The 111,068-nt window shown below is 38.9% G+C and overlaps 1 long non-coding RNA gene across 1 annotated transcript; it reads left to right on the forward strand.

Moving 5' to 3' along the window:
* The first annotated feature begins 3,084 nt into the window (after positions 1–3,084).
* LOC124101681 (uncharacterized) lies at positions 3,085–60,162 on the forward strand. Its single transcript, XR_009228055.1, has 6 exons — positions 3,085–3,473; positions 3,925–4,126; positions 30,649–30,776; positions 33,159–33,317; positions 37,154–37,291; positions 59,716–60,162. It is a non-coding gene; the product is annotated as an uncharacterized LOC124101681 (long non-coding RNA).
* The last annotated feature ends 50,906 nt before the right edge of the window (positions 60,163–111,068 follow it).

Genomic DNA, 111,068 nt, shown 5'->3' on the forward strand with positions numbered 1-111,068 from the left:
CAGTTTTTTTTTTGTTTATTTTTGGTAATGAATTGTAGAAGTTCTTACACATCCTGGTATTAACCACTTATCAGATCTATGATTTGCCAACATTTTCTCCCTTTCTGTGGACTGCTTTTTCACTCTGTTGTGTCCTTTCATACACAGAAGTTATACATTTTGATATAGTCTATTTATCTATTTTCTGATGTTGTTTGTGTTTTTTGACATTCAAATCCAACATAATGAAACTATTTTATTGTTTTAGGACTTACATTTAGATCTTGGATCCATTTTGAATTACTTTTTGTATATATATGAGGTAAGGGGATCCAACTTCATTCTTTTGTATGTGAATATTCACTTTTTCCAGTATCATTTGTTGACATACCATCCTTTCCCCCATTTTAGCACCTTTGTCAAAAATCAATTTATCATAGTTGTGCAGATTTACCTCTAAACTCTCAATTATATACTGTTAATCTACGTGTATATCTCAATGCCAGTTCCACAATATTTTGATTATCATTGCTTTGTGGTAAGTTTTTAAATCAGGAAGTGTGAGTCTTCCAGTCCCCCCCACCCCAAGATTGTTTTAGCTAGTTTGGGTCCTCCACATTTCCAGGTGAGTTTGACATATTCTTGTTCTCTCCCACAGTGACATTCTTGCTGGTTCAGCTTGGTCAAAAGAGCTCTTTGCTAAGGTCACAAGATTTCAGCTCTTTTTATTCATACTTACATGATTTCACATTCTGAAACATGGCACCTAACTATGCTACCCCTACCCCTGCCCAGCACATCAGAATCCTTGGTGTTCTTTCTAACTAGCATTTATTATTTGGAATGCCCTCAACATTTCAGAGCCATTCTAACATTGAACCTTAAAAGCAAAAGGTTCAATGTTCAATGTTTCCTCCAATGAAACTCGATTGGCTCTATGCAAATTTATCTATTGCTTCCCCAGGGACCAACTTGAAGTTGGTCTAATGCAAAAGGCAGCTTACAAAAATATATAGAGATAGAATCCTCATCACAATGCCTGGCTTTTGCAGGCATCTAGCTACTTTAAAGTTCCAATCCTGCTTTAAACACTTCTTGGAGGCTTAGCTAAAAATGCCTGTTTCAGTTCCACCTGGAAATCTGTCATAGGTACTTGCTGCTGCTGAAAATTTCTTGCTACAACTGAGGCTCTTGGTTTTTCCATGAGACTGGTCTTCTAAGTTTGACTTAGACTTCCACCTCTGGCACATGGTATTCTGTATTCAGTTGGTCTCAGGTATAAGTCATGCTTGCTCCCTCACTTCACTGACCACTCCTCAGGGCCCTTGCCCCATGGATATGTCAATCCTATGGCACCAGTTTTTGCAAAAATAAAAGTCTTCATTAAAGGTCAACCAACAAGGAGACAGGAGTTATGCTAAATCTGTTTACTATCCAGTTGATGGGTCTCATAATGTCTTGGGTATTAATTGGATGCAGGTGTGTCTTTTCCTTTTTATTTATTTATTTACGTGTGTGTGTGTGTGTGTGTGTGTGTGTAAGTGATGTTGGGAATGGAACTTAGAGCCTCATGTGTGCTAGTAGGCAAGAGCTACTACCAATGAGTTGCATCCCAGCCTGCTTTTACTATTTTAGTCATATAATTTCATAGTCAACACCCCTCACTTATTTTGCTTTTTACTTTTTGCAGTACTGAGAATCAAACCCAGAGCCTTACCCACACCAGGCAAGCACTTTAAAAATGAGGTACACCACAGCCCTCTCCTTGCTCTTGAATATAGTTTATGTAGCTCTTGGTCCTGAATCTAAGATTCTTTTAGTTTAAGACTTTTAGTTTCATCCATGTCATTCTTAGGTCAAACATTAAGGTCCTCCCCCAGAATACCATGTTCTGTAAAACATCTTACAGATCTTAGAAATGAGGAAGTTGGCTAGGCATATGGTGTGCATCTGTGGTCTCAAGTATTTGGGAGGCTGAGGCATGAGAATCACTTGAGACTAGGAGTTTGAGACCTGCCTGGGCAACATAGTGAGATCCTGTCTCAAAACAAAACAAAGCAAAACAAAAGAATATTTAGAAATGAGGAAGTTAAAAATTGCCTAGCAGTAGGGGAAAGAACTAAGCACCATTCTGATTTGGGCTTTTTAAAGGGAGTGCAGTGACTCATTGGAGCTAGAGAAGTGTAAAAATACAAAGGGTTGGTTAGTATAAAGAAGTCCAGGTTAGGGCTGGGGATATAGTTCACTTGGTAGAGTGTTTGCCTCATAAGCATAAGGCCCGGGGTTCAATCCCCAGCAACACACACACACACACACACACACACACACACAAAATCCAGGTTAACTGTGGTAATTATCAAAGTTAGGATTCTTGACTTCCTGTGGAGTCTTGGAGACTAAGGTTTCATTCTTTTGATAACATTCTTGGGAAAGGCTCCCAGTCCTTGAGAAATGCTTCAGAGTTTCAAGAGGTACATATTTACTACTATAATCCCTTTTAGCAAGTGCCCAGCAGGAGGTTGTGGCATACTGAGTTTTATCAGGCATCACTGAAGGCTGCTCTATGGTACCCAAAAGGCAGCTGTTGACCAAGTATAGAGACCACCAAAAGTGTTATTTTGCATAAAAAAATTCTTCAGAGTGACTGTCTTCAATTCTAAAAGTACACAAAACCTGCATCCATCTTAAGATCTGCTTCATCTTGATAGACAACAGTGAGTCCTGTCATCCCAGAGCAAGGTGCAGCTTTTCTTCTGTGTCCTTCAATAAAGAGGAACCTTAATAGCAGCTCATCCATACATGATTTGGTGAGCAGGCCAAAGGATATTTAGTCAGTGTTTGTTTTGAGCCCAGTTGTGTGCTAGAGGAAGGAGGGAGCTAGAGAATGGAGGAGAGTGGGCAGTAGGTATGGGTCCATCAGAGAACAGAACAGCTGCTTCTCCAGATCTTTTTCTAAGGACTGAGATTTCACAGAATCCTAGTGTTTAGTTGTAGACAACTACTATATCTGGATCTTGATTGCCCCCTAAGGCCCATGTATCCCCAGAGTGGCACTATTGGGAGGTGATGGATCCTTGAGGAGATGGGATCTTGTGAAATTTCCTTAGGTCCTTTATGATATCCTCTTGAAGGGGATTGTGGGACCCCAGTACCTTCCTCTTTCTCTCTTTTGCCTCCTGGCCATGGGATGAGTGGGTTTTCTCTACCACATACTCCCACCACGATGCACTGACTTTTCTCAAAGCTACCAGGCCAAATGATGTGAAACAGTGAGCCAAACAAACCTTTTTACTTATAAATTATCTCAGGTTATTTTGTAGTGATGGAAGGCTGACTAACCCAGAGGCTTTAAGGATTATCTCATCTATATTATCTCCACATGACTCTTCTCACACATATATACTTCCCTTTCAGAGGCCACAGACTTTTTGTTGAACCGAAACTGTGATCTTTGTTCTGTTGCCTAGACCACACTGACCAGGCCTACTTCAAGGGTAAGACTGAGTGCCATAAAAAGGAAATTAGACTCAGTCAAGGTAGTAACCAATATCTAAAGAGTGCTTATCAATGCCAAGCAGTGTGCTAGCATTTTAAATAGTCCATTGCTTTTTTTAGCAGAGGAAGGGTACTGGGGATTGAACTGGGTTTACTCAATCACTGAGCCACATCTTCAGCCCTAATTTGTGTTTTATTTAGAAATAGGGTCTCACTGAGTTGCTTAGTGCCTTGTTTTTTTTTGCTGAGGCTGGCTTTGAACTTGCAATCCTCCTGTCTCAGCCTCCAGAGCTGCTGGGATTACAGGCGTGTGCCACTGCATTGAGCTAGTCCATTGCTTTTAATTCGACAAAATCTTATCAATAACTTCAGTATTATTATTATCACTTTATAGCTGAAGCTGTTTTCACAGGTCCCCTGAAAAGTTATGAAGCTTATCTTCATCTCCAGGTCTATGTGATGGTGGCTAAGCATCCCAGCTTTCACTACCTCCGCAACCTGCCCTAAAAGCCATTATACTTCTCTTGAGTGAGGTGTCCAAAGTGAAGAGGAAAAGACCTGAGGATTCCCTTGCCTCCATCACAGTTTTGCCTAGGGCTTGATCTACAGTTGTAGCTGCTTCTGGATTTTCTGATTTACCAAATATTGAAAGGTAAGGTTAAAGATCAATTAATCTTTAATCTAGCTGGGAATGAGCAACTTCATAAACTTAGTGTTTCACAGCTCTTGGAAGCAGAGTCATCTTCACCCTGAAGTTCTACTGGGTCTGGGTGATAGGGGTATTTGTGATGAGATCTGTACTAATGCAATAAGGATTTTAAAAGTCCTGAGGGACACATCCAGATTGCTATTGCTCCATGAAAGTCTAAACTCTTGGCCTCATTTCCTGGAGATGTGTTACCTGCCCTTTCCTGAGAGGTGTTTTTTAATCCTTGTCTCTCTTATTTGTCTTATTTTCTTCCCTGCTATGTTTTTCTGCTATAACTCATCTTAATGTAAACTAAAATCTATTTTAATTTACATAATGAGTTAAGCTGTATATTTATTGTCATCAATATAAAAACAGGTAAGTAGGAAATTTTATATCTTTCTTGTAAACATAAGATTTCTTAAAGAAACCAGGTAGCAAGTAACTGATTTTTATTTTTCTTCCTGTGGTTTAATAACTCTTGATTTTAAAAAATGAAAGTTCTTTAGTCCTCTTTTAAGATGTAATTAGTCCTGAGTTGTTTTCTTCCTTTACTTCATACCTGAGAGAATTCAGAAGACCTAGGCAGAGACTATTAGAATCAGCTAATTAGTCATGATATTTGGAATAATTCTTAAATAGAATATCTGAAAACAAAACTTCTAGATGGCAGGAAAATATTAAATATTCAAACTTGAGGAGTCTAAAACTCCACTTGATAGTTAAGACAAAAAAATAGCCATTAGACAAATATTTAGGAACATGCCCTATCCAATTTTATTACTATCACTAATAGTTCTCCTATGATTTAGCTTCTGAATAGAATTAGCTAATATGAGTTTTTCCCCATTCAGAATTCAGTACTGAGTTCTTTTATTTTTGGAATAAAAAGCCAAGAACATTCAGACATATGTAAATTTTACATCTGAATATTTTGAAGTGTATCTTGTTTAAATTTTTATTTATTTTTATTATCTTGTTTTGCAATGTTGGGGATTGAAACAGTCCTCATGCATTGTATCATTTAAAAATTTTTCATTTTCATTTAAAATTTTATTGTGTTAAAAACACCTAACATGAGATCTACTCCTTAACAGATTTTTGAGTGTACAACTATAGACATAACACTGTAGAGCAGATTTCTGAACTTATTCATCTTGCATACATTTTAAATTTTATATCTGTTAATTAACAACTTCCCATTTCCTCTCCCTGTAAGCCCTGGCACCCGCTATTCTATTCTTTGCTTCTAGGAGTTTGACTATTTTAGATACCTCATGTAATTGAAATCATGCAGTTTGACTTTCTGTGGTGGGCTTATTACATTTAGCATAATGTTCTTGAAGTTCATCTATATTGTCACATATGGCAGGATTTCCTTCCTTTTAAGACTGAGTGATATGCCATTGTATGTATACACCATATTTTAAAAATCCATTCAGTCACCAATGGACATTTAGTTTGTTTCTACATCTTGGTTATCATGAACAGAGGCTGTAGTGAACATGGGAATGCTAATAAGTCTTTGAGATTCTGATTTCAATTCTTTTGGATAAACACCCAGAAGTCAGATTGTTGGATCATATGGTAGTTCTACTTTTAATTTTTTGAGGAACCTCCATTCTATTTTGTATAGCAGCTGTACCATATTTCAGTCCCATCGACAGTGTGCAAGGATTCCAGTTTATCCACATTCTTGCAAAGACTTGTCTTTTTAAAAAACTATACTAGTTATCTTAACTGGTATTCACCCATTTGTTAATTGAGTTATTTAATTGGGTTACTCAATAACTCCATTAATAAATAGAAACAATAAATGGGGCTGGGGTTGTGGCTCAGCGTAGAGCACTTGCCTGGTACGTGTGAGGCACTAGGTTCATCCTCAGCACCACATAAAAATAAATAAATAAAATAAATATTCAAACTTGAGGTCCATCCACAACTAAAAAATATTATTAAAAAGCAATGAATGGGTTCTTAGCTCATCTATTGATTGGGTTGTGGTTTTAATATTGAATTTCAGGAGTTCTATTTTGAAAATTGACTCCTTATCAGATCTATGAAAATATTTTTTCTCATTCTGTGGGTTGGCTTTTCACTGTATTGTCTATTTCTCTCTGCTTTTTAATTTGATGTAGTCCCACTTGTCTAGTTACACATTTTCCCCCTGTGTTTTGGGTATTATATACAAGATTATTGACATCATTGCCAATATCAATATCAGGAAGGTTTCCCCTATGTTTTCTTCTAGGAGTTTTAAAATGAAGCATGTAATCCATTTTGAGATGACTAATGTTTATGGTGTAAGATAAGAGTCTAATTTCACCATTTTGTATTGTTGTTTATTCAGTTTTCTTAACACCATTTGATGAAAAGATTATCCTTTTCCCATTATGTATTTATGTATTCCTGGCACCTTAGTTGAAGATCAGTTGACCATATACATATGAATTTATTTCTGGGTTCTTTGTTCTGTTCTGTTGGTCTCTTTTTATGGCAATATTTAATTACTGTATCCTTGTAACATATTTTGATACTAGGAATTGTGATAGCTCTAGTTTATTTTTCTCCAAGATTATCTTGGATATTTGAGGTCTTTTGTGTGTGAATTTTAGAATTTTTCTTTCTATTTCTGTAAAAAATGTCTTTGGAGGAGAAGATCCAAGATGGCTATCTAGAGGGAAGATGCATTCCTTGTCGCTCTGTGACTCGGTGTCCAAACAGAAGAAATACTGTTTCTCTGCAAGGCAGTGTTGCTGTCCATTGATCTCTTGCTGTTTACCCACCATTTGTCTGCTGTGATCACCCATTGTGTACCAGTATATAGCCTGCCTTTTGAACACAGATCCCTTGCTGACTGCTGCCTGTCATCTGCCATTTGCCTGCCTCTTGCCTGTCCATCGCCTGCCACCTGATGTCCACCGGTGGATCACCTGATGTTAGTCTGCAGACCACCCACAGACTGCCAGCAGATTGCCCCCTGCCTACTGTCCCCTACTTTCTGGAAGACCATTGTCACAGTACCCACAGGTTTGGTTACAAGCAGTCACCACCATCTTGGAACATCCACCAAGACCTGTTGGTTTGTTGCTGCACCGCCGCCATCTTGGGGCACGGCCACCTCAGTCTGGGAACACCAGCCAGAGCTTAGAAATATATTTTTGGGGTACCTGCAGCTCTGATTGCACCTGAGGTCTTTCTTCTAGGTGTGCTAGTGGCTACTATCTGGATGTCTCTTTGTAGGGTCGCTCCTTTGTGTAAGTGCATCCCTGGTGATCTCTCTGTAAGCTGAAACAGCATTGAGATCTTGGGACTGCAGTAAGGCAGAGCATGGAGAATCTGAAGCCCAGGTCTATCAGATTGAAGCTGGGCTTGTGTGGGCAAGTCTGGGTCTAGCAAGCCCATGGAACACCAGAGATTAGAGGCAATTCCCCAAAGGGAGCACAGGTTGGAGAAACTGGAAAAAACTGGGCTCTCTCCAGCTCAGTGAGTCCTAAAGTACATGAGGATGAAAGGGGTTGGCTACAAGTGGGAAGCCTGGAAAAGGGTATGAAAACATCTTGATATTGGCTCACCCACCCAACCAGTACAGCACCAACCAGACTGGAGCTTCCGTCAAACTTTAGACAACCCCACCTATCAGCAGAGAAGAGCAGCTGAGAACATTTTTTAAAGCCAATGGAAGTTATTGTTCAATTTTCCATTGAAGTATTCCTTTTTTTTTTCTCTTTTTCCCTCTCTCTCTACCATCTTTGAATCCAAATATTTTTCTTGCTTCAATTATTGAGAAAATGGTACATCTGAATAGTATATTACAGTTTTGTTGTATATCCTTATATTTTTACTTTTTTTCTTTTTTAAATCTGTATATATTTTTTCTGTCGCCTATCTCTCTCATTGGATTCTCTTTCTCAATTATCTCATACTAACAGCCAACCTCTATTAATTACTCCCTCGGTATTACTAAACATTTTTACTTCTATCTTCTCTCCTCCCTCATAAACACCACATCTTACACTACTTCTGTTCCCTCATTGTCCATCATGAGAAATGGTAGAACCTTTTAGCATACTTACTATATTATTGTAGACAATAACTGAATACATCATTTCTGGTTATTGTAACAAAACTGTAGATGCCTTAATGGGATCTATTTGGTTTAAAGGTATATATTGTTTGCATTTGGTGCTGTTAATATTGGTCTCTCCATTAAAGATAAGGTACTGGAAGCCTTCAGGGACACTGTAAGACTATAGGGCAGAAACTGTATTTCCTCAGATCCATACTGCTAGATGGGAAGACACACAAACAACACACACACACACACACACACAAAAAAAAAAAAAAAAAAAAACAGGAACAAAGCTCCTCAAACAAACCAAGATGTCTCAACAATAGAATTCATACACAACACAGTAGAAGAAATGACAGAAAAGGAGTTTAGAAGATACATAATTAGGCTGATCTTTGAAATAAGAATGGTATCAGAGAGAAAATACAGGGAGCAAAAGATAACTTCAATAAAGAGGCAGAGATTGTAAAAAGGAATCAAGCAGAAATCTTTGAAGTGAAGGAAACAAAAACCAAATTAAAAATTCAGTGGAAAGTATCACCAACAGACTAGACCACTTAGAAGACAGAACCTCAGGCAATGAAGACAAGATATATACTCTTGAAAATAAAGTCAACCATACAGAGAAGATGGTAAGAAACTATGAACAGAACTTCCAAGAAATATGGGGTAACATGAAAAGACCAAATCTAAGATTTATCAGAACAGATGAAGGCATGGAGATACAAACCAAAGGAATGCACAGTCTTTTCAAAGACATAATACCAGAAAATTTCCCAAATCTAAAGAATGAAATGGAAAATTAACTACAAGAGATTTAGAGGACCCCAAATGTATAAACTTACAGCAGACTCACACCAAGGAACAGTATACTGAGAATAACATACAGAATAAGGATAGAATTTTAAAGGCTGTGAGAAAAAAAATAAATTACATATAGGGGGAAACCAATTCAGATTTCAGCTGATTTCATAATTCAGACCCTCAATGCCCGGAAGTCCTGGAATATTATATATCAAGCTCTAAAAGAATATGGATGCCAACTGAGAATTTTATATCCAGCTAAATTAAGCTTCAGATTTGAAGATGAAATAGAAACCTTCCATGATAAACAAAAGTTAAAAGAATTCACCACTAGAAAGCCTGCACTACAAAACATTCTCGGCAAAATATTCCACAAGGAGGAAATTAAAAAAAAAAAAAATGAAAACCAACAAAGGGAGGAGCTATACTAAAGAAAAGGTCAATCTAAAGAGAAACTAAGTCAAGTCAAAAAAAGCAAAAATAAGCCAAAATGACCAGGAATACAAATCATATATCAATAATAACCCTGAATGTTAATGGCCTTAATTCATCCATCAAAAGATATAGATTGGCAGATTGGATTTTTAAAAAAAAGACCCAAAAATATGGTGTCTTCAAGAGACTAACTTCTTAGGAAAAGACACCCATATACTTGAAGGACACAGGAAAAACGTCATTCACATGGACTGTGTAAATAAGCCAGGGTTTCCATCCTCATATCAGACAAAGTGTACATCAAACCAAAGTTAGTCAGAAGGGATAAAGAAGGACATTTCATACTGCTTAAGGGAATCATACATCAACAGGACATACCAGTTATAAATATTTATGCCCCAAACAATGGAGCATCTATGTACATCAAACAAACCTGTCTCAATTTCAGGAATCTAATAGACCACAACACAATAATACTGGGTTACTGTAGCACACCCCTTTCACTACTGGATAGGTCTTCCAAACAAAAACTAAACAAAGAGACTATAGAACTAAATAATATAATCAATGATTTAGACTTGATGGACATATATAGAGTATTTCATCCATCATCAAGTGAATAAACCTTCTTCTCAGCAGCAGATGGATCCTTCTCTAAAACGGACCATATGTTATGTTACAAAGCAACTCTCAGCAAATACAAAAAAAAAAAAAATAGAGACACTACCCTGCATTCTATCAGATCATAACGGAATGAAATTAAAAATCAATGATAAAAATAGAAGCTACTCCAGCACCTGGAGACTAAATTATGCTATTGAATGAACAATGAATAACAGAAGACATCAGGGAAGAGATTAAAAAATTCTTAGAGGTAAATGAGAACACCAATGGGACACTATGAAGGCAGTGCCAAGAGGAAAGTTCATTTCATTGAGTTCATTCATTGAAAGAATAAAAAGTCAACAAATAAATGACTAATATTACATCTCAAAGCCCTAGAAAAAGAAGAAAAAGTCAACACCAAAAGTAGTAGAAGACAGGAAAGAATTAAAATCAGAGTTGAAATCAATGAAATGGAAACAAAAGAAACAATTGAAAAAATTGACAAAACTTAAAGTTGGTTCTTTGAAAAAACAAGTAAAATTGATAAATGCTTAGCCCTACCAACAAAAAGTAGTAGAGAGAAAACTCAAATTACTAAAATTCATGATGAAAAAGGAAATATCAAGACAGACACTATTGAAATATAGAAGATAATTAGAAAATATTTTGAAAATTTATACTCAAAAAAAAAAAAAAAAGAAAATCTCAAAGACTCAACAACTTTCTAGAGACATATGACCTACCCAAACTAAATCAGAAGGACATACACAATTTAAACAGATCAGTTTCAAGCAATGAAACAGAAGATGCCATCAAAAGCCTACCAAATAAGAAAAGCCCAGGACCAGATGGATTTTCAGTCCAGTTCTACAAGACTTTCAAGGAAAACTAATACCAAAACTCCTCAAATTATTCCATGAAATACAAAAGGAGGGAATCCTTCCAAACTCATTTTATGAGGCTAGTATCACTATGATCCCAAAACCAGACAAAGATATCTCAAGGAAAGGAAACTTCAGACCAATATCCCTGATGAACAGAGTTGCAAAAATTCTCAATAAAATTTTGGCAGATCATATTAAAAAACTTATTAAAAAGATAGTGCACCATGATTAAGTGGAGTTTATCCCAGGGATGCAAAGTGGGTTCAACATATGGAAATCAATAAATGTAATACATCACATCAACAGACTTAGTGACAAGAATCATGATTATTTCAATAGATGCAAAGAAAGCATTTGACAAAATATAGCACCTCTTCATGTTCAAAACACTAGAAAAACTGGGGATAGTAGGAATATACTTCAACATTGTAAAAGCTATCTATGCTAAGCCCAAGGCCAACATCATTCTAACTAGAGAAAAATTTAAAGCATTCCGTCTGAAAGCTGAACAAGATAGGGATTCCCCCTTTCACCACTTCTATTCAACATAGTCCTTGAAACTCTAGCCAGAACAATAAGACTGATGAAAGAAATTAAAGGGAAATAAATAGGAAAAGAAGAACTCAAACTATCTCTATTTGCCAGTGACATGATTCTATATTTAGAGAATCCAAAAAATTCCTCCAGAAAACTTCTAGAACTAATAAATGAATTCAGCAAAGTAGGAGAATATAAATCAATACCCATAAATAAAATTCATTTCTATGCATAAGGGATAAATCCATTGAAAGAGAAATTAAGAAAACTACCCCATTCACAATAGCCTCAAAAAATACTTGGGAATCAATTTAACAAAAGAAGTGAAAGACCTCTACAATGAAAACTACAGAAGATTAAAGAAAGAAATTGAAGAAGACCTTAGAAAATGGAAAGATCTCCCATGCTCTTGGATAGGTAGAATTAATGGTCACACTAATGGCAAAATGGCCATGCTACCAAAACTGTTATACAGATTTCATGCAATTCCAATTAAAATCCCAACAACATTCTTCATAGAAATAGAAAAAGTAATTATAAAATACATTTAGAAAAATAAGAGACCCAGAATAGCCAAAGCAATCTTTAGCAAGAAAAGTGAAGCAGGGGGCGTCACAATATCCTAAACTATACTACAGAATAATGGTAACAAAAACAGCATGCTATTGGCACCAAAATAGACATATAGACCAATGGCACAAAATAGAAGACACAGAGAGACAAACCCACAAAATATAGTCATCTTACATTAGACAAAGGTGCCAAGAATACACATTGGAGAAAAAAGATAGCCTATTCAACAAATGGTTGGATATTGGTTCTTTGATTTGGGTTTGTTATTTTGTCCTATTTGTGTTTTTAATTTGGATTTGTTGTTTTGGTCTGTTTTTTTTTTTTTTTTTTTTAGCTAGCATCCTTAGGTGGTGTTCCTGCTTAGGATATATAGCCAGAGTAGTGAGACTAGTGTAATGTTTCAAGGGCCCAGCTCCTGCAAGAAGGCAGTCTTGAGGGTCCAGTATGAGGTCCTGAGAGATATTGGCCATGGTGGGTTTGGCCAGATAAAACTAGCCCATCATTGGCCCATGGGGGCAGAGATGGCAGTGAAAGTCTTGCCAAAGACAGTGCAGAACCTCCCAATCCTCTCTGAAACAGATATGATGAGGAGCCTGGAGCATCCCAATGTGATTCAGTTATTTCAGGTTGTTGACACCCACAGAAATATCTATATGGTGATGGAGCATGCGGGTGGGGGACAGTTACTGGACCATGTCCCACAGCATGACATGCAGGAGAAAGAGGCCCGCAGACTTTTCCAGCAGATAGTATGTGCCATGGGCTACTGCCATGACAAGGGCATCATGCACCAAGACCTGAAGCCAGAGAACATCATGCTGGATGCCAGAGGCCACATCAAACTTATTCACTTTGGCTTCAGCACCACAGTCATGCCTGGGCAGAAACTGCACAAGTTCTGGGGCACTCTCCCTCACTTTGCCCCTGAAATTATCCTGAGGCAAGCATATGAAGGGCACTCAGTGGACATCTGGAGCCTGGTTTCATTCTGTATTTTATGTTGACAGGGAGGTGCCCATTTATGGGACCTACCACTAAGGAGGTGCTGAGGCAGATCGTGCTTGGAACCTACCACATCCCTCCCTGTGTTTCTGTAGTAGCACAAATACTCACCTGCCAAATACTGACCCTGGACCCCAGGAAGCGGCCCACAGCCAAGCAGATCCTTCAGCACCCATGGCTGACACAGAGTGAGCAGTATTTACCTCATGATTATGGTAAGGCCCTCCCCAAAACCCAGACCCCAAAAAACTGACAGTAATGTTTGATATGGATTATGATCTACACAATACCTGTGTGTCTGGCCAAGAGAAAGTTCAATGAAGCCATGGCTATCTACCTTATACTAGAGCACCAGAAAAGCCAGGGGGCAGGCTGCATGTTCCAGGGGAAGCCTGTGCCTCCGAAGGTTAAGCCTCGCCCATGCCCCTTGGATCTTTCCAATTCCCCTGTCCTCCCAAAGAGGTGTCCCAGAGAGCTTGCCCTTCCTTCCCCTTGCCCTGTGAGCCTCTTCTGCCTGAGTAGGCCCAGCAGTCAGGGCAGAAGTGCATCTGAAGGGCTAGACAGCCTGCCATCCATTTCCACGACCCTCCTGCAAGGACCCACATACTGATTTAGCCTCCTAGTTGGACTTTGGGCAACCCCATACCATTGGAAAGTTCTGGAAGCAGGTGACTGGGAGGATTGCTACCTGTCTCTGTCAACTGTGCCTTTGCATGCCATATGTCAAAAGTAAAGTGGTTCCAATGTAAGAGGGCAGAAACCTGCCAGGTTCATAATGTGGCTCCAATGAAGGGGAAAGGTGACCAGACTAAACCAGAGCACATCCAGAAAACCTGTGCTCTGTGGATTCTGACACCTGTGTGGGCATCAGTCATGTGGACTCTGAACAGCTGCAGGAGCAACATGTGCCAACTACCTCAGGTTCCTCTGCCCAGGTTTTAGCCAAGAGCACTTCTGCATCCACTTGGACATCAGGAGTCTCCTCTGCCCCCACCTGCTGAAGATATCAGAGACTGTTCTCCTTGAGACACTTCCTGCTGCCCTGCCCCTCTGTCCTTTCTCCCATTCTTCTGAGTTGTTTCTTAATAAATTTATTTCAACAAAAAAAGGTGCCATTGGAATTTTGGTAAGGATTGCATTGCAATTACTTGGGGTATTATGGGCATTTTGATACTATTAATTTTTCCCATCTATGAATACAAAATGCCTTTCCATTTGTTTGTGTCTTCTTTATTCTTTGATCAGTTCTTCAGTGTTCAATATGTAAGTCTTTCACTTCCTTAATTAAGTTTTAATCAAGTATTTCATTATTTCAATGCTATTGTAAAAGGGATGTTGAGAGCCACAGCCAAAGGGGCCCCAGCAAACTTCCAGCTGCCAGCAAACTTCCAGCTGCTGGCTGATGATTGGCTCACAGCGGCCCCAGCAACATCTAGCTGATTGGCTCCTCTGCGGTGATGCTCATTGGGCTGTTTCCCTGCCCTTTCAGACCACGGAGCTGCTCATTGGGGGACTTTTTTGGCTCCGCCCACGTGACCCAGCCAATCGGCCTCAAGAGCAGGAGGATTGTGGGAGGTGGAGAGAAGCTTGTGTGAGAGAGAGAGGCTTGTGGAAAGCCGGTGGTGGCAGTTGAGGCTCTGAGGGTTTTTCCTGAGAGGCTGTTTTGTTTGGGTGTGTGGTTCTAAAAATAAAGTTAGTTTCTTTTGACAAGTGGCTCCTGATTGTGCCCAGCCAGACTGCGGCAGGGATATTTTTCTGATTTCCTTTTCAGGTAGTTATTAGTGTTTAGAAACAATTTATTTTTTGTATATTGATTTTGTAGCTTATAAATGTATGAAATTTATTAGATTTAACATCTTTGTGGAGTCTTCAGGGTTTTCTGTATGTAACAACATATCATCTGCAAATGGACAGTTTTGCTTATTTCTAATTTGGATTTTTTTTTAATCTTTTGCTTCCCTAAATGCCCTCACTAGGCATTACAGCACTATGTTGAATATAAATTGTATCAGTGGGATCCTTGCCTTATTCTTGAGTGAAAAAACTTTCCATTTTCATTATTAGGTACAATATTTGCTATGAGCTTTTCACACGTGGACTTTATTAGGTTGAGGTAATTTTCCTCTATTCCTAGTTGCTGAGAATTTTTATCAAAAAAGGGTATTGAATTTTATCAAATACTTTTTTCTGCATCTATTGAGATGATCATTTTAAAAAAATATGTTATTCTGTTAATGTGTTTCAATTGTTTTTTTTTTAATGTGAAACCATCCTTGCATCCCTGAGGTAAATCCCTCTTGGTAATGGTGTGTGATCCTTTTTTAGTATACTGTTGGATTCAGTTTGTTCACCAGGGATATTGACCTGTGTTTTTTCTTTCCTTGTGGAATCTTTGTCTTGCTTTGCTATCAGAGTGATGGTGATATTGCCTCATAAAATTAATTTGGAAGTGTTCCCTACTGTTTATATCATTTTGTTGTTAACTTTTCTAATTTGGCATAAGTGAGAATAATAACAATGCAAAAATTGCATTGATGCTTTAAATTAACATGTAAAACCTGCAAAATGGTGCCTGGGTGCTGTTGCCATGGGGACAAGCTAGCAGAGAGGAATGAATGTAACTTGAAATATTAGAAAGACAGTGGGCAAATGCTCTTCAGTAAAATCATGATTAACATCTTAAATCTGTGCATTAGGTTGCTATCTTTTTACAAAACAAAAAGCAGCAACGACATCAAAAACCATCAAATTCTTAAAAATTTTCAGCTCAGATGGCCTTTGACTTGTGTGTGCCCTTTGCTTATGATAATTACACAGATTCCTCTGTAAAGCAATGAGCCTGGGACAAATGACTTCTGATATGACTGCAAATTAAACCCCTATTCCCACCCCAGCCTCCCAGCCTCTAAAATATGCGATTTTCCTGACATTTATTCAAATACAAATGCTCCTTGCCTTTTATGTGAATACATTCTGATAAACTCATTGTAAACAGAAAATATTTAAGTTGAAAATGCCTTGAATACATCTGACCTATTGAACATCCTAACTGAGCAACACATTCACATACAGCCTTGGTTGTTTCCCCTTGGGTTCTTGGAGTGACTGTGATCTGCAAGCTACTGTTACTGCCCAGCATAAAATAGTATCTTACTGCATATTGCTAGCCTGGGAAAAGATCAAAATTAAAGTCAAAATATTGTAAGTCAAACCATTACAAATCCAGGACTGTCTGTATTGTGTGTTAAACTAGAAGAGTAAAAAGAGGTTTTGCATGCTGGGCTGCCGCTGACACAGGCAGCACATTCATTTATCAGAAACTACTTGTATGCAGGGTGCAGTGGTATAAGCCTGCAATCCCAGCTATTACAGATGCTAAGGTGGGAAGATTGCAAATTTGAGGGCAGAACATGGTGAGACCCCTGTCTCAAAATTAAAATAACATTTTAAGAAAGGGGTGGGGAAGTAGCTCAGTAATAGAATGTCCTTGGGTTCAACTGCTAGTAATGAGGCGGGGGTGCAGGGGGGTGGGGGGGGGGAAGGTGAGCTAAAGGCCCCAAATGGCTTTCTGACATTGCAGTGCACCATTTTAAAACTCCGTGTAGCAGAAATTTCCATTTGTATTGGTGTCTCCCTCTACTGACAAAGATAGGGAAAGATGTTAACTTAAATCTGAACAACAAGCCTCCTCTTTGGCCTTTTGGTCTTCCGCGGACCTTTATTTATTTATTTTTTTTTAGAGAGAGAGAGAGAGAATTTTTTTTAATATTTATGTTTTAGATTTCGGCGGACCCAACATCTTTATTTGTATGTGGTGCTGAGGATAGAACCCAGGCTGCACGCATGCCAGGCGAGTGCCCTACCGCTTGAGCCACATCCCCAGTCCTGGACCTTTACTTTTTAACATTGTTAGATTGATAAAACAACGGAGCCTTGGGATCAGTGAAATATCCATGTGTTTTTATCTTTCTAGTGCTCTCTTGCTTAGATAAAGACATCCTTAAAAAAATGGTTAGATGATGACTATCTCGCTTTGTTTAATGCCTCAAATTTTTCAAGGACAGTTCAGGCAATGGTTAAGAACAGATAAAATAGGCAAGTGTAAATGAATAGATATTTATAAATATATAAAACATCTGAATCATCTGTAAGTGTAAATACTAAAACATCAATTGCAAGTAACCTTGGTTTCTTGAAGACAATATATTTGAGTCTGTTAAATGCATTTTCATAAATAGTTGGTATATTTTTTAAAAGTTTAAAATTGTTTTCTTCCTGCATCTTTACAAAAAATAAGGTTAATAAGAGTTAAAATTCTAATCAACATTTGCAATTCTATAGGCACAGAACACAAAAAGAATTTAAGCTATGTTTCAATAAGAAAACTGGAAAAACAAAGTATTTTATCTTCTAAAAAATGGATAATTTGGGGACAGGGTTGTGGCTCAGTGGTAGAGCGCTTGCCTAGCATACGTGAGGCACTGGGTTCAATCCCCCGCACCATATAAAAATAAATAAAGTAAAGGTATTGTGTCCATCTACAACTAAAAAAAATTGTTTTTAAAAGAATGGGTAATTTGTGCAAATTCAGAATTCTTTTAAGGAGTTTTTCAAAAATACATAGTTAAGAAAAACAACAACAAAGAAAAGAAAAACAAAAAAAAAATGAGGTGGAAATAAACCAGCAAATAAATTTTGAGTATGGAGCTGTATTTTGAATGAGAAATTTGTTTTAATATGATAAGAAAAAGATTTGTTTGGTAAATAAAGTTTTTTTTGTCGGAAAGTAAAATTTCTTCTAAAATGGAAAGAAAAATAGGGCAAAACCCAAAGGGTCTACCAAGTCGTAGAAGGTTTATGAAGAGGAAATGTTATAAAGGAAAATTTATATGTGATCAAGTTGGTTATAGTTTAAAAATTTATAAGATTTTTCTAAGATCAAAATTGTGTGTAACTGATATAAAACTAGGACTCTAATTCTTCACATTTAAATGCTATTTAGCTCTTAGTAAAATTTGTAAAGCAATTGGTTTAAAAAACAAAGATTTTGTGTTTTATCAAGATAATTTTGTGTTTTCTGCTTTGTTAAATTTTTGATTAATTAGGAAACCGAGTCTTAAAAGTGTTAAGGATCATTTAAGTATCTATTTGTTTTAAAGTCTTTTTAAAAAATATTTTTAGTTGTAGATGAACACAATGCTTTTATTTTATTTATGTATTTTTATGTGGTGCTGAGAATCGAACCCAGTGCCTCACATACTAGGCAAGCACTCAACCACTGCCACAACCCCAGTCCCTTGTTTTAAAGTCTTTTAAATGATCGCTTTATAACTGATTAGATGAACTACCATTATTGTTTACAATGTGATATATTAATACTTTTTTGACATGTAATTTATATAGCTATAAATATTCTAAAAATTTTATAAAATTCTGATGGTCCTGGTATATTGTTGTCTTAACATTCTGTAAAAATGGTAAAATTGCTTTGCCTCTTATATATTAATAATGCCTTATATATTGTTTGTAATCATTTTAAGTAGCATGGGCCATGTCCCTGTAGCCAATAGGGGGCAATCTTGTTTTATTCATCCCCCCATTTCAAAACAAAATTTAAATCAAAGATTTTAATATAAGATCTGTATAAGGCTATTGCAAAAAGGTTTTCTCAAAAGATAAAATTTTTGTTATGACTACATCATCAAACATAATCTGAATTTGCTGCTAGAATTAATCCAAAGCTTTATTCAACTGTATGGTATATCAACACCTAAAACTAAATCATAGTGCAAAATGTGATAAAAAAAAATGTTCTTAATTGGTAAATAAGCATTAACTTTAATATACTATATTCAAAATTTACCTTAATGTTTTATGTATGTAAGTAAGAAATTTTAAAGGTATTATAGTAAAATATAATTCTTGACATGTATGATAAGAGTCCTAGAGAACTAAATACCAAGAACAAAGATAAAAATTAATTTCAAGCCTTTGGGATTGTCCCTAACATACTATACTACCTTTATAATGTGTTAGCAGAAAATGATCATATATAATGTAAAATGATATGCTTTCTGCCCAAATGGTAACTCACCTTGTTTTTCATGGAAAGGATTCTAACAAGCACTCTTAGATACAGCTTTCTAATAAAATTAAACTTATTCCACAAGTTTTTCTTTGATTATCTTAGATAAAATTGGTAGTACTAGAGAAAGATTGCTTCTTGATTCAAAATAAATTGGAATTAATTTTTGCTCTGTTAGTTTTGTTTTGTATTTTCCTCACAAAACTTTGTAACTGGTGACTGTTAACATTCTGCAAAAGTACAAATTATAACAAAATAATTTGACTAAATGTTTTGAGAGGTTAGTCACTGCTTGCAGAACAAATAGGATTAAACATAACAATGGACTCCAGGCAAGGTTAGCCTAAGGATCATTCCCTCTAAACCTTTGTGTTTGCTCAGATGTGTCTAGTAGGGTTTTGACACTGACTTCTTTTTTTTTCTTTGTAAATATTTTGTTTTAGTTGTAGTTGGACACAATACCTTTATTTTATTTTTATGTGGTTCAGAGGATCGAACCTGGCACCCTGCACATGCTAGACAAGTGCTCTACTGCTGAGTCACAACCCCGACCCATTAACATTGACTTCTAATCTTCTATTATTTCCAGTGGGATGAGTCCTTCCTGATAATGAGGGACAATCAAAACCAAACCACGGATGGATGATGTCTTCAGAAGAGGAAAAAAAAAATCATTGAAATACAAGGGGAAAAAAATCATAGGAATTTCCTATGTGAGCCCTACTAAAAAATAAATAAAGCCAAGAGATTGTGAAGGAAGGGTTCTGATGCATGACTGTCTAACATTAAAAGTAAAAGATAATGGAAATTGAAGAAGACCTTAGAAAATGGAAAGGCCTCCCTTGTTCCTGGATAGGCAGAATTAATGTATTCAAAATGGCCATACTACCAAAACTGTTATACAGATTTCATGTAATCTCTATTAAAATCCCAATGACATTCTTCATAGAACTAGAAAAAGCAATCATGAAATTATTTGGAAAAATAAGAGACCCAGAATAGCCAAAGCAATCCTTAGAAAGAAAAGTGAAGCAGAAGGCATCACAATACCAGACCCTAAACTATACTACAGAGCAATAGCAACAAAAATAGCATGGGATTAGCACCAACACAGACATGTAGATCAGTGGTACAGAATGGAAGACACAGAGGCAAACCCATATAAATAGAGTTATCTCTTACTAGACAAAGGCACCAAAAACATTCACTGGAGAAAAGATAGCCTATTCAACAAATGATGCTGGGAAAACTGGAAATCCAAATGTAACAAAATGAAATTAAACCCCTGACTCTCACATTGCACAAAACTCAACCTCAAAGTGGTTCAAAGACTTAGGCACTAGAATAGACACACTACAACTAATAAAAGGAAAAGTAGGCCCACATCTTCAACATGTTGGCTTAGAATCTGACTTCCTTAACAAGACTCCTAAATCACAAAAAGTAAAATCAAGAATAAATGAGATGGATTCAAACAAAAAGCTTCTTCTCAGCAAAGAAAACAATCAAGAACATGAAGAGAGAGCTTACAGAATGGAAGAAAATCTTTACCACAGGCACCTCAGATACAGCATTAATCTCCAGGATATATAAAGAACTCAAAAAACGATGCTGGGAGCCATTAGCCAAGTAAGTATGACAATTTCCTTGCCAGCGTACCCCATGTTGCAGTGACATTGAATGTACTTAACCTTGCTCAAGGACCAAGGCAGATTAGGGTGTTCCCGGTTTTAAGATAATCTTGTTTAGGGCGTTCCCAGTTTAGGTTCCAGGTTTAAGGTTTAAGATTATTCCTGCTGGGAATAGGGCGTATCCTGCTGCCTGAGTTCCCCTTGAGTTCTCACGGGATTCAGACAGTATATTTTGGGAGAAGAAGCCCAGTGGAGGTGGACTTGGGCAGAGAACGTGGATTTGGGAAGAGAACGTGGATTTCCCCAGAACGTGATTGTAGACGGCTGGTGTGAGTTCGGGAATAAAGAGTTGCTGTTTGAATCTACAAGCTGTGTGGTGGCTCGTGATTGTGTGCCCAGCCAGACTGCGGCATTTGTGCCCAGCCAGACTGCGGCATTTGGTGGCCCGTACGGGGGAACCCGCGACCTTGGCGTTATCAGCACCAGATAGTATAGAAAAAGCAATCATGAAATTATTTGGAAAAATAAGAGACCCAGAATAGCCAAAGCAATCCTTAGAAAGAAAAGTGAAGCAGAAGGCATCACAATACCAGACCCTAAACTATACTACAGAGCAATAGCAACAAAAATAGCATGGGATTAGCACCAACACAGACATGTAGATCAGTGGTACAGAATGGAAGACAGATAGTATAGAAGTAGAAAGAAGACAGATAGTATAGAAGTATAGAAAGTTAAAAAGAATAAAGATAAAGAAGATGTAGAAAGATAAAAAATGTAGGAAGACAAGAATTTTAAACCCACAAAATAGGAAAAAAAAAAAAAAACTAGGAGGAAAATAAGCAACTAAGGGTAAAAATACAAACCTTAGGGAAAAAAAAACTAGAAGATAGAAATAAGATAGAAAATGGTTGAAAATGTCAAGTAAGGTATTTCAGATAGAAAATGCAAAAAGCTAAGACAACTATTAGATACAGACATACTTATTAAAGCAAAAAGAGGGAATTGGAAGGGGGTATATATCCCCCAAAGATAAACTTAAAATAATGCTTTTTACTCTAAACTTTTTAAATTTGGATTCATCAGGACTTAGTGCTGCGGAAAGACATATGTATCCAAAAAATGTACATAAGCCTAAAGTATCATAAAAAACATGAAAGTCTTTCATCTTATTAAAGTGGAGTAATTTGTCTAAATCAAAAATTTTATAAGAGTTGTTTCAGAATGTAAATTTATAAAAAGGGTTAACAGTTAAAAAAGAGATATAAAAAGATTCAAGATGTGGAAATATATTTTAATATAAAAGGTTAAAGGAAAAAGAAATGTTTCTAGATGAGATAATCTCTGTGTGGTAAAGTAAAAAGTTCTAAAATGCCATTTAAAAAAATTTTGAGGAAACTAGACTTACTTTAAAAGCTTGAGAAAGGAAGAAAGAAGAAAAAGATATTTGTACATGGCAGATTGAGACAAAGCTTCTCAATGGAGTTAAAAAAAAAAAGGCCTTTGGTTGAAGGGCAGCCATGTAAACTAACATTAAAGCGATTTAAACAGAATCTAAGCCTCGTTTAAAGAGTGAAGCTGTAGGTGGTGAAAAAGTACATTTAAAAGTACAGTATAGATGATAATTAAAAGGCTTTAAAAGGTTAAATTGAAGGTGGTCGAGATACCTTCATGGCGGAAAAAAGATTGCTTTATTGCATCATTCGAAGCCTAGTTAATCTTAAAGGTATTACTTAAAAAAAATGGGAAGATAATAGGATAAAAGATACTTAGATGAAGATCAAAAAGTGAAAAACTTTAAAGACAGAAGTATAGAAAGTTAAAAAGAATAAAGATAAAGAAGATGTAGAAAGATAAAAAATGTAGGAAGACAAGAATTTTAAACCCACAAAATAGGAAAAAAAAAAAAAACTAGGAGGAAAATAAGCAACTAAGGGTAAAAATACAAACCTTAGGGAAAAAAAACTAGAAGATAGAAATAAGATAGAAAATGGTTGAAAATGTCAAGTAAGGTATTTCAGATAGAAAATGCAAAAAGCTAAGACAACTATTAGATACAGACATACTTATTAAAACAAAAAGAGGGAATTGGAAGGGGGTATATATCCCCCAAAGATAAACTTAAAATAATGCTTTTTACTCTAAACTTTTTAAATTTGGATTCATCAGGACTTAGTGCTGCGGAAAGACATATGTATCCAAAAAATGTACATAAGCCTAAAGTACTTTGGAAAGATATTCTAACAGGACAATGGAAAGGTCCTGACCCAGTGATTGTCTGGAGTCGGGGGTCTGTTTGTGTTTTTCCACAGGGAGAACAGCAGCCCATTTGGATTCCAGAGAGATTAAAACAGTTTCTACAGATCGAAAAGAAGATGATTTGACTCAAATCCATAACAGCTGATATCCAGAACTCCAGCTTGGCCATTCTTACATCTGTGACAGTGATTAACCAGGATGCTTTTTTCAATAGCTATTTTATTCCTATCCATCCCAGTGCCGGTGAAGAACTCAACAAGTAATGCTCAATCAAAGAGTCAACTTACTTTGGGAGGAAACGGATTTTGGGAGGAAATGGACATATTGATAGATTCCTCTGCTTTGAACTGCTTGCAGAACTTGCCTGGACTATGTAACTATCGTTTGGTGCAGCCAATTGTGGTAATGCTGGCATATCTTTGCTGATGGTGTCACCAGTGATGCAATTTTTCCCAAGGAGCCGTCAATTGGCTTGGTGTCGTGGCATTTCTGTATCCTCCTCCCTTCTGCTAGTGATGGTCTAAAATTTGGGGGCCAATGGCTTATGCTGGACCGGTAGTCAGTGACGGGTATGATCCAATTGCAGTGGTATCAACCTAAGACAGGAGGCTGACGCCTAAAGGTCAGTTTTCCGATGACGGGTAAGAACCATATGTTGAATTGGACAACCTACCAGGCACGGTCCATAAGCCACATTAACCTCACTCCCCCACTGGCACCAAGGCCAAATTTGGGGGCCAACAGAGGTGAGGCAAAGAACCTCACCCCCCCACTGGTGCATAGACCTATCCACAAGTATGGCTGTATGCTGGACCGGTAGTCAGTGACGGGTATGATTCAATTGCAGTGGTATCAACCTAAGACAGGAGGCTGACGCCTAAAGGTCAGTTTTCCGATGACGGGTAAGAACCATATGTTGAATTGGACAACCTACCAGGCACGGTCCTTAAGCCACATTGCTTGTTGTTTAATTAATCAGAAGGGGGGAGATGCTGGGAGCCATTAGCCAAGTAAGTATGACAATTTCCTTGCCAGCGTACCCCATGTTGCAGTGACATTGAATGTACTTAACCTTGCTCAAGGACCAAGGCAGATTAGGGTGTTCCCGGTTTTAAGATAATCTTGTTTAGGGCGTTCCCAGTTTAGGTTCCAGGTTTAAGGTTTAAGATTATTCCTGCTGGGAATAGGGCGTATCCTGCTGCCTGAGTTCCCCTTGAGTTCTCACGGGATTCAGACAGTATATTTTGGGAGAAGAAGCCCAGTGGAGGTGGACTTGGGCAGAGAACGTGGATTTGGGAAGAGAACGTGGATTTCCCCAGAACGTGATTGTAGACGGCTGGTGTGAGTTCGGGAATAAAGAGTTGCTGTTTGAATCTACAAGCTGTGTGGTGGCTCGTGATTGTGTGCCCAGCCAGACTGCGGCATTTGTGCCCAGCCAGACTGCGGCAACTTAATAGCAAAAAAACAAATAACCCAATCAATAAATGGGCTAAGGAACTGAATAGACACTTCACAGAAGAAATAGAATCAATCAACATATGGAAAAAGTTCATCATCTCTAGTAATAAGAGAAATGCAAATCAAAACTACTTTAAGATCTCATGTCACTCCACTCAAAATGGCAATTATCAAGAATACAAGCAACAATAAATGTTGGCGAGGATGTGGGGAAAAAAGTACAGTCACACATGGCTGGTGGGAATGCAAATTGGTGCAAGCACTATGGAAAGCAGTATGGAATGGAACCACCATTTGATGCAGCTATTCCTTTCCTTGGTTTATGCCCCAAAGACTTAAAATCAACATACTACAATGAATGTGTAATTGATGTGATTCTGCAATCTGTATATGGGCTAAAAATGGGAGTTCATAACCCACTTGAAGCAAAGTGTGAAAGATGATATATCAAGAACTATGTAATGTTTTGAACAACCAACAATAAAAAAAAGTAAAAAAAAAAAAAAAAGAAAACTGATATTTAATATTAACTACTGGTGAATAAAGACTTTGTTTCACTTAAAAAAAAACAAAAAAAAAACATACTACAGTGACACAGTCACATCAAATATTTATAGCAGCTCAACTCATGATAGCTAAACTATGGAACCAACCTAGGTGCTAGCTATCACCAGGTCTGATGCTGAGCATGGGCTCAGAATGCAGGCAGTCTGGAACTGGTCTTAGAGACAACCCACCCACACTATCCACATTTCTTTTTTTGGATACTGGGGATTGAGCCCAGAGGTGCTTAACCAAGGAGTCACATACCCTGCTCCCCTTTATTTATTTATTTTTTATTTTTAAGACAGGGTCTTGCCAAGTTGCTGAGGTTCTTGCTAAGTTGCTGAGACTGGCTTTGAACTTGTGATCCTCCTGCCTTAGCCTCTAGAGTTTCTGGGATTACAGACATGCACCACCATTCATGGTGCTACCATCCACATTTCTGCCCAGCCTCACCTCTGGGCTTCAATGAACTACTTCATGGCCCAGAACCAGGTTCTTTAGGTGGGATACCATGACTTTTGCAAGCCCACGGCAGCAGCTTGATTAGGACCATCATTCCAAAGTCCTGGGTCAGATGAGAAGGCAGGAGGGTGGGCCTAGGAGTGTTCTTGGTGGGGTGGGATTTAGCTTTTGCATTTTTGCTGAGCTTCTTCCTCTCACTCTTATCCAGGCCTCTCCCTGTTCTCTTACTGGGTCCCAACAGCCATTCCTGGAAGTTATCCTAGATGTCATCTCCTACCCCTACACTCCCTTGGGACAGCCCTTCTCTCTTTATCAAATATCCCCATCAATCCAGAGTGTGGGCATGGGAGCAAGGCCCAAGGACCCTACCCTGAAGTCTTCTCAACCTTACTTTAGTCCCATTTGGCCTCCCACTCAGAGCAGACTGAGGACCCTTAGCTACCTCTGTCCTGAGTCTCTTCATGGACACTGTGACCCCCAAACTGCCCCCCCAGGCTAGCATGTGGCAGATCCCCAAAGCTAGAGGACCCAGAAACCTTCTACAAGGGTTCTCCCAGGCCCTGGATTGATTAGGGGGCTGTCACTCATCTTTCCTATGATGGCAGATTGTCAGGGGTTAACCCTGCCCAGGTCCAGAGGAGGCATGGCTATTGGGTTTTTTTTCAAGTAGTGATGCAAAGGGAAGGAAGGGCTGGAGGACCCCCCTCCTCTCCTGTACACCAGCAAGCTGTGCCCCTCCATAGCCTCAGGAATTTTCACTTACCATCTCCTTCAGCTACCTCTGGGCTTTCTTGGGGTTCATCTCCAAGGTGGCAAACATGGAAACCTGCCAGGGTTGAGGATAGAGTCAGAGAAGACTTCTTCCCCACACTCTGCAACCCTAGAGGACTCTGACCATGGGCCCACAGGCTGATGCAAAATCTCATACTACCCCTGCATACTGATTATAGATCAGGCCCCTCCTCTAGTGCTCAGTTGTAGGGACCTTGGGGTGGTCTGTCTCCCTGAGTCTCTTTCCTCATCTGCAAAGTGTACACAAAGTACATCTTCCATATGGACATAGAAAGGACTGTCACTTTCCTGCCATTGATGCTATACTGACTCACCCCTCTGCAGTACATCCCTAGTGAGAGCTCCTTTGCTCCTTGGATTTCTGCTCCCAGGGAGGGCTGGGTATACAGTGGGTGAGATGCCCCTACTCTCAGTCAAATGATAAGGGTAAAAAACCAGAACTTTTCAAGCATAAGTTGAAGATTTTAAAATGCATTTAGACCTAACTAAAAGAGGTTGGAAGAAAATAGATAAGTACAGACACTAGAAGGTGTGGAGCCAGATCCCACTGCCCTGGAGGAGGAAGTTGCTCCCATAAAGTCTGCACAAATTACTCAAGACCTGAAGAACTTCAAAGCAGAAGAAATGCAGAGTTCTGAGGAGCAGAACATTCTTTGGGCAATATCATTTAACATTTATTTAATTGGCTAAAATTAAAATGTATAACAAAACCTAGTGCAGGAGAGGATATAGATCCCAGGATCTTGTGTACATTACCAATGGAAGGGAAAGTTATTTCAAATAATTTATAAAGCTAATTGGCATAATCTCCTAAAATTCAACCTTCATGTAACTTTTGCTGCAACAATTCCACCTATGTACCCATAAGAATCCTTTGCACACTCATAAACAAAATTAACAGCACTGTACTGCATTGCATGATCCCAATGTCAACCATTGGGATTAATTTTAAATTTTAAATAATGAGCTCTTTAAAATTAAACATTTAAATCCCAAAATAGAAATTTCAATATAATAATAATAATCCCAATGTCAACCAACAGTGTGGTCCATGAATGAACTGTGTTTCAGTAATGTAATGCAAAAGTCTATAGCAATCATGGTCATGTGTAATGATACAGATAAGCTTTAAGAAAATAGTATTAAGTGAAAAAATCCCTAATACATTAGAAATCATATAATACTCTTTTAATAGAGTTAAAAGACTAAATGGAAAAGTAATATTTAAATGATACTTACAGATGCAAATAAAATCTTATAAAAGGAAAAGAATGAATGAATGTGGAATTTAGGATGATGGTTACCTTGGGTGTGGGAAACTGAGATCTGGGTAGGAGAGGAATGGGTGAGAACTACATAGGAAAATAAATATTATTTTGAATAATGTATCTTTTCTTTTGGGTTTACAGGTGATTAAAAATATTTCAACTGAAGGACACCAAGAGTGCAAAAGCAAAATAAGAAAACATAAATTTATTTTTTTCAGAAAATAGAACATGTTAAATATTTAAATAATTTGTGTGAAAAAAGAATATTCAGATGTCAAGAATGAGCTCTTTGGGCTGGGGATGTGGCTCAAGCGGTGGCGCGCTCGCCTGGCATGCGTGGGGCCCCAGGTTCGATCCTCGGCACCACATACCAAGAAAGATGTTGTGTCCGCTGAAAACTAAAAAATAAATATTAAAATTCTCTCTCTCTCTTTAAAAAAAAAGAATGAGCTCTTTAAAATTAAACATTTAAATCCCAAAATAGAAATTTCAATATAATGATGGAAAAGCAGAAAGTCAATGACATTTCTGACAAAGTCAGAAACTTGAATGAAATATAATTCTAGATAAGCATTCCCAAAATTTCTCTGGCATATTCTATATACATCTCATTCAGTTTCTACAGTCAACTGTTTCTTCCCCACCTGCTTTCCTATAGATGTTATAAAAGTGAAAATCTAAAATCCCTGGTCTCCCAGGTTGATAGGTTAAAGATGAAGGAAATTTGTGTCCTGATGATACCACAGGAAGACTGAACCAGCTCTAGGACTGCCTATCTCTGAACCTCTTATATGAAACAATACTAAAAGGAGGTGCTACAAAAGCAAAGGAAGGGGGTGCTACAAAAGCAAAGCAGAAATCAAAAATGAGTTCTATGTCAAGTTATACCTATCAATCAAACACGGGAGTAGGATAAAGGCATTTTTAAATACAAAACAACACAAAAATTGAATTTCCATGCATTCATTCTTGGGAAGCAACAGAAGGATGTGCTCTACTAAAATGAGGTGTGTAACCCAGAAAGTAAATGATGAGAGACCCTAGCAAACAAGAGCTTGACACAGGAAAGCAGCATAGAAGTCCAGAGGATCATCAACCAAAAGCCAGTTCCAGGAAAACTATACAACAGACCTAGAAAACAAGAAGACCAACAAGTACATGAGGGAAAAAGTACAGAAGGCTTCAGAAGGCAGGAGAGAGCCATGCAAATAGAGAGAAACAGGACAAAAATGGGGCGATACACTAAAGTAACCATGGGTCTCGTGGTTGATAAATGTGGAGGATAAAGGAAAAGGGACAGTTATAGTATCTCTAGAGTCAAAAGGCACAAAACTTGGTGGTACTGCTGACCCAACCAGAGGAGGGGATTTGGTCATGTTGAGTTTGAGAAGATGACAAGTGAAATGTGTGAGGATATTTTCTCCAGGACGCTAGAATGTAACTGTCAGATCTGGGTTGGTTAGTAGCACATCTAAGGAAGTTGATCTACCTATAGATTACATATATCTTTAGATCACTGAATTTCTGAACATGGCCAGGTTTTCTAAGAGGAACAGGGAAGAGTGGATCAAAGACTGAAGTAATACCCATAATTAGGGAGTATATGGGAAGAAGAGGACAAAATATTAATATTTCAAATAGAGATCTAGAGTTCATTAGCCAAGCCACATATACATACACATATACGTATGATGCCTATAGCATACATACATATATGAATGAGATGTCTATAGCATATATACATATATGTGTATATATATATTTTTAATTAGAGTGGTAAAAACTTAACCAAAGCCAAGAGGAAGTGGTAGAACAGTGATAAAGACAGATAGCCTCTAGCAAACTGACAAACCAAGAAAACTCTTATCATTTTGACATTTCCTCTAAGTAAATAAAATTAAAGCAATATCAACAGTTGTGTCATTACCTTAATAATAGCACCTTTTTCTCCATCAACAGGGTTTGATTTGAGTTCTTCAATTTCTTTCTTCAAGTCTAAATAATTTTTAAACATTCCAATTCAGAAATGAAAAAAAATAATTACTAAATTGATAAGTACATTCTTTTAAAAACCCTTCAAAATTTACAAGTTAGAATATATTTAAAAAGTAGGCACTTTGAGAAATATTAACTTGACCCACATATAATGAGTAGAGTATTATATATTTTTTCGCCTTTATTATAGGAAACTTCAAATAGAAAATAGTATGACTGATATCTATGTACCCATCACCCTGCTTTAGCAATTATCACAAAGCCAATTTTGTTTCATCCCCAATAGCACTCATTTCCTCCTTCTGCATTTTTCTTACCTGTCCCTCAAATTTTCTATTTTAATTTCAAACATGGTCTCCCTATGTTGCCAAGGCTGGTCTCAAACTCATGGACTTAAATGATCCTCCTGCTTCAGCCTCCAGAGTAGCTGGAACTATAGCACGCACAACTGTGCCTTGCTATCTTGACAATTTTTAAACAAATACTGGACATCATATTATTTCAGTTGTATATACTTCTTATTGTGTAACCTTATAGGAACAACTAACCTCATATTAAGCATAAATGTTAACCTGGATATTTTATCAATACATGTCTAGCTCTGGCACCTTGAACACCATTTAAAATAAATTATTCTCTTAATTACAAGCAGATCCAACTTCTAAAAGATAATTTGACCTTTTCTGATTGAAAATGAGTCTTGGCTTTTAGGCTGGGCAGTTTACATTTTTAAGTCATTCAAAATTCAAGAGCTTAGCCACTTATACTAGTAAAGGATACTAGCCTCTATTTCCTTTTGGAAACAGGAAGAAAAGGAAATGGAATGAGAATAAACCAAATTCCACAAATATATACACTTGAGATTTCCAGGAATGGCAATCTTTTATTATTACTTCACTTGAGGACTCTTAGTATGTCTTTGGTTTTACAATTTTGTGTCTCTAACATTTCAAATGACTTCCCTAGAAAATACACTTAACTCAGAAGCAATTACAATCTATGTGAAGGAAACAAGCGTTTAACTTTACAAAAAAATTTAAAAAATAGTCCTTCCTCACTTTATTTTCTGCAATTTAGACATGTGAAGTTAAACAACAACAACAACAAACCCACAACGAAACAGAGGTAAATGGCTGGAATTTTAAGTAGTGCGATTTCACTACAGTGACTAAGATGCATCTGGAATTACTGGAAAATAAAACCAGGTAAATGTACTATTTAAAAACCATCATTTCAAACTAAGATGAATATTTTCAATCAATACCTGTATATCTTGATTTAGCTTTCTGTAATTGCATCATTTGCTTCTTGGTAACTTTTAGGATACCTTCCATGGGCAATGTTTCCAGCTGAAAAACATTACAAACTGGTTGTACCTCATATTTAAAGTATGCAAAAAAAAAAAAGGATACATACTGTCTGCTTAAAAATAAAAATATTCTACTGAGTAAATAGATAAATCTTTAAGTCAATCAAACATCATACTTTGTTCCATATTTTAAAGTTAGCAAATGCAACTTGAACTCAATACTTTTAGTTATTAGGCAAAAATTCATAAATATGTGTGTATACACACACACACACACCCCACTATAAATTATTATTATTATTATTTTTAATAACATGGTTCACTCTTTTTTTTTCTTTTTTTTTAAGAGAGAGAGAGAGAGAGAGAGAGAATTTTTTTAGTATTTATTTTTTAGTTTTCAGCGGACACAACATATTTGTTTGTACGTGGTGCTGAGGCTCGAACCCGGGCGGCACGCATGCCAGGCGAGCGCGCTACCGCTTGAGCCACATCCCCAGCCCCCCCACTATAAATTAAAGCGGAAAGGTTATTTCTTTTAAGTAGGCCTCCTCTCCCCATGTCAATGTTTTCCAATTCATACCTTTCCACTCTTCCAGGAGCCTGCTAGTCCAATATTCTCTTCGCCTTCGATTTCCCAGTCCTAGTGATAAGTAACAGACAGAGGTGAGCAATAGGAACATGAGGTTAAGGCTATAATTCTATAGACTGTGTCCATTGTGCTGACCCTCACAGCTGTCTTTAAAAAGCAATTTACCTGCAGCTTTGACTGGCTTAAGTCTATAGGATATATTACATTCCTCAGCAAACAACCTGTTGTCTGCAGGAGAAATGCAGCCATCAACTGCCAATAAGAACACTAAGGACCCTGAAGGAGGGGGTCTTCTGTGACCCTTACAAAAACTGATTTCCAAAACTCCGGGGCATAAGGATAATCCCCACCAATCATAAAATCTATAAGAGCAGTTTCTATTAGAATCCACCAGCATGGGCTAAAGTGACTTAGAGTGGCCTTAGATATTTACTTGAAAGTCTGATGCCATACTGTGGTCAGTCAAAAGCCAAGAGGAGGACCTATATGGGACTCTGGAAACTTCCTTGGGATTCTCCAATAAAACTGGAGGACAAGAAGGGCAAGAGGTCCTTCTCCTCTCTGAAATGACCCCTCTTTCCCTTGAATGTCCACCTTTCCCTTTTTCTATTCCTTCTAATAAACTCATGTCTGCTATTCAGAGCAACATCTGAAATCTTTGTGGAGCGACCACAAGAACCAATGAGAGGGGCCCTCAGACTGCCTGGGTTCTGTGACAGGTCCTTCCTCTGAACATCAGGGGTGGCTGATGAACAGGTTTCTATAAAACAAAATCAAACCCAGGTGTTAGAAGAACTCTTTTCCTAACCCTATACGTAAGGCTAGAAACCCTTTCAGGTCAGAAACCTTTTTGTGAGGAAAAAGCCCTTCTGGTGAAAAAGAGGGGTGGGTTGTAGTTGTGGCAAATCGCATGGGGGCTCTAATTGAGAGGGACTCAGTTTGGGGAAGAGGTGGTGCGTGGCTCCTGAACCCTCCCACCGGTCCCCACCCACGTCCCCAATTGCTGAGCCGGACGCCCGCGGAGACTTTGGGCCGGGCCCCAGCCTGGCTGTACAGCCACAAACCTGGCCTCCCGGCCTCCCCGCATCCCAGCACCCGGGTCCGCGGACACATCCTTTCCGACCACCTGCGGCGGAGTCTACGGTAACCTCGGTGGCGGTTCACAGGCTGAGCTATTTGGGGAGCCCCGTAAGGCCACAGCTCCGCAGCCCCAGCATTCTGACCTCTGCTTCTGGGGTTGCCTTGCGCCCCGCCTGGCTAGTGCCCGCTCAGCCAATGAACGGAGGGTGGAACCGGGTTTGCTCTTCGCGGGCACCGAGACCCTGGCTCTGGGTGGCAAACTCGGAGTGTGTGGGTCTTGTGGCTGCCGTATATTGGCAATGGGAACATGGGGAGACTACCCCCTCGATGCATTGGTTTCCCATCTGCAAAAGCTTGTCAGGGTGATGAGAATCGATGCCGGAGGACAGGTAAACCTGGACAGGTGCTCCTGTCCCCTTGCCCTGAGGGGACGGCCTCCAAGGGCCTGCCAGGCAGATGGCTGCTGGCCAGGGTTTTTAGGCATATGATTGTTCCAAGCGTGGTGCTCCATGCCTTCTAACTTCCACAGGAGAGAAACTTTGATACTTTTCTGAGTCTGACTTATTTCTCTCAATATTATGATCTCTAGTTCCATCCATTTTCTTGCAGATGACATAGTTTCGTTTGTCCTTATGGCTGAGTAAAACTTCATTGTGAGTATGTATGTATACGCCGCATTTTCTTCACCCTCTCATCTGTTCGTGGACACCTCGGCTGATTTCAAATCTCGGCTTTTGTGAACAGAGCTGCAGTAAACGTGGAGTGCAGGTATATATTTGACATACTGGTTTTATTTTCTTTAGATATGTACCCAGCAGTGGGATTGCTGGATCATATGATAGTTCTATTTTAATTTTTGAGGGACCCCCCCATTACTGTTTTCCATAAGGACTACACTCATTTACATTCTCATCAACAATGTGTAAAGGATTCCCCCCCCCCATATGCTTATCAACATTTGTTATCTTTAGTCATTTTTAATAGCTATTTTAAAAAATTTTTATTTGTTCTAATTAGTTATATATGACAGTAGAATGCATTTTGACACATCGACATACGTGGAGTATAACTTATTATTCTTCTGGTTTTACCTGATGTAGAGTTACACAGGTCATGTAATCATATATGCAGATAGAGTAATAATGTCCGATTCATTCTACTATCATTCCTTCCCCCAAGCCCCTTTTAATAACCATTCTTTTTAAAAAAATATTTATTCATTTATTTTTTAGTTGTACCCAATACCTTTATTTTGTTTATTTATTTTTATGTGGTGTTGAGGCTCAGACCCAGGGCCTTGCACTTGCTAGGCAAGTGCTCTACCACTGAGCCACAACCCCAGCCCTTAATAACCATTTTTAATGACGTGAGGGGATAGCTCATTGTGGTTTTGATTTGCATATCCCTGATGATTAGTGTTGTCAGACCTTTTTAAAATACCTGTTGGCCATACTTAAATCCTCTTTTAAGAAATGTCTATTCATGTCATTCGCCTGATTTTAAATTGAGCTATTTGTTTTCTTGATCTTAAGTTGTTTTTCTTTTGAATTTAATCTCCTATCATATATATTGTTGGTAAATATTTTCTTCCATTGTATAGATCATGTCTTCATTCTGCTGTTTTCTTTTCTTTTCCTTTGCTGTACAGAAACTTGTTGGTTTGATATTCTGTTTGTTTTTGCTTTTAACCCCTGTACTTTGGAGTTGTTTTTTTTTTTTTAATCATTGGCTATAATAATGTATTGAGATGTTTCTTCTATATTTTCTACATTTCAGATCTTATTTAGGTCTTCAATCTATTTTGAGTTGATTTTGTTTGTTGATGGTGAGCCTAGAGGTCTAGTTTCATTCATCTGCATATAGCTGGTTTTCTCACATCATTTATTGAACACTACTTTGACACCTTTGTCAAAAATTGGTGGGTTATAGATGTGTGGTTTCAAACGGTAGGGTAGGCTGGAAGTGGTGGCACATGCCTTTAATCCCAGTGACTCAGGAAGCTGAGGCAGGTTCAAGGCCAGGATCCCAAGTTTGAGGGCAGCCTCAGCAATTTAGTGAGAACCTTAGCAACTTAGCGAGACACTGATGAAAAAAAAAATACTGGGGATGCAGCATAGTGGTAAAGTGTACCTGAGTTCAATTCTCAGTGAGGTAGAGGGGAGAGAAAAGGTAGTAAAAAGGGAAGTTAGATAAAGAGTACTAAAATACAGTTAAATAGGAGGAATAGATTCTATAATATTCTATACCATGGAAGGGTAGTATAGTCAACAATTGTTATGTATTTTATAGATATCTAGAAGAGAGGAGTTTGAAGTCTCCTAACACAGAGAAATGTTAAATACTTGAGGAGATGGACATGCTAATTACCCTAATTTGGTCATTATACATGTTATACTGTATCAAATTATCACACTATACCCCATAAGTACGCACAATTATTACATGCCAATTAAAACTTTAAAAAATATAGGTTCCCTGGGTCTTTGGAACTGAATATCTGAAGTTTCTTGTATCATTTAAAACTTATATTATATAAATTTGTTATGCAGTTTCAGCCAAAAACCATGTGACAGGTAAGGAAAGGACATAAATTTTTCTCTCCTACTCCAGAAGAGTTAGAAAACTTCTTAACAAAAGAGATTAAGACAATTCATTCTTTTTGTTTTAGCTTTAGAATCTGTGAGAGGTGTTACTTTGACCCTTAGGACTCTAAAGCACAAAATAATAGTTGATTCTATAGAATAAAGAAGCTAAAATGGATTGTAGTTTATGTATAAACTTCAAATGGAGTACATGAATAAGATTTAAAACCAAAATATTATTTGGGCTACCAAAAGTAAATGTTTACCCAGATTTTCAGGGATTCTAGTGTTTTAATCAATGATGTATTTATAAAATCAGTTGCTAACACTTTAACACATTGCAAAGCAATGATAAGTCAAGCAAATTTTCACTCGTCAGTTCCTAATAATGAAAAGAGATTATACCACCTATCATAATTTGATGACAACTTGTATTTTTTACAGCCCATCATAATAATATTCTGCGAATATTTATTAAAGGTAAAAAATGAAAAACTTCCTGGAAATATAAATAATAAAAACAGTAAAATACTATAAAGTGATATACCAAACATTTTCACATATTTATTTCCTTTTTTACTGTGTATATTTTCATAGTCCATGTGCTGATTTATGATGCAGCCACAACAATGTTTATAGCAGCTCAATTCACAATCGCTAAACTGTGGAACCAACCATGGTGCCCTGCAACAGATGAATGGATAAAGAAAATATTTCATATATATATATATAATATTATACACACACACACACATGGAATATTACTCAGCCTTAAAGAGGAATGAAATGATGGCATTTGCCAATAAATGGATGGAACTGGAGAATATCATGCTAAGTGAAATACACCAATCCCAAAGAATGAAAGGCTGAACATTTTCTCTTATATGTGAATGCTAATTCACAACAAAGGGTGGGGCTATAAAAGAATAGAGTTACTTTGGATTAGATAAAGAGGAGTGAAAGGAAGGAAGGGGATATTGGGGTAAGGAAAGTAGAATAAATCGGACATTATTGCCCTATATGCATATATGATTACACAACCATTGTAATTCTACATCATGTACAACCAGAAAAATGAGAAGTCATACTCCATTTGTGTATGATGTGTAAAAATGCATTCTACTGTCATCTATAACTAATTTGAACAAATAAAAAAATAAATCATTGCAGTAAATATTTTGGTGAAAAACAGTTTTGAAGTTGACGATTATGAAGTCCACTAATTTCCTATTTTACACGAACGCTTAAAAATTCCATCATTAAAACGTGTAATTAAATACAAAATTGCTGCTCAATAAAAATGCACAAAATTCTTTGATTTCAATGTCTTAAATTAGGGATCAGGAAAATTTTTCTGTAAAGGGAGAGATGTCAAATATTTTAGGCTTTGTAGGCTGGTAGGAAAAATTAAGGATGTTTTATAATAGTCCTTACATAATGGGATAGGAAACACATTTTTATTAAATTAAAAATAAGAATAATAATGATTGACTACTATTTTTTGTAATAGAGGCCTACTAATGATTATAATCGAATTCCTATTTTGTAAAGAAGTGTAAAACTATCTTAATTAGTGTTTATAGTTAAGTGTTCTTTATCATCTATGATCTATTGAAATTATCCATCTGTTAATGATGACCAGCAATGAAATTTTATGCATTTCATGTTTTTTAAAAAATATTTTTTAATTATAGACGGATGCAATATCTTTATTTTGTTTATTCATTTTTATGTGGTGCTGAGGATCAAACCCAATGCCTCACATGTGCGAGGCAAGCGCTCTGCTCCTGAACCACAACTCCAGCCCTGCATTTCATATTTTAAAATGTCTTTTTATTCAAGATATATACTGCCATATAATAATATCAACCCATGAATACTGCCATTTTCATTGTTATAATACAGATAACATTTTGAATTTGCCATCTTAACCACTTTTAGGTGGACAGTTCAGTAATCTTAAGTATATTTCTATTGTTGTGTAAAAGAGCTCTAGAACTTTTTCATCTTGTAACACTGAAGGTTTTCATGGAGTGGTCTGCCCCTTCTCACCCCTTCTGCGAGGGAATCTAGATGGCCTCATCTGTGAGGAAGGAACAAGCCCTCACCAAACCCAAACCGGTGGGTGCTTTGATCTTGGACTTCCCAGCCTTCAGAAATGTAAGAAATAAATGTCTTCTTTCATAATTTATCTAGTCTATGACTTTATTATAGCAGCACAAATGGACACATGAATTTGAAAGTCTCATTCTGTATTGATAGTATAACTAAAATTACAAGCTACCAATCAAAGTTGTCCAGCTTTAAATATAGTGCATGGTTATAGCACCTCACAAAGTCAAGTATTCCTTCTTAGAATCCTAGTAACAGAGATTGATGTGAGTAAACAGATGATGAATTAAAATGATTCATTTGAAGATGAGTTATTTTGTATTCATTAAGACCTTTGTTTTCTCCATCTTTGTGTCTTAATACCTCTGTCTTTTCTTTGTGTGTGTGTGGGGGGGTGGGAACCAGGGATTGAACTTAGGGGTACTTGGCCACTGAGCCACCTCCCTAGTCCTATTTTGTATTTTATTTAGAGACAGGGTCTTAACTGAGTTGCTTAGTACTCACTTTTTGCTGAAGCTGGCTTTGAACTCACAATCCTCCTGTCTCAGCCTCCCAAGCTACTGGGATTACAGACATGTGCCACATGCCTTGCTCTTTTCTACTTTTGATATTGGTCAATTTCATATGCATGATTCTCTGAGATACTCTGGTTTGGGGACTGAATTACAATAGGTAAAATTCTTTGTCCCTATAAAGACTATTCCTGGTGAGATATTTTTTACTATGGGAAATTCTTTAAAATTTGATTTTCCTTTTTTTTTTTTTTTTTTTTTTTGTGAAATGAGGGAATGAGAGAGCAGAGAACCAAGAATGGATTGAATATCAGCACACTTGATAGTAAGGCAGAAGCTTCCATCTTTCTAATAGGGAACACTGGGTATCTCTGCCACTGGAATTGCAAGTTGCGTCAATATAATAGTACATAAACTTGGATTCATAATGAATGTACACTAGCTACACAGATGTCAGGAGCAGCATACTACATTTTGGGCTGTAAGAGCAACACTAATTTAATATTGTCTCTCTAAATGAACAATATCCAGGTGGCAATGAATCCCATGTTAAGGGTGAATATTTGAAAGGTATGAAACAAATGGTAGAGTAATCATCTTTTCTTTCTGTGCACATTTTGTACCAAACTTGACCTAACCTGTGTCTGATAATGATCTTCGTGTACTTCTTGCCGTAAAAGGACATCTAGCTGGGCACAGTGGCGCACGCCTATAATCTCAGCAGCTCGGGAGGCTGAGGCAGGAGGATCGACAGTTCAAAGCCAGCCTCAGCAAAAGTGAGGCATTAAGCGACAGTGAGACCCTGTCTCTAAATAAAATACAAAATATGGCTGAGGAGTGGTTCCGTGGTAGAATACCCCTGAGTTTAATCCCTAGTACCGCCCACCCACCAAAGAAAAGGTCATCTGTAGAAAGGTATTTTAATTTCTCAGAATACATTTAGTCCTCTGTATTCAGGTTCTACATCCACAGAGTCAAACAACTGCAGAATAATAATAATAATAATAATAATAATAATAAAAAATAATTATTTGTACTGAACATGTACAGCTTTTCCTATTGTTATTCCATAAGTTACATCTACTTACCTACCATTTACATTGTATTGCATATTATAAATGAACTAGAGATGATGTAAAGTGTACAGGAGGATGTGTATAGGTTATTTGCAAATACTACCCCATTTTATATAAGGGATTTGAGCATCCTTGGAGTTTGGTATTCATGGGGGTCCTGGAACCAATTCCTTGAGGATAGCAAGGGACAGCTGTAGCAGAAAACCTAAAACCCCTATGCAGTTCTGGCCAATGGTAGTGTCTACTGTGGTGTGCATTGTCTTTCAATAAATCTTATTGAAGTATGTTATAGGATATCACTGAAAAATAAACTTTTTCTTTACACATTTTAGGTCAATATTTTGTCTAACTCTTTTCATTCCTTTCATATATCATCAGTATATAAATATTCCTGCTCTATCTTGTTTTTTTTTTTTTTAATGTGCAGTGTTGGGGATGGAACCCAAGGCCTTATGCATACCAGGCAAGCACTCAACCACTGAGCTCTACTCCCAGCCCATGCCTCTTTTTTTTTTTTAAATGAGGGCTTATCTCTCTCAAACTTCCTGTCACCATAGAGACAAATCAAAGATCATATCTGACAAGTTGTCAGGTCTCTAATTTTACTATTCAAGCTAATTTCTAGGCTATAAGAAAGTGGTTTCCAATTCAGAGAAAATTTCCTACTATTGAAATATGGATAAGGAGCCTAGAAAATAATTCCATGCCACCTGTGGGCTCCCATGGGCTACTCTGATCTCTGCCCAGCCTTTTTTTAGTTATTCACTGTCGTGGGCAGTAAATGGTGGAGTCGCCATCTTCTGTTTCCATTCCATTTAGGTTCCAGCCTTACCACCAGACTCAGCCTGTATCTCAAAATCAGTAACCAAAGCTCCCAGTGGTCCCCATCGATGACTTGGTATTCTGGTTCTTGGCTTGACTTGTTTCTTTTAATTCTGACTTCCTGTGATTCCATGTGAAGGCACATGGGTAAGCTTTCACTACCATCTGTTCCTATTCCTTGGAATGGTTCATGCCTGATTTTGATTTGTGTCCTGTTTCACAGGTTGACAATTCTCTTTTGGTATCCAAAGAAGGAAGAAAATCATATATATCCTTTGCACCAAAATCCACCATTTTCAAAGTACACTTACAGAACTCAGACTTATGCAGTTGAATGATTAAGAGTGAAGTGTTTTAAAACTAGTATCTGTAACTAGGCATTATAGGGATTTTCATTTATGCAAATCATTAATCCTGTAATCATATCTAATGCAGCTGTCACCATTAGTGTGCCCCAGATGAGAATTTCACTAAGATTTTTTAATCATTTGATTGAAAATTTATATGCTACCAAGAAACAGAACATGATATTTTAATGGACAATGAGAAATGGGCATGAGTTAGTACAGTTATCCTTTTGCATCATTCTAGGAACTAAATGAACACTGTTTGATCCTTGAAGAATTAGAAAAATAAAAAAAATAAAAAGTTCACAACAAACACCAGGTTTGCCTTATATGGTTAACTTTATAAAAACTGCTATCTTGTCCTAGCCAGGAAGTAATTATTTCTGTCTCTTGGAGCCTCCATTTTCACCCAGATATCCAAAAATGAACTGTATTGAAAGCTGAACATGGTGCTATGCCAGGCACCGATACAGAGATATGCTTAAAGCATGGTCCTTATTGAGAGAAGGAAAAACATCCAAGGGAAAGGAAGTAGCATGGTCACAGAGTTTTGCTTCTGTGTCTGGACTGTGCTCACTACGTTTGGGAGTTGGGTTATTACTGGTGCTCTTTGCAAACATAATTTTAGGACAGTGGTGGGGGAATGTGGGGGCAGTGAATAAAGGGTTTTGAAAAATCTGGATATAAATATTAAGAGACATGGGATAATGTTGTGAAGTACACAGGACCAAGTGATCTTTCTAGAGTAGGAGAGTTTGTTTATAAGTTGAAGGCATAAGTGGTCAAGGAGAGTAACTGTATTAGTCAGCTTTATGTCACTATAAAAAATACCTGAGATGATCACTTTATGAAGAGGAAAGGTTTGTTTTAGCTCACAGTTTTGGAGGTTTCAGTCCAAGGCCAGTTGCTTTTGGGCCTGTGGTAAGACAGCATACTATGGCAGTGGGGAACAGGGCAGATAAAAGCCATTATTTTCATAACTGGAAGCAAAAAAGAGGAAAGGGCTGGGGTCCCACTGTCCCCCTTCAAAGGCACACTTGCAATGACTGGAAGACTTTTCACTACTCCCCACCTCTTAAAGTCTCCACTACCTCCCAAGAGTGCCAAGATGGAGACAAAGCTTTTAGTTAACACCTGGGATAAAAACTAGCCAGGCATGATGGCACACGCCCTTAATTCCAGCAGATTGGGCAGCTTGGGATGCTGAGGCAAGAGGATCCCATGTTCAAAACCAGCTTTAGCAATTTAGTAAGACCCTAAGCAACTTAGAGAGACCCTGTCTCAATAAAAAAGAAAAAAAACCCAAACCCCACAAAACACCTGGGGACATGGCTCAGTAGTTAAGTGCCCTTGGATTTAATCTCCAGTATCCTCCCCCTCCAAAAAAAGAAAAAAAAAGAAAAGAAAAAGATATAAACTAGAGTGGTGACAACCAGGAAGCAAAAATAATAATACTAATAATTGATGGGACAGCATTTTGAGGGTTTGAGGGTTTGAAAGGATGGACAGGAGCATAAGTTTAGGAAATCGCTTTTATTGTAGAAAGATACCTCATCCTTTGAATCAGCATAAGTGTGCTAAAGATAGATGTGGTGTGATGTGCAGGAGAGCTACTAAGTACAGTGAGCTCTCTGCATCTGGGAGTTCTGCTTCTGAGGATTCAACTGACTACAGATGGAAAATATTCAGGAACAAAAACTGCCTGTGCTGAACTGGTACAGACTTGATTTTCTTGTCATTAATCCTAAACAACACAGTATAACAACTGTCTACAGAGCATTTGCATTGCATTAGGTTTTGAAGTAATCTAAGATGATTCAAAGTATATGGAAGATTGTATAGGTTTTATGAATATATATGCCATTTTATATAGGAGTCTTGAGCATCCAAAAATTTTTGGTGTCTAAGAAGGGTCCTGGAACTAATCCTGTAGGGATACTGATTAACTGTATCTTTTATGAAATGTCTTCTTCTTTTTCTTTGTTGTCTTAATTTTTAGTTTTTATTTTGTCTATTGTTCCTTTTAATTTTCAGATAACAAGGTCCCCCCCTTCTTCTCTCTATAAGTCTAATAATTTCAGAATGTCTATGACATTTCTATTTTCTCTGTTTTCCTAAGAGAAGCTTTTGCAGAGGGGAGGATGGAGTTGCACAATGTCTGCCATGTCCTCACTTTCACTTTGGAGGGAAGAAATTATGCACTGGCAGCTAAGGGGATTCAGCGGAGGCTTGAATACTGGGGAAGGTTTGTAATAATGATGTGTAGGATGGTAAAGGATATGGGCCACAGCCAGGGAAAAGGACTGAGGAGCAGCCACAGAGGGTTGGAATCTAACTTGTAGTTTCACTAATCAGTACAGCTGTGCAAGTTATGTTAGATACTTTGGTATAGAAATCTATGTTGTTGGCATATGAGGAGGCCTAATGAGTAACATCCTCCAAGCAAAAAATAAGGCAGGAGTGTCAAAGTAAAACTTTCATTACAGACAAAACCAGTATTGGAGAATATGGCTTATATTGTCATCAAGTGAACTTTCATATACTGATCCCCACAATTAGACACCTCCACCAGCCATAAGCATTGCTGAAACCCTTCTGCTGCCCCCCCCCTAGAAGTAGCCCCTATGAGAGGGAGGGAATGAGGAGCAGAGGCCATATCCATCCTGGAGGAAGATTCCCCCAGGCCATGAGCGTCTCTCTCAACAGGACTATGAGATTAGAGTGGAATGACCAGTGGGCAGTCACTGGACTGTTGTTCACAATAGTCAAAGAAATACCTGCTTTCCTGCTTTCAGAAGTGCTTGGCATTAAGTGTTCAGTTCTGTTAAAACACATGGAAAATTAAATTGCACTCTTTCACACACGTACACACGCACACCATGAAGGATGCTGCTGAAATCAGTAACAGATATGCTCCAGGCACTTGTAGTTTGACCAAGGCTTAGCTAATCAGAGATATCCCTACAGGTTCCAGAATGATTCATCACCCAATTTTGCCATTTTACACTCTCTAGCAATGAACTGAGATGGCTTATTGTCCTCAGAAGTGTTCAGGCACAGATGAACAACCTATGATTTTGGATGTTCTAGAAAGGATTCCTATGAGTGTTAGAGCCTAAGAAGCCCTATCCAACAAGGAATTTCAGAATTCAAACACTGTGAGTTAAATGAGCTGTGGTTTTCCTGAGTTGATGCATAAACCCCATGTCATAGTCTTTCATTATGATATATGCTAATGCTTTCACCAACAGTCCACGGAGCAAGATGATAGAATGTCTGTACATGAATTTACTGGTTAATCTGGCATGTAAAAATCTAGTTACCATGAGCAGTGAGATGGAGAAAAATGATTATGATGAAAAGACCGTAGGGAAAGGATTTTTTTCTACTTGAATAAATGAGTGTCAAAACTAAATAATTTCCACTGGGAAAAGCATATCAAATTCAAAAAGAAAGAAGCTGCACAATGGTAAATAGAGACCAAACACAGAACAAGGATTTTTCAATATTTAAAATATGAGCTGTGGTCTCACTATGTTGCCCAGGCTGGTCTTGAATTCATGGGCTTAAGTGATTCTCCTGTCTCAGTCTCCTGAGTAGAGGCATGTGCCATTGTACCTGGCTTTTTTTAAAAAAAATTTTTTTAATAAACAACAATCTGAAATACATTTAACATCTTGATTCAGTGAGAGGGAAGAGAGGAGAGGACAAGATAAGGTAGAGAGGAGGGTAGATATGCATGTGTATAAATTCAGTCAACCCATTAATTTTTACAATTGGTTAATTAATATGTATTAATGATGACAAAAAGGAAAAAACATAATTCAGTATACATACACACACTCCACTACTGAAGTGAAAGTTCAGAAAACAATATTTACACTTATTATGGGCCACATACTCTGACATTTTTTATTCTTTTCTAGTTTCTAATACATTCACATGTCACTTAACAATAGGAAAAATACATCATTAGGTGATTCTTGTCATTGTGCAAATATCATAGTGTGCATTTATACAAACTAAGAATGTATGTCACTAAGTGATATAATCTTACGGTGCTACTATTTGTATGTGGTCCACTGTTTACTGAAACTTCATTATGTGTAAATGGTGGCAATTAGTTCTTTCACTAAAAGCATAACAAATATACAGAAAAGTACATTGTTTTAGTCAGCTTTGCATTGCTGTGACCAAAATACCCAACAAGAAAAACGTAAAGGGAAAAAGTTTATTTTGGCTCATGGTTTCAGAGTTCAGTCCATGGTCAGCCAACTCCATAGCTCTGGGGAGGAGCTGAGGCAGAACACCATCGTGAAATGTTGGGGTAAATGAAAGCTTCTCAGTTCAAGACAGCCTGGAAGCAGACAACTCTGCTCACCAGGGACAAAAACATAAACCCCAAAGGTGCTTCATAGTGACCTACTTCCTCCAGCCACACACTACCTGCCCTATAATTTCTACCAGTTAATCCACTGAAGTTATCAACCTACTGATTAGGTCAGAACTCTCATAATCTAATCATTTCATCTCTGAACAATCTTGCATTGTCTCACACATTAGCTTTTGGGGGACACCACATATCCAAACCACATGTTTATAAGTGTAGGTCTTAATAAATTTCCACACAGTAAATGCATCTATATAACCTATATTTTATTCTATTCTATATTTTATTACTATTATTTTATTATGGTAAAACATTTAACATAAATTTTCCCATTTTAACCATTTTCAAATGTATAGTTCTGTGGCATTAAGTATATTCATGGGCTGGGGATGTGGCTCAAGCGGTAGTGCACTCGCCTGGCATGCGTGCGGCCCGGGTTCGATCTTCAGCACCACATACAAACAAAAGATGTTGTGTCCACCGAAAACTAAAAAATAATAAATATTTAAAAAATTCTCTCTCTCTCTCTCTTTAAAAAAAAGTATATTCATATTTTTGTGCAACTATCACAACCTTCCATATCGAGGACATTTTTCATTTTCCTGAACTCATCAGGGATTCTACATTTCTCTTCCTGCACCCCTGACAACCATCATTCTATTTTCTGTTTCTATGACAGAAAGACATATCCTAGGAATCTCATGAGTGGAATCATACATCATATTTTCTTTTGTTTTTTTTTTAATTTTTTTATTGTTGGCTGTTCAAAACATTACATAGTTCTTGATATATCATATTTCACAATTTGATTCAAGTGGGTTATGAGCTCCCATTTTTACCCCATATACAGATTGCAGAATCACATCAGTTACACATCCATTGATTTACATATTGCCATACTAGTGTCTGTTGTATTCTGCTGCCTTTCCTATCCTCTACTATCCCCCCTCCCCTCCCCTCCCCTCCCCTCTTCTCTCTCTGCTCCCTCTACTGACATTCGTTTGTCCCCCTTATATTATTTTTCCCCTTCCCCTCACTTCCTCTTGTATGTACTTTTGTATAACTCTGAGGGTCTCCTTCCATTTCCATGCATTTTCCCTTCTCTCTCCCTTTCCCTCCCACCTCTCATCCCTGTTTAATGTTAATCTTCTTCTCATGCTCTTCGACCCTACTCTGTTCCTAGTTACTCTCCTTATATCAAAGAAGACATTTGGCATTTGTTTTTTAGGGATTGGCTAGCTTCACTTAGCATAATCTGCTCTAATGCCATCCATTTCCCTGTAAATTCTATGATTTTGTCATTTTTTAATGCAGAGTAATACTCCATTGTGTATAAATGCCACATTTTTTTTTATCCATTCATCCATTGAAGGGCATCTAGGTTGGTTCCACAGTCTAGCTATTGTGAATTGTGCTGCTATGAACATCGATGTAGCAGTGTCCCTGTAGCATGCTCTTTTTAGGTCTTTAGGGAATAGACCGAGAAGGGGAATAGCTGGGTCAAATGGTGGCTCCATTCCCAGCTTTCCAAGAAATCTCCATACTGCTTTCCAAATTGGCTGCACCAATTTGCAGTCCCACCAGCAATGTACAAGTGTACCCTTTTCCACACATCCTCGCCAGCACTTGTTGTTGTTTGACTTCATAATGGCTGCCAATCTAACTGGAGTGAGATGGTATCTTAGGGTGGTTTTGATTTGCATTTCTCTGACTGCTAGAGATGGTGAGCATTTTTTCATGTACTTGTTGATTGATTGTATGTCCTCCTCTGAGAAGTGTCTGTTCAGGTCCTTGGCCCATTTGTTGATTGGGTTGTTTGTTCTCTTATTGTCTAATTTTTTGAGTTCTTTGTATACTCTGGATATTAGGGCTCTATCTGAAGTGTGAGGAGTAAAGATTTGTTCCCAGGATGTAGGCTCTCTATTTACCTCTCTTATTGTATCTTTTGCTGAGAAAAAACTTTTTAGTTTGAGTAAGTCCCATTTGTTGATTCTGGTTATTAACTTTTGTGCTATGGGTGTCCTATTGAGGAATTTGGAGCCCGACCCCACAGTATGTAGATCGTAGCCAACTTTTTCTTCTATCAGACGGCGTGTCTCTGATTTGATATCAAGCTCCTTGATCCATTTTGAATTAACTTTTGTGCATGGCGAGAGAAAGGGATTGAGTTTCATTCTGTTGCATATGGATTTCCAGTTTTCCCAGCACCATTTGTTGAAGATGCTATCCTTCCTCCATTGCATGCTTTTAGCCCCTTTATCAAATATAAGGTAGTTGTAGTTTTGTGGATTGGTTTCTGTGTCCTCTATTCTGTACCATTGGTCCACCCGCCTGTTTTGGTACCAGTACCATGCTGTTTTTGTTACTATTGCTCTGTAGTATAGTTTGAAGTCTGGTATCGCTATACCGCCTGATTCACACTTCCTGCTTAGCATTGTTTTTGCTATTCTGGGTCTTTTGTTTTTCCATATGAATTTCATGATTGCTTTCTCTATTTCTACAAGAAATGCCGTTGGGATTTTGATTGGCATTGCATTAAACCTATAGAGAACTTTTGGTAATATCGCCATTTTGATGATGTTAGTTCTGCCTATCCATGAACAGGGTATATTTTTCCATCTTCTAAGATCTTCTTCTATTTCTCTCTTTAGGGTTCTGTAGTTTTCATTGTATAAGTCTTTCACCTCTTTTGTTAGGTTGATTCCCAAGTATTTTATTTTTTTTGAAGATATTGTGAATGGAGTGGTTGTTCTCATTTCCATTTCAGAGGATTTGTCGCTGATATACAGGAATGCCTTTGATTTATGCGTGTTGATTTTATATCCTGCCACTTTGCTGAATTCATTTATTAGCTCTAATAGTTTCTTTGTGGACCCTTTTGGGTCTGCTAGGTATAGAATCATGTCATCTGCAAATAGTGATAATTTAAGTACTTCTTTTCCTATTTTGATGCCTTTAATCTCTTTCGTCTGTCTAATTGCTCTGGCCAGTGTTTCGAGAACTATGTTGAACAGAAGTGGTGAGAGAGGGCATCCCTGTCTTGTTCCAGATTTTAGAGGGAATGCCTTCAATTTTTCTCCATTCAGAATGATGCTAGCCTGAGGCTTAGCATAGATTGCTTTTACAATATTGAGGTATGTTCCTGTTATCCCTAGTTTTTCTAGAGTTTTGAACATAAAGGGATGCTGTACTTTGTCGAATGCTTTTTCTGCATCTATCGAGATGATCATATGATTCTTATTTTTAAGTCTATTGATGTGGTGAATAACATTTATTGATTTCCGTATATTGAACCAGCCTTGCATCCCAGGGATGAATCCTACTTGATCATGGTGCACAATTTTTTTGATAAGTTTTTGTATCCGAGTGGCCAGAATTTTATTGAGGATTTTTGCATCTAGGTTCATTAGAGATATTGGTCTGTAGTTTTCTTTCTTTGAAGTGTCTTTGTCTGGTTTAGGTATCAGGGTGATGTTGGCCTCATAGAATGAATTTGGAAGTTCTCCCTCTTTTTCTATTTCCCGAAGTAGCTTGAAAAGTATTGGTATTAGTTCCTCTTTAAAGGTTTTGTAAAACTCTGCTGTATACCCATCCGGTCCTGGGCTTTTCTTAGTTGGTAGTCTTTTGATGGTTTCTTCTATTTCCTCAATTGATATTGGTCTGTTTAGGTTGTCTATATCCTCCTGACTCAATCTGGGCAGATCATATGACTTAAGAAATTTATCTATGCCTTCACTATCTTCTAATTTATTGGAGTATAAGGATTCAAAATAATTTTTGATTATCTTCTGTATTTCTGAAGTGTCTGTTGTGATATTGCCTCTTTCATCCCGTATGTTAGTAATTTGAGTTCTCTCTCTTCTTCTCTTCGCTAGCATGGCTAAGGGTCTGTCGATTTTGTTTATTTTTTCAAAGAACCAACTTTTAGTTTTGTCAATTTTTTCAATTGTTTCTTTTGTTTCGATTTCATTAATTTCAGCTCTGATTTTAATTATTTCTTGCCTTTTACTTCTTTTGCTGTTGTTTTGCTCTTCTTTTTCTAGGATTTTGAGATGAAGTATGAGATCATTTATTTGTTGGTTTTTTCTTTTTTTAAGGAATGAACTCCAAGCAATGAATTTTCCTCTTAGAACTGCTTTCAATGTGTCCCATAGATTCCGATATGTTGTGTCTGTGTTTTCATTAATCTCTAAGAATTTTTTAATTTCCTCCTTGATGTCTTCTATAACCCATTGATCATTCAGTAACCTATTGTTCATTCTCCAAGTGATGTATTCTTTTCCCTTCCTTCTTTTATCGTTGATTTTCAGTTCCATTCCATTATGATCAGATAGGATGCATGGTATTATCTCTACTCCTTTATATTGTCTAAGAGTTTCCCTGTGACATAATGTATGATCTATTTTTGAGAAGGATCCATGTGCTGCTGAGAAAAAAGTGTAACTGCTTGATGTTGGGTGGTATATTCTATATATGTCAATTAAGTCTAGGTTATTAATTGTGTTATTGAGTTCTATAGTTTCCTTATTCAACTTTTGTTTGGAAGATCTGTCCAGTGGTGATAGAGGTGTGTTGAAGTCTCCCATGATTATTGTATGGTGGTCTATTAGACTCTTGAACTTGAGAAGAGTTTGTTTGATGAACATAGCTGCACCATTGTTTGGGGCATATATATTTATGATTGTTATGTCTTGTTGGTGTATGGTTCCCTTGAGCAGTATGTAGTGTCCCTCTTTATCCCTTTTGATTAACTTTGGCTTGAAATCTATTTTATTTGATATGAGTATGGATACTCCTGCTTGTTTCCGAAGTCCATATGAGTGATATGATTTTTCCCAACCTTTCACCTTCAGCCTATGTATGTCTTTTCCAATCAAATGCGTCTCCTGTAGGCAGCATATTGTTGGGTCTTGTTTTGTGATCCATTCTACTAGCCTGTGTCTCTTGATTGGTGAGTTTAAGCCATTAACATTTAGGGTTATTATTGAGATATGGGTTGTTCTTCCAGCCATATTTGTTTATTTATGTTACTAAACATGGTTTGTTTTCCTCTTTGATTATTTTCCCCCCTTTACTGTCCTACCTCCCACTGTTGGTTTTCATTGTTATTTTCCATTTCCTCTTCCTGTAATGTTTTGCCAAGGATGTTTTGAAGAGATGGTTTTCTAGCTGCAAATTCTTTTAACTTTTGTTTATCGTGGAAGGTTTTAATTTCATCTTCCATCCTGAAGCTTAATTTCGCTGGAAACACAATTCTTGGTTGGAACCCATTTTCTTTCAGTGTTTGAAATATGTTATTCCAGGATCTTCTAGCTTTCAGAGTCTGTGTTGAAAGATCAGCTGTTATCCTGATTGGCTTACCCCTAAATGTGATCTGCTTCCTTTCTCTTGTAGCTTTTAAAATTCTCTCCTTATTCTGTATGTTGGGCATCTTCATTATAATGTGTCTAGGTGTGGGTCTCTTATGATTTTGCACATTCGGCGTCCTGTAGGCTTCTAGGATTTGGGGTTCTGTCTCATTCTTCAAGTCTGGGAAGTTTTCTTGTATTATTTAATTGAATAGATTGCTCATTCCTTTGGTTTGAAACTCTGTCCCTTCCTGTATCCCAATGACTCTTAAATTTGGTCTCTTGATGTTATCCCATATTTCTTGGATGTTCTGCTCATGGTTTCTTAACAGTCTTGCTGAGCTGTCTATGTTCTTTTCAAGTTGAAATACTTTATCTTCATTGTCTGATGTTCTGTCTTCTAAGTGTTCTACTCTGCTGGTAGTATTCTCAATTGAGTTTTTAAGTTGGCTTATTGCTTCCTGCATTTCTAGGATTTCTGTTTGTTTGTTTTTTATAACCTCTATTTCCCTGTATAGTTGATCTTTGGCTTCTTGGATTTGTTTATGTAATTCATTGTTGAAGTGATCTTTCATTGTCTGATTTTGCTGTCTGATGTCTTCCTTGAGACTCCAGATCATCTGAAGCATGTATATCCTGAATTCTTTATCTGACATTCCATCTGCTGCAGCTATTACCTCTTCTAACGTTGAGTTGACCTGCAATGCTTGTGGTCCTTTCTTTCCTTGTCTCTTCATACTGTTCGAGTTCCTTTCTACTTGGTGAAACTGTTGTGCTATTGAATTTTCCCCCTATATATTTATATTGGTCTTGTATAGTTGCAAAGTCTCCCTCGCAGGCGCAGGCGGCGGCTCTGTCCCTCTGCGGGCCGCTAGGCTTGTTCTGTCGGTGGTCACAGTTCTGTCTACTTTGCAGGCGCAGGCAGCGGCACTGCCCCTCTGCAGGTGCCTGGGGCTGTACTGCCAGTGGGTCTCAGGTCCGCCTACCTTGCAGGCGCGGGGGGGGGGGTGGCTCTACCCTTCCTCAGGCCACTGGGCCTGTTCTGTCTCTCGGTTGCAGGTCTGGCCTGTTCTGATGGTGGTCACAGTTCCGTCTACCTTGCAGGCGCAGGGGGAGGGGGCGGCTCTGCCTCTCAGCAGGCCGCTGCTCCTCTTCTGCCGGTGGGTCGCAGGCCCGCCTACCTTGTAGGAGTGATTGGAAGCTCTGCCACTCCGCGGGCCACTGGGCCTTTTCTGTCAGTGGTCACAGTTCCGCCTACCTGACCGGCGCGGGGGGTCGGGGGCGGCTCTGCCCCTCAGCAGGCCGCTGGGCCTGCTCTGTGCGTGGTCACAGTTCCCTCTACCTTGCCGGTGCAGGGGGAGGGGGCGGCTCTGCCTCTCAGCAGGCTGCTGCTCCTCTTCTGCCGGTGGGTCGCAGGCCCGCCTACCTTGCAGGAGTGATTGGAAGCTCTGTCCCACCGCGGGCCACTGGGCCTTTTCTGTCGGTGGTCACCTGGCAGGCGCGGGGGGTGGGGGGTGGCTCTGCCCCTCAGCAGGCCGCTGGGCCTGCTCTGTGAGTGGTCACAGTTCCCTCTACTTTGCCGGCGCAGGGGGAGGGGGCAGCTCAGCCTCTCAGCAGACTGCTGCTCCTCTTCTGCCGGTGGGTCGCAGGCCCGCCTACCTTGCAGGAGTGATTGGAAGCTCTGTCCCACCGCGGGCCACTGGGCCTTTTCTGTCGGTGGTCACCTGGCAGGCGCGGGGGGTGGGGGGCGGCTCTGCCCCTCAGCAGGCCGCTGGGCCTGCTCTGTGCGTGGTCACAGTTCCCTCTACCTTGCCGGTGCAGGGGGAGGGGGCAGCTCTGCCTCTCAGCAGGCCGCTGCTCCTCTTCTGCCGGTGGGTCGCAGGCCCGCCTACCTTGCAGGAGTGATTGGAAGCTCTGTCCCGCCGCGGGCCACTGGGCCTTTTCTGTCCGTGGTCACAGTTCCACCTACCTGGCAGGCGCGGGGGGTGGGGGGCGGCTCTGCCCCTCAGCAGGCCGCTGGGCCTGCTCTGTGCGTGGTCACAGTTCCCTCTACCTTGCCGGTGCAGGGGGAGGGGGCGGCTCTGCCTCTCAGCAGGCCGCTGCTCCTCTTCTGCCGGTGGGTCGCAGGCCCGCCTACCTTGCAGGAGTGATTGGAAGCTCTGTCCCACCGCGGGCCACTGGGCCTTTTCTGTCGGTGGTCACCTGGCAGGCGCGGGGGGTGGGGGGTGGCTCTCCCCCTCAGCAGGCCGCTGGGCCTGCTCTGTGCGTGGTCACAGTTCCCTCTACCTTGCCGGTGCAGGGGGAGGGGGCGGCTCTCATCATATTTTCTTTTGTGACTGGCTTAATTTACTTAGCACAATGTCTTCAAGGTTTTCTATGTTGTAGCATGTATTGAGATTTGCTTCCTTTTACAGCCAAAGAATATTCCATTATATGTATATACAGTGATATAGTTTGTTTATTCATGCATTACTGTACAGTGAGAGTGCTCCTACCTTTTGACTATTGTGAATAAGGCTACTGTGGTGAGCCGATTCTGCCGTTTCTGCAGATTATGGTCGCCATTACAAGATGACGCTGGCTCCGCTGTGGTCTGTGACAAACAACTCCTTATCTGGGAGAGTTGGCACATGATTTTTCACCACCCTGTACATCACCCTGTGAGAAAGCTCCACGCGGCAGCTTTGCATTGGGGCTTGGGATGCTTTATTAAGGCTGGAGGGGCATCCGAGAGAGAGAAGAAGAAATATCCAGGGCCTGAATAAACTGTTGAAAGAAGATTCTCGAGTTGCGTCTTCCTTGCGGGCAAGGGATCGCGACAGGCTACTATGAACATGGGTTCAATATAAAAACTATTTGTTAAAAATGCTAATTGTGATACATTAAGTTTATTTTCTTGACCTTCAAAAACACTGGTTTGCTAATTCATGAATTATAATAGAATATGGTCTTTTCTCTGAGCCAGATTAAAGTAACCAGAGCATTCTCAGACTCTTAATTTCCCTGATTTCTTGAACAGAGTAGCACATTCTATATGTCAGAAATGATGATATAAAAAGTGTAGGTTTTCTCTTTAATATTGAGGCAGCGCCTCAACAGGAAAGTGAGATGCCCCATGAAGAGGAGTCCCCCTATCCTGGCCAGACCTCTGACACACAATAAACATATTCTCTCTTTATGAAAGTAAGAGTGTGGTGGGTCAGCCAGTTTACCTGCATGCTCAGGGCTGAGGTGTAGGTAAATATTTACAACCTCGACTGCTAAATACAAAACTAGTGGAGTTGATCGGGCTTGTTCCGAAAACTTGTGAGTCCATTGGCTCTCTAAAAGCTGATGATTGGCTTGCTGTGGCCAACATGTTGTACATCCTTTGAAATAAGCCTTGTTAGGAGAAACAAATTCCCTGAGATGTCAGTTATCCATTTATAATAAATTATCTCAAAACATGGTAAATTAAAACGACAGCAGCCTGTGTGCTGGTAATTGGGCTGGAATAAATTTGGGCTTTTGGAAATCTCTCCTAGAGGCACTCACACAGGTGTAGTTATTTACTGTCTCCACTGGGGCTGGATGTTCCAAGATGGCCTCTCTCTCCAGCTCTTTTATCCTGCTGAGGCTAGCCCAGGCTGCTTCACATGGAGGACTCAGGGTTTGAAGAGAGAGGAGCTACAAAGCCTTTTGAGACTCAGCCATGGAAGTCCAACAACATGCACATCCTAGTGACGTTGGGAGGAAGAGATAAGCCTGGGAGAATAGGAAGATGGGCCTCTGAGTAACAGAGGAAGTAGAGCTCAAACAGCACTTGTAGATATTTGCTAAGAAACTTCCAAAGAGGCTATTTTAAAATCAGGACCTACATGACTGGGATCCATGCCTCTCCAAAGAAAGGAAAATGCTTGATTGATATTTTGATTGAACTAAAGTCTGCATGAATACCTCGTGGACACTCAATGCCTGACCCAGGAGTGGCTAGGGGGTTGACTTCCTTAAACCTATAGATCTATGTAAACCCCGAGACAATAGCCACTCTTTAGTATCCCCCTCTTGGGACCCCCTCCCTCTTTGGAGCTCTGCTTTCTTTCTTTTACTCTAATAATTTCTGTTATTTGCTGTCACCTTTGTGTCTGTGAATTTTGCTCTTCAAATTCATGAGACAAAGAACCCAACCCCACTCTCCGTGCTACACTATCAACCAAGGTAGTAGGTCATAAGCCAGCCCAGATTCCAGGATGGGAAAGTAAACTTGACTTCTTGATAAGAAAGTGGCAAAATCACATTATAAAGGGATGTGCACACAAATATGAGAGGAATTATCCATAGTTATCTTTGCCAGTGGACTACCATACCCTATCACAATCTACTAACCTTCCTTGGCATGCTGTTCTTGTTTCTAAAAAGAGTTTTGACCAAACATACCCACTTCTGATAATGCACATATAGATCTACCCGCATACCAACAAAATGATAGAAGTACAAGATTATTCATTGTAACACCCTTCCAAGTATTCATTAATAGAGGATTGGCTAAAGAAACCATGCTACATCCACTGGACAGCTATGAAAGAAATTATGATAGCCCCTATGTATTTTCAGAGAAAATTCTCTAGGTTACATTGTTTTACTGATATAATTCAAAGCACTCAGTGGTGTATACAGTGTTCCCCAAATTTTAGTGTGGCTTTAAATTTTTGTATTGTCAGAAAATTTAATTGTATACATTTCTAATTCTCTTATTTAGTCTGTGAAAAATTTGGAATAATAAAATTTAATTTTAGTGTTTTGTTTCATCAGTGTTTGCTATCTTCAACCTTTAGTGCTGAAATGAAATTTAAAATAAAATCTATTATTAAAACTCATGTGACAAAATAAATATAAAAGAATTTAATAAAATTTCAAGTGATTTTGTTTATAAGTCTGTAGCATTCATAATTCTGAAATTGTTTATGCCTAAAACTGCACTAAGACTTTTGGGGCACCCTATCCAGGGTATACTATCTTTTAAGAGAAAGGTGTAGTTAAGGGCTATTAGTTTCCTCTTGTTTTTAAAACAATTACCACAAACTTAGTGCTTTAAAAGAGCACTAACTTATTCTCTGCTAGCTCTGGAATTCAAAAGTTTAAAGTTGGTGTTAGCAGGCTGCATTCCTGGGCAATCTGGGGAAGAATTTCTTACCTTCTGTGGCTGTTAGAGACAACCAGCTTTCTTTATCTCATAGACTCTCCCTCCATCTTCAAAGCCAGCATCTTCTAGTTTCTCTGTCTCTTCTCTGACTCTGACTTTTTTATAAAGACCCCTGTGATGATGCGGGGTTCACCTGAATAATCTAGACTAATCTCTGCATCTCAAAAACCTTAATTTAATTATATCTGCAAAGTCCCATTTGCCATGTGAAGAAATAAATTCACAGGTTCTGGGAATTAGGGCATGGACATCTTTGGGGGGGAACATTATTCTGACTATAATATAAGTATATTTTTAAATTTATGTTTGCATATTTATATGCTGGAAGGATATATGATGTAATAAAATTGGTTATGGGTGCAGAGAAGATTTGGGACAGGGTGATTTGTCAAAATTCTTAATGAAAATCATTTTATGTGGACTTGATACCTAAATAAACGAATGTATTATCTTTCATGAAATAAAATTATTAATAATTATTTCAAAGGTAGGGCCTATTTAGTTTCAAGTATCTCTGGTAACTTTACAAATGCAGAACTTTATGAAGATGATGTAATTTTTTTAAAGGCTGAATCAATTCTCTAGTATCAGAATCATGAGTTTACTTATCTATGATGAACTATAAATTATAGTCATTACTCAGTATCTGTGGGGGATTTGATCTAGGGTCCCTTGTGGATACATAAATCTGCAGATGCTCAAGTCCTTATATAAAATGGCTTAGTAGTGGCATATAACCTTCACACATCCTCCTCTATACTTTAAATTATTCCTAGATTACTTATAATACTTAAGACAATGGAAATGCTATGTAGATAGTTGTTACACTGTATTGTTTAGGGAATAATGTCATGAAAAGAAGTCAGTGAATGTTCAATACAGATGAAAATTTTTAAAATATTTTTGATAGATGGTTGGCATGTGGACATGGAACCCATGAATACAGAGGGCCAGCTGTATATATACAGTAAATTCTGGAATCTGTCTTCAGTTCATCTAAGGAAACGATGAGAACCAGTGACTAAAGGCAAAGTTTTTATTCACTCGGGGTCTTGGTGTGTTGCAGGCTGCTCACTTCTTTCTGTCTGGGAATAGATGTTTTTTGTGTCTGAATTTTTTTTACATTGCAGCCAGTTCTCGCTCTCTGCTTATGCCCTCATAATGCTAAGGTGATTTGCATTTCAGTCCTCTTGCACTGTAAATTGAACTGCATTCGCCCAAGTTTCAGAAACTGTGTCCCCCACTCCCACTGGGGTGGCAAAGGGAAGATGAAACCTCATGTCCTTACAGCACTGAAGGCTGCTGCATGGTGCCTGTGTGTGAGCCACCCCTGACTCACAGACCAAGAAGAAAAGCCTTCCACCAAAGACAGTTTGCCAAGGTAATGTTGCCTATGTGGATGAGTCCTGGCAGTTAGGAGGGAACCTGAAGAGAAGACCCTTTGGGAAATGAAAACAGAGTGCCAACTTAATGGTACAGCACCACTGTGCTGGCAACGTGAGATGGGAAAGGACTTTGTATCTTCATGACTGTTCCCTTAAGAGATTCGTGTTTGGCAGGTGGCCTTCGAGCCCTCAAATGTGTATAGCAGATACCTCAGGGAAGTCCTCCTTCCCCTCTTCATGTTTAACCTTATCCTTTTCTGCAGCAGAAACCTGCTTTGTGTGCACCTTTGGTTACATGAAAGGGAAACTGCACTTTGAGGCAGCAAACCACTGCTGACTGGGAGGCACAGTCCAACAGGAAATGGACCTGCCATTTCCCTAGCATCTAACAAGCGTCCGTAAATGTATTAGATGGGCTCAGATCTGTGTGAGCAGAACCCAGTGGAAGACACATCCGCAGGAGGCTAGGCAGGGTGGTCCTGTTTTTTTTTTCACTGAGGACTATGTTGAGTCTATAGTAAGTGCCGAGGAAGTGTCCTCCTGAGGACTCTTCCTTTTTTATAGTGTTGTAGATTTCCTTCTTCCTTAAGTAAATATCCTTTGGCTCAAAACTGAGGACAAAAATCAAGGGAGGCAACACTTCAAAGCCAATAGAAGGAGGACAAAAATAAAAATTCAGTGATGAAAGAATCTTACTGATGTCCTAAGAACTTTTTCCCCCCACATTTTTAAAATTGGTGCATCATAGCCGTACATAAGGATAAGATTTTTTGTTACATGTTCTCAGGACTTTTGAAGGCACATTGTCAGAAGCAAATGAAAAAATTGCTCTGAGAATGAAGCTATCTGGGAATTCATCATGTGAGCAAGAGAGTGCTCATGTAGGAACTATCAGTTTAATTCTTGGACCTCTAATTGTTCCTGGGTACAGAAGAAAAAAAGATGAAATGTTGTCAAAATAAAACAGGCTTGTAATGGATACATGACTGTAAATAGCCACGATGACTCAGTGATTTTTCCATGCTTGGAGATCTATTCCATGAAACCACTAAACACCAAGAGAAAGACAGGAGTGATTTAGAAAACCTGGGACACTGAACTACGTGGATTCATAAATTTAAAAAAATTATTGCTTAGACTGTGCCCCATAAGTATATGTGTGTATTAAAAGTAAAAATTAAATAAAACATTAGTCTTTCTTGTTCCTAAAAGGATATATATATATATATATATATATATATATATATATATATATATATATATATATACTAGCAAGGAGTTCTAAAATTGAAGTAGAAAAGGAAGAAAAACGAAAAACAAGGATAAGAATGTGCTACGGAGCCTGGGATTAATACAGGAATGTGCACACATAGGCCATGAACTTGACTCTTGCTTTTCTTTTTCTGTTAGAAAAGAAACATGCAGTTACTCAGAGATAGAGGGAAGGACTTTGACCTATGCCTTTAAACAAAGGAAATGAAGGCAGCAGAGGAAAGACCAATAAAGCAGACAGCAGCAAAGCAGGAGGAAGTAGGAGGAAGCAAAAGACCACAGAGCAGTTTCCTGTTCCTACAGAAAGTTTCAGAGAGAGGTTGCCAGCAGGTGTCTTTAGGCTAATCCTAATTCTCCTGCTGTGGAAGGGAGATGAATTTATTGGAGCTGAGAGAGTAGAGGAAAAGACACCAAAATGGTCTCATCTGACTTCAATAGTACCTTGTATTTTTATTTTACTACTTGTTTTATAAAATATTTTACATATTCTTATTACTTGATTTTTTATGTGAATTAGCCAACATTACAAATTATTCTCAAACTTGGGTTTTTGTTTTTGGTGGGGAGACTGAGAATCCTTGTTTAGGTACTTATTATTTTAGTAAGTTTTATGAATTATTGAAAGATGAGCTATATAGTGTATAGCGAGGGGGTCTCAACCCATAGGTTGCAAAACACTGATCTAAATAGACTTGTTACATAAATATGTGTAGTGCTAAATAAATAAGTGTAGTTGTATAAATATGCGTAGTGCACATAGATTTAGTTCTACTATAACCTTCAAACTAGAACAAATGGGCTACTCCATTTTTAGTTGCCATATTGAAAAAGGCCTGTATTAATCCTAGGCTCTATTGCATACTCTTACCCTTGTTTTTTTGGAGTCAGAAGAACTTGAATTTAAAATTCAGTTCTTCAACTTAATAAATGAGTTTACCTTTACTAAAGCAAAAAAAAATGGAGATGATATAACCCATATGTCTCTTGTCTAAGGTGTGCTTAAGTGGTGGCTAATATTACTGAAAATAGCTTCTAATATTCTCATTAGAGTTGGCCCTTTGTATGCACAGATACTACATCTGTGGATCAGACCAACCACAGATCAAAAATATTTGGAAAAATGTGTCTTTATTGAACAAGTAAAATTTTCTCTTGCTACTAGTCCCTAAATAATACAGTATAATAACTATTTACATAGAATTTACATTATATTATTAATTTAGAGATGATATAAAAGTATACAGGAGTATGTGTATAGGTTACATGCATACACTACATACTTTATATAAGGAACTTCAGTATCCAAGGATTTTGGTATCCTCTTGGAACCAAGCCCCTGTGGATACTGATAGATGACAAAGGACTATACTTCTTTTAAGGATCCAAATTGGGAATTATTAGCCTATATATTTACTCCTATAGATAAAAGCTGCCTCTAAGTGGCAAAGGGGAAATTATTTATTCAAAACAATGTGGTCTAATCCAGTGCTTCTCAGTTTCAGTTTTTGATCATGACCCAGAATATAAAATAATTTACATTCTAACTTGTACACACATACCATTTATAACTGAAAAAATAAATTCCAAAACAACGCTGGAATAGTTTCACTTATTTTCCATTCCATTTAATGAAAAGTGTCTGGTGGAGATTCATTAAATCGATTTCTGTGGCTACTAGTAGATATCAACTTACAGTTTGCAAAACATTAGTCTAAATAGCCTATAATTCTGTAGTTGTATAAATGTGTATAGTTCATATAGATTTAATTCTACTACTATGTTCAAACCATGATGCATGGACTATTTCATTTTTAAAAATCATAGTAAATGAACCCCCAATTTCACATTCTCTAGAGGTTGTTAAAAACTTGCTCCTGGTTATCACTATAATATTTCCCCCCAACTTTGTACAGTCCTGCAATGATCACAGGGTCTCATGTGATATAGACTTTGAGGCAGAGGCTTCTGTTGTTGGATCTGAGCTCTGGTGGTTCTCCCATGGCAAGCTGACCCAGACAGGCTTGAATGTCACTCCCCTGAGGTTTTGCACCAGAAGAGCTTCTGCAGTGTTGTAGGTCCCTTCCAGAATAGGAAAATCTTCTAAGCTATAGTAACTTATGTTCTCTCTTTTTTTCCAGGCAAGTATGAGAGTCTGTCCCATATCTGGGATGTGACTTACTGCTTCTTATCTCTGCCTTGCCCTCCTGGAAGCCCAAGATCTCTGGCATCAAATTCCCCTGGGCCTGGAATACCCACAGTTGAGGAGTAGAAGTTTCATGGGTCCATTGTTCAGCCTGGAGGTGCCATGGAAAGCAGAGTCAGCACTCCATGCTATGCTCCATATCCAGAGTAGAGAAAGGAATAACTGAATGTAGTCATATCAGGTCTCACTGCAGAAGGCATGCATTTTCCTGTATCCATTTGTTGGAGTTAACTATGCTTAGTTCTAGTTTCGTGTGCTTTTTGGAGAAAAAGCAGTGCTGCTAAGGCATTTGTTTAAGGAGTAGATAGACTTAAGTATATTTTCCCCCATCTCTGTGATTCTGTTTTTAAGGGAGATGAGAATTAAAAAACTGTATCAAGTCCTTTCCTCTATACCCTTTTTTCTCTCCACCACTGCCCCTTGCTGACACAAAGGCCCATTTTGGAGGTGTGCACCACAGTACCATCTGGCTTAAAATCCACAAAGGCCTTTGGAATGTATGGACCAATTTACAAAAAAATGTACCTAGGTGAGAGTTGGAAGCTTACTAATTGGTCACCAGTTTGACCTGGGTTGAAACTGCAAATACCCCAAAATCTAGGTAAGACTTGGTGATAACTCAGGAGTATTTAGCTTTCCGTGCCTTATGCACTTTGTACAGATATGTTTATAAAGTGAGCATTTTCTGGCCTAATTTTTCTCTTTTTCTTATATGAATTCTGTGATTTTAATAATTTATGCCTGTATCTAAATTATTATACCTGGAAAGTTCTTTTAAGTTGTGTTTATTTATGTTCTTTTAATAATAATTTGTATATATCTCTACTGATATAATAAGATTGTGTTAAGATTAGGGGATAAGTCCCACCTTAATTTCATAAACAAAATGCTTAAAGTCCTAACACTAATTTTAAAGAACTTGTAAGCAAAACAGAGAAAAAGATATATTGTGTATAGAGTAGCAAAGACCAAAATGACAGCCAACTACCTTCTCATCAGAAAAAATGTAGTCCAGAAAGAGTTGGAGCAACATCTAGCTGGATTTGGTAAATGAAGTCTGAGAGTCTCTGTACTTTTTTTTGGTGGTGGTGGGGTTGAACCAGGGATTGAACTCAGGGGCACTCAACCACTGAGCCACATCCTCAGACCTATTTTGTATTTTATTTAGAGACAGGGTCTCACTGAATTGCTTAGCACCTCACTGTTGCTGAGGCTGGCTTTGAACCCTTGGTCCTCCTGTCCTGGCCTCCCAAACCGCTGGGATTACAGGTGTGCGCCACCACACCCAGCTGGTCTCTGTGTTTTAATAGACAAATGTAATCCATTTACATTTATGATGTTCACAGATATATTGAGGGTTTTTCCCTAACATGTAACCCTGTTTTTTTCATTTATCATGTTTTTTTTTCCCAATTCCTTCCTGACTTCCATTCATTTCATCAGGGTTTTCATTATTTTTTTTCCTTACCCCTGCCATTAACTTAACAAATTATCTATTTGTTATTCTCAAATTTTAACACAGATATTTATTTAGATTTTAAAATCAATTAATATTTCTGTCCTTCACTTTAGCAATAAAAAGATCTTCAAAATAAATCTTTGCGTTTCTGTATTATTGTTTTCTGGTACTTTAATTCCATCTTCTTTTTACCCTAATCCCCATCTCATTACTCAGTATTATTATTTTTATAGTAAATATTTAGATTTATCAATGTAATTACCATGTGCTTCTTGCATTACACAAAAATTTATTCTTCTTATGAAACATTTTTTGTTTGTTTTTGAGATGGCATCTCACAGTGTTCCCCTAGAATACCTGGGCTCAGGCTATCCTCCTGCCTCAGTCTTTAAAATAATTAGGAATATAGCCATGTGCTACCACTCCTGGCTTCCTATAGTACATTTTTGACCAGTTATTTCAGGGAATTCTTTGAATGCTAAATTTGCCTGTCTGAAACATCTTCCTTTTGTTCTTATTTTAAAAGAATAGTGTAATTTGGTGTAGAATTCTAGGAAGACAATTTTTTTTTCTCAGAACTTTGAAATAACATCTCATTGTCATTTGATTTCTATTGGTGTTGAGACAATTTTCTTCACCCTTCTAGAGTAACTGTCATTCTTTGACAAATAACCTGGTGTCTTTTAAGATTGTTTTTGCTTTGGATAATTTGCTATCTCATTACAATATGCTTAGGTGTAATTTGGTTTTTATTTTTCCTGTTCGGGTCCTGATATGTTTCTTTAATCTGAAGATAACTTCTTTTTTATAGTCAGGAAATTGTCAGCCTTTATCTTTTCAAATACTGCCTCCTTTTATTTTTTTTCTTTTATAATAGTTACTATGCATATTTTAGGATTTCTCATTCTCTTCTTCATGTGTATTAGCTGTTCTGTGCTATTTTCATTTCTGTGCTATATACATTTTTAGATTTATATTTTAATTCAGTAAATTTCTTTTCAGCTGGGCCTAATACTAAAATGCTATTTTCCCAATGTGGGTTTTTTTTTTTTTTTTTTGGTACCGGGGATTGAATTCAGGGGCCCTCGACTACTGAACCACATCCCCTGATCTATTTTGTATCTTATTTAGAGACAGGTTAGTGCCTCACTTTTGCTGAGGCTGGCTTTGAACTCTTGAGTCTCCTGCCTCAGCCTCTAGAGTTGCTGAGATTACAGGCAAGCGCTGCCACCGTGCTTGGCCCAATGTGTTCTTAATTTCAGGATTTATATACAGTTCTCTTTCAAAAACATACTCTGTTCTCACATTATCCTATACTTTTTTCTTTTAGTTGTATGAGGGATTGAACCTAAGTGCTGTATCACTGAACTATAACCCCATCTCCCTTGCCTTTTTTTTTTCTTAAACAGAATCTTTCTTGCTAAATTGCTAAGGCTGGCCTTGAACTTGTGATTCTACTGCCGAAGCCTCCCAAATTACTGGGATTGCAGGTGTCTGTCACCACACCCAGATAACCTTATACTCTATTTATGGTTTCTTTACCCTCTTTGATTCTTTAAACATTTTAAGCAATGTTATTTTATAATCTATAGTTGATTCTATTATTTCAGTTCTGGGGAGTGCAGATTCTCCTCTTGTTCTTTGTGAAACTCCCTTTCTTTTTGAGATCTATGAATTTTTTTGTGTGTAAATTTATCTTCAGGGAAGGTACCATATATATTCTGGAGTGTCTTAGTTTCCTAGGGCTGTCATAACAAAATATTATGGACTAGGTGGCTTAAACAAGTGACATTTGTTTTTTTTCCAATTCAGAAAGCTGACAGTCTACCATCAAGGTGTCAGCAAGGTTGGTTTCTTCTAAGGCCTCACTCCTTGGCTTGCAGACTGCAGCCATCTCATTGTGTCCTCATGTGGCCTTTCCTGTGTGCACACACATCCCTTGTGTCACTTCTTCCTCTTATAAGGACACCAGTCATTATGACCTCATTCAACCTTAATTACCTCCATAACAGCCCTATCTTCAAATACGGTCATATTGGGAGATAGGGCTTCAACATATGAATTTGGGTAGGGAGGCAGTGGACACAATTTAATTCACAACAAGACAAAGAAATGTCTATAAAATAATTTTGCATGGACCTGTGCTGTATTTCTAGTGGTTTTGCCAGTTAGAAGAACATTTATATTAATTTCTGAGCTTGGAGTTTTTTGAAATTATATCCAAATTGTAAATTCAGACCTCACCTCTCCAATTTGATTTATTGCAATGGCTTCTTTGTGCAGGGACTGGAGTAGACAGAAATCTTCTTGTTTCTTCCCTGAGCAAATAGGGAGAGTTTTTCAGTTCAGAGATTCATGACAAAGCTAGAACTTGAAACTGCTAATAGTATGCAAGAGCTTCCTTTCCCATGACCCTGTCACTCAGTTTCTAGTCTCAGTGTGTGTGTTAAAACTCCAAGTCCCAGTTAATAGGGCCTTCATTTGGGTAGGGTGCTCCTGAAACATGCTACTTCAGCTCTTAATTGTCACTCTGGCATTGCTTTCCTTTTTATTTTAGGCCCCTTTCCCAAACTTGTAAGCTGGACTATGCATTTAAATTTATTTTTAGAAGGTTGCATTTTATCCTGATTTTGTGTTTAGAAAAAGATAGTGGGAAGAAGGCAATCTTTTCTGTGTGTACTCAGTCCATTATATTGACCAAAAATCCTAATACTTGTCCCCTGAAATGGACAGAAGCAGTCCTTCAGTGTCAAACCTCATTTCCTCCATTGTGTTTGTATATCCCTAATCTGAAAAATAAAAGTCCCCAATCCAAAACTTAAAAAAGAAATTGTTTTGCAATGTTGGAGATCAAACCCAGGGCCTAATGCATGTTAGGCAAGTGTTCTATCACTGAGCTACACCCGCAGCCCCAAATCCAAAACTTTTTGAGTGTCCACTTGATACCACCAGTGGAAAATTCCACACCTAACCTCATGTGATGGGTCACAGCGAAAATGCAAATGCATTAAAATGTTGTAAAAATTACCTTCAGACTATGTATATAAGTTATATATGAACCATAAATGAATTTCATGTATACACATGGGTCCTATCCCTAAGATGTATTATTATGTGTATGTAAATAATGCAAAATCTGAAACACTTCTTGTCCAAAGCATTTTGGATAAGGGAAGCTCAACCTTCATTTTCTTGTTTCCTAATTGAGAGACCCTTTAAATCTTAGTTAGCTTGATGGATGAACAGCCATGTCATTTATGGGTGTAATTTTACAATCTATCCCCTTCTCTTGGAGAAGATTTATCAGGTTTTTTTTTTTCCTTCACTTATCTTCCTTGGAGAAATGGGTCATTTTTTTTTTCACATCAATTATCTTAAACTGATAAACTCAATGAAAATAATTGTCAGTAGGGGAAAGAATTTTATTCCCTCACTGGTCATGTTTCTGGGAGAGGGGAGAAAGAAAGGATGAAAAAGACACCTAAACCTGGGTGTTCTGTCTGGGATGTTTTTGTAGGTCAAAAGAGTCCTGAAATGTTTAGGGGAAGCATAGCTGCAACGGGGACAGCAACCATCACTGCTAGCATAGCTCTTCTGACTCACATTTCTTTCCTTTTCTGGGCAGATGCTCAGGGAGGTCTCTAGGGAGTTCTATACTTGACAGCACCTGTGAGTTGATCCTGATGGAAAAGTAGCTCCCAGTGGAATTCATGCCAATAGTCACTTCACAATAGAAGAAGAGATAACAATAATTATGGAAATGGAAAAGATACCCAGAGCTAATGGATTTCTCAGCTATATTTTCAGCAACACAGATAGAATAATGTTTTAAGAAATTTAGTTCTGTGCAATTTAAAGATTTCCTGCGGATATCAACATTTGGTAATCTTGTGTAGTAGTTTTAATCAATTTCTTCTGAGGAAATTTTTAAAAAATGATACTTTCCCTTTGCAAATTACTTAAATGGGAAAGGTTTATTTAGAAACTAAAAAAAAAAAAAGATTCTACTGGTTAATTAGTTAGCATAACAAACAACGTTTTCTTTTAGGTGAAAGGCTCTTAGACTACAACCTTGAAATTAGGTAGAAGGGACAACAATTCTGCAGTAAACTTAAACATGAACAAAAACTGTGCTTTATGATTCTCTGTGAACTTAAGTTCTATTCTTAGGTCAGCTCTTTCCACAAAAGAATTGAAGATAATGACTGTTCCCCATTTACCAAACCTCTAAATCGACCGTGGCTGTCCTACCATCTCGCTGCAGAACAACAATAAGGTTAATGACTACTTTTGATGGCTAGGATCGATGGCAAAAGTCCTAGCTCTATCTCAGGTCTCCTGTGTCACCTTTACTTACCTCCCCAGATGTTTATTTGCTTGTCTTTAAACAGTTTGACAAAAATCACCCTGATTTAATCATTAATGTTGGTGTGCATATATTAAAATGTTACAATGTACCCTATAAATGTATATAATTTACTGTCAATTAAAAATATTTATTAATTTAAAATAAGCAAGAAAATAGTCCAACAAAAATATGACAAATAAAATCCAACCCAAAAAACTAGCTTGAAGAAGATCCATCCCTGAAGAAGATATAACAAAGCCAAGTCCACTGGAGTTTGGAAGTACCCAGCATCAACAGATGCCTGGCAGCCATCACAGTGGATTAGCTGTGAGGTTTAGGAAAGTGGGCACTAATCTGGGATTCTAGAGCCTTGGGCTATGATTAAAAGATAATACACATCTTAAGCTATTCTAGTTAAAATGCCTTTAAACAGTACAGATATAGAAGCATCTGTAAAATGAGGTCATCCAGCCATCTGTTACCTTTCCTGGCCACCTGAACACAACCTTCTTGTTAGCTTCCTTGAAGCTGTACAGTCCTACAACACAGAAACAATGCTAAGGGAAAAAAGAAAGCAAAGAAACAATATTTTTCAGAGCTATCTAGGTGCATCTCTGTATATACAATGAATATTTTTGACAACTTCCATTTGAGGTAAGTTTATGTTATGTTTCATATTTTTAAAGAGGGATGCCAGACATGTTATTGGTCTAGAGATGCTTTATCTGACTTTGGCCAAAGGTCACTTACTCATCTATCCATCTATCTACTCAGCCATACTTCTTGAGCACCTCTTGTATGTCACACACCGTTCTGGGTGTTAAGGAGGCAGATAAAGATATAAAAGATAGTCAAATAAAAATCTGTGAAGAAAAACAAAGCGAGATAAAGGGGATAGTAAGTGACAAGAGATTTATCCCAGATGCAAAGGGATAATATAGATAAGGATTTGCATTATAGCTGTTAGGGACAGACTGTGGTGTTTTTATGGTACTCTACTTTTTGTATCTTTATTCCAACAATCATTCTATAAATAACAATTTTCCCCTATGATAAAATCAAAACACTATTTTCAAGGATGACATATAGAGGAATATATGCATTATGTCAATTACTAATTAAGCAATTGTGTTTCAAGATGTCACAGGTTAAGTGTTCTGGAAATGGATGTGGAGTTGGAGTTTGCAGGGGTAGAACATTTATTAGAGATCAGCATCTGTGGAAAGGAGGTGAAGAAAGCCGAGTGTTTCTAGAGAAGAGGTCTTACTAGAATTCAACCAGTAATGCTAACCTTGCTCTGAACTCTAGAGTGTAAATGGCCTGCCAGAATGGCCCCATGTTGGTCTGCTGAACCTTTATCTTCTACCTGGATCACACCAGGAAGAGCACACTCTTGAGCAAGGAAGTCCTTTGCAGCTGAGGCAAGACACCGTTGGTAACTGGCACAAACCTTTCCTTGGTACTATTGTAGGGATGTCATATACTTAGAAGCAAACTGGAGGAAATACTTACAACATCATAATAGACAAAAAGTTAAGATACTCAAGAGCCAAAGAGAATCAATGAACAAATAAATTAACACCATAATTTAACACACACACACACACACACACACACACACACACTTACATTATTGTAAGAATGTACTTGATCAAGAAATTCACAAAAACAAGCAGTAAGTATATGAAAAATTGTTCAGCCTCACTTGCAATTATCTACAGTAATAAAGTGAGGCAATCAAGAAGGAAAATGAAAAATAATAGAACTAAACAAAAATAGTAGAACTCAACAAGAGTGAGGATTGGGGAAATGAATACTCTTATACAACTACTGTTAGGGGTGTAAACTGGTATAACATTCCAGGAAAGCAATTTTGCAATATACAAGAAGTCTTAATATATATATGCCTGATAAACCAGATATATCAGTTATCTATTGTATAATAAATTACCCAAAACTTAGTCACTTAGAATAATAAGTATGCATTATTTTATGATGCCTTTGGAATTTGATAATAATTTAGCTGGGTTGTTCCAGCTCAAGGTCTTTCATGAGGTTGCAGTCGAGATGCCAACCAGGGTTTCCAGTTATCTGCAGACTTGACATAGACTGAGATGTTTGCTTCCAAAATGGCACACTTTCATGGCTATTGTCAAGAGGGCTTGGTTCCTCAGTGGTTGTGAGCAGGAGGCTAAGTTTAGCTGCATAGACCCCTCAGTAGGGCTGCTTGTGTGTATTGAGACATGGCAGCTGACTTTCCTTACAGTAAATGATCCAAGAGAAAGATATAAACCATATTGTCTCCTAGGATCTACCCTCGGAAGTCTTGCTATGTCATTTATGCCACATAGCTTTCATTAGAAATGGGTAACTAAGTCCAGCCCACAATCAAGGGGTAAAGAATTAAGCTCTACAGAAGAGAGGACTATGGAAGGATTTGCAGGCAATTATAAAAATTGCCTTAGCTTGCCACAAATTATTGATCCCTCCCACCTACCATACAAAATACACTCAGCCCCTGCCAAGACCTCCCAAAAGTCTCATCCCTGTGCAGCACCTAGTCAAAGCCAGAATATTGATAGTTAATTTAGTTCAAATGTAGATGAGGTTCCTCAGATATGGTCAAGGAAATTCAGCTTCTGGAGTATAGTTGCTCTTGTCTGAAAGTGTGAAATGCAGAGCCGAGGTCTACTTCTGGTGTGTATTCTGTCAAAGCATAACTTTCAAAAAGTGAAAAACATGACTCTCCTGTTTTAGATTGGGTTTAGTTTAGATTTGATTGTCTCATATTTTATCATTAGTAATAAGTTGAAAAAAACTGGTTCAAAAGGCATTTTGAGGAACTAGGCATTTATAGGAATTTTGAAAAAAAATGATGCTCAAATAAGATTGCTCAGTTAGGTACAAAACTGCATCTTACCATGCAGAGAAATAGGGTCATAACCTTTGTGATACTTATTTCTACTAATAGAAATATGTAAGGAAAGGAAATATGTAAGGAAACACATAACTTCATAGTGTCTAGGCTATATTCAAATAGTAAATATCAAAGACAAGCACAAGGATCTTCTCCGAGAGAATTAAATAATCCTCAGTGGGCTCTTCAAATAGTGCCCCAACATGTTGTTGAAAGAACATACATACTCTCTATTGGTTTCCTTAGAATCAAATAATTTTAAGGAAATTATGTTGATGTACATGGACTCGATGTCTAAGGATTCTTGTCTTGGCTCTGCTTGTAAACACAATTTGGAAAGTGGCACCAAGAAAAGGGCACCTTTTTCTAATTTGCTGGTCAAGCCCTTACCATATTTTCTCTGGAATTCTCCAATTTAACCATCCAATCTCACCAAGCTATTTGATTTCTTTTTGCTTCTATCATTTCTTTCTATTTTTTTTAAATGGATATGAGCTAAATGACTGGCACTTTTGTGCTGCTGGGTTTTCAAGTTTTCTATCTATAGTTCTCCTTTCACCTCTCAGAAAGAGTGAATTTTTTGAGTTAACATCACATTCACTCCTGAGGGAGGTGCTCTCACCGTTTGGCAGAGAAAGAAAGGTGAAGATTCGATCCCTTTGTAAATATTTGTTGACTCAGCCTGATGTTGAGCACATTGTAGGTGCTGGAGTCTGAAAGGTGAATAAGTAGTTCTCAAGTCCAATAATAGGAAGACTAATTATGACAATAGGCACAGGATCTCACATCCTTGCCACCAATGTGTGGTCCCTGGACCAGCAGCAGTGATGTCACCTGGGAGTTTGGTAGAAATGTAGAATTTCCAGCCCTTTCCCGGACCTACTACAAAAGAATCTGCTTTAACAAGATCCCAGGTGATTTAGACACACATTAAAATTTGAGATGAGCTGCTTTAGGGTCCTGCTTGGAACCTACTTATAAATTTTCTTATCATCTTTTATTTAAAAAACAAAGATAAATCTACTTATCTTTTAATAATAATAGAACTCCCACCACTGGACTTTAATTTTAGCACTTGTATTTGAACATTGTAAAACTAGAATGTTTTACCAGACTATGAAAACAAGAAACTTCCCACTGCTTTCTCTGCAGTAATAATTATTCTTTAAGCTCAGTTCCCTACTCTGTGTGTGTGTGTGTGTGTGTGTGTGTGTGTTATTGGGGCTTGAACCTAGGGATACTCTGCCACTGATCTACATCCCCATCCTTTCATCATTTTAAAATTTTGAGTCAGGGTTTGGCTAAATTGCAGAGGCTGATCTGGAGCTTGTAATTCTGCCTCAGACTCCTAAGTAGAGGTGTATGCTAGTGCCCTTGATTCCTACAAAGTCTTATAACATAAAAAATAAATTTAATAGACTTTATTTCTTAGAGCAATTGTAGGTCCACAGCACAATTAAAAGGAATGTACAGAGATTTCCCACATACCACTACCCACACATCGTAGCCTCCCTTATTATCAACATCCCCTATTAGAGAAGTACATTTGTTGCCATCAGCGAACCTATATCAACATATCTACATCATCCAAAGTGGATACTTTACATTGGGCTTCACTCTTTCATTGTATGTTTTATGGATATATGGTATGTACAATGACATGTATCTACTGTAATAATATCATATAGGACAGTCATGTTGTCCTAAAACTCCTCTGGCCTATTCATCCCTTTCTCCCCACAGTCCCTGACAACTACTGATGTTTTGACTGTCTCTACAATTTTGCTTTTTCTAGAATGTCATATAACATTTGTAGCTTTTCAGATGGTCTCTTCATTCACTTAGAAATTTGCATTTAAGTTTCTTCCATGTCTCTATCACTTGATAGCTCATTTTTTTTGTAGTGCTAGATAATATTCCTTTGTCTGGAAGTGCTAAGTTTATATGTCCATTCACCTACCAAAGGACATGTTGGTTGCTTCCAAATTCTGGAAGTTATGAATAAGCATCTATAAATGTCCATGTGCAGGTTCTTACAGGACATAGTTTCCAACTCCTTTGTATAAATGCCAAGGAATGTGATGGCTGGATCATGTAATAAAATGTTTTTCATTTTGAAAGAAACTGACTAATGGTCTGCCAAAGTGGCCATACCATTTTGCATTCCCACAAGCAACCAAATGTTGTTGCTCCACATCCTCATCAGCATTTGGTAATTTCAGTATTCTGGATTTGGGTCATTCAATATGTAATAGTGGGTTAATTCTTTTTAATTAATTATAAAGCTCTCTGCTCACATATTTGGAAGGGGTGCCAATTTTGAATCTTTGAGTAATGAAGAACTGAAAGAATTAAACTACTTCCCTACTAACTAACTTCTAAGCACTACCATCAGGTCTACCCTGGCTAAGATTACTAAAATTTTCCTTTTTCTCTGTTATTCTGCTTTTTTTTTGTTATTTTTGGTAAATGATTGTTAAGAAAAAATATTAAATCAATTAATAAGAAAATATGATTTTTTAAATTTTGACACCAATAAACAGGCATGTACTGATTTACTTTAAAGAACTAAAATGATTCTAAAGCAGTTAGATAGTAGTTGTTGTGTTTAGTAAAGATTAGCTAAAACTTATTTTTGATCTAAGTTGATTCTTAATATGCAATTTTATAAAAATACCTTAAATTTGGCAGAATCCTTCAGGGGTACAGGAAGTATCTGAAATGCCAAAATAAAATAAAATAAAAATTCAAGGTGTAGTTTTAGTATGATTGTTAAGTTCTAAACAACATGGATCTTCATAAAGAAGAGTGGAATGAGAGGAGATACAGGAGAAGACTTCTTAAAGGAGACAACACGGACTAGGGTTTTCAAGGATGAACGGGATCCTTGGTTTTCTTTCTAGTCCAACATAGATAGTAAAGAATAAAGTCCAGGATAGTGGACTTTTGATCTCCTTACTGATCTCCACGTTGAACATGAAAATGCTCCTTGTAAACTTTAAAAACATCTCTGGCATGCTTCTAAAAAGCCTATAACTGTTATTTTCCAGATATTTTTCCTAAATAGGGCAGATTTGCAAAGATGGAAAGAAGAGGAAGTAACTAAAAATAGCTCTCGCCAATTAGTGATAGCCAAACACATATGGGAAGACAGAAATAGTTTTAGATGGCTCAAAGTAATGTTGCAATGCAAAGTGCACTCCCTGAGCACAGGAAATAATTAGAAACAGCCCTAAAATTTTATTTAAGACTTTATGGGAACAACTGCTGAATATGACATTCAGAGCATCCAGAGGACCCTAAGGAAGTGGTTATGGTCTTATAACTTAGAAATTGTTATAATTGTAACTTAGAAACCCTTAGAAATTGAGGAATTTGCCCTGAGAACTTTGGTGTCTGTTTATTTCCCCTAAAGTATCAGTGCTAGATTCCTTCTTGGAAAGCCAGACTTTCTGGATCTCTTAATAGCCATTCTGGAGAGGACAATGAGATCAGAATTGTACATTTTGTGAAACCCAAAGCCGAATGGTTTGACCACTCCCTCTCAGCTGGCAGAATTTTGTTTTTCTCTCCAGCAAGTGGGGAAGAGCCACCTGTGGGCAGTGGGCCTGATGAGAGGGCACAAGAGATGGCCAAGATCAGTCTGCAAGTTTCATCAGTCTGGGCTCTGGCCCAAATGACCAGCTGGTCACCCTCCCTTGAACATTTGGGCTGCTCCTCAACCAACTGGACAGGTGCTTGGTGCCAGCACTGCCTTCCCTAGCAGGAAGGGTCAACAGTGACGACTATTGGGGACACCAAACCTGCCGTAACAGGGAACCTGATCTGACCTGAAGGGCAGCTCCTCAATGTCGTGCCAATGTCCTTTTTATCATCGACCGGCTTCAATGTCCTTTTTTAAAAAAATATATATATATATTTTTAGTTATAGATGACACAATACCTTTATTTTATTAATTTTTAAAATGTGGTTCTGAGGACCGAACCTCATCCACATGAAGCAAGTGCTCTGCCACTGTACCATAACCCCAGCCCTTCAGTGTCCTTTTATGACCTCAAATATTTGAGTTTCTTGCTCCTCCTTCCTAGTCCCAGTATAGACATTGACTAGTGTATGCTATGAGGGCAGGGTTTGTTAAAATCTTGAGCTAGTCTATACTGGTCAAAAGACAGGAGCCCTAAGTCTGTAAGTGTCCACTGCTGCTGGACATCTCATCAGAGCCTGTCTGTCAGGCTGGCTTATGTCTGTCCCACACTGATGTTCAATAAATTGTAAACTTCTGCCCATTCCTGGTGTTTCTTTCCTTTCCTTTCATCCAGTGATCTTTAATCTCCTATTTATTAATGCCAAACTCTATTTTGGGACACCCCATTAATCCCATGCTCCCCTCAACTTGTAGGCCAGGACTCCTTTCATTCAGAGCCTTGTGCCTTGCTCTTCACTGTGCCTACACTGACACTGACAGCCCTGCCTTCCCTTGTCCCTGTCCCATGGTCAGATGCACTCCATTCCTGCTGAAGAGTCAGATGTGGAATGGTGCCAAGGATTGAAGGTGGGGGACTTGAAGTGCCTGCCACTTACACCACGGCCCAGTTCCCACAGGCTTTTGAAAATCAGTGGATGAGTGACATTGAGTTCCTTGATGTCTCTCTTCAGCCTGCTCAAGGATGAAGACTGACCTCTTTATTCCCTGCCTGCTAATCAGTTTACCAAAAAGTATCAACTAGGACTCACTGTCCCCAGAGAGTTCTGCTTTCAGACTGGTGGCAGCTCTTTCTTCTCTTCCTTTCCCTTTTCGTCTCCAAAATGAATCATGTGTTTGCCTTTGTTCTTTGGAAACACTTAAAGACTGTTCTCCCTCATTGGAGAACACATTTGTATGCAAATAACTAAGAAAAGTTCTCAGTTATTCTGACTCCCCAAATCCTTGGATTTGCACCTTTGGAAGCCTTAGGAACTAACTATATTTTGGGAATTGAAGCAGTTGCAACCTCACAAATAGAATGATTAATAATTAACCATCTTTATTGGGTAGCCCCCATATGTGAGCATCTGTATGTACAAAGATGGGACAAATAGCAGTGGGAGATCATGTCCCTCAGAGAGTTTGAGTTCCTGGTTTAGAAAAAGAGAGACTAGGGCTGGGGTTGTGGCTCAGAGGTGGAGCGCTCGCCTAGCATGCGTGAGACACTGGGTTCGATCCTCAGCACCACATAAAATAAAGATATCGTGTCCACCTATAATTAAAAACTAAATATTAAAAAAAGAAAAAGAGAGATTATAATCTGAGTGGGGGAGTAATACATAGCATTAGGAGATAGAGATAAATTCCTGCAGAGAAGAGAGATCACTTTGGGGAAATCAAGGGACATTTTATGAATGGAAGGTTGAACACCTGAGGACCAGCTGTGTGACCTCACTGTGCTTAATTTCAAGATGTAAATAATCATACCTACACCTCATTGGTCATTAGAAATACATGAGATGATGTTAATAAAGGCTCTGGCCTAAGGTAAATGTGGAATACCTGGAAGCCAGGGTTTTGCAAGTTTCACAGAGCCCTGGCATATTTGACCTAGGCCCTAAATCCAGAATGGAATAGAGAGTGTCCACAGCAGTGTCATGGACTTGGAGGTGCATGAGGTATCATTCTGGACAGAAAGGAATTTCTAAAGAATTAATAAAGACTTAATGATGCCAAACTTCATCATTAAACATTATAGACCTTGAAAACAACTACCACAGAAAGGTGATAATGAAAAAAGCCAAAGCAAAATGGGTATGTATTGTGGGAAAGTCTGTCAGTGAACACTGGGTTTAAAGATATCCACCTGTAGGTGGGCAAACAACATCCATTGAGGGAAGGACAGCCTTGCCCAGAGGGACATTTCTTCCTGAGAAGCTAGGTGGCGATAGAAGCACGCTGAAGCAGTGAGAATGTGCCTATCCAATGTGATCTTCAGCTCAGGGCTGTTCCATGGGTCTGCTTTGTTCATTGTAGTGTGCATCCCCCACCCACAAACACCCCACAGGCCATCCTCTTGTCCTTTCCTGCATTTTTCTCTCTTCAGATATTTCCTGAAAGACTAACATGCCTCAGGATGCATGGAAAAGTCTATAAAAATGCCAAATCTTATAGATCAGATGAATATTAGGTTGTGACATTCGAGGAATACATACCTGTTAAGCCCCATTAGGACTCCTGAAGATCCCCAGAAAACTCATAACTACCTAAATGCTGTTCAAAGTTCCTAGGACTGTACTTTAACTGAGAAAAAAAAAAGAGAGAAATTGTTCAACACTGCAGTAGAGAAAGAGTATGGCTTTGCTGTCACATGGTCCTTGGTTCAACTTCTAGCTGCAACCCTTAACAGTCACATGGCCTCACACAAGAAATTTATTTTTTCTGAGCCTCAGGTCCCACAACTATAAATGGTGAGAGATATATGACATTTAGAAGATGCCCAACTTATATGTGTTCCTTACACTCTGTTCTCTGGAGTAGAAAAAGTACAGCATCCTGCTACCTGTGCAAAAAAAGGGGAGAAGTGCCCAAGCCAATGTGTGGCAATATGTTCCACAATCTCATCTGAGGAGCTGCCAATGAGCTGAAGATACTTCTATACTAACACAGAGAGCTCTGTGCACAGGGACCAGTTAACTCAAACATCCCTCAACCTGTGAAACTTTAGGGGAGAAGGTAAAGATAATCTGAGAGATGCTTATTATGAGATGAGGAGAAGAGTTCAATCCAATAGCTATTCCTTGAGTATGGAATCTGAGAGTCACCAGGCCAGGTGGCAGAATGATCACTGTCTCAGTGAGGACGCTTTATGAGCAATATTGTGATACCTGAGTAAACCACTGGAGAGCTGGGGGAAGGGAGAGAGAAAAGAGAGAATTGAGTAAGGATGTCTCTTTCCTTTGCATTGTGTGGTTTTATTAATAATTTATGTTGCCTGGTTTCTGGGTATTTGGGTTTGATGCTCAGGCCTGGTATTGATTGACATGTATGTTTGAGAAGTTCCCAGGGAAATTTGGATTTGGATTTTACATGTAATGTATTTTATTTTACAGGTGCTGCAGAAGACCTCAATAAGGAGTTTTTTTTTTTTTTTTTGGGGGGGGGTGGGTGTGTGAAACATGCTTTTAGGACAAGAATGTGTATTAAAAAGAATGACTTCATGACTTTTACCAGTAAATGGATGGATCTCAGACTATGGTGCTAAGTGAAATAAACCAATCCCCAAAAATCCAGAGGCTGAATGTTCTTTCTGATGTGTGGATGCTAACCCACAATAAACTGAGGGGTGGGGGAAGATAGAAGTTCAGTGGATTAGACAAAGGGGAATGAAGGGAAGGGAGGGGACATGGGACTAGAAAAGACAGGAGAATGAATCAGACATAACTTTCCTATATTCATATATGAATGCATGACTAGTGAAACTCCACATCATATGCAAAAAATAAAATCCTAATTAGAATAACTTATACTCCATGTATGTATAATATGTTAAAATATACTCTATTGTCATGCATATCTAAAAAGAACAAATGAAAAATAATTATATAACTTAAAAAGTAAGAATATGATGTGTAAGAAGGGGCTTTGGCTCAGGCCACTCACTCATGATTACAGGTCTAGCATTACTCTTCATTGACTAAGGACTTTAGGCAAGTATGTCATGTCTAAAACAGGGCTGGTGGTAGACAGAGTTCTAGGCTGGCCTCCAAGTTTCCTATCATCTGGTGTACATGCCCCAGACAGCTTCATGTCCTGAGTGTGGTAAGACCTGTGCCTATGGTGGGATGTCCCAACCTTCACAATCTCACATGGTATGGCAAAGGCAGGATCTGCAGAATTAATTAAGATACTCAATCAGTTGATCTTGAATTAATAAAAGTGAGAGGACATTGGGTGGCTAGAAAGAGGGTTCAGAGGTCAGAAATGAGAATAAGAAATATTCTCTTAATGGCCTTGAATAAGCAAACCACTGTGTTATGGAGAGGGTCACATGTCAAAGAATGTCAGGTGGCCTCCAGGAGCTGAGCGCAGCCCCAGCCAATAGCCAGCAAGAAACCAAGAACCTCAGTCTTACAATTGTAATAGACATTGGCTGTCAGTTTAGGGGCAGACTGTCTTGTGGCCAACAGCTGGTGGGTTTGAAAGAAGACTTGGGTGAGAGGAGCTGAGCTGAGTTGACCCCTTGCCTGCCTTGTATCAGGGCCCTGTGAGACCATGAGAGGACAACCACCGGAGGTGTGCTGGACTCCTAACCATGGAGCCCAGGAGATAACAAACAGGTATCATTTGGAGCCACTAAATTAGTGGCAATTTGTTACACTGCACAGAAAACTAATATAGCACCTCTACTGCCTCTCAGCAGAGTTGTTGTGAAGATTAGAAAAAAATATATGTAAAGCACCCGGCATGTAGGACACAACATAGAACATAATCATCCCATTCTTTTTCAGGGAACGCAAATTCCCTCTTTGAACAAATCTTGTGAAGTGCTAAGGCTTGTTGAGAGGACTGGATGAAATCACGTTTCACATGCACTGGTACAAAGTTTCACACACAGTAAACATCAAATAATAAGATGATGATGATGACGACGACAATGACAACATTGGTGGTGGTTTTTATCCTTGTAAAAATTAGGCACGGGCCTCAATGGACATTGTTCTTTTTTGTTCCTCCCCTTCAAACCACGTTTGACTTGGTTTATAAGTAGCTTTTCTTGCAGAAGTGCCTGAGACCATTTCTGAATTATCCACTGTTCTTGTAGAAGTGAATTTAGACATAATCTGGCTTTCTTTTTTAAAATTTTTTTTTAGTTGTTGATAGATCTTTATTTAATTTTTTATATGTGGTGCTGAGAATCGAACCCAGTGCTTCACACATGCTGGGCAAGTACGCTACCTCTGAGCTCTAGCCCCAGCCGTTCTTTAGCTTTAGAGTCTGAAGAAGGGTTGCTCAAAGCCACAAAGCAAAGTAGTAGCAAAATTGGGAGCAGAATTTCAGGATCATGATACAAGGACACTACTGTGGAAATATATTTATTTCTTTTCTGAACCGTGTCCTCTATTCAGTATCTCTTAACTCACAAAGGATCACCATTCTCTTATAAAACTCCCTGCACCCAGTTGATCAATCATGGACAGTTTTTCTAGTATTTCTCCTGAAGAATCTATTGTTGATGGTAACTCATTCAATGACTATCCAGTGCCTACTCTGTGCTACATTTGTAACAAAGTTACTTAAACTGCAGCCCTTGAAAGTTATACCCAGGGTCATTGTAAGCCTACTTTCCATAACAACCCTATAAAGAGATGCTGCTACATTTTATAATATGAGAAAACTGAGACCTTACAAGGTTCAGGGGTTTGCTTGGGTCGGCAACCAGGAAGTGATGGAGTTGGGATTTGGACACGGAGCTGGCCAGCTGCCATCTTTAACTTCTTTCCATTTTAAATAATTAGACTGCTTCCTGAAGCTTCTTAGGCCAGAAATTAATAATAATAATCAAGACCAGTCAAGAATTCCCTCCCTCCAGCTCTCTCACTGGTGGCTCTATAAGATCTGGGCTCCTGCTCTATCTTTGATTTTAAGGGCCACTAAAATTGTGGATGGAAGAAATGAATGAGAAACCAAATTTTACCTGTTCAGGAAACCAGTTTGGGGGTTCTCTTATTGAAGATACAAAACTCTTTACATACCATTTTCCTTTCTCCATGCAGATTTGAAGAGAAAATTTGGGGGGGAGGTGCTGGGAATTGAACCCAGAGAATCACCCTTGATAGTCAAGTTCTCTACCTCTGATCCACACCCTCATGCTAAAAAAAGAAATATTAAGTCCCTCCTCTCAGCTACTGTTGCAGCTGAAGTCCTTTGAGATGATCCGACACATTCTGTCTTCTCAGAGGTCCTGACTACCATCTCAAGGGCTCTCTTTTAGGTGGTTCCCAAGAGTTTTTAGCTCCCTTCTAATCAAAGATTCCTTGTCAGGCATCTCAGAACCTCAGTCAGACTGGGAGAATAGCCTGAACCTCTGGGAAGTTCCCTCTGCCCTAAGAAATAGCCCTGTCTCTGTGCGGGTCACCTGTGTGATGTGCCTTCACAGCAGGGAAGCCTATCTTAGGCCGCCATGTCCTGCCTTCACAGTGAGATATCAAGCTCTTAAGCATGGTCTGGTGTTTTACCAGGGTTTGGCTCTTTGTAGTGAACAGGAAACAAGCCCCAAGGGAAATGGCATTGGAGAATGAGGAGGATTATCTAGGCAGCAGGAAGTCTGGCAGCCAAGAAGTTTACACACCACACCACCTCCTCCTGCACTTCAGCAGGATCCACAGCAAGCACCCCAGGGCTCCATGTGGAGGGCCACCCGCTGTGAATGTTGGCTTTATGCATCTGACAAGTAGGCACAGGGAGAGAGCAAGAGTGACAATTGAAATGCTGTTGTGTTCTGTTCAGCTGGGGCAGAAAACCTGTGCTTGAGAAAGGAACTTTTAAGAAACGCAAAGCAATTGGGTATTCTCTTTGGGGAGCACAACAGTATTTATGTCCCTTCATGTTGAATAGGGGAAAGACAGCAGAATAGTTCATATTGGAAACAAAAGGAAAAAAATTTAAAAAGAACTCAACAAGAAGAGGAAAGTTCAAGCACAGCCTTAGGACAGAGTGAAGGTCAAAATCTAACAGACAATGAATATTAGTTGAGTTTTCCATGTACATTTGTGTTTAATGGTTGGCAAGGGGCAGTTTATTTATTCCAATAGTTCTTTTAAAACAATTCACATGTTATTCTTAACAAATTCTGTGGTGCTCCCTAAGCACCATCTGTAAACTGAATTGCACACAGGGTATAAAGATGCTGCTGCCATCCATTAAACCATCCCTACCATACTTGCAAGAAATTAATAGCTAGCACAAAGCAACAAAAAACACATTGACTTTGAGACTTCATAACTATTGGAATTAAACCAATGTCAGCCTATACCAGGTAGAGTTCTGTGAGCTGTAAACTGGAGTGGTATGTCAGTCAACTTTCCATTACTATAACAAAATACCCGAGATAATCAAATTAGAAAAAAGGGTTTAGCCAGGCATGGTGTATGCCTGTAATCCCAGCAATTTGGGAGGCTAAGGCAAAAGGATCTTATGTTTGAGATCAGCCTCAGTAACTTAATGAGACTCCGTCTCAAAATATAAAAGTAAAAAGGGCTGGAGATATATCATAGTAGCAAAATGCTCCCGGTTTGAATCCCCAGCACTAAGAAAGAAAGAGATTTTTTAAAAAGAAGAAGAAGAAAGAGAAACTGGCTCACAGTTTTGGAGGTTTCCATCCATAGCTTGTTGGCCCTGTAGTGAGGCAGCACATCATGGTGGAGAGCTTGTAGAAGAATAAAGCTGCTCACTTCATGGGCGGGATGTCCCACCACTTTCCAGTAGTGCCACAGGCTGCAGACAGAGCCTGTCACATGTGGGCCTTGAGGAATAGTTCAGAGCCGTATAATAGATAGTTTGGACCATGGATAAACAATTGTTTTCTTCCACTGAAGACCTAGCATGAAAGATTAATTTCTTAATATTTCCGTTCCCATCTTCAATTCAAGCTGTTTCTCCTGCTCCCCCTGTGGCCCATGATACTTAGCAGCCCCTTGACCTTGTCTGAAGTTCCTTCGGTTCTGTTCTCTTCCCTAGTTTATTGGGTAGACTTGGCATTTTGTGAGGCATTTTGTTCAAACAAACTGCTACTTGAGCACATCCTGGGCAGTGCAATTTGGAAATAAATTCAGGAAGTCAGCTAAAACTTTGGGCCTTTTCTTTCCATCTTTCCATCCCCTGTTGGATCTGCCTTCTCCTCTTGCCCTTGGGCCGCCTGCGCGCTCTCTCTCTCATCTCATCTTTGCCCACTGATTCCCACTGCAATGAGTAAGAACAAAGAATAAAGTCTCTCTTTTTTCTATCTCAAGGGTATTTTCTTTGAAAACTTTTTCTGTTGCCATGGATCAAAATGTCCTTTGCCCTTTGTTAAGATAGGTTTAGACTCAGTGTGGATAGAAGAGATAGTAAAGCTCCAGGAATCACATGGTGAATCTCTCTCTCTTCATATATATATATATATATATATATATATATATATATATATGCAGGGCCCAATAGACAGTCTCAGGTAATAGTGATGATGATTGCTTTGTGGCTGTTTGAATTTGATGCTATCCTGTGTACGGTGGGCAGCATGACTTCACTCCATTATGGCTGTGACCCTGTGTGGAAAAAGAAGCAAGGCCTAGCAAGTTTAAATAATGTGCTCACAAATGACCCCAGGTATTGAAAAATCATAATCGTCACCCTTGTCCTTATAATCCCCTTAAAGTTGTGCTTTTCTTTCCTTTCTTTTTTTAAAAATATTTTTAATTAATTAATTAATTAATTAATTAATTTTTGATGTGGTGCTGAGGATCGAACCCAGGGCCTCACACGTGGTAGGCGAGCGCTCTACCACCGAACCACAATCCCAGACCTTCTTTTCTTTTTTAAGTTGTAGGTGGATACAATACCTTTATTTTATTTTTTTTATGTGGTGCTGAGGATTGAACCCAGTGCCTCACACATGCCTGGTGAATGCTCTACCACTGAGCCCCAGCCCTAGCCCTAGCCCAAGTTGTGCTTTTCTATTCTTGGTCACCTTCTCATTTCTTCTATATTGATTAGGTTTATTGCATCCTCTCTGTCTCTGTACCTGCTTCCTATCCCTGATCAAGAATCTACCTGCTCTCCAGAGGTAGGTACTTTTATTAGCTCCCTGTTATATCCTAATGGCATAGAATAGTGTCCAGCCCACAATAGATGCTGAATAAACATTTGTTAAGTGAATGAACAACAATAACCAAGGTAAAATTTTAAACCAGGCGCTCACTCCAACTTTAGCATTAATTTAGATATTATTCAAAGCTCTCAATTTATTTCTTTAGTTTTGAGAAAGACATTCAGTTCATCTCTTTTGTGTCCTAAGAGGAAATGGGGTTGGAGATTTTATACAGTTGAAGCATGACACGTGGCCTTCATCTGAACCAACTCACTAGGCAGCTTGGGATTTCTTTCTATCCACCTTACATGGAGAAGGGTTTTCAATTGCTTATGACTGCAGAAATCCACACTGATGACAAGAGTTGGGCTTTGCAAAACTATTATGGGGTATTTTAGGGCCACTTTAAGAGTCACCCTGTTATGATTTTCAAGGAAGTTGCATCCTTTTTTGTAATCACTGACTTTGTGTATACTTCTGTTTCTTGTCATATTTATAAACAAAAGGACACATCTCTTACCTCTTCTCCAGCCCTCCCTGCCAACAGCCTTTCAAAACGAACCTAACTATGATATGAGCAGGTATTTATTTCTGTGCACATCTTTTCTGCATGCAGAAAAATGGGGTTGTTTTAGATTGTTTCTGGGTTTCTGCAAGTGAGAATCGATGTCTGCTTCACTGCTGCCTGCATAATTATTTCTTCTATTCAGATGGTTGATTTCAAAAAATTCCACATACCGTTCTCATACCATCTTCCCACTAGTCAATGAGGTTGGCAAGACAGGTATAATTATGGAGGATAGTTTACAAGTGGGTGGTCTGAGATTGGGGGGGGGGCTAAGTGTCCTATCTAAAGTTTCAAAGCTGGTTCAAGGCAGAATTGGGATCATAACTCAATTCTTCTGAGGTCAGGCTCTGACCTTCCCCACTAGGCCATCCTGGCTCTTGGAAGGCCTAGACTCCCTTCGGCTAGGTTTTAACTGAAGTGTCATGCACAATTAGGTGCTTAATAAATGCTTTGTAAAGCTGCTGTTTCCATGGATGAAGTAATGGTCCATGTAAACAGTATAAAAATAATCTAGCCATGGGAACAAAAATATAATCCAAGGCAATCAGAAAGGGTATCATGTGGAAAATGAGGAATAAATAGTAGCTCAGTGGAAAGAAGATAAATTCTGAGCCTGAAAGATCAGGGACAAACTGTATGGAAAAGAAAAAAAATAGGAGAAAGAAGGAAGAGGAAGAGGAGGAGGAAGAGGACCAGCAGCAGAAGCAGTCTTACACGGTTACGTCTTTTGCTTTAAAATAAATTATCTCCTTTATTCCTCAAACCAAACTTTTAAAGGTTCATAAATCTTCATGTGATCGAGGAAGATTTTGCATATCAGAGTTTAGTGCTATTTTAGTCAACATTCCATGGCTGTGACCAAAAGACCTGACAAGAACAATTAGAGGAGGAAAAGTTATTTGGGGGCTCAAGGTTTCAGAGGACTCAGTCCATAGATGGCCAACTCTACTTCTCTGGGCTTCTCAAGGTGAGGCAGAACATAAACAAGGGTGTGGCAGTGGAAAGCAGCTCAGAACCCTGCACAGAGAATAGAGAGCTCAGCTCACTAAAAACAGTAAATACCCCAAATGACCCAGGCTTCCAGCCACACCCTATCTGCCTACAGTTACTACCCAGGGAATCCCTATCAGGGGATTAATTCACTGATTAGGTTAAGGCTCTCATAAATCATTTCACCTCCTTACATTGTCTCACACATAAGCTTTTGGAGGATACTTCATATCTAAACCCTAACACTGTTTTTTTTGTTGTTGTTCATTTTTTTTCCTTCTAATATCACTCAATTAGTAATTGGTAGAGCCAGATTTAAAGCAGGGCTTCTGACTCTAAAGACTGAATTTTTTTTTCTTCAGTGCTACACATGGAACCCAGGGCCTTGTGCATACTAGGCAAGTGCTCTACTACTGAGTTAAACCTCCAATGCAAGAATTCTTTCTTTCTTTCTCTCTCTCTTTCTTTCTTTTTTAATATTTTGTTCTACTTGTATTTGTCACAATATCGTCATTTTATTTTTTTTATGTGGTGCTGAGGATGGAACCCAGTGCCCTGCATGTGCCAAGGGAGCGCTCCACTGCTGAGCCACAACCCTAGCCCCAAGACTGAATTCTTTCAAGGGCAGACTAGATTCTTTCAAGGATAGACTAGAATCTAGTCTATCCTTGCCCTATTTCCCACCTACCCCCACTCCACAAAAAAAATCTCAGTCCTTGAGTTATATTTACATTGTTCTCCTATAGTAAATATGGCTGTCCTCTTCATTTCTCCATTTTGATAGTAGATTCTAAAAAGATAGCCTTAGAAGTCACAGATATGAGTCAAAATCCCTGCTGTGACACTTAATGGCTATGTGAATTTAAGCAAGTTACTTCCTTTCCCTGTGCCTTAATTTTGTCATCTGTAAATGGGTATAATAATATATCTAATATATGGGATTGTTTTGAGAATCAAATGAAATGCATATTTAAAATCCTCAAAAATATCAGTTGTTGTCATTGTGTTATGTAATTAAGAAATTTTTTTTCTCCCTAAGTTCTTGGAATTTCCTAAGAGTGTCTGGTGGATCCTTGGACCACAACTGAATGTGGTGACTCAGGGTGGGGGCCAGTCATATGGAAAAGCCAGCCATGAAATTACAGGGTTCAGGTGTTAAGCCCAACCTACCAACCCCTGGGAGGACAGCAGAAACTGAATTCAGTCATGTGGCCAATGATTCGGTCAATCGTGACAACATAATGAAACCCTAATTAAAACTCTAGACACTCAATGCTCCCCTAGGGTGGGTAAAAAAAAAATCAGTGTGCCAGGAGGGTGACATTTTCTGATTCCCTGGGGAGAGGGCATGGAAACTTTGCATCTGAGATCCTCCCACACCTCTTCTTGTCTCTTCATTAGGCTGGTCCTGATTTGTATCCTTTATAATTAAAGTGTAATCTTATATACAGAACTTTCCCGAGTTCTGTGAGTTATTGAAACTGACTGTATCCTGTAAACCCTGAACTTGTAGCCAGTTGATCAGAGGTGCAAATGGCCTGGAGACCCCCAAACATGGGCCTGGTGTCTGCAGTAAGGCAGCTTGATGGTGATTGTGTCTTTCTCTAAAGGCATGTGCCCAAACACCAGGTGGCTAAGTGTTAGACTTGAACTTCAGTATTGCCCATTGTCACTGGGCAAGGTTTCACTGGCTGACAAGAGGAGCTGGATTGTCACAGAAAAAGAATCACCCTCCTGAGGACTAGGTTCTAGGTCATGGGGGCAGGAAAATAGGTCATGTTTTAGTTCCAAACTCAAATTCCACAGCACAGGGGCTTCAGTCTTCTTTGGACTCAAACATGTCTCAGACATTTCATGAGTAGAAAAGTGAGAGGGTGGGGCAGAGGGGCGATAAGGAACAACAAATGCAAAACTGCATCCCAGTTTAATTTTCCAAGTTTGGATGTAATATAATACTCTAAGGATATATCATTTTTTCTGGAATAATAATATTAAAAATGATAACCCTCAAAGTAGCTTATTGAAAATTGGCTCTTTTTTGAACATGCTTTATTTTTCGTGGGCATTTAGGGTCCTTCTAAGCTCTCTTATCTCAAAAGTAGAATCTCTTATGGATGATAATCTTCACCTTGTGGGTGCCTCCCAATACGTCTTGTGCTGTTTTCTAGTCATGGCTCCTTTTAGACTTTGTTCTTTCCTTCAGTTCTACTTGACTTTGTGTCAGAATCAGGCAGACAGGGGGCAGCCTGCCTCTCTCCCACCTTTCTCCTTTTCCCTCACTTACTCTTTCTTCAGAGCTCAGATCTGCTCTCTGCAGCTTCCTGCCATCCCCCATAGTCCTCCTTTCTGCCTGCTGCTGCTTTTATGCCAACTCTTCTGTCTTTCCTCTAAATTCTGCCCAATGGCATATGTCTTTCCTGAAGTCTTTTGCAGAGATTTTTCTCCCCAGACTGTTCCCATGATTTGTAGCAACCAAACAGTTTCCTCTTACAGATTTTTTTTTTTTTTGAGGAGAGGTGTAGCATGAGCCTATGTGTAAGAAGAAGAAATCCCTGCCAAGTGGTGGTACTAATGTCTGCAGTTCTCTAATAAAATGAGGCTTTCCTTGAAGACAGTGATGTTTCTTAAAAAACAGACAGAATGTGCATTCCAAATGAAATCCAAGTTCCTTGACCCTTTATTTAGTCATGGAGGATGGAGGTGGGGGAGGTCAGATGGGCGGTGCCTGATCTCTATCCCTGGAGACAGACACTTGAGTTCTACTCAGAAGAACATCTGCAGAATGAGCTTATAGCTCAGTGACAGAGCATGTGCTTATCAGGCATGAGGCCCTGGACTTGATCTCATTCTCCAGCACCAAACACACACACACACACACACACACTCCCTATTATGGTTTGGATCTGAATGTCCCCCAAAAGCTCATGTGTTGAAGACTTGGTCCCTAATGCAGCAGTGTCCAGAGGTAGGAGACAGGGGTTTGGGGAAGTGATTGGATTGTGATGGCTCTAAATTCATGGTTAATCCATTTGATGGATCAATAATTTGAATGGACTATTGGGAAGAGGAAGAAACTGTAGGCAGGTGGGGAATGGCTGGAGGGGCACGGTTGGTTCCTGCAGGGTGTGATCTTGAGGACTATATTTTGTCCCTGGTGGTGGTGGTGCCAGCTTCTTCTTTATCCTTTTGTTCTCTTCCTTCTCCTTCTTTCTTTCTGTCGCTCTCTGTCCCCCCGCCCTTTCTCTCTCTCTCTTTTTCTTCCTGCTATGAGCTGAGCAGCTTTCCTTCATCATCCCTGCCTTTGTTCTTTTTTTGATACTGGGGATTGAACCCAGGGGCACTTTACCACTGAGCAACATCCTCAGTCCTTTTTATTTTTTATTTTGAGACAGGGTCTCACTAAGTTGCTGAGGCTAGCTTTGACTTACAATCTTCCTGCCTCAGCATCCAGAGTCATTGGGATTACAGGGGCTTCTGCCATAATAATCTGCCTCATCTCAAGCTCAAAGCAATGGAATCATCCAGCCATAGACTGAAACCTCTGTAACCATGAGCCAATCATCATCATCACCACCATCATCATCATCTTTTCTTTTCTAAGTTGTTTTTCTGAGTTATTTGTCACAGTGATGGAAAGCTAACTAACACATCCCCAATCCCAAGGTGCATCCAATTCTTTCCTTCAGTGTGACCTGAGCCAATCAGCCTTAATTAAGTGCAGCCCATTTGGACCTGTCTGACAATAGTAGTTTTGTGACAACAAATAATCTTCCAAAGGAGACTTATAATTGTCTCCTCAACAGTCAAATGGTACCCTTCAGAATGCCACCTTATTGGAACAAAATATTTTCTTTTGAGCTTATCTCCTGCCCTTCTTTTTTAAAACTCAGGGAGACTTGTTGGACATACCTTTGAGGGAGTGAAGCACTTTTCCCCTTTCCAGCAAACATCGACCTACATTTGCTTTTCCAGTTTGGGTTGTCTGGGTTCAGTTCAAGAGTTGCCTCCACTATTGAGCTAGCTACATGACCTCACTGAGCCTCAGTAATCTCAAATGGGAATAATAATAATAATGACTTCTGCAGAGAATTGTTTGAGGATTACATAAAAGGATCCACGGAAGCACTAGACCCAGTGTCTGGAACCTAGTAAGCATTTTGTAAATGTTGGGTGGGGCGGCGGTGGGGGGGAATAGCTGTTAAATAAAAAGAAATCCCCAGAGTGGTTGTTTGGTTTTCATGTCTTGCTACTCCTAACACTTAACAAGTGCATGACCCTCAGAAGTGCCGTCATTTGATTCCCACATTACTTGTTGGGAAATTCAGAGTAGGCATTAACACCATCATCAAACAATGAGGAAACCAAGACAATGAGACCTTATGGACACAGCTAGTTAGTCGCAGGAATCTCTTGCCCAATGTCATCCATTTGAGACCATGGAACTTCACTCTCAGACTCTGCATCAAAACTAGAGACTGGAAAACAAATGAAATAAAAGGTGTGGATAAGCAGTTGAATTGATTCCGCAGGCTTGGGTCGTCCAAACCCTACACGTTCAAAAGGAAGGTGGCCTTTAACTGGTTCCTGGGAGATAACCTTTGAGCTTCTGAAATATCCTGCCTCAGTACACTTGAATGTTGAATCAAAACCTGACCCAGATTGCAAACACAGTATTTATAGCCTATTCTAACAGTGTCATGTATGGCGACAGCTTTGGGCTATGCTGTCTCAATTTGACTCAGTAAGTAGCCAAGGTCAGTCACAAGGGCACCCTTGCCTACATGACTAACCTCAATGAAATCTCTCATACCAAGGCTTGTGTGAGCTTCCCTGGTTGGTACTACTTTGTGCATATTGTCACACATAGTTCCTGGAAGAATTAAGTACTACTACAGGACTCCACTGGGAGGAGAAGGTAGGAAACTGATTCCTGGGACCCCACTGGGCTCTGTCCTAGTTGCCCTTTTTAAACTTTGAGGATTTTCATCTGTATCTTTTCACTGTACTAAACCACGACTGTGAGTATGACAGCTTCTCTGAGTTCTGGGAGTCTTCCTAGTGAATAATTGAATCTGAGGTTGGTCTCTAGGCAGGGACCCCAGAGAGTGGAAAACCAAGGATCTGCTGCTCATTATGGGTAGGAAAGACCGGCACCTGGACACTGCCTTTCTATTCGGAGCCACTTGCTTCCTTTAGTAGTGGCCGCCTCATCTGTCTCTCCCTGCCATGTCTAGGTCCCAAGGTCAAGCTAGAAACATTCGGTCTGACAAGCAACCCTATTAGTGGCTTTGCTACGATTGATCATTTTTTAAAAGGTATTGGGTGGTGCTGGGAGAGACAGGAGGCCTGCATTTCTTCCAGCATATTTAGTTTCATTTCAGGAAATGGACTAAATTGAATCTGGAGGACATATTATATTTTATTGTTGAATCAAAACCTGACCCAGGGTTGCAAACACAGTATTTATTTCCCTGCTCTTTGCAGTAGAAGCCTGATTCTGATTGTACAGTCAGAGAGAGAGAGTTCATAGACTCTTATGCCAAAGATGTTTGGGTAACTTGTACCGAGATGACGTGAGAACTAACCTGTGTCCATGAGCTATGGGATTTTTATTCCATGTCTGATTTCACTCCTGGGTAGGATCTAAAACAACAACAACAAACAAGGTATCTGTGTGATCAGGCTTTAACCCAGCCATTTTCTTGGCCAGCAAGGAGCAGAGTAAGGATGAGGATTGGGAAGGTGATAGAAAGGAAAAAAAGATGGAAGATAGGGAGGAGGGATTAAGCTGTAAACTACTGAGCAAGTTTGGAAACTAGCATCTCCACAAGCTTACCAATTTCAATTCACATAGATGCCAAACAAAACCATTCTATTCTTGTTTTTGAGTAAGTACATTCCGTGGAGATACATCGTTCCCTTTTTATTCTCATTTCTTTTTTTAAATACAAGATTTTCCCAGGCAGTATCTGTTTGTTTGTTTAGCATGACTCCAGTGCTCTGTGAGGATCCTCCTCTACTCCATCTGACTGATTTCTGACCATCCACAGCACCTTGGCATCGCTGTCACCTTCTCCTGAGACTTCAACTCCCAAGCCTAGCTAAAGCTGTTATCCGGGGTGGCTTTACAATGTGTCAGTGTGACCAGGTAGGTCATATCTCCAGAATTCCCATCCCTGCTGGTTTTCAAGCACTTTGAGCCATGTGAGATTCTGGTGGGAGACCAGGTGGTGGAGATGAAGCAGCAACCTTCTGAGGCTGACAGGTGTGGTCTCTCACCTGCAGCTCTGCTTGTTGGCATCAGGCACAGGCTGATCCACTGTCCCCAGAATCCTCCCACAGCTGTTCCAGGGCAGGTATATGAATTCAGTCCATGACAAAGGAACTTGGTTTGTACCCAACACCCACACTAAGGGTGTTAAGACGCTTAGATATGAGTGTCAGTATATCCTGTAAGTTCCAGTTGGTGTTGTGGAGTCCAGTTTGTTCTTTATCTTTTCTTCCCTGAGTACTGTTAATGTCAGGCTGCAATCTCAATCATGAATATAACAGCCTCACAAAGACTGCTTAATCAGCTCCAACAATTGCATAAAGCCAATCCCTACGACAAATCTATCTAAACCTATCTGCCTATCCATCTATCCATCCAAACCATGTATACCACCTATCAACCTATCTTTCTATCTATATCCCAATGGTTTTCCTTCTCCGATTAAATCCTGATATAACACCCAAATAGCTCCCTCTGCTCTCCAAAATTGCCTTATATATCCTTTATAATATTGGCTGAAATTTCCTGTAATTTCCAAATGTTCCCCTAGCTCTTTAACCTTCTCTTAGTGCAACATCTTTGTTTATTTGTTTGAGGACAGCATTTCATGAAGGCAGGAACTAAGTTTGGCTTGTTCTCAGCTGTAGTCCCCAGACTAACATAGTCCCTGGAATATAATAGATGCTCAATAAATATTTGAGGCATGAAACATGAAATGTTTCATTGAATCACTTTTCCCATATTCAGTAGGAATTTGACTATTAGGAAATAGAAAATAAGCTCATTTCTCGGCACACACAGGGTATAAAAGGTCAATATCTTTTATAAAGATATTTTTAGAAATCATGGGAAGACGTAAACATTTGGTTCTAGTCTTTCGTAAAACTAAAATGGTTTAAAACTTTTTATTATACTAGAATCTCATGAACAAATCATTCTCAAGCTTTTACCTTTGGGTAATAAATGCACACAGGCATACAGTATTTCATCCATTTTATAAGTGTATTAGAGAGTATAAACCCAGATAGGGAAGCCAAAGATTTAGGCATCTTGGGCTACTGAGGCTTGACTTCGCTTGCTGTGTGGACTCAGATAACTTCAGCTCTTAAGTTTACCCTTCTGAAAAATTAACAAGTAGATTTCCAAAGTGGCTGGAAACTGCCTCATTATGCTATCAGAAAGTTTATATTTATTTTTTCAGGATGGGTTTTTCTACCTGCCAACCTTGCCCATCTCATGACCACCTAACAAAATAATATAATGTGGGTAAAATATTTTGTGCTCATGAATAAAGAACATATTTAAGGGCAAAATCCAAATGTCTTTTCTTGTGAGTTTTCCTTTTTGCTGTGGTAAAAATAAAGACAGCATTAAATTTATCACTCTAATCATTTTTAAGAGTATAGTTCAGTGTCATTAAGTCCACAGTCTTGTGCAGCTGTTACTACTATCCACCTCTAGAACATCTTTCATCATCTCAAACAGAAACTCTACACCTAAACACGAATTCTCCATTTCTCAGTTCCTCAGACCTGGCAATAGCTAGTCTACTTTCAGTCCTTATGAATTTGAATATTGTAGGTGCCTCCTATGAGTGGAATCATGCATATTTGTCTCTTTGTTTCACTTAGCATCATGTCTTTAAGGTTCAACTATGCTGCAACCCATGTCAGAATTCCCATCCTTTCTGAGGCTAAATGATTTTCCATTGTGTGTGTGTGATGCATGTTGTTTATCCATTCATCTGCTGATGGATACCTGAGCTGCAGCCCCTCCTGGCTATTATGAATAATGCTATTATAAACATGGGTGGATAATTATCTGTTTGAGTCCCTACTTTCAGTTCTCTTAGGTATGTACCCAGAGTTGGATTGATGTCTCACCTGGTAAATTCTGTGTTTCATTTTTTAAGGAATTTCCATGCTGTTTTCCACAGGCTGTGACCATTTTATATTCCCCATTAATGTATGACGATCCTAATTTCTCCTTATTCTCACCAACCCTAGTTTTCCTGGTTTTTTTAATCATAGCCATTCCAATGGGTATAAAGTCAGTTTTTCTTCTTTTAATTCTGTGATATTTCTACATTTTAAAGACACAAGAAAGCTGGGAAGTCAAAGCCATGCAAACTGTAGCTCTCTGGAGCTTGATGCTTCACTGAAGAGGCCCTCTCCATACCCATTTCATATTGGTTGTAGCTTCCGGTTTTCATATTTGCTAGAACAAACTTCCTAGTCACACACTGATCATTTCCTGAATTGTTAATCATTGGGTGAGGCATGACAACTTGCAGCTGTTCACACAGTGGATCTTGGATAAAAGCTAGATGCTCTATTCTCAGAAAATGAATTTGAAAATCAAATTCATCTATATTCATATTTTAGCAAAACCAGTGGTATCAAATCCTCTACTTTGGAAGCTCGGTTTTGAACTTAATCCTCTTAACAAGAGTACACTATTTTTTTTTCCAGAATTCTATCACAAATTTAAGCAAGCCTCCTGAATGTCTGCTGCGGGCAAGCACTATGCTAGATAATATTTTATATATTACCTCAAGGAATTTTCTCATTAAAAGGTTATTCTCATTTATAAGAGAGGAGAATGAGATTCAATTTTGTTATTCTTCAAAACATGACCACTGTTATAGTTTGAATCTTGAATGTCCCTCAAAGGTCCATGTGGTAAATAAAATAAAGCCTTTCCCCGTGGTGGTGCTATTGGGAGGTAGAACCTTTAAGAGGTGGGGCCTAGTCACTTGGGTTATATCCTTGAAAGAGATTATGGGATTCCAGCCTCTTCTTTCATTCTTTTGCTTCCTGGCCATGAGGAAGTGGTTCTGCTCCTCCATGCTCTTTGGCTATGATGTGCTGCCTCATCACAAGCCCAGAACCATCACTGATCATAGACTGGAACATCTGAAACTATGAGCCACAATAAGCCTTTTCTCTTCATAAGTTGATTATCTCATGCATTTTGGTATAGAGACCGAAAACTAACTAACATAATCACCTAAATAAGAATCCCTTAGGAAGTTTGTTTTACAAATGTGGTCACCAGGACCCACCTCAGGATTTTTATAAGTGCCCCTGATGACTCCTATATGTTCAGGTATTTGATAACATCAGCTTAACTGGTAAGGGGGGTGTGGCCTGAAGCCCTGGTCCATTCCAGACACTCTTCACCTGATGCAGGATCCTATTAAGCAGCACTTGATGAAAGAAGAGACAGATAGAAAGGAGGGTTCTTCAGGACACCACTAATAGGACCTCTGAGCAGCTTGCCACAGACAAAACCTGTGTTGGTGGGGCTGATATCGGAGAAGGAGGCAATCTCTAGTTGGTAAAGGAGACATTGTAATTGTCAAACAGTCATGTGCAGGGACATTGGTGGATAGAACTTTGGAGGGTTTGGGGATGAAACTTCAAGCACAACAGTCCTGCCACACTGGTCTGGGAGAGTGACCTTCAGAGGACAGTGGTGTCCTTGTCATGCCCTTCTGCCATGTTGTTTCTGCCTTGGACACAGATGACTATGGATTGAAACCTCTGAAACCATGAGCCAAAATAAATCTTTCCTTCCCTAAATTGATTTTTCTTGGGAGGAGTATTTTGTTATAACAATTAGAGAAAGCAAAAAGAAAACTAACAAAGTGAAATTGCTGGATTATATGGCAACTTGTGGGTTTGATTTTTTTTTTTTTTTTTGAGAAAGTAACAAACTGTGTTCCTGGATCTTAATTTTTAAAACTGTATCTCTCATACTCTGGACCAATGATGTTTGGACATTGGAGTTGTTAGGCCACTATTAGAATTGACTTAGAGATCCAGGCCACATAAATATTTGAACTATAAGTGTTTTAGAAGCAGACTTGGGTTAAGATCATGGCTCTATTCCATCCCATCTGTATGATCCTGGGAAGTCACTTAACCACATGGATGGGTGCTTTTTCACCTGTCAAATAAGCATGATGCTTAACTTTCCTGAATTATTGAGGGAATTAAAACAGATTTAAAAACATCCAGAAAGCATTTGTGTAGTGCAAAGCATTGAATAAGGACTTGACAAAAGGATAGTGCCCTTAATCCTTTGCATTACATGACTGCTTCCTCTTCATCTGGAAATCCTTTCTCCTCTCCCTCTCTCCCCCCCATAAAATCTGTCCTTTCATGCTCTTCTCTGGAAAACCCTCTTGCATTGGCCCATTGCCATGCTTTCTAGGCTCCTTCTCAGCAGATGCCAACTGGAAAAACACTCAAGCCAAGGGGTTAATAGTTCATAATTTAGAATATGAAACTCTCTGGGGCATTTGGCTTTTTATTGGGGCTCAGTCTTTTAACCTAAGAATGGATCTTTAATGACATTGGTTCAGACTTTTTGGATAGATCTTGGAGGTGATGATTAAGCAGGTTAGCCTTCACTATGCCTTCTACATTCTGTTCTGAGCCCCACTGCCTACTCTTTCTGAGCTCATTATAGTGCTAGAGTGGACAGCACAGTCAGCCTGAAACACTGAATATGTTGACATTGTCCACTCAACTGGCAAAAACTGAGAGGCGGCATACATTTCTGACAAAAATGTTCAGAGGTCAAGCAATATTTGCATGCTTGAAATGTCCATCTCACAAAACCCCTGGATGATGCTAATTAATGGTAAGCTCGACCAAAACCTTTATGCTAAAGAAAAGATGACACCACTAAGTGACCCAGGGAGACCATGTTCTGAAATTGATACTCCAGACTACAGTGACTCATCAGCTGCACTCTTAGCCAGAATTTCCTGGAGCAGAAATAAACCTTATCATTATCTAATTTGCTAGTATGTGAAGGTGAAGTGAATTTGTTTTAGCCAAAAATTGAAGCATAGACTCTCAAAATAAATTTTTGTATTGCTCCCTAGTGTGAAAACTTGTCTGATAGATATATTTTGTATACTAAAATATTGGAATTTCTGGGCATTTTGTGTATCACAAAGACAAGTGAAATATTAGGAACTGGAATGGTTTCAGAAATGTTAGACCATATGGCACACATCTTAGTGAAATTCCCTGCCAACACTAGATCCAAAACCAATTGGAATTTTTGGTGAGGTAAATACAAAGACACTGCCAATAAGTGGACTTTTCTTATCCCCAATCCCACTGCCTGCAGTCTCTGGCCAAATGCTCACCATAGGTGAAATGCAAGATATCCCAGGAGGTTGCTAAGGTGATGGCACCATGCAGCAGGGCTGAACAGGCCCTACTGAGCAGACATGACAAAGCACATATGGTACTCATTCCTGCAAATGTCACTCCTCATTTCAAAACCTAAAAATGAATTAAAGTGCTTTTAAAACATTTATGCCCAGATCAATAGAGAATATGGTTCAAGCACATGAATATGATGCCATGAATCTGTTGTCAAAGTGTGTCTTGAATATCCCCCTGATAATTCCGCCTTGTTTTGACAGCAAAGGAACTGATAACTGTCATTGAAAGGCATCATGCCTTTCAGCTCACATGCAAGCAAGATTATGGAAGGAGCAGACTTATTGATTTCTTTATTTAGAGACAGGGACTCACTATGTTGCCCAGGCTTGATCTCAAATTCATGGGTTCCAGTAATCCTCCTGCCTCAGACTTCTGAGTAGTTGAGACCACATGCATGTACCACCATTCCTGCCTCAGGTGGCTTTTAAACTTTAGATTTTTCCTTCTAAAAGAGTAAAGCCACACAATAACCAAAGGTTGGATTTGAGAATATCCTCAAGAGCATTTACAATTTTTATAAAATATGCAACCTCTTTATTTTCCTCTTGAAGTGATAATGGGCTGTATTAGTCAGGACAGGTGAGGTTACACTGCAAAACAAAGACACCCAGAAATCTTTCAGCAATGGTGTGTTCATTGTTCATGGTATATACTAATACAGGTCAGCAGGTATGGTGGAGTAATATGTTCCACATAGTCACTCAGGAACCCGGGCTAATACAAGTTTTGTATTAGCTATTTGTAGTAAGGTTGATGATCTAAGCCAGAGAAGATCCTGTATGGAGAGCTCATGTCTCTAGTTCAGATCAGAAGTGCCACATAAAGTTTTATTGGCAAGGACTGGTTACATGGCTCCATTTAATAGCAGGGAGGTTTTCATTAATAGAGGTGAGTACTAGTAATGTCTATTATACTTTTCATTCATTCATTCATTCATTCATTCTTTCTTTCACATAATAAGCCTGTACTAAATGCAATACTAGGCCTTGTGGTACATATATACACATATAAAGTTCACTGCTGACTTCAAAATAGAAAGACAACATATCTCTGGCTGGAAAAAGTGGGATCTGAGATTTTCACAACACATACTCAAACAATTACATTATTGGAATATCTCTCTTTAAGAGACAAAGATGGCCCAGTGGAAGGGCAAATCAATACTGCCTGATATACAAAAGCAAGAATTATGAATGACATCTACCATCAAAGACCTACTAACCACCCTTTTACTATAACTGCCAGAGCTCCACTCTTATGCCCTGGAAAGCAAGATTGGGTGGGGAAAATAATGTTCAGAAAAGTGTTAGAAGAGAAGAAGAGGAAGAAAAGCAAGAATACTGCGGTTGGTAATTCATAGCAGGCTCTGAGGCAGGGTTCAATTTGCTCTTCACGATGGCTTCTTTGATTTTGATATTGTGTCTGAAATTCAACTGTGTTGAGATTCATATTGATTATTTAGCATCTTCTTTCAAAGATTTACACACTGTCCAGAAGATTCTTATAAGAGTAGTCATTGAGTATGGACCCATTCAATCAGATTTTTTTTTTTTTAGTACTGGGGCTTGAACATAGGGGCACTCTATCACTGAGCCATACCCCCAATCCTTTTTATTTTTTGTTTTAAGATAGGGTCTCACTAAGCTGTTCAGGCTGGCCTCAAACTTGTGATCCTCCTGCCTTAGCTTCCCAAGTAGCTGAGAGTATAGGCATGTGCCACCATGCCTGGCATTATTTATTTCTAATGCTTAGCTGAACTTGGGCCATGGGGTTCTGTTGAGACCAGAGGATAGCAAGACTAGTTAGTGTGTTCCAGTGAAGAGTTTAGGACACCACTAAGGTAGACTGGGGACCGGAGAAAAAAACGTACTAATACAAGAAGAGTTTATTGAGAGTGTTATTTAGGACAGAGTTTGTACCTCGGAAGGGTGGAGGCTCAGGAGAACAGCTAAGTGCTTGGCACTATGCCAGAAGTTCTCATACATCCAACTCACTTTATCCTCACAGCAGCCTTATGCGTTAGTTCTTATTATCTCCTATCAATTTATAGGAGAGTCAGTAGATTTTCAGAGGTGTTGAAAAATCTGTTCCAAGCCCTGGAACTTGGGCTCAGTTTGGGCAGCTAAGATGCCATCTTTGAAAGATATCATATAGTTTAGGTGGCTTAAAAAACAAACATTTATTTCTCATTTATTTTAGAAGCTAGGAAATTCAAGGTTAAGGTGCTGACAGAACTGGTGTTTGGGGAGGGCCCTCTTTACGATTTGCAGATGGGGCATGTGAGGATAAACTCACATGGCAGAAACCAGAGAAAGTGAGCAAGCTCTTGTGATTCTTCTCATAAGAGTGTTGTGTTAGATAGCTTTCGGTTACTGTATGTAACACATGCCCTGATAATCAGTTTTTAAAGAGAAAAGGTTTATTTAGGCTCATACCTATGGAGGTTTTAGTCCATGATTGGCTGGCTTTGTTGATTTGGGCCTGTGGCAGCACATCAAAGCAGAAACATGGTAAAACCACATGGTTGGAAAGCAAAAGGATGAAAGAAGAGGAGTCACACAATTCCCTTCAAGATCATGCCCCCAATTATCAGAAGATCTTCTACTTACTAGGCCCCACCTCTTAAAATTTCCTCTACTTCCTAATAGCACTAAGCTGGGGACCAAATTCTTAACACATGGACCTTTCAGGGTCGTTCCAGATGCAAACTATAGCAGGCAATAATCTCATTTATGAAGGTTCCTCCCTCATGACCTTCCAAGACCATCAGATGGAGATTAGGATTTCAATTTTTGATTGAACAGACAGTTCATAACAGGGCTGGCAAGGCTTACGGATGGGATTAAAAATGCATTCTCTTACCATGATGCCATCTTTCACCTGGCCATTGACTTCCCCAAGTAGTGGGCTTCCTGGTGTCCAGAGAGGATTCAGGAAAAGCCAATATGGATCATCATTGTCTGACCTTGTGGTCCAGTGGATCCTGATTGGCCAACTCAGAATTTTCCATTCTATAGTTGATAGGTTTTTTATGGTAAAAGGTACACTTTTCTATAGCAAAAGTACAAGCTTGCTTACAGAAGAAGGATTTAGGGGAAAATATCCACCTGATCCTGGGAGCCTGCTCCTATAATCAACCTCTTCAAAGATACTCAAGTAATCTTAAGGTATTACTTTAATAATAAAATCTGTGACACATAACTGTAAAAGTGACTATTCTGAATTGATTTCTTGCAGTGAAAAAAAAAAACTGGTGTCTAATGAGTACTGAAACTTTTTGCTTTCCTGGGTTTGACAAATACAATTTTTTTCCTCTATAATACATTTATCTGGTTCAAGTCTTCTCCATGTTATCTACTGAAATCAGTGGGGAGTGAGTTGTGGTTTTTGAAATGAACTGTTTCCATCATAGGCTATGTAAGAACATAATATTATAATGAATAGGGATAGCTTTATCTTGTTATAGTTTGCAGGTAGAATTCCTCAGTCCTCTTGGGTTCCTTCTAGAACTGGATCTGCCATGAGTCAGCTATTAGTTGATGAGGACATCATTTAACCTGTCTGGGTCTCAGACATTCTGAATCTCAGTCTGAAAAATAAGTAAAATGAACTTCATGATTTCAAAGTTTTCTCAGTCTGCTAAAATTTTGTGATCCATGAACAGTAGGAATGAAAAAAATCAGTTCATGATTAACCTGAAGTTTGGAATCTTTTAAATTAGATGTAGTGTTCTGGCCAGTTTCCTGATGTCCAGATGGTCATCTGGCATACTATATTCCACTTAGCACCTGCTCTAGTGTGTGATCAAATATTCCAGACAGAATAATCTCTCAGAGCTGCAGAAAAGCTGCCCTTGGTTCTCCAGGGTTTTGGAAGGTAACAATAACAGGTGCAGGAAGCAAATAAACCATTTAATATCAACATGCTGTGTTCCTCAAGAGGATCTGATCATCATGTGGCCTATAAGATCATTATTTCAAGGGCAAAAAAAGTCACTGCCTCTGTTAACAACTGTCTGTACAAAGAAGAGACTTGGTGAAGGACTCCTTTCACCAACATCTAAGAAGTTTGGGGCTGAATAAGGATGAGTTTATTGCTGCTGACATTTCTACACTTATGCTTTAGTGCTTTCGCCTTAAAGTCTTGGAACCTTTCTTCAAAGATAAGAAATTGAATACCACATTAAATTTCTTGGTTTTTCTGTAACAATTTATCTTTGACCAGGTTCAGGCTGTTTTGAGATATCCAAATTAGTTTGTTTATATCAATTCAATAATTAAACAAAAACACAAGTTATACCAATTGTTTGGCACTATTCCGGTGAAACAACCTATTGCATAAATTATAGACCATTTCTACCACTTGAATGAAATGGGCCCAAACAGGACACTTGCCTTTATCTAACTTTAGGTGAAATTGAGAGAGGTAGTGAACAAACACGAAAGTAATGTGACCATTCATATGTGTAGCTCTGCTTCAACAGTGTCTGATATGTGCTACAGATAACTACCAATGATGGTTTTCATTAGAAATGGATCCTCCAGATTGCAAAACTATTTTTCTTGTTTATTTTTGTTAGTCCATTCAATGTTATATACTATAGACAAAGTCTCCTGCTGAGCAGTGTGGACAGAGATGCTTATGAGGCAGAATCCCAATTCTCAAAGAACAGGAGAAGAACAATATTTGTATGGTGTGGAAGGACCACGTTAACTTATTACCGGTTTCGGGAAGTCCAGGGAATCCAGTGGGACAGGGGCTGGAGTTGAAGGAGTTGGAGATCAGTGGGCAGCAGTGGAGCAGGCTGAACATCAGGTGGTCTTCAAGGAGGGAAACAAGAGGAGCAGTTATTCTCCCTAAGCATATTCAGATAGTGAGAAGGTAAGCTCACGTGGCCATTGTTAAAACCATGATTAAAATATATGAACAGAAATTGTAAAAAAGGAGGGGGTTGAGACAAGCAAAGAAAGAGATCTTAGAGAATGAAGCATTTGTAGGTAAATTACCCACCCCAACTGAAGTATAGGACCCAGTCCCCCCATCCTGTTCTTATCTCACTTCTGGTTGGTTTTTCCTAAATGTTATATGTGACTTTCAGGGCAGGGAAGATAGTGCTGATCTATTTTAAAGAAATAACTGAAGGCCTGAATACAGAAAATTCTGTACACATGGTGGGAGGGTTAACTGGCTTAATTTGATTGGAGTTTATGTATTACAGAAAAGAATGGAACATAAGGCTGAAAGGATGAATAGGGATCTAACTTTAGAAAACCTGATATTTCAGCTTTGCAGACTTTGGACTTTTTTCAGTAGTCAATGGAAGGTTTTGATTAAGAGAGTACTACAATCAAAATAATGCTTTAAGAATAGGAACACCCTCAGTAAATTTAAGCATTTATTTACAAATTAAGTACTTGGAAGAAATTCTTAGGTCAGTAAGGACAAGCTTAAGGGTTAGAAACTACTACTTGGACCCTTATGGACTGCTGCTCACTTGGCATTGATAACCTGGTCTCTTGAACTATAATGACCATCTCATGTGTACTAAGAACTATGATCAGATAATTAGATTACAGTCTCTCTGGGATGGAGTCAGTGTGTAATGAGATGTTCAAGGCATATTTCTTATTAGAAATAATGACAAGATTAGAAATTATGATGGAAACTGTGTTAGTCAATTTCCATTGCTATGGTGAAATACCCAAGCCTGAGTACTTTTTAAAGGCTACAATTTTGGAGGCTGAAAGTTCAAATAGCATGGTGCCAGCTCTTATGAGGGTCATCCTGGCTGCATCACATCTTGGTAGACAGCATCATGCGGGAACATATGTAAGGGGCAGATCATATGGTGAGACAGGCAGCCAGAGACAGAGGTTGGGGAGGATCAGGCTCACTCTTCTATAACAACTCATTCTCTCAAGAACTAACTCAGACCCCCACAGAACTCTTAATCTCTTCTGAGGGCAGTGCTCCCAATGATTTAAATATCTCCCACTAAGCCCCACCTCTTAAAGGTCCACCACCTTTCCACACTGCTGCACTTGGAAACAAGCTTCTAGCATATGAATCCTTGGGGAAATACATTCAAAGTATATTTAAACTAGAATGAATCCAAAGGGAAACAAACAAGATTTGTGAATCTTTGTTTGGAACTCAATATTAAGGAAATATTTATAGAATAAGGAGTAGAATTAGTGAATAATTTGCATATATTTGTGAAGAATTTGTATTTTTGTAAAAAATATTTATTTTTTAGTTGTAGTTGGACACAATACCTTTGTTTTATTTATTTATTTGTATGTGGTGCTGAGGATTGAGCCCAGGACCTCACACATGCTAGACAAGCACTCTACTGCTGAGCCGCAATCACAGCCCAAGAATTTGTATTTGAGACAGAAGCAGAATGCATGAAAAGCTATGTCTGTTTATTTTAACATCTATTATAAACATATACTTATTATAAATATACATATATTTGGTACCTGGTATTGAACTCAGGGGCACTTAACCACTGAGCCACATCCCTAGCCTTTCTTTGTATCTTATTTAGAGGATCTGACTGAGTTGCTTAGGTCCTTGCTAAGTTGCTGAGGCTGGCTTTGTACTCATGTTGCTCCTGCCTTAGCCTCCTGAGCCACTGGGATTATAGGCATGTACCACTGTGCCCAGCTATAAATATATTTTAAACCCATGAAAATATACTTAAAAACCTGATCACGAATAACAACAATAGCAAATACATAAACCTTTTGATATATTTGCCTTCTTTATTTGCCAAAATAATTACAATAATTCCCAAATGACCAACTTGAACAAAGAAGACTTGTTAGTGGGCCAGAGTCTGTATTCACTAAAAAGTACATTCTTATCAAAATCTGATCCTTCCTTTAAGGCCAAATAGCCCAGGTGTACTAGACATTGCTCCTCATATCTCCAACACATGCATTACAAATTTAGCAACTATTTGAGGACCTGGAAAAACCAGTCAAAAGTTTGCTATTAACTAACCAAGATAAATCTTAATGAATGCAGACAAAGTATACAATACTTTAAGCAAAATTTACAGGGTAAAATCAACTAGGAACTTCTTTTTTGGGGGGAGGGTTTCAATGACCATCTTATCTATGTTTTATTTTCATTTAATTTAATTTTTATTTAACACATTTTATTTTTTTAAATACACGACAGCGGAATGCATTACAGTTCTTATTACACATATAGAGCACAATTTTTCATATCTTTGTATATAAAGTGTATTCATGCCAATTCATGTCCTTATACAATTACTTTGTTTTTGTGCATTACAATTCTTATTACACATATATACCACAATTTTTCATATACGTTTGTATATAAAGTAGGTTGACAACCAATTCGTGTCTTCATACATGTACTTTGGATAATGATGTCCATCACATTCCACCATCCTTGCTAATTCCCTGCCTCCTCCCTTCAACTAGGGAGTGAAACTTCTATAGGAGTGAAAGTCATTAATAAGAGCCATTGGTTTCTCTCTAAGGGGAGGCAACAATTATTTTCTTGAACCTGAAATGTGAAGAACATTCATTTGTATTGTTCCCAATTAGACTCCATCCTCAGACTAATACTATCTTCTTAAATATTTATTACATTTCCTCTGTTGAAAAGGAAATGTGTTGGAACTGACTCAGGGAAGACAAATCATAAGTGAATAAAGCAAAAAAAAAATAAAAAGGTCAGCATCATAATAAGAAGTCCAGTATGCTAAATTTATTCCATATTACTATTATCATGCCTATTTTGTGTTGATTACTGCCTTTCCAAAAAGCCCACCAGAAAAACTTATAAGTATATTAGACTCACAGCAGTCAGGGAGAATAGCACCTTGTCAGAGCCTTACAAGTATTTCAAAACACAGGTATATGTGGAGGGTTTATGTCCTGAGCTTGGTGATGTTAAGTATGTCTTGCAAAGCAAGAAATGGGATGAGATTGGGCAAAGTTAAGACATAATAGATTTGAAGTGGTGAGCTCAGGGAGGTGAGGGTCTTGGGAAGCAAGCTGTTATTTTTGTAAGTAAGCTACTTTGACTGGTTCACAATCAGCTTCCAGGAGCCGGTGGCTAAGAATTTCTCCCACTATATCTAACTGGGCAGTTCTCATTACTCATTACCAACCTCCCTTGAAGTCCAGAGGAGAGGAGGGCCAGCCCCTTAGGGAGCACCTGTTGCCTTGTGTGCGTTGGGGAACACTATAGCATCTGCCAGCTTAGAAGAAGCACTAGACCTTTCTAGGGAAGGGTGGGCCACCTCTGCAAGCACAGAGGGCCTGAGAACATTGTAGAGTCAATGTTCTCAGGGGCAAACATCTACATGTTCATATTCCATACTAAGGATCCCGAATTTCCCCCACAAGAACCTTGACCTTTTCATAATAGATCTGCCTTTATGGAGCATTTCAACCCCTCTGGAGCTCAACAATTCTAACAATTAGGTCTTGAACCTGCATCAGTGCCATGTCTTCTACAGGAAATAAGAGTCCCTCTGTAAGCTATCACAGAGCCCTGCATTAATTGAGCAGCCTCAACCCCTCATCCTTCTTTTGCTGGACAGTAAAATAATTAGTAATGTCCAACCTCCTCTGCTGGTTTTTGCAGGCATTTTTCTACCTGTGTTCTCAAAATGCCTGCATCATGGCACCTGCCACATCCTTTCATGCCACCAGAATATTTTCTAGGTCATTCCTGATAAAAGTTTAAGCAACTGAAACCTTGCCCTCTGTCAGAGACTCTCAGTGCCCCAGGTACCAACCAGATTGGCTACCTCTTCACCTGTGGGGAGGTGGTTGGGCTAGTTTCCTGGATCCTCAGCTTACTGTTTTCTCAAACCTTTCCTGCTTTCAAAGAATTCTTGGGTACTCCAAGAAGCAGATTTCAATACAGGATTAATAGTACAAGAAATTTATTAGGGGAAAGACCTGTGAGAGGGGAGGGACCTGGGGGAGAAAGGAAGAGTCATCAGATTGAAAGGTGAGTCTGACCACAGTGGGGAGGGAAGGAGGATTGGGAGGGAGGAAGGAGAGGAAGTTTAAATGGAAGCCTTCAGAGGTGGTCAGGGAGGATTGGCAAGGCTGTGACTAAATTCTTGAGCAAGAGTTGCTCATTGGTCTCCTAGGAAAGACTTGCCTAGATCTTGAAAAGCAGGGTCTTAGAACCATGGGTTTCAAGTGCAGCCTCTGGGTCCTTGCTCAGCCATTTTCCCTACAGTGGAGGTGTGAGGCCCACTTTCCTGCAGCTGTCACAGGCACACACAGATACCCCCTACATATGTACACCACACACCACCCACAGACACAAATGTACCCCCCATATGCAGACTCATACAGATACCACACACATGCACATCATACATAGAAACACACAGAGAGCGCACACAGACACATAGATACCACACACATAAACACACAGCACATGCACAGTCCTACAATAGATGGTTGGATAGGTAAAATTTTCTTTTGATTTCTTTTTCTTTTTTTAAACCTGGGATTGAATCCTAGGGTGCTTTACCTCTGAGCTATACCACCAACCCTTTTTAAATTTTTATTTTGAGACAGGGCTTGCTAAGTTGCCCAGGCTGACCTTGAACTTGAGATCCTCTTGCCTCAGTCTCCTAATATTGCTAGGATTACAAGTGTGTGCCACTACACCAGGCTCTTCTGGTTTCTTACTATAATTTAAGTATTTTCACCTGATTAAAGAGCATCAGATTTAAGCTGACATAAGAACTACTCTATGTTGCTAAATTGGTATTTAAATATGAATAAATCTCATAGTTTCACTTTTAATTTGGAAAAAATGTGCAGATGACTAATTTAAAATAATAAAATTTCCTTAGCTTAATGTTCAAGGGTCTTTATGACTGCATTGTAGTTTTCTCATAACATTTCTAAGTGAGACCTTTACACTGTCTACACAATCACCCTGGTGGTACTGAACCTGTTGTTTATTTCTGTGACTCTTTACTTTTGTTTTGCTATTCATTCTGTGTGCAATTCCTTTCCCCTTCATTCCCTGAAAACCAACATCCCATTAATAATTCAATATCTGGATGGAGTACTACTTTCATGCTTCTGTGACCACTGAGTTGGAATGAGTCACTTCTTACTAGGACAGTAAGCATCTCAGGAAGGACATAACAGGAAACATCCTCTGGATACTTTGGGATATAAGGAACTGTGTTGGCCACTCTTAGTTTGTTCATGCTGCTATAAAAAATTACTGAGACTGAGTAATTTATAAAGAGCACACATTTATTTCTCATTGTTCTGGAAGCTTGACATCCAAGAGCAAGGCACAAGCAAATTTGGTACAGTGAGGACTTGCTGTCTGCTTCAAAATAGTGCCTTGCTACCGTGTCCTCACATGCTAGAAGGGCAAAAAAGAAAGTGGTGGTTCCCTTCAACCTCTTTTAAAAGAACACTTTTAAAAGAGCATTCATAAGGATGGAACCCTCTTTTCTTAATCATTTTCCAAAAGACTCTTGCTCTTAATAATATCACATTGAGTATTGGATTTCCAACATATAAATTTTGGAGAAACATGTATATTCATACCATAGACTCCACTTTCATGTATCTTATACAACCCAGCAAACGAATCGATTATCCATATATTGACACACTGTATTCGTTTTCATACTGCATAAACAATTACCACACACAGTGGCTTAAGACAATACACATTTATTATCTCAGTTTCTGTTAGGCATCCAGACACAGCATCATTGAGTCCTCAACAAAACTGTAATCAGGTATTGACCAGGGCTGAGGGCTCATCTGGAGACTCCAATGAGCTGGAGTTTGCTTCCAAGGTTAGGCTGTTGGAAGAATGTATTTCCTATTTCCTTGTCTTAGTCATCTTTTTGTCAATGTGACTCACAACAATTGACAGGAATAACTTAGAGGAGAAAAGTGTATTATTGTCTCAGAAAGGGCTTATTGTCTCAGAAGATTCAATCCATGATTGGTCAGTTTCATTGCTTTGCACTTAAGGAAGAAAGGACATGGCAGAGAAAACCTGCTCAGCTCATGGCAACCAGAAACGACAAAGAGAGAGAGGAAGAAAGAGAGGGAGAGAGAAAGGGGTCAGGGATAGGTAGAGTCCCCAAGGCCAGGCTCCCAGTGACTTACTCCCTTCAGCCATGCACATGCCTACAGTTTTTACCACCTCTCAGTAGTCCATTCAAATTATAACTCTGTCCAATGGATTAATCCACTGATGAGGTCCCAGTCTTCATGATCTCATCATTTCACCTCTGAACACTGTTACATTGCCTAATGTGAAATGTTGGGAAACATTCCAGGTACAAAACATAACACCTGTAGATATGGAACTTGTGATCAGTTGGATTCTTCAAACTTAAGAGGGGCAAGACTCTACATAGAGCCTACTAACAAGGTCAAGTATTATATAACTTGTCATCACGGAAGTGACATCCATCACCTTTGTCCTATTCTGTTGCTTGGTAGTAAGTCAAGGGATCATATAGGTAGAAAAACTTAAACCAGCCATATTGGGAAAGATATAGTAAAGAGGCAGATGCTAAAATTCTATCCTGTTCTAACAAAACTCAAAAGTCACCTTCTTGCTATGACCCAATGTTCATTTTATATTTCCCTTATAGTCAGATGACATGAAGGGATGGGGATACTGTGGTACTAAGAAAGCTTCAACTTTTGAGTTTCTTATTTTTTGTCCAAAACCTCCGGAGGAACTCACAGGTTTATCCAAGTTTTATGGGCCCTGAAGTTTGGACATAAATGCAAACATTTCTAGAGCCCTTCCCAGGGCCTGCAAATGAGGATCCTAGAATTTAGGTTTCAAGGCTTTATGGTAAATCTGCTCCCTGTTGACATTATTTGACTTTCACTGGGGTGGTTTATCTTCAAGTTGGTTACATGGCCTGGGAAATAGCAGTCATTTAAAAATATTGCATACCACTAAATCGGCAGAAGCACTCCGAGCATGACTTTACCGTCTGAAGTTGGTTTGCTCATACCATCTGTTCCCCATCATGACGCCTCTGCAAGTGCGGCTGCCTCTAGATGCAGTGGCCTGTTTCTCCTGCCCATCAGCTTTCTCCTTTCCTTACTTCCTCTCAGACTACGTAGGCTTTCGCAGAATAAACTCCCTATATCGTTTTTCTTTTCATCTTAGCTATCTGACAAAACCTCAATCATAGATAAGAAATACATAGCTATAACACACACACACATGTACACACACACACACACACATACTTTCTCTCTGCTCAAGAAGAACTCTACATCAGAGCTCACTGGTTTTGTCATGCTCCAGTTCCATCAAGTTCCCTGGGAGCCCTGGGTTCAACCCATGCTGCCTCCTGCTCCTTCAGTCTCTCTGATCACCCTGCCCTCTCACTGCATTTCAAGCATTACAACACTCCTCTATCTCAGATGCCTCCTCCTCCTCCACCTCCTCTTCTTCCCCCTTTCAGCAGATGACTGAGCTTCCCACTTTACAGAGAAAATAGAAGCCACCAGATGGATATGCCCTTGTCTTTCTTCTACTGCATCTGTGAGCCCACTTTAACCTTCTCCATCCTAACCTTCCTCTAGGGAGAAACTGCCTTCCTCCAAGGCAGGCTTCACTCCTTATAATGCTCTGGGTGCTGCCTGTCCCTAACCTTGATACCTCCTTATAAACCTTATACTGTGCATCACTCTGCTTTTTCCCCCTGTGAATTACCTATTTTATTTTTTTATATTCAACCCATTCCTCTCAAAGGGTTTTCTCATTTGTTTATACCTGGAAACCAAACCAATCTAAGTTAAAAAAAAAGGGGGGGGGAATAACTCTTAGCTCTTCTACTGCACCTCTTCCACCCCTTCAAAGCGGATGCCTTGTCTCTTTCCATCTCTTTACAACCAAATTTCTCAAAATACTTGATTATACTTGCTGATTCCTTTTCTGATTTATATTCACTCTTCAAATTCTCTGATTCTGAGAATGTCTTGGTTCAGCTTTAAGTACTGTGGGGATCAGGAATTTCAAGAGGTACTTTTCAGTTTTTATTGTAATGGTTCTGTCTCAACATCATGCGACACTGCTAACCTAACCACTCCCTCTTTGAAATGCTGGCCCTCGTGGCTGTCTGTGAAAGATACTGGGGGTTGGCTCATTCAGCGTTCATTCCATTCCCCTCTTCATATACCTTCTTGGCAGAGGGGAGAAAGCGAAAAACAACAGTTTCCATATTCCCTTGCCACTGCTTCCAAATGAGATTTCTATTTCATCCATCTGACACCCTCTCAGTCATTTAAAACTGAGACACTGAGAAGTGAGACAGGACAGGGTTTTGCTCTCATGCATTGCAGTGGTGGTAAAAATGTTCTAACCCATGGCTGGGCATTAGCTCCCAGTCTCACGACTCCCTGATAATGACAGAGGCAGCAGCTCCTCTGAGAGTTAGTCCTGGAAGCTCAGCCTAGTTCTGTTTCCTTGCCTTTCAACAATTCTATAAATTGCTAATGACAACAAATCTCTTTTATTTAAATTACCTAAAGTGGATTCTGTTGTCTGAGACCAAGAACACTGACCAGAACAATGACCCTAATATGCTTTCCTGACACTAATATTCATCTTCGTGCTTTCTTCTCTTGTTTCCCCTGGTGGCTTTCCTTCAAGCCATGAAATGAAGCAGCCTTCCCTGCTCAGTCCTAGACTTCATCTTCTTGCCTCTTCCCCCTCTCTTGGCACTTTTATCATGTGTATGGCTGCAGCAGGTACATGATAGGTCCAGCCAAACTGCCCTTCTGTATATATCCAATACATCAGTTTTCTATAGCTGTAAACCATCACAAATATAGTGGCTTAAAATAATACTCATTCAGAAGAGTGGGAACAGTGTGGCTCAGCCAGGTCCTCCCAAGGTGGAAATCAAGGTATCAGTACAGTTAAGATTTCATCCATAGGCTCAGGGGATGAATCTGTTTTCAAGCTCATTCAGGTCCTTGGTGGAATCCCATTCCTGTGCTTGAAGGACTGAGGTAGCTGTTCCCTGCCTCTACCAGGCAACCAGGTCCTTGTTAGAAGTCATCTCCCATTCTCTCTTTTCCCTGTTCCCTGGCAACCACTAACCTATTTTCTATCTCTATGGATTTGCCTATTTTGGACATTTCATATAAATAGAATCATATGGCATGAGATCTTTTGTGTCTGGCTTCTTTCACTCTGCATAATGTTTTTGAGGTTCATCCATATTTAATCAGCACCTCATTCCCTTGTGTGGCTGAATAATAACCACTGTATGGGAGTGCTGTATTTTGTTAATTCATTCATCAGCTGATGGACATTGGGGTAGTTTACACCTCCTGCTATTGTGAATGATACTAATAAACATTTGTGCACAGATTTTTGTATGAACATATGTTTTCAATCCTTTGGAGTGTGTATTTCATGTTACAGTTTTGATTTGGAATGTCTTCCTAAGACTCCATGTGATGAATATTTGGTCCCAGATGCAGCAGTGACCAGAGGTGGGGCTTTGGGGAAGTGATTGGATCATGAAAGCTCTGATTTTGTTGGTGGATTAATAATTTGCTAGCATTATTGGGAGATGGTGGAAAGTGTAGGAGGCAGAGCCTAGTTGGAGGAAGTAGGTTACTGAGGGCATGCCCTGGATGGGTATATCTATCTTATCCCTGACCCCCTCCTTCTTTCTCTTTCCCTCTCTCTGCTTCATGGCTACCATGAGGTAACCATCTTTCCTCGGCCACACCCTTCTACCATGATATTTCTGCCTTGGAGCCAGCCAAACATGACTGAAACCTTTACATTGTTATTTATTTATTTTTAGGTATTATTCAGGTACTTAGTGTCAGCAACACAAAGTTGACTAACACAACTTAGGAGGAAATTTCAGGCTTATATAACCCCATGTTTGACTTCCTGAGAAACTACCAAACCTTTCCCCAGCAATTGCACCATTTTTTATTCCTACTGTGAGGTATGAGGTTTCCAATTTCACCACAGTCTCATCAACACCTGCTATTTCCCTTATCTATTTATTTATTCATATTATAGCCATTCTAGTGCCATCTCATTGTGGTAGTAAGCGGTATGTCACTGAGGTTTTAATTTACAATTCCCTAATAACTAATAACATTGAACATATTTTCATTAACTATTTCATAAACTATTTCATTTTTAATTATTCTTTATCTATTTATGTTTGGAAAATTCAAGCCCTTTGTCCTTTTTTTAGTGTTTTTTATTGTTGAGTTGTTAAGAGTTCTTCAGATATATGATCTGCAAATATTTTCTCCCACATTGTGGAGTGTTGTTTCACTTTCATAATAGAGTCTTATAATGCACAAAAGTTTTAAAATTAACATTTGTATAATTTTTTTTTTCGGATTTGGTTGCTTTGCACAGCTCTCTCCTTTCAAGGTCTTATGAGATTTTACAGGGCCCACTAAGGTAATCCAGGAATATTTGTTAAGATTCCTAACTTTAATCACAAAGTCCATGTAAGGTAATATTGATGGGGGGAAAACCCAAATAAACTTTCTCTTGGTTGACTTAAAAATGTAAATTTTAGAGGTCACACAGCTGGGCAACACATTACTAGTCTCCTACTAGCTTTGGTGTACATAACACCTCTGACATGCAATGATAACAATGGTTGCTCTTCAGGAACCTAAAGACCACCCTTGCTGAAAAGAGTGGCTCTTCACTTGGGCCTACACATTTCCATTAGGTGATTAGAATGAGATGAAAAAGCTTGGCATCTGGCTTCATATTATGTCTGTCTTTTTTGTTCCTTAACCTTTGGGTCAGATTCTACTCAGCTCTGCAAGTAGACTTGTTGACCATTTGAGAAATGTTTTATCTGAAACTACAATATAGGATTAATTTGATCTAGCCTTGCCTAGTCATTGCCCACTCCCCCCACTTCAAGGCCAAAGACACCTACCAGCCTCCATTATTAGAAATACCAGACCATGAAAGGAATGAAAAATAGGTGGCACTGAAGTTCCTAGAAGATAGCCACTTATTCCCAGAAAAGGCATCAATATCCCTCCCCTTTAATAGCCTATTCCTCTCCCTCATTATCCTTATCCTATGTTGGTAACCCCTCAACCGCCTGAAGTTGAGATTCATGAGCAAACCTCCCTCTTCTCCATTCTTTGGCCACCAAATAGAGCCTTTCCTTCTCCTCAACACTCATCTCTCAGTCATTGGTTTTTCCATGGGATGAAATTCCGAATCTGTGTTCAGTAACAGAAACATATTCACAGGATCCTGGAATGAGAATGTGGAATCTTTGAGGGGACCATTCTGCAAAAACTAGTTGAATTCTTGATACCTCCTTTGGGTGCCTCAAGCTCTTCTGATTCAAAAATTCTTCTATTGTTCATCATCCTAGGGAAAAATATAATTTATCCTCTTTAAAAATAAAAACCTTCAGTGGTCTTTGAAAGCTCCCCCTTTCCTTCTTGCTATACCCTATTCATTGTCTAGTCCTCTCATTTTTACCTCTTAAATTTTATACCTGCCTATAGTCTCTTGAACTTCTTATTCACCTCTGATTAGAATTTTGACCTGGAATAACTAATAGACGTTACTTTAATTATATCACATTCCTAAAGCATTTGGAAGTGTGTTGATATGCA

The sequence above is a fragment of the Marmota monax genome, unplaced genomic scaffold (assembly GCF_021218885.2).
Source record: "Marmota monax isolate L192 unplaced genomic scaffold, Marmota_monax_Labrador192_F-V1.1 WCK01_AAM20220418_F8-fsc00328, whole genome shotgun sequence".
Classification (NCBI taxonomy): Eukaryota; Metazoa; Chordata; class Mammalia; order Rodentia; family Sciuridae; genus Marmota; species Marmota monax.